Source organism: Callorhinus ursinus, unplaced genomic scaffold, assembly GCF_003265705.2.
Source record: "Callorhinus ursinus isolate GAN/ISIS: 27379988/994484 unplaced genomic scaffold, GSC_fseal_2.0 scaffold59, whole genome shotgun sequence".
NCBI classification, from domain to species: Eukaryota; Metazoa; Chordata; class Mammalia; order Carnivora; family Otariidae; genus Callorhinus; species Callorhinus ursinus.
Window position 1 is genome coordinate 6,855,147 of NW_027397121.1, and position 137,055 is coordinate 6,992,201.

The 137,055-nt window shown below is 56.6% G+C and overlaps 5 protein-coding genes across 11 annotated transcripts in view; 3 read left to right on the top strand and 2 right to left on the bottom strand.

The window, feature by feature from the left end:
- Positions 1 to 15,112, top strand: part of IP6K3 (inositol hexakisphosphate kinase 3) — a 22,395-nt gene extending 7,283 nt beyond the window's left edge. Inside the window, exons 2-6 of the mRNA XM_025862531.2 lie at positions 2,223 to 2,567; positions 8,922 to 9,126; positions 10,277 to 10,452; positions 11,552 to 11,727; positions 13,651 to 15,112. Of these exons, the coding sequence (XP_025718316.1) occupies positions 2,369 to 2,567; positions 8,922 to 9,126; positions 10,277 to 10,452; positions 11,552 to 11,727; positions 13,651 to 14,121 (1,227 nt within the window). The 5' untranslated portion in view covers positions 2,223 to 2,368 and the 3' untranslated portion in view covers positions 14,122 to 15,112. The remainder of the gene's footprint in view (positions 1 to 2,222; positions 2,568 to 8,921; positions 9,127 to 10,276; positions 10,453 to 11,551; positions 11,728 to 13,650) is intronic.
- Positions 15,113 to 22,719: 7,607 nt separating this feature from the next.
- On the top strand, positions 22,720 to 37,575 carry UQCC2 (ubiquinol-cytochrome c reductase complex assembly factor 2). Of its 2 annotated transcripts, none has more exons than XM_025862533.2 (5): positions 22,720 to 22,905; positions 33,055 to 33,129; positions 34,006 to 34,102; positions 36,561 to 36,700; positions 37,026 to 37,575. In XM_025862533.2, the coding sequence occupies exons 1-4, from the start codon at positions 22,768 to 22,770 to the stop codon at positions 36,686 to 36,688; spliced, it is 438 nt and encodes a 145-aa protein (XP_025718318.1). In that variant the 5' UTR covers positions 22,720 to 22,767; the 3' UTR covers positions 36,689 to 36,700; positions 37,026 to 37,575. The 2 variants fall into 2 exon arrangements, with proteins under 2 accessions (XP_025718318.1, XP_025718320.1); XM_025862535.2 differs by having other exon boundaries at positions 22,724 to 22,905; positions 34,006 to 34,075.
- Positions 37,576 to 37,730: 155 nt separating this feature from the next.
- On the bottom strand, positions 37,731 to 103,967 carry ITPR3 (inositol 1,4,5-trisphosphate receptor type 3). 3 transcript variants are annotated; one of them, XM_025862530.2, is made up of 58 exons: positions 103,576 to 103,967; positions 89,241 to 89,311; positions 77,993 to 78,114; positions 76,076 to 76,162; positions 75,097 to 75,255; positions 74,805 to 74,903; positions 74,504 to 74,587; positions 72,031 to 72,177; positions 71,698 to 71,793; positions 71,065 to 71,115; positions 70,749 to 70,882; positions 69,669 to 69,768; positions 69,432 to 69,592; positions 68,716 to 68,857; positions 66,967 to 67,128; positions 66,224 to 66,396; positions 65,592 to 65,711; positions 65,067 to 65,249; positions 63,992 to 64,243; positions 63,761 to 63,905; positions 63,135 to 63,276; positions 62,368 to 62,567; positions 61,072 to 61,201; positions 60,531 to 60,588; positions 59,210 to 59,375; positions 57,920 to 58,084; positions 57,757 to 57,831; positions 57,192 to 57,317; positions 56,031 to 56,153; positions 55,740 to 55,940; positions 54,578 to 54,829; positions 54,219 to 54,344; positions 53,960 to 54,085; positions 52,644 to 52,764; positions 51,878 to 52,068; positions 51,123 to 51,271; positions 50,853 to 50,961; positions 50,632 to 50,722; positions 50,346 to 50,515; positions 48,886 to 49,060; positions 48,588 to 48,772; positions 48,224 to 48,424; positions 47,964 to 48,074; positions 47,395 to 47,490; positions 47,183 to 47,284; positions 47,007 to 47,093; positions 46,333 to 46,443; positions 46,041 to 46,233; positions 45,673 to 45,798; positions 45,016 to 45,188; positions 44,156 to 44,320; positions 43,273 to 43,465; positions 42,698 to 42,802; positions 42,484 to 42,611; positions 41,462 to 41,627; positions 40,665 to 40,825; positions 39,314 to 39,475; positions 37,731 to 38,632 (listed from the first exon to the last, which is right to left on the bottom strand). In XM_025862530.2, the coding sequence occupies exons 1-58, from the start codon at positions 103,662 to 103,664 to the stop codon at positions 38,564 to 38,566; spliced, it is 8,007 nt and encodes a 2,668-aa protein (XP_025718315.2). In that variant the 5' UTR covers positions 103,665 to 103,967; the 3' UTR covers positions 37,731 to 38,563. The 3 variants fall into 3 exon arrangements, with proteins under 3 accessions (XP_025718315.2, XP_025718314.2, XP_073741058.1); XM_025862529.2 differs by having other exon boundaries at positions 70,749 to 70,891; positions 103,576 to 103,966; XM_073884957.1 differs by lacking the exon at positions 76,076 to 76,162 and having other exon boundaries at positions 70,749 to 70,891.
- Positions 103,968 to 119,314: 15,347 nt separating this feature from the next.
- On the bottom strand, positions 119,315 to 127,466 carry LOC112816087 (gametogenetin-binding protein 1-like). 3 transcript variants are annotated; one of them, XM_025862446.2, is made up of 7 exons: positions 126,894 to 127,466; positions 126,112 to 126,230; positions 125,574 to 125,668; positions 125,236 to 125,383; positions 124,203 to 124,342; positions 122,859 to 123,005; positions 122,099 to 122,371 (listed from the first exon to the last, which is right to left on the bottom strand). In XM_025862446.2, exons 1-7 carry the CDS (start codon positions 127,337 to 127,339, stop codon positions 122,321 to 122,323), a joined length of 1,146 nt encoding a protein of 381 aa, XP_025718231.1. In that variant the 5' UTR covers positions 127,340 to 127,466; the 3' UTR covers positions 122,099 to 122,320. The 3 variants fall into 3 exon arrangements, with proteins under 3 accessions (XP_025718232.1, XP_025718231.1, XP_025718233.1); XM_025862447.2 differs by lacking the exons at positions 122,099 to 122,371; positions 122,859 to 123,005 and adding an exon at positions 119,315 to 119,660 and having other exon boundaries at positions 126,894 to 127,461; XM_025862448.2 differs by lacking the exon at positions 122,859 to 123,005 and having other exon boundaries at positions 126,894 to 127,425.
- An 874-nt stretch (positions 127,467 to 128,340) lies between these two features.
- BAK1 (BCL2 antagonist/killer 1) lies at positions 128,341 to 134,999 on the top strand. 2 transcript variants are annotated; one of them, XM_025862392.2, is made up of 6 exons: positions 128,341 to 128,577; positions 130,589 to 130,689; positions 131,667 to 131,802; positions 132,167 to 132,310; positions 133,400 to 133,580; positions 133,672 to 134,999. In XM_025862392.2, exons 2-6 carry the CDS (start codon positions 130,620 to 130,622, stop codon positions 133,774 to 133,776), a joined length of 636 nt encoding a protein of 211 aa, XP_025718177.1. In that variant the 5' UTR covers positions 128,341 to 128,577; positions 130,589 to 130,619; the 3' UTR covers positions 133,777 to 134,999. The 2 variants fall into 2 exon arrangements, with proteins under 2 accessions (XP_025718177.1, XP_025718178.1); XM_025862393.2 differs by lacking the exon at positions 128,341 to 128,577 and adding an exon at positions 129,537 to 129,689.
- The last annotated feature ends 2,056 nt before the right edge of the window (positions 135,000 to 137,055 follow it).

Genomic DNA, 137,055 nt, shown 5'->3' on the forward strand with positions numbered 1-137,055 from the left:
TTGGCCAAGTCCCAGCCTCCTTGGGGCTCAATTTCCTGACTTTCAAAGTGGGTACACAGCAGCCCTCAGCCTCCCTGCTGCATGGCCGGTGAGCGCGCAATGGGGTGAAGGTGTCTGCTTCCTCCCTACTGGCAGGGTGCACACAGGCAAGTTACTTAACCTCTCATTTTCCCCATCTGTGAAACAGGCTGATAACACTACCTCGTCAGTAGTTGTGAAGCTTGCACAGGTCGGGTTGATCTATACCCCAACAGCTAGAACACTGCCTGCCTGGCCCTCAGCAAGCTCCCTGGCTTTACTACCACTTACTGTTATTTCCTCCCCATGCCACCACTGCGAGGCGACGCCGATGTCCTTAGAGCCCCTCTTAGAGCGTGGGGAAGAAGAGTGGCGGGCTGCCCCTCGTGGCAGCACAAGGGCTTGCCTGGGACGCCCCCTGGATGTGTCCGCACAGCTGGGCTGGCTCGGCAAGGCCACGCCCGGTTGGTTGGTGCTGGGCCACCTTGGTTTTTCTCTTCTCCTTCCTTCTTGCCTTCACCGAACTGGCAAGTAGGACTGGGTTTGCCAAGCAATTGTGCTATCTTGTCACGTATCAACTTATCCCTGTGCCGATTTCGGATCGGCCTCTGCATCTAGATGCTTCCTACCAACTTCTCAGCTCGTGGAACAGGCTCCAAGTGGGGCTCCCTCCGTGCAGTCTGAGAGCAGGCCCGAGGTAAGGCCTAGGCTGTTGCATCAGTACGGCCCCTTGCCATTAGGCCTCAGGTTCCCCCCGCCCCTGCTGCCTGGCCCGGCAACCCTAACCTCCCTGTTCATGCTCCAGCCACACAGGCAGCTCTCAGAAGCCTCGTCCTGCACCCGGCAAAGCAAATGCACATACCAGGCAAAACAACTCCCCCTTCCTAAAGGGGCACTCTGTGGCCTGAAAGACAGTAGACAACGTGAGAGACCCCTGGGGGGCTGGGGGGCGCGGGGGGAAAAATGGGTCAGGCTGAGGCTTTCAGTGCCACCTGGTGCCAGAGGTCCAGGTGGGTGGCAGAGGGTCTCTCTGAGCTGGGGTCGTGAACAAATTGACAGGCACTCCCTGCATGGAGCCAGCTGGCCATGCCCATGCCATGGTCCGGACCGAGGTCGTTTAGAGCATTAATCATGCCCAGTGCTGCCTAGCTTGCTGGCATCCTTGGCCAGGAGTCAGGGAGGAGAGAGTATTAATAACTCGGTGGTGATGGGCACCCCTGTAGGAATGTCCTCTCAGATGGGATAGGACGAATGTGGCCGGAAGAGTCTCCCCTCAGCGTCTCCTCGGGCACTCCCCTGAGACAAAGTCAGGATGTCTTCCGGGGCTGTATTTGCAGCCCAGAGTCCCAGCAAGCCTGCCCTTGGGGAGGAAAAGGGAGCGGCAGGTCGTAAAGAATGAGGCCCCCCTTTCCTCCTGCCTCGCCCCTGGCCTGCACCAGAGCCCGGTCTGGTCCCCACTTCCCTCGAGTGCAAAGCAGCGGTGAGAAACACTGCCTTCCTTCCAACCCAGACCTGTTGGGAAGGTAGGACCACCACGGCAATAACGCTAGAAATAATTATGATAAATCACATTTATTGAGTACTTAGCTCTGGGCCCTCGGCTAACCTTTTCACAGGCTGTATCTCAATTTTGTCCTACGTGCATGAGGTAAGTATCCTTACTATTTCATTTTACAGATGGGGAAACTGAGGCCCAGAGAGGTTTGGTAACTTGTCAGAGTCACATGACAATTATGTCGTGGAGCCATGATGCAGACTCACGCGCACAGCTGTGAAGTTTTCCTGTACCCCTGAGCCCCTGCAAGAGGCCGAGCACCCCGACAGCAGGGACTCTGCTCTCCTCTTGGGCCTGCGACCAATGTTCCCAAAGGCAGGCAGAAAACAGGATATGAGGAGTTAAGACACAGTCTCTGCACTTTGGAAGCCTATGGTTGTATTATTTGATTTTTAAAAAAAAATGTTTTCATATTTAAATTCAAAAGGCACAGGACGGTATTTAGAGAAGTCTACCTCTCATCCTGGCTCCCCGGAGCAACCACCATTACCAGTTTCTTAATCTGACAGATTATTCTAGAAGTGACTGATGCCTGTTTACAGTCTTGTTCAACTACCCGTGGGTCGTGGCTAGGAACTGCGGGTCCTTCTGCTCCTCCCAGCACCCCATCTCCCTCACACCATTTCCGCCTTCCTCCTGTGCTTTCCAGGGGCCCCCTCCCAGGCCGACAGACAGAGGGACAGCTGTGCTATGACGGTGATACCGGCCAAGAAAGCAAGAGCTGAGGACTCCTGACAGCCCCGCCTCCTGTCTGGGAGCTGCCTCTTCTACCCCAGGCCTTCCTCCCGCGGACACATGGTCGTGCAGGACAGCACGGATGCTGGGGATGCCAGAGTGGGCGTGCGGCTGGAGCCCTTCCTGCACCAGGTCGGGGGGCACCTGAGCGTGATGAAGTACGACGAGCACACCGTGTGCAAGCCCCTCATCTTCCAGGAGCAGAGGTTCTACGAATCCCTGCCTCTGGCCATGAAGCGGTTCACTCCGCAGTATAAGGGTGAGTGTCCAGGCGGCAGGCCGCGGCTCTGTGCCCACCATACCGGGCTGGGCTCGTATGCGCGCCGCCCCCCCCACCTCACCCCACCGTCGCCTCCCCTCCCCGGGCACTGTGCTGCAGGTGAGGGCTGACATGGAGACATGCCCCTCTCCCACAGCCCCGGTGGCTTTCGCTGTCCTAGTTTCTTTGAACTCTTCGAGCCTCCAGGCCTGGAGTCTGATGCCATTTGGCATCCCTACAAATTAGCTCGAGCCACTAGGCTTCGAGGAACTGAGAATGGAATCAAATGATACCCCGGCCCCACGCTGCTCTGCTAGGGTATCTGCTCTGTACTTCAGGAGTGCCATGGCTGGGTCCTGTGACCAGGGCTGAGACAGACAGGGCAGGCCAAGGCCTCCTTTCCCTCCCTCTGGAGACCCAGGCGAGTGGGAGGGGCCTCAGGCCTGGGTCAGGGCGGGAAGGAGCTGGACCCGACATGGTTAGGAAACCAGAATTCCTCATCCTCTTCTAGTGGCCAAGCCAGGGCCACGGGCTGCCTTCCAGGTAGAGCTGGGGGAGTGGGGCACAGAGCGTGTGTGTTCTGATCTGAGTCCAGGGTGGGTTCTGGGGAGTGAAGGTTGGGTGGGCAGGGCCACCATTTGGGGGCTTGCAGGCAGGGGCACTCTGGGCAGCGGGCCAGCATCCAGGGGGCAGGCTTTTTGTCCACACCCGGCCTTCAGTAAATGTGGCTCACAGGGCTCAGGGCATGACTGCCAGCCGCCAGCCCCTCAATGGGATGAATGCCCAGAGAAAAGACCTCTTTTAAAGGTCTTTGAATGTTGTGACTACAAGCTTCTGCCCTCGAATAAGCATCTGTAGTAAAAGTGACGATAGCATCCAAATCAGTCAGCCAAAAACTCACTTGCATTTCAATGATCAAATAACTGGGAAGGATGGGGCCTAGCTCTATGGGTGTTCCTCAGAGTGGGCTCTGGGATTGACCAAGGCTGGGGTAGGGGTTCACATGCAGATTCCCAGGCTCCCTTCCACACTTGTGAACCAGAACCCCTGGGGTCAGGGCCCAGGAATCTGTATTCAGCATGTCCCAGATTGAGACTCACTGATAGGGGGGCCAAGGCCTTGAGCCCCAAGCACCGCTTCAGTCCCGCCTTGCCAAGACCTTCCGAGAGTCTGAGACGAGACCCATGAGCATCACACACTGCCAGAGAGGGGCGGGTGGCTATTATGCAGCCTGTGCAGGCCTCCCCTGGGGCCTCTGGGGCCGCAGGCCAGGGTTGCCCATCAGTTGTGGGTCACTGCCCAGCTCGTCCGAGCGCCCACTGGAATCAATGTCTGTCCTTTCGCAACTGAACTCAACCTAGCAAAGGGGTGGCAGGGTCTTGCGTGGGGTGGCCTCCCGCCCGCAGCATCTCACGCTTGTTGGACACAGCTCTGGAGCTGAGACAGACTGCCAAGGCAGCCACAGGCAGAGCAGGAAAGTGAAAGAGGCTGTGTGGTCTCCAGGACCCCATTCCAGTGCCTTCCCTGTGTCCTGTCTACACATGCCCATTCCTCTGGGCGGGGGAGAACGACACCCTTCTCGGGCACCCTCAGGCACTGGTCTACTGTCCAGACCCCTACTCTACTCTGCCTTGCAGGCCCGGTCGGGTCCATCCCCGGTACCGCCTGCCTCAGGGCTCTGCTAATTTGATAGATTAACTTAAGCCAAGGCACCAAAGCTACATGTACCAATGGCCACAGAGCATGCTCCAGTCTCTGCCTTGGGGCTTCACCCAGGAGACGGTGTTTCCGCACAAGTCGGGAGGGGGCTAGGTCAGAGAACCACAGGACACCCCACAGGGGAGACCACACAGCCCTGCTGAGGGTGAGGGTGAGGTAGAGCCCACAGACTCGGGTGACACCCAAACACGAGGATTCCGTGGTGCAGAAACGCGGATTCACTCAACAGCCAGAAGGCGGTCTGCGGAGTGCCAAGGGCCAGGCACCACTTAAGGAAGTGCACATCTAGGGAGACGGTAGAGAAAGGCCCAGAACCAGGACCGTCACACTCTCAGATCCCTGGAGCAGGGAGCTGAGGTCAGGGTTCAGATGAGAAACGGTCCCTCCAAGGGCTGCACAGGCTTCTTGCTTCACCGGATAAGAAAAGTGGTCTCAGCTAACCCTCAGCATTCACTCAGTGCCAAACACAACTGGAAATAGTTTCCCTGTATCAACTCAATCCTCGTTAACAACTTTCCGAGGCAGGCACTACTCTTATCCCCATTTCACAGGTGAGGAGACCGAGGCCCAGAGTGGTGACACGACTTGCCTGAGGCCACAGAGCCAGTGAGAGGCAGAGCCAGGATTAAAGGTCTGAGGTCTGGCTCCCAGGTGTGGGCTCTTGGCCACCCAGGCCCGCTCCACCAGCCACTGCTACCCACAAGATGGGCTCTTCGGATGCCGGTGCTCAGGGGGTCTGTAGCCCAATGAAGGAGGGGATATAACTTGCCCAGAGTCACTCAACAAGTGACCTCAGGTCAGGCTGCCACAGCAGGGTCTCCATTTTTCTCCTCCTGGGAAGGGCCCCAGAGAGAGGGGCTATTTCCATAGTGGCCACTGTGTGCCATGGAGCACACCCTCTCCCTTCTCACCGCCCTGCACTGTGATGGCATCAGGGAGCACCGGACAGGGACGTCACTCCTAAGGGTAGCCTCCCCATGCCGGGAGCTCGCCCGGACCTTTTGCTGGGCTCCTCGGGCATGGCAACATCTTGGGGCTGCGTCCCTCTGCCTCCCAGTATACCTGTCAGCCTTGGGTGAGCAAGGACATATTCCTAAGTCTGGTTGGTTAACAGATGAGCCAGATTCATATTATAGACGCCAGTGAATAAATGCTCTCATGAGCTTAAAAATAAATACATGACAGAATATTCCCGGAGGCTGGGGAAACTGCTTGGCCAAACCGAAATTGCTGAGATGCTTTGGGCATGGCAGTTGTGGCTGTAAGCACTCTTGTCTGCCCAGCTGGCCTGACTGCAGGTTGAGGTGCCTGGGGAGGGCTGGGGAGCAGGCAGATGAAGCTCTGGCTGTCCCCTGCGCCTCCCCCCCCCCCCCTCCGCTCCCGGCCAGGCAGAGTCGGCAGAGTGCTGTGAGCCCACGTCCCTTCAGGCCTAGCCCCATGGACACACAAAGCAAATTGGTCCCAGGCTGGGACCAACACAATTCTTGACTAAAAACCAATCCAAGCCCCAAGGGGGTCTTGATTCCACTGACAGGCTGCTGCAGTAAAGAGCTGGCAACTGGAAACCGTTTGCAGGGCGGCTATCTGCTATGGATCCCGGGCTTCAGAGCAAGGTCTGGGCTGCGCTGGAGAAGGATGTGGGAGAGAAGACAGATAGGTGGAGACACAGAGCCAGAGGCGTGCAGGAAGACGGAGCGAGAGGGCAGGGACAGGAAGTCTGGCTGGGTAGCTCTGACAATATGAGAAATAGAAATGATTTTTGGATCTTATTGGTTTTGGGTTATTTTGCACCCCTGCTCGCCTCCATTTATTTAGACACTCAAATCTGATGAGATCAGACAAGAGTTGGAGCCCAGAGAAGCAGGGGAAGGTCACATTTCTTGTCCTTCCAGGGAGGCCTCGTGGGGCCGGGGGCTCCCTGAGACACTGGTTTCTGGCGAGCATGTCACCACAGTCCCACAGCGGGAAAGGCCAGATGGTGAGCTGAACTTTACAAAAGACCCGAAAGGGCCTCGCCCTTGGCTGGCACACCGTCCTGGGCTCCCCAGCAGCCAGGAGGCTCCAAGCTCCCCAAGGACAAGCATGGAGGCCAGCGCGCTCTCCTTTCCCCACGGTGGGGGGCTGGGCTCTGGGGCCTGGTGCTGGCTTCCAGGTGGGCCCTCCTCCCCAGAACAAGCACAGCAGCCCTCCTGCCTGAGGAAATAGGAACGGAAAGGTAGACACCACGTCCTTGGGCTTCTTGGCACTCTCGACCCTTTGCACTGATGACCCTCCCAAAACAGGTTTCTCTGTTCGCTCCCACGGAACACAATGGCCAAAGCAAATGTGATAAGGACAGACAGGAGCGTGCCTCATCCCCACACAAGTAAACACTGCATGACCACACCAGAGTCTCCCGATGAAGCCCTCGGCTCCCTGTTACAGCATGTTCCTTCTTCCATAGCCACATCTGCTGTGGCCTTTCCCAGAGCTCCCCCACTTACTGTGTGACCTTGGGCACGTCATTCCATCTCCTGAGTCTTGGTGACTACAGGCAAGGGCCTTGCAGGCCTGCCATCACTCCATGGTGACAGACGAAAGGCCCGGAAGCTGGTACACGGCAGTGATTATGACCAACGCAGTTCTTTTCCTGACCTGCCATCAGCCCGCCGTTCTCACGGGCAGAGCCCCTCTGGTGGGCATGCGGGTTCACGTAAACGACAAAATGCCAGGTTCGGGTACGGTATTAGCAGCAGTATCATTATTCATTCCCGGGATTGAGGGGCCTGAGATGAACTGAGGCAACACAGAATTTTTTTAAGGAGCTGGAAAAAACTGAATGTCACTCTCAGGCTGCGAAATTAGGGCACCAGGAATCTGAGATGACAGGACTAGCCCAGAGAGACCGCTGAGCTAGGCACAGATGGCCCTGAAGAGCGACTTGCTGAATTATAGAGCAGCCCTGAAAATGAGCGTCTGCACTGACCAGCCTGAGCGGGGACGCAAGCAGGGAAATCAGCTGCCCTGAGTGCTGGTTCAGCAGAAATTACCACTTGCACTGAGAAAGTGACCAAGCGGCCGGGGGAGGAAATAAATATCTGAGGGGACCTGATCACATGCAGCCCACCTTCTCTCGGTCAGAGTCCCAGCAGGAAATGAGCGGTGTACTGAACGGGGTTTAAGTGAAGAGAGTTTTCAGAGGGACGGCTGGTACATAGAAGCGCTCGCAGGATTAAGGGAACTGGGGGTGATGAGGCACGCAGTGACCAGCACCCCTGAAAGGCTGGGTGACCACCCCTAGGCCTGAAGGGAATGGGGTCACAGACCCAGGGAGAGGGAGGCCACGGAGGGACAGGACCACGGCTGCAGCAGGGAGGGGGCCAGTGGGGTAAATACCTCGGTCTTTCTCCTACCTCACCCCATCTCCTGCCAACATCCTCTGTTGGCCCAACCCCTGGGAAACCAGGGCCGAGGAAGCCATTGGTGCACTCCACAGGGTCAACCTGGCAGGCACAAAGCAGGGTGGAGACAGGTGGAGGGTGGCTTGGTGGGAGAAGGAGCCACCAGAACAGTCACGGCGTCAGCTGCAGGAGCAACAGGGAACCAGGGACTCTAGAGAGCCAGTCGTCGCAAAGCCATCTGTGGGGCTGTCGCCTGCGCCACCAGCAAGAGTACAGCTCCATCTCCACCAGAACTCTATCGAGGCTGGGCACCCACGTAGCTCAGACGCTGAGCCCCATGGGGGGAGACCCACACTGTGCCGCCAGAGTGAGAAATCCAAAAGGGGTGACCACAGAGCCGGTGACACGTGTGCCAGACCTAATTGCCAGACCTGGCCCATGTCCCGGAGGAGAAGCCAATTAGCCCGTTTGTTCACTGGGCTTCCTCACGCTCTCCACTCTCACAAGCCGCAACATGGCAGGCTGCCATGCCTTGATCACAAACACTGATGGTCAGGAGTGACTGTAGCTGGAGAAATCCCACAAGTCTCCTGTTTTCTACCACAGAACCATGTTCCGTCAGTAATATTCATGTGCTGTGTGTCTAACTGAAGGAGATGGCAGGCATCCGTGTTAAAGCCAGAGATCGGGGTGCGGGAGAGGTCTAAATGAAGGAAACACAGAGGCCGAGCCCCGGAAGGCTCTCTGAGGCGGGCTTCCTGGAAGAAGCTGGTCAGACAGAGAGAAAGGGAAGGGAGAGGAAGGATGATGGAGGCAGAGGGAGGAATGGGATGGGCCCCCGCTTCCCTCAAGCCACCCTGAGGCAGGGGGCCCTCTTTGTGGAGGACCAGCTCCGATGACCCCAGGTTGGGCCCCACTGGAACAGCTCTGCTGTGACTGGGAAGGTGCCACTGTGCACCAGGGAACCAGAAGGTGAGAACAAAATGTACAGGGCTAGCTTTGTTCAAAGCATGAAAGGGCAGAGAGATGCAATGAAGCAGACCAGCCCAAGGCTATTGTCTGCAGGCTCGGTGGCCCTGGGCTCATTCTGGAACAGTCCCCATAGTTCCTCCTTGAGAGAGGAGTTAGGGAAGGGGGAGTGGGCAGGTTGATCAGTGCCATTAAACTACCATTCGAAAGGATGTCACCCCTTACAACGTGTCCACCAGGTAAATTCTGTCTGGTTTCCCCCCTCCCCTCCCCGTGTGCTCTGCAGGCACCATCACGGTGCACCTCCAAAGAGACAGCCGAGGCCATCTCAGCCTGGTGGCCACCCCGCTGAAGGAGAACCGGGGGCCCTTCAAGGTCTCCACGGAGTCGGCGGCAGTGGCCCTATGGCAGACTCTCCAGCAGACCACCGGCGGCACTGGTGGCGCCCACCCCCTCGCCCAGTGGCAGCTGGCTCACTCGCTCAAGGAGAGGTGAGGGCCACATGGCAGTATGACAGAAACCTAGCAGGGACTAGCTCCACTCCCACCTGCGCCAAGGTCCACAGCTCCCCAAAAGGGCCAAGGAAGTGAAATATTCACAGGAAGGCTCCTTCTAGAAACACCAATGCAACCAAAGAAAGGAATGAATTTTCCTTCACGGAGTTTTTTAGAGGGAGGACTCCGATGTATTTATGTCAGAAGCTGCCACAAACGCAGAGTCCTATACAGAGCAGGCATTCGGTGCATATTTGTTTAATTACATACCGGTTTCACTGAGACCGTGCAATGTCTCCAGGTGGGGGTGGGGGGAATGCAGAAACCCAGAAGAGGTGACACAAAGGAAAAGTGGCTAATGGCAGTCCAAAATCACCTTTCCTCAGCGGCCAGGAAGGGACGAGGAGAGAGGTCAACGCAGCCCCCCGTGGGACTTCGGAGACCAGGCAGTTCGGGGCACCCGAGGTCCCAGAGAGGTCTCCAGAACCTCTGATAATGTTAGCTGACCTTTCTCGGATGAAAAGGACCCTCCAGGGACTTATAAAACATTTATGGGAAACAAAAGGGAGTTAATACAATGAAAGTACCTCCCTTCCCCAAGGAGCACAGCAGATCTAATTAAGCCTCTTGGCTCAGCGTCAGGAAGCAGTACGCATTATCTCCATTTCACAGATGGGGAGGCCAAGATGCAGGGGACAGGAGAGAGGGCGGACCGAAGACCCAGGATTCCCAGCCCTGAGGGCCTTTTGACGTCTCAAGGACATAACGACCCGGCACGCTCACGGCCTAAACTCCCAGCCTTCTGATTCCAGGCAGGGTCGCTTGTCCCCACACCGCATCACCTCGATAGTGCAAGCGGAACCCAGATCGCTTACAAGTGAATTTAACCACCCCCACCCCCACCCTCTAAGGAGGCGACATGCTCTAAGGAGTTCTTCTGGGGTTCGGAGAGCCGCCCTGCCAGGGCTGCAGTGTGGCCTGATCTGGTGCCCAGGGCCTGAATGGGGCAGGAGGGGCACTCCGACGCCCTGCAGGCAGTGCGGAGAGCAGCCAGGGACAGTCCGTGTCAGAGCCCAGCCCAGGAGAGCCCCGCCCCAGGGACTCCGGCCAGGCTGCCCTGACTGTGGTGCGCCTCCCTCTCCCGCAGCCCCACCACGTCGCTCCTGAGGTCTGACTTCCACCTCAACGCCCCGGTCTCCTCACTGGTGGAAGATGCTAAAGGGAACCAGGCCGAGAGGAGGAGCTTCAACCCGTGGGGCCTGCAGTGCCACCAAGCCCACCTGACCCGCCTGTGCACCGAGTACCCGGAGAACCAGCGGCACCGTATCCCCGTCAGAGGGCGGGGGACCAGAGGGGGGTGACAGAGACAGACGGGGGCACAGGGGCGGGAGGGGAAGACACAGACATGGGGCCAGGGGAGGGGTGGGCGGGGAGAGACCGATAGGAGGGAGACGTTGAGGCACAGGCCCTCAAACCTAGGACCTAGAAGAAATCTGATCTCTCCAAAAGAGAAAGCAAAGAATATGGGGCAAGTCAGACTGGGAACTAAGTTGAACACAGTGCCCGTGGCCAGGCCACTGGCTGTGTCGCTGCCACCTGGGCAGAGGGGCTGGGCTGGGGGTCTCTGTGGGCAGAGAGGAATGATGACAGCCATGCTGGGTGGGGGTGGCAGGGGGCTCGGAGGGCTGGGTGGGTTCCCCACACCCCAGCCTCCCTTCTAGCCCTCCAAATTCTCCCCACAGATGTCTTCCTATGGAGCTGATGGGGTGAGGGGGTGTGGTGCTCCCCTCAGGGAAGTGCCCAAGCGGGAGACTTGGGGGAGGTGCTCCCCGCTCATCCTCAGGCTGCCATGTTCTCAGTGAGTACATTTAGGCTTGAAATACCCCTTTGTCAGTGCTGGGCTCCTTCCTGCAAACGGGTGACTGGTTTCACAGTATTTACTAAGACACATCTGCAACCCTAATCCCTAAGAAGCTTTTGCAGCATAATTACTCCACTAAAATTAATATTCCTGCAACTCATCTCCAAAGCTAACATCAACCCACTTCTCCCAAAAGGTATTGGCCCATTCAGTGACTCGAGGTTTTAGCCTTATGATTTTCTGCCATAAAATGTAAATTGGGCACGGCCTGCCAGGGATTTCACGCCTGCATTTAAATTCCAACCTCAGAGCAAAAAGGAAAAGGAAAAGAAGCTCACATAGTCATAAAGTCCCCCTAAATAAATGGACTTATTAAAGCAGCCTGCAAAGCTAATACTTTGAATTCTCAAGGGGGGCAATGGGCTTGTCTGTGAGGAGCTGGGGGAGAAGGAACGACGCTCAGAGGAGGGGGCTCCAGGCAGCCGCCAAGGCGCGCTAACTGCCTCCATAGGGGCCTCAGTCTTCGTGTCCACAGAGTCTTCCTGAACTCAGCGTGACCAGGGTTTCTGTTGCTGGAAAATGTCGTGTCACGGTACAAGCACCCCTGTATCCTGGACCTGAAGATGGGGACCCGGCAGCACGGAGATGACGCGTCCGAAGAGAAGAAGGCCCGCCACATGAGGAAGTGTGCGCAGAGCACCTCGGCCTGCCTGGGCGTGCGCATCTGTGGCATGCAGGTAGGTGGCAGAGGGCCCGCCGCAGGGCTGGGTGTCCTGGCATGTCCACTGCAGGGCAGGGGTGTCTCCAAGCAGACACCACTGCCCACAGAGCCAGCCACACAGGAGGCAGCCGGGCACAGCCCTCCCACACAGGAAAGGCAGATCCCACTCTAGGACACACTGGGATTTCTGTAAGAGCCCCATTCACGACCATGGTGCCAAAAAGCTGCCATTTTTTTTTTTTTTTTTTTAACTCGGTCTCAGGGTCTCCGGCAGCTGAAACTTCCCAGTGGCCACGTGGGGCCTGTCCACGTTGAGAGCAGACCTCTGGTGACAGTGTGTGAGCAGGGGCTGGGGAGAGAACTGAAAAAGAGCTTCTCTGTGCACTCCATGGCTTCTTCAGTCTCTTGAAGGATGCAGCTGAACCCTCTCCTTCTCAGGTGCCATAAGGCACTCTGCTCTTTGAATTCTTATTAGCCATTCCTTCTTCCTACGCCACGTCTTCTGCTTCTTCTTGCTATCTGTTCTGGTTAATGAAGTGGGAAGGTCGTAGCCTGCTCAGCTGAGGCAAAGGAATGGTTAATTTTTTTATTGCCCAGACTCTACCCCATTTTTGCAGCTCTGATGTGGCTCGTGGCAGGGGCTGCAGAACGGGAAGAGATAAACTTTCCCCACTCGTTCGCTCTTAGCATCTATCTCCTCAAAGCAAAACCAGACACTGGTTTGACGGTACACATTAAAGCTTTCCTTAATTGAAACTGCCACCCCTTGAAGCTGGGAGTGGAGTCTATAAATTTGTTGCACAGATGTCCCCTGGAAGGCTGGGAATGCAGTCCTCAAGAGAATGGAGTGTGATGGTTTGGGGTGTAAATGGAATCTCTCTCCGGACCTCCAATCTTCTGAAAATGATCTGATTTATTTAGACAGTGACGCCTGTCATGTATTTATGACGGCTAATTTAACAGCCCATCTCCAGCCCTCCAAAGCAAGTCTATGATAGCTTTCTGATTTTTTTTCCCCACACTGGTTTTCTACAAACATGCCACATAATCGGAAGGCAGGAAAGACCTGAGAAACTGTCTTGGCCAGGTATGGGCTGCCCTTCCCAGGTATGCCAGACAGAAGTGAGCCAAGTCATGGCCATGCCAGCCACTGGCCTCAGTACAGCCTCTGTCTCTGCCTGTGCCATCTGAATGAAACGGGAGCGGCTGCCACTGTCCCCCCAGCAGCATTTCCTCCATCTGCTCCCTTCTGGTGGCCAAGACATGACAGGGGAGGGGGAGAGGAGCTGGTGCCAAGGAGAAGCCACCAGCCCCACAGAGCTGCTGCGAACCTCCCCGTTCCATCCAGGCTCCCCTCAGCTGCACTGGCTGCCTGAAAACCCCATCCCTACCTCATCCAGCCTTTTTATCTTATCTTCAGCCAACCCTGCTTTACCCCAAGAGCCATTTCCTTAGAATCTGCAGAGAAAGGACTTTATAAACTTCACTGGGGAAAATTGAATCTAGTTGGCTTTCCAAGGCCACTGGCTGTGATCTCAGATTCCTACTAAAGCGTTCTAGCTTGTGTTTGCTAATATTTGAATTGAAGAAGGCCAAGAGCCAGGGTTTAAAATCATGATTTGGAGGATGACACTGGGAATTCATAAGAAAGGCGATCCAAAGCTTTTCCTTATGGGCGGAGGGTCACCTTTGTGGGGTGAAGGATATGTAGAGCTTGGATTCCTATTAAGGGCTTGCACAGAAAGCATTTTAAAATGTGAAAGTTCCCCAGGTGCTTGATGAAAGATCATCCTTCCATTCATTTCAGCCATTCTTGCCCTGCATCTCCTGGAAATCTGTTTATATATCATGTTAGCTTATAACACTGCAACCATAGCAGTTGCCAAGTTTCTTCTTGAGTTGGCAATTCTTCACGTCTTCTTTCTCTTTTTATTACCAGGTTTATCAAGTTGATAAGAAGCACTTTCTCTGCAAAGACAAGTACTATGGAAGAAAACTCTCCATCGAGGGCTTCCGACAAGCCCTCCATCAGTTCCTGCATGACGGAACCCGCTTCCGGACAGAGCTCCTGGAGCCCATACAGCGCCAGCTCCAGGCCCTCCTCTCAGTCATTAGAAGCCAGAGTTCGTACCGGTTCTACTCCAGCTCTCTCCTCATCATCTATGATGGGCAGGAGCTGCCAGAAAGGACCCTGGGGGGCCTGCATCCTCAGGAGGCGGCTCCACAGACGGCCCACAGCAGCTCTTCCGGAAGTCTCACCAAAGTTGACATCCGGATGATCGACTTTGCTCATACAACATACAAAGGCTCCTGGAACGAGCACACCACTTATGATGGACCAGATCCAGGCTATATTTTTGGCCTAGAAAACCTCATCCAGATCCTGCAGGATATTCAAGAGGGAGAATGAGGCTTGTTGGGCCTATCCAGATTTTTCTGGACTATAATTCTCAAAAGGGACCTACTGGTAGCCAGGGTACTCCAGACACTGTTAGATGTCTTTGTCATAATTATATCCACATTGAAAAGCCACACATGGCAGGGTATATTAATGGCGGTTACGGAAACCAGCTCTGGAGGTAATTCCCGTACTCTGGCATCTTCTGCTAATGCCGGTCTTCGGAGGCTGGACAGTCGGTGTGAAACGGCACCATCGTGGAGTACACTGGAGGGCCGCGGCACGAGGGAGAAGCCAGCATTACAGTGAGATTCTGGAGAATTTGCATTTAAAAATGCTTTTTTGTTGTCACGCTGAAGTCTTGGCAAGCTGTGAGGCATAAACTCTACTTGAAGACGACTAGAAGAGTGAGTTCACAAGTGTATGGTTTTTCTGCTCGCATGGGCTGCCCACCCCAAGAGCAGACAGAGCTCATGAATGACTGTCTCTTATCTTCCTAAGAGGCATTTAGGTGGGTCAAGAAGTGGGACAGATCTGCCCATCTCACCAGCTTCCTACCCAGGGTCTGAATGGGCAAGGGCAATCCAGACACAGCCCTGGCAAATCGAGCGAGGGTCTCTTTCTAGACGTCCAAGTACCTATTGGAAGTGATGCCTCTGCCCGGATCTGGCCACAAAGCGGCTCTAACCATGAACTGCAGCTTCCGGTGGGGGTGGACTGCGCAAAAGGATGAGCCACTGTTGTTAAATTACACTATCCACTTTCTATTTATTTATTTTGGGGGTGGGGTGGGGGAGTCGGGAGAGAGAGAAGCCTGGAGGGCCGAGGAAACCAGGTGCAATGTTTACAAGACTGGTGGACAAGTGTAAATATGGAACAAAGAGCAAACAGTTCTAATTAATTCCTTCTTCTGCAGTGTGGAAACCTATTACAATGCCCTTGAGTCGAGCATGAAGATACGTTACCCAATTAGGGAAATAAATTTGTTAATAAAATTGCTGAGGTCACCAGTGATTACTTGGTGCGCCTTATTACCCTTTCTGTTTGTTTATTCTGATCATCACACTGTACGGCAATTCCAAATTATGGGTGACTAGAGTGTACAGCAGGAACAGTTCACCGATTTCCTGCAATCCTTTGGGGATCCCGGGAGAGAAATGGTGGCTAATCAAATATTTGCATGTATCTACAAGGCAGGTACCAGACCTCATAAGTGGTCCTTTTATCTGAACTTTCTATAATGCAAAGTAAAATAATTTTATTCTCATGGCTAATTACCATCAACCTTCCAAAAATCCACACTTACAGAAGGAAAGAGGCCTGGACTAAAAAAAAAAAGAAAAAAAAATTTTTTTGTTTAATTTTAGGATACATTATATGGATTTCAAAGCAAGTTAACTTCCCTAATTATGTTTGGCTGAGGTAACGATGTGATTAATTTGCATGTTCTGCATCCGTGGTGGGAGAATTGAGTCAAAGTATGTTGGGTGGCAAAAAGGAAGTAAGCTGAAAACTAAATATTTGCTAATGACAAAATGGAGCCCTAACTACTGCTTTTTCTAGGCCACTTCCTTGCTTAAAAATCTGGTTCTACCAAGTCTGAGGCTCTCCGCCTCAGCTTCCGATTCCTGGCCCTGTTCTCAGCCCTAGGTGCTATGGGACCTGCCTGAGGATTTGGGGAGGAGGGTCAGCTAGAATATAAGTCTTTTAGGGCTGGCCACCCATGTCGCTAACTGTGCTACAGTCACTCTCCTGGCCCCTGTCTATGTGACCCATCTTCCCTCAGCCCCTCCCTTATTCAACAATGCCCTTCACAGGCGGCCTTCTTCCTGCTCTGCCAAACCCTTGAGGCCCAGACCAACTCCCCACATGCCCCTGAAGATGTCACCAACAAAAGTGCGCTTTGCTGCAAGGGGCAAAGCTGGCTACTGGTTTCAGACTGTGCTTCCCAGACTCCTGGGCTCAGAGGGGTCACCGCCGTCTGGAAATTTGCACAAGGCTTTGCTGACCCAGCTGAATGAGTCCACCCAAGCATTGCAAACCTAGGCAGAGGGAGAAGAACAGAGAGGTATGGGAAGAAAAGAAGATGGCAGCATGTATGTATCTGATCTCCAACGGGAGTTTACTTTAAAACGGCAAAAGAGGTGAGGGGGCCCTGAATATCCGGTACCCAGCAAGTGTACACTGAACTAAGCAGCTCTTCCCTGCCGATCTTTTTGCTAAGCACTGGGGAAGATCCAGCTCTTGGGAGCTTAGATTCTAGTTGAGGAGGCAAGAATCACACACAGGAACTGACAACGAACTGTACAAAGACAGTACCCAGGGACACAGAGGATTCATCTGTGTGGTGCAGAGGATCAATCCTCTAAGTTGAAGAGGTCGGTCCACAGCCAAAAGAGAAACACACATCATGTGACAGCCGACACACATCATAGAAACTGCTGGAGGAGGTGAGACCTCACTTAGGCCCTGAACAGTGACAAGAATGGGGAAGGGGCTGGCCGAGCGGAGGGAAGGAAAAGCCCAGCATGCTCATGAGTCTATGGACAGACCAACCCATCCAGAATGGGGATTTGGTGCTTGGGAGTGGTAAAGTGAAGAGGAGAGAAATGGAGTGAGCCCAGATGGTGGAGACACTTCAAAATCTGGCCAAGGAGCTTATTCATTTGTGATTACATTAATCTGTCCTTCTTTCCCTCCATTCACCCAACCAACGAATGTTTTCCGAGTGCCTGGTACAGACGGCACAGTGCTAGGACCTACGCAAGAAACACGAAGTACGAGGATCATGCCATTGTCCTTAAGAACCTTTTGACTTAATGAGAAGGTGAAAACCCTCAGGTGAAAATATAAGGGGTGCTTCAACAAGGCCTGGGGGCCATTTGTGCAGGCATCCAGAGTGCTGCCCAGGAGAGGAGAGGCAGCGAGGGCTCAACGCCACGTGGGGTGATCATGGAGGTGGTGTCTGAGCTGTGCCTTGAAAGGGAGGCAAGTCTGAGAGGTGATCAAGAAGGCAGGTACTACGGACAAGCACAGCAATAGGAATCAAGCATTTTGCTCAGGGAACAGCGGGGTGAGGGCTGGCCACAGGGGTTGATGTGAAGAGGCACCAGGAGAGACTAAGATGAAAATGGAGAAAACCCAGCACTTGAGGACTGTCAGCGGCCTCCGAACCTTCCACCTCTCCGACTTCCTCTTGTCTGGAAGCCTGGAAGGGCCTCCCCTCCCACAGGCTGGGGAGCTCTCTTCGGAACTGAGAAACGCACAGGTATTAGTCAGGGTGGGCTAAATGTTATAACAAACAATCGCCAAGCAACAGTAGCTTAACATTCCCATCAGGTTTGGTCAGCAGAGAGAGAGCCTCCGCTCCGCACAGTCACCCAGGGACCACCCAACTTGTGACTCCACCACCTTCAAGCGACCACGAGGCCTAAAAGTTAGACAGCACGGAGGAGGCACACCCACGTTCCAGAGACAAGAACCAGCCATGGGCCCTGCCCAGATGCCAGCAGACTGAGATGTCGTTTAACTGTGTGCCTGGAAAAGGAAATGGGTTTGATGAGACCCTAGCCAGTCTCTATTATAACCTCCAAAATCCTCATGTCAAATTGATACCTGATTTAAGGAGGGAGGGGAGACATAAAGAGCGAGTGGGGGCGTGGGGGGCAGCAGGGGCCTGCCGGTGCCAGAGCTGTGGGCTCTGATGCAATGCAGACCCTTCCCCCCGGCTGTGTCCTCAGACAGGGAGTGGGAGCCCAGGGTGCTGGCAGACTGGCTTCCCGTCTCCCCGCCTCAGCTGCCCCATCTGCCCCCCCAGGAACTCTCACTTGGTCCTCAAGACAGGTGCTGTAGAGGAGCAACCCACTCCCGAACTCCCCAGCAGGGAGACCAAGGACAGCCGGGGACAGTCACCCAGCCCTGCCTCCTCCCGCTGGTGTTCCTGGTGCAATTGAAGAGGAAACTGAAGAGCAGAATGTTATTACAGCTTTTCCATGACGCAATGTCATCAGGAAGCCCTGGGCCTCTGGGCAGCACCCTGGCAGGTCCCATCACTCTTCCCAGCTGCACGGAGCCTTGTAGCCCGTTCTGGAAAGGGCAGGAAGCAGTCTCATAAAATAAATGGCAAGGCAGGACCACTCATCAGCAGCTCTTCAAAATGATCTAAACTTCTGACTTTTGATTTAAATCTGCATCCACTGTGGCCGAAAACATAAAACAGAAGATGAGGGAAAGAACTAAAATGAAGGCGTGGGTGCCAAGAACTAGAGGGGAAGGGAGGGAGGGACAAGCAGCTCTGGGACAATACCAAGTTGCGCACCAGCCAGGCGGGCTGACTTGCAGCCAGGTTGGGTCCTTTTCATTATGCATCGCTCAGAACTTTCTCCCTTCTGTTACTAGGCTGCCCTGAAATGGGACAGGAGCTTCGAGAGCTAATCCAAGTACCAAATCCGGAAATCTACCTGCTCCTGATTTTGCCCTTCACCTTTCTCCCTCAGACCTCTAGAGAGGAGTGTCTCACAGAGGCAGGTGTTTGATGGGGGGGCGGGGGGGGATGGGAATGGGTAGGTGAGGAAACCCGGGTCCAGACTCTAGATGTGGTCTGTTCTCCTCAGATTCATTGAGTGAGAGATGACTCTCTGTCAGGGCCTGCTGTCAGATAGTGACTAGTGTTTTGCAGGGATCCAGAATGGCAGGGCCACTCCTGAAATGGGGGCCAGGGAAGGCCTCTCTGAGGTGACATCAACTAGGGTGAAGGGAGGGAGGCAGGGCCCAGGGCAGACGACAGATGTCTCCACAGAGTGGAGGGGCTTTGGGTACATTGGGCTGCACTTTAGGACCCCATTAGCCTACCCCAGCACACCTTAAACACCTATGAGTCTTGAAAAGCAGCTCACCTCCAGAGAAAGGCAGCAACCTGCTACCAGCCTGCCCCTTCCAGTTCACCTTTACGCAGGGCACGAACTGACTGACTTCTCCCTTGCAAGTCCAGACCCACTTTTTATGGTAACATATCTGGGTATGGCAGCCAATCATTTCCTCCGGTTGAAGAAGTTGAAAGAAGAAAAATCAGGCAATCGTGCCCCACAATACAGCTAAGTATTTAATTCGTTTTTAATGTTTACATTATTAACACCAGCATTACAAAATGATATTTTTACTTTCAAGCAATTTAAATGTACAATTAGGTATCTCAATTACTGGGATCGTTATAACTTGAAAAACTGAAGCAGCGCTCCCTCCCTCCTCTCCTCCCGCTCTGGTGCCGGTTTCTATAAAGAGCTACCAGGACTCCACGGAGCCCAAATACCCATTCCAAATGGTTCAGGAGGTACAGCCCTGGTGGGGGCTTGCAAGGAGCCAGGGGAGCTTGCATTCAGTGTGGAATGAGTGACAGTCAGCAGGTGGGTATTAAAATGGTCATCAACTCCCTGAGGACTGGCACTGCCAAGTCACATTCCAGGCGGTACCTATCAATGTGTCCGGAATGGCGCTGGATGACTGACAAGCCAACGGGCCCAGACTCTGGCTCTGACCACGCACAGGCATGAGAAGGTGTGGGGCACAGGTAACACAAGACTGGAGAGGATCCTAGACCCCCTTGCGAACTATAATGCATCCCAAAAGACCCACGCATGCAGCTCCTGATAACGCCGAAGGAGCATCCTGATGGGGAGTGGAGCGGGGACAGCGTGGGCTCTGGAGTCAGTCAGCTGGGGTTCAAGTCCAGGTTCCGCCACTTTCCAGCTAGTGACCTTGGCAAGTTCTCATCCTCTCTGTACCTGAGTCTCCACCTCTGTAAAATGGGGATAATAGCAGTACTTATCTCTGAGAGCCATTAGGAGCACTAAATGAGTCACTATTGTATAAGGCATTTAGACCAGTGCCTGACACAGAGCAAACAGTCAGTTAGGTGTTACTTTATCATTAGGATTCCCATTTTAAGATGAAGAACTGAAGCTCAGAGAGATTAAATAACCCACCCAAGGTAGGCTGCTCTGAGGACTTCTGGTGGTCCCCCTGCCGGGAAGCCACTCTTGCCCCTTGTGTGACTCAGGTCGCTCTCCTACACAGGCCTCCTCGACACCACCCAGACCCACCCCTGCCCCAATTGCTGCGGACCCAGCACCCTGCCTTGAATCTCTCCCTAGCACTTACTATATCTGAAATTATCTTGTTCACTTACTACACGACTTAATATATATAAAGCACTATTATTAGCATCATCGTATGTCTATTCGGTTGTTGTCCGTCTCCACTCAATTAAATGTAAAACCCACAGGATCAGGGCCCTCGCCTGTCGTGTCCACCACCGGGAAGGAGCTCAGGGCTGCTTCGTGGGTGTGTGACCTCTGAGGTCACACAGAGCCCTGCACTCCAAAGAGCCTCATACTTGGTTTAATGCTCTGCTGTTACTGTCTTGAAATTCCTTTTTTTTTTCAAAGATTTTATTTGAGAAAGAGAGAGCACTCAAGCAAGCACGAGTCGGGGGGAGGGGCAGAGGGAGAGGGAGAAGCAGACTCCCCACTGATCAGAGAAGCCGACGTGGGGCGCTATCCCAGGACGCTGAGATCATGACCTGAGCTGAAGGCAGGTGCTTGACCGAGCAACCGGGCCATCCAGGCGCCCCTGTCTTGAAATTCTTAATATTTTAACAAGGAACTTTCTATTTGACCTTGCACTGGGCCTCCACAAATTACACAGATAGTCCTAAATGAATGAATGAATGAATAAATGAAAGAGCAAGCCCACGTTACAACCCAGGTCTGTAAGACTCCAAGCCTCACTACTGAACCACCAAACCAAACAAGCCTCCAGTGGGGGTAAGAGAGGTGGGCAAGGCAGCCTGAACGAGGGACAACCACAACCCACCTAGAAGACGTTGTGCTGGGGAAGGGAGAGCCTTAGGAGACACTGGTTTGAGTTCTCTGGATGTCTAGTTGTTCTTCTCAACCTCTCACTCCACTTGTGCCTCAAGTGGGGTGAAAACCATTTGCTGCCACCTCATGCTACTACTCCTCTCACTGAAGACAGAGGGACCTCAGTCCCTGCGTCCTAGGAACACTGTCAGCCAGCCAGGTGCTCGCGAAAGCCACAGCTGCGGTCAGGCCTCGGGCAGAATGACAAGGCCTCTAGGCACCCAGCACAGCCCTAGGCGCCTGGGACTTGACAGTAAACAGATACAATCCTTGACCTTTAGGCCTCATGGCAGCCATCAAAACGATGTGGCTATAAATACAGCTGATGAGGAGGACAGAGCTGGGAGGTACTGTTGGACTGGGAACAAGATGGGGGTGCCCCTGAAAGCCTCATTTTCCACTCCTCCTGAGCTCTCCTAACCTCAGGTAGGCACTCCCTGAACTCACTTACCTCAAGTGGACACCGCACACCCCAGGTCCCCAGAGGTTCTCATTCAATAGGTCTCTTAAGGCCTTCAGAACAGTTCAAAGCTGTTCCTTGTTAAAACCACCCATTGATCTTTCCTCAGATTAAACCCCTCCCTCCTCTTCTCTCTCCCATTCCTGCCCCAGGCCTGGCTCTTGTGGCTCAGGAACATTGCATTCCCACTTATCCAAATCCTAACCATCCTTCAAGGTCCAGCCCAAATGCCATCTCCTTCAGAAGCCATCTCTGATCTTTCTCCCCTTATTCCCCTGAACAGCTAGAAGTAGTATTTCTTTCTCCAAACTCCCCAGCATTCTCTAACATTTCAATTAAAGCCCCTGTCACTTTGAACTTGTGTTCGGGTTGTGTATCCACTACTCAACCGTCTACTCCTTGAAGGCAACAGTCTCCCGGATTTACCTTTACAAAGTAGGCTACTTTGGGAGGGAGAAGGAAGAGGCTTAGGGGAAGCTGGGTGTTGTATGCAAGGGATGGTCCTGGCTAAATGCAGGACCGTGAAGACAAGAGCCCGGCTCAGCAAAGGCAGGCTGAGGATTTCTTAAGGAAACTGGTGGGGGTATCTTGAAAAGAAAAATTATGACAGTCCACATGATGCTGCAGCTGGAGATGTATAAGAAAAGACTTGGTAAAACAAGTTTCCCAGGCTGAATCAACCCAGCTGACTTTGCTCAAGCTGGGAAATCTGTGCCGCCCAGGGACACGTGCCCCGTTTGGGGAGGGGAGCTCTGAAGGGATACAAACAGGGGCTGGGGAGAGAGCAACAAGAGCTAAAGAGCACTACCAAGTGGTAGTGGCAAGGACAGGGGCTGTGAAAGGAGAGAAGGGGAGGCGAACAACCTGCGCGCGCGTGCTATGTGATTAAATTCATACACATCTTCATCGAATAACCACCTGAATTTACATGCAAATGTATTCGTTTATGCAAATTAGCAGAGGTCTCCGAGGAAGTCTGCTAGTGTGGAGCTTGTGCAGTCATTGAAGAGAAGCAAACCTGTCCCTCGAGTACTCCGCGTCTGACTGGCCCCTGGGAGCTGGGTCCGGTCCAGGAGGAGGACACCGAATTAACCTCGCTCGCAGAGACAGGAGAGCAGCGCCCCTACCTGGAGAGCGCCGGGCCGCCCGCGAACTCGCGCACGCTCATTCCTCCCTCCCTCCCCCCCCACCACCTCCCCGGGAAGCTGGAGAGCCTAAGTGCGCAAGCGCCGTCTGTCGCGCCGACTCCTCCCTCAAGGGCGCGGACAAACGGGGCCCAAAATGGCGGCCAGCCGCTACCGGCGTTTCCTTAAGCTGTGTGAGGAATGGCCAGTGGACGAGACCAAACGGGGCCGGGACTTGGGCGCTTACCTGCGGCAGCGGGTGGCACAGGCCTTTCGGGAGGGAGAGAACACCCAGGTGACCGGATTGTGGGGTCCGCCTGCAGCGGGGTGGCGGTTGGGGCGAGGGGCGGAAAGGACGAGGCACGGGTGGGGCCCACGAGCGGGCGAGCCGTGGGGTCCACGCATGCGCGAGCCTTGCCTCCCTGGCCGCACGTGCGCGCGGACCCTCCTGTACCCCCACCCCTCCCGGAACTGCAGAGAACGACGACCCCAACTTCGCCTTAGTGCTCTCATCTGGCTGCACTTTGGAATTACTGAAGAAACTTTTTGAAAAAATCTAGGTGTCCGGAACCATTCAGCCTTAATTGAATCAGAACCTCTGGGGTTGGGGCCTTGGCCTCGGTATTTTGTAACTTTCACCAGACGATTGTAGGTGCAGCCGGGGTTGAGACGCACAGCAGTCGTAGATGGTGACAGTCTCAGGCTTATAGCTTCCCTGACACGGTGCTGTTACCTCGCAGTGACTGAGCTGAACCTCAAGGACCTCTGCAGGGCCCCAGCTAAGCCTTTGCTACCTGGGCCCCTGTAAGCCCGTGCAGCAGGTTTGGGACCTCAACCCCTGCCCCTGTGTGAGTAGTAGACCTACGTTCTTGCTTTCCTCCAGGTTGGTGCTAGGGCGGCTCTGGGACTCATTCATACACGGCATATATTCAATGAGCACCCACCATGTGCTGGGAACTGTGCTAGGTGCTGGGGAGACAGTAGTGAATTAGACAGCGGAAGTCCTGTCCACCTGAAGTTGAAGTTTACATTCTGGTCTGGGACACAGTAAGCAAGTAGACGTATGTAAGATAGTCCAGATCAGTCCTGTGCTGGATGTAAAATAGTAGCATGATACAAGGGTAATACTAGTTCTGAGAAGGCCTGGCTCAGGAGGTGACACATAGACGAGACATAAGGGAAGAAGATGAGCTGACTGTATACTTGGTGGGAAGGGCATTCCAGGCAGAGGTCCTACACAGGAAACAGATTGGCGTGTTGGGGAACAGAAAGGAAGCCAGAGTGGCTGAAGGGGAGTGAGTGAGATGGAGTTTGCTAAGAGTTGAGGTCAGAGGACGACAAGGGCCAGGTGCAGTAGGGTCTTACAGGCTCTGGTTGGGAGTTGGATTTTATCATAAGGCCAGCAAGAAGCCATTGGGGAATTTGTGAAGACTGACGTGACCTAATTTATTTGTCTTATTTATTTTGATTTTATTTACTTATTTGACAGAGCGAGGGAGAGACAGTGAGAGAGGGAACACAAGCAGGGAGAGTGGGAGAGGGGAGAAGCAGGCTTTTGCTGAGCAGGGAGCCCAGCGCGGGCCTCGATCCCAGGACCCTGGGATGATGGATGACCTCAGCCAAAGGCAGACGCTTAACGACTGAGCCACCCAGGCACCCCCAATTTATTTGTTTTAAAAGATCATTCTGATTGCATGTGGTGAATGGATTATAGGGGCGAGGATAGGAACAAGGAGGCTGGAGAAAAGGCTACTCTGGCAAGAAATAATGGTGGTTTGGATGAGGGAGGCAGCACAGGAGACGGAGTGGCTAGATTCGGGTTGCACTGTGAAGGTTGCTTCAACGGGACTTGCTAATATAGTGGATGTGACGTAAAGGGAAAAAAAGAAACCAATGAGAACACCTAGATTTTTTTGGCCTGAGCAACTGGGTGGGAGGAGGTGCCGTTTACTGAGATGGGAAAGACTAGATGAGGAGCAGGTGGGGTGTGGGAAGAACATCTTGAGTTCAGTGTTAGACGTGTTAAATTTGAGATGCCAAGTGGACTTACCTCCAAGTGGAAATGTCAAGTAGGCAGTGAGATATTTGAGCCTGGGGCTCAGGCAAGAGGTCAGAGATAGGAAATGTGATACATAAACACACAACCTGAAGAAATGACTTTTGCCAGACTTGGCCATGACCCTGTCAGAGCAGGAACATATTTTTTTTTGCAACTTAGCCCAACAAAGAGCCAAGCCAGCCCACCTAATGGAGCAAGAACATGCCCAGGGGTGTCCTGGAAACCAGATTTCAGATGGGGTGGCGGGCATGGATGAAGTGTCTGGCTCGGGGCTTGGGGGATGCAGGGGCTGGGGTGCTACACGTACGCACCTTTTACAGTGGTCTTCACTGGTCCAGCATACCAAGATCTCGAAGGCAGGAATTGCATCTAGTCCCAACTCTACAAACTCCATAGACTTTTCTAGGGCTCTGCTCCCTACGTATTTTTAGTGTGAGCCTCCTGAGAATAGAGAGGGTGCCATTTATTTTCTCCCCCCAGTGTCTAGCATAGTTCTTGGCACATAAAGGACAACCAGTAAATGTCTGGATGAAGCGATTAAATGATCGGTTATGACTCATGAGACAAAAATCATTTGAATACAGTTGCAGGTGCGGCAGAAGTAGGTGGCAAGAAGTAGCGAAGAGTGAGAAGGAATATTTCTGTGTCCTGAGTGGTGAGAATTTGAGAGCTTGCAGTGTGGGGGGAACCTTAGGAACTCCAGAAGAGGGACATAGCCTTGTCCTTACTGTCAAGAAACTTAACAGTCGGGTAGACGTGCAGTTTAGTCTACTGAAATTCAGGTGGTGAAAGCAGCCAGCGAGGAGGCTGACAGAGGCTGGAGCCTTGGGGAGGTGAGAGAGTGTGACATTCGCCTACTTGGCTTAGCGTAAGAGGGCCCAGAAAAGGAGGGTATAGCTTTCTCTTTTGGAGTTGTCATCCTTTGTCGTCACCTGGGGAGATAGTTCTAATCAGTCGAAGGCCCGCACAGATTTGAGTCGTGGTTTTAGATGCAAGTCATGGCTCTGATGATGGTTCTGGAGCCGCTGATGAATGCATCCCTGGTAGAGTGAACCAGTATATCATGGTGGCAGCAGGCACATTACTCAGGACCACTGTCATGGTGCCTCATCCTGATGGCACCTGAGAATGCCCCTGGGCTTAGTAAATCTTGGTGATAATTTTTAGAGGGAGCATCCCCTTGCTAGAATTGAGAACAGCACTGTGAGTCACTCCCACTGACACCCTGGATCATGGATCATTTATAAACCTTGAGAAAGAAAGGTGGTTCCGGTAGACTCTTCATTAAGCCGGCAGCAGGCAGCGAGCATTAGACCCAGTTGGGTGATGGGTGGGGAGCTCCCCCTTGGTTACGTCAGTGGCCAGAAAGACCCGACTAGACGGAGAGGCAGTTCGGCTCCACAGCCTCCTTGTTCCTGTAGAGGAGAGAGGCAGGCAGTCTTGGCCTCTTGACCTCCTGGATCTTAACAATAACACTGAACAGTGCTCCGGCACGCTTTTGCATGCATACTCTCATTTAGTTTAGTCCTTAAGCGCAGCTGAGGAAGGTGGCCATCACTTACTCCCACTTTACAGATGAGGAAACAGAAACCTAAAACAACTTACTTGGGGTCCCCTGGGGAGTCAGTGGTAAGACAAGTAAGCAACAGGCCCAGCCGTCCTGGTCCTGATCTGGCGTTGCCTCCTTGGTGCCTCATCTCTCCTCAGCTGCCATTTCTTCCACGTTCTTTCTTGCTAAAAAGGCCTCTTGTTCCATGAACATCAAGCCACCCCTTTTCCCTCTTGCCCTGCTCAAACGAGTGACAGTTTTGCCAAAGAAGTAAATGTGTGTTTACCCACCTGCTTTTCTTTGCCCCAGCCATGACCCCCTAGTACAGATCGGAAGAAAGATGACCCTCAGGTGGGATACCAGTGCAGAAGGGCCGTACTCACTAGAAAGCAAATCAGGCATTCAGACTTCGAGGCGGAGTACAGAAACCTCCGCCTCCACTGATTCCACTTCAGATTGCCCTTTGGGGAGTCTCATGGTCCACCCAGAACCCACCAAGAGGGAGGTGATGGTGGGAAGCAGGAGCACACTTACCACCTCTTCTACCCTCCATCCTTTTGTGCAGTTTTTTGCAAGTTAATGGTTATGGGTTTTGCCCCCGCTGAATACAGTCTCTTCAAGAAAACACATCTCCTGCAGCACCAAGAGCTTAATAAAAGAATCACATCATGGGGGAAGGTGGCAAAACAACTCTAATTGTTGACTTAAGTACAGGGAAAGGGGCCAGTCCTTCTATTGAGTTCTCTAGGTGCACGAGCAGCTTCCTGAAGGATCCCTGACTGCACACCGGCACCTACTAATCTAGCACAGTCACAGCTCTGAGGAGCAGCCTGGAAACGCGGCCACCCAGGAAGGGGCTCACCCACCAGTGAGTTCTTGCATTATACCCGGGTTTAAATTCTCTCAGCCTCGTTTGGAAAAAGTTGAACTGCATCTTGGGTTTGCAGTAATGTAAATGATAATTTCCAGTTCTCAGGGGAGAATGTAAGGGTTGTATATAATTCTGTTTTCTCGGTCATCTGGCGGAGCCCCGGTCTTTAGGCTTCCTCACTGTGGCAGGGAGCCACACTGCCTGGCCTGTGCTGATTGCGGGGACACCACCTCAGCGGTGCCCACCACCATATGCGGGCCCCTAGAAGGCCAGTTTCTGAGGCACGGCCTAAGGACAGATTATGCTATTTTTAGCTATAATATTGAACCCGCTGCGAAACAGGAGTTCTGAGGAGAATCATCTCTGAGAGGGAATCTTTTTTCTTTTTTCTTTTTTCTCGTCTCCCAGTTCCAGGCGGACCTAGAGCGAGTTAAGGTAGTGTTTAGACCACGGGATGGCAGCTTTCTGTGCTTGGTTAAAGACTGAAGTGCTCATCCTGCTAGAGCGATAAATTATGGACCACTTTCAGTGGGTCTTCACTTTACTCGGAGCCCTGTGGGTCTGCCTGTTGCCTCCTGGATGAGTGGCAGGCAGGTGTGTGACCGCCCTCCGATCCTTGGTGCCAGCCTGCTTTGCCTCTCACCGCACCGCAGCACGTGCCCTGGCCCCTCATTGCCTCCCAAATTGGCCATAATTAAGTGGTTCTTAACCTTTGAGAATCTAGTGCACTGTGGACACCACCCCGCAGACACACATGGCTTGCCAAGATTTGCTGCCTTCCCAGGCCCTTGAAGCACTCCTCGGCTCAGCTTAAGACCCTGCTTTGCCTAGAACATCCTTGTCCCCTGCTTTTTCATGCATGCTTGCAGCTACTCTGATCCCCATTCTACCCAGGCCCAGCTCCTTGCGGCCGAACTCCCGCAGTGCGGGACTCTGGCTCCCCCTCTCTGTGAACTGTCACTGCAGTGAAACTCAAGACCCCTGCCACGTCTGCCCTGTCAGCCAGGCCGGGTGACCCACTCCCACCCCTGATTTCCTGTAATCTGGCACTCAGTTACACACTGCCCCGGGGCCGTGTTTGATTTTTAATACGCGCCTGTCTTGTCCCCTCGGCTTGATTACCATTTTCTCCAAGGCCGAGGCTGGGTCTTTATGTCCCCTCACAGCCCACTCACAGAGCACTCTGCATAGTAGGTGCTCAAGAAATAGATTTGCAATAGAATTGAAGGGAACAGGCTCCCGTAACGGAATGAACTCATTTCAGAAGTTCATTACCAAGCATGAAAACCTTTTCTCATAGATCCTCCTGGACCGAATCCAGCTCTACCTTAATTAGCAAAGCAATTTGCAACACCCTTCCCCAAAAGTGCTTATGCGTCCCCTTGTGTCCCTTTGTGTGACTAGAATCAGGGCCGCTGTGTGTACCAATTGCAGTCACCACCCAAAATTCAATTTTGAAAATCAAAATCAGTGCCTGCGGCACTGATGTAGATTTGTATGTTTAAAAGTTTAATATGGTAAAGAGAAATTTACTGACGACTGAGCAGGGGAAATGCAAAAGGAGCAAAAATAGGGCCATAAAGGACACTATGTCAGTTGAACATCTATTTTATTCACATTTAGGGAGCAGAGCTGAATTTTTCATAATGTCCTACTGCTGCCTTTTTCAAACCCAGAGCTGCTGTTAGTCCTAAAATGCCTGTAATCTCATTAGGTGTGAATGCAAAATCAGGTAATTTAAAGCTTGTGTATAAGAATATTTCTAAAAGTGCACAGTACGTTTCATCAGGAAAACTGTATTTTTCCAAATTCAGACACATTTGTGCTGGAATCTGTGAATAAAGTATAGGATATAGGAGTGTGGCAAGGCTTCTGGAATCAGACAGATTTTTTTTTTAAGGTTTTATTTATTTATTTGACAGAGATAGAGAGAGCACAAGTAGGCAGAGAGGCAGGCTCTCTGCCGAGCAGGGAGCCCGATGCGGGACTCGATCCCAGTACCCTGGGATCATGACCTGAGCTGAAGGCAGCTGCCCAACCAACTGAGCCACCCAGGCGCCCCAGACAGATACTTCTATTGATAATCCTTTTAAGTGGTAAGTAAGACTTTTTTCCTTGCGGAGCTTAGGTTGGATGTGCCCCGGGGACCCAGAATTGGCCGGGACTGCTTCTGCCCTTCGGCAGTCACAACTGGCTAGAAGTTGGCATGCCTGCTTCTCATCACCTCCTCCGAGCTGCTCTTACAGCCTCATACACACACCTTCTGGCCTCAAATAAGAAGTTGGGTGACAAGTTCATTTTTGGGGGATTGGTTCTTGTTAGGTGTTTGGTTCCTTCTCGGATTGTTAGTGGAGCACCGGGCATTATGTAAAATATCTAGGAGGCTGTGTCATTAATACTGGAGGAATTTTAAGAGGTTGAGGGAGCTCGGATGATCCCATTGTTTTTGCATTCAGACCCTATGCTCTTTGCCCTCCTGGGGGCAGTGCTCTGCAAGGTGACCCCGGCCTCGCTCTGGGCCCATCCTCTGCCCTGCTGCCCCTGCAGAGACGGTAAAGACAGGAAGAAAGAGGACTATACCTCGAGGGTAGAGTAGGAGGTGGCTGAGTAGCCCCATGGCAAAGTCTCACTGTTAGAGAAGTCGGAGGAGAGGCAGGAGGGGAACCCGCGTGGGCAAGATTTCCAAGGGCGAGGACCAGGTCAGATTGGGGGTTTGGTCAGGAAGCGCCGTTGTCGGTGACCTTCAGCAGCGGTGGGAGCCCAGGAGAGCTGTGAGGAGGGCATGAACGCCGTTGCTAAGGGCTCAGTTGGGAAGGTGGCCGGATGGTGGGAGGAGGGGAAGGTCCAGATGAGCGGCCATCGGGCAAAGAGGTGCCGCAGATGAGTGCTCACTGGGCGGAGACCAGGGGTCAGTGTCTCGTCCCCGCCGAGCTGACCGTGGGGTGCCTGGTGGCCACTTGGAGCCAACAGCGTCAGAGGCGGTGGCATGGTCAGGTGGGGCGATCCTGTCCGCCTCCGATACTTCCATCCCTGGCCACACCCCGGCAGTCACACGGGCAACACTGATCCACTCAGAATGCCCTCGCTCGCTGCCTCTTCCCCGGCATGTGCTTTAGCTGGCCCTGTGCCTGGAGAGCCCCCACTTCCTTCTGGTAGCCGCTGCTCGTCCTCAGCCATGGCCCTCCGGCCGGCCGGTCTCCCCGGCCAGGGTCCACGGCAGCCCTCGTTGTGCTGTCGCCAGGATTACCCATCTCGGGGGTTGTCCTGAACACTCTGCTCTTTTCTCTTGTAGTTTGTGAGGTGGAGGCCTGCGTTTCCTGCTACAACTGTTCACTACCAATAATACTAAGAAAAGCAAATCACTCACATTGATCAGTGTTCCAGGCCCCAACTTCAGAGCAATGTCGGCATTACCTCATTTTTCCTCACACCGCCCTCAGAAATAGGGACTATTATTATCTTTTCTTTTTAAAAGAAAGGTTAAGTTGGCGGGTACGCTTCAAAAATGTCAGTGCTTGAAAGACAAAGAAAGGCCAGGGAACTGTCCCAGCTGAAAGGAGAAAGCTACACGACAGATAAATGCCGTAAGTGATCCCAGGCCAAAAGGATTTTTTTTTTTTAATATAAGGATTATAACTGAGACAATTGACAGAATTGGAATATGGATGATGAACTAGATAAAAGTGTTGCATCAATGTCAGGTGTCCTGAATTTGATCACTGAACCATGGTTATATAAGAGAATGCCCTTATTCTTAGGAAACATACTGAAATATTAAGGCATGAAGGAGCATCACGCTCCAACTTACTCTCAAATGGATCAGAAGGAAAATATGTATATATAGAGAGAGTGATAAAGCAAATGTGGCAAATTTTTTCTAAAGTGTGGGGGACAGGGGGAGATTGCATGATTTGCCCAGCATCCCGTGTCTGATAAGTGAAGGAGCCAGGATTCCGAGCCAGGCAGTGTGACTCCGTCGCTCTCCACAGCCACAGACACCTGCTCACACACAGGGCCAAGCACACTGCAGGTTCTTGGTGCGTGACTTTTTTTTAAAAGGTTTTATTTATTTATTTGAGAGACAGAGAGAGAACAAGTAGGGGAAGGGGCAGAGGGAGAAGCAGGCTTCCCACTGAGCAGGAAGCCCAATGCGGAGCTTGATCCCAGGACCCCGGGATCGTGACCTGAGCTGAAGGCAGATTCTTCACCAACTGAGCCACTCTGGCGCCCCTCACCCCTTGGTGTGTGATTTTTAAATTTGTAAGTGAACCCATCCACACAAGAATGAAGACCGCAAGCAAAAGATGAAATAGACGATTTTCTTTTGATAATCGACATAATATTTAAAACTTGGTGCTGGTGTTATTCTGTTTCCTTTTGTGTCTCTTAGCCTCTGTTCTCCTACCTTCCATGTTGGCTCGTGGTTATGCATGCTCCGCTGAAGCCATAATGTTGGAAATGCTTTCCTCCGAAGCGCATGCTGCAGAATTCAGTTCCAGCTGGACTTCCCCACCCGCCCCTAGAATGCTACCCTACAGGGGTCAGAACCCAGTCCTGGTCTTACATTTTTCCATCCCTTCTTTCTGTTCAGCCCTCAGTGCCAGTCCACCCAAGTAATGCCTTTGATTATTATTCAGCGAACACTGGCTACCTCCTCAGCCCAGAATCCTCTCTCTTCTGATGTGGCTACCTGAGCATTCTCGTGATGAGTGGCCTGAACGCAGGGACAGATCAAGTAAGACTACATGACGGGTCGTATTTTTTTTGTTGGCTGTGAAGTGGGGATCTCATTTGACACGCACAGAGGCAGAAGCAGAGCTGCCTTATTAAAACACTTAACTACTGATTTATTTATGCTTTGCCTCCTTCGAGAAAGGATTTAAGTTGGAAAAATCCATCATCTGAATTCTGGGGAAAACATAAAAGAAAGTTTTTTTTCTGGAGAGCTTTCAGAATTCTTGACAGAATCATGCAAGGAACCGTAGACAAATGATAGCAAGAGCAGAAGGAAGGCATAACTAAAAAGAGGGATGAACGAGGACAAACCACCTCGCATCTGCATGTGTCCAACTTTCCAACAGTTTCCAGCAAGGACACCAGGGTGTGTCTTGATTTCCACCCCCTCTATTCGCAAGACCTCAGTGTTCAAGCCCTGTCCTTTCTAGCAGGACTTAATTGGACTCTTCCCTTTGGATTCTCCCCAAGTCAACCATCTCATCTTAAACCACTGCCTTCTTCATGTTGCTTTCCTTGTGAAATTGTAACTGCTCACCACAGATGAAAGCTCAGCCAATTTATTTTTTGCCTTTCATAAAAGAGTATTTAATACATTTCATATTGAAGGTTTAACTCAAAAGCTCTTGTTCTTTCTCCCACCCAGGCTCTTCCCTGCATATTCAGGCCCTCGGCCAGACTGGTCTGGTCTGAAACATAGACAGCGTCCATGCCTCCTCCTGCTCGCACCGTACCCTGACCGAGAAGGCCTCTCCACTCTCCCTTCTGCTCCCCAGCTCCTGCGCATCCTTCAGCACCCAGCTTAGGCTCACTTGCGCCGTATGCTGAGCACGGGAATCCCCCCTCCCCAGTTTCTTGCAGCCCACCCTGCCCTGAGGTTCACCCCTCTGATACTATATTTTCATTGTGGTGGCTTCCACTGCAGCTGGTGTGGTGGTCCACAAGTCACAGATGCTCAGCAAATGTTTGTTTGCCAGTTGATTGATGGAGTTTTTCTGCAGGTTGAGGAGTTAATGAGGTGGAACCATTACAGAAAGGTGATTTCTAGTAGCTTTCTAATAACTGGAGCTGTAGGCCAAGTTTGCTTCCCACGGAGTGGAGAGGCTAGTGCTAAGCTGCAGGCTGCTTCATTTGGATGCCTTGTGTAAGTGGGGTCCTTCCTGGTGGTACAGACAGGCATGGGAGACGGGGCTTGTTTGCTTACTTCCTTGGGGGGTTCTTTGTTTTTCAGATTGCAGAGCCTGAGGCCTGTGATCAGATGTATGAGAGCCTAGCACGACTCCATTCAAACTATTACAAACACAAGGTGAGTGGGCCAGTCTTTTTTATATCCCCAGCCCTTCGACTGGAAATGACCAATGAGAGTGAGTGAAAATCTGATTATACAGTGCTTTGTAAAGAATTGTGGTTTTGCTACTTTCAAATGTAACCAGTAATTTCAACCAAGCCAACAAAGGCTCCTGGTAGAGGCTTTTAGGTCACCTAAATAAAAGCTATTTATGATTTTGAATAAAAGCCATGTGTTTTATAGACCAGTGTGTGCTCGGAGTGTGTCTGACAACTCTTGGGCCTTACATGTATTTTCCCATCTACTCTGATGGAGCTGGCATTTCCCCACACTCTGGTGATAAAGATGGGTGCTTTGGGAAAGTCCTGCCAGACAAAGTTGGGCTTTTCCTCAGCCCTGATGTGATTACTGTCAAATTCCATTTAGTGTGGTTTTCCCCAAGTTTGAACAATGTGTTCAATGTGTTCAGTAACTCCAGAGATACAGCCAAATGCCTAGCCTACAGGGAAAAGGGATTTCTTCTAAATCCTCGCAACCCAAAGTGGGGTCCCTGAGCAGCTGAGCGGGCATCCCCCTGGGAGCTGGTTAGAAATGCAGAATGGGGGAGGGGGGCACACCCAGACCTCCTGAATCACACAGCCTACTTTTTGGGAGTATTCCTGGGTCCCGTCAAGCAAGGCCAAGTCTTTGGCCTCTAGGTGGCACTGCTCTTCTAGCCGGGCCTCTGGCTTGAAGAGGCGCCCCCCCCCCCCCCCCCCCCCCCCCGCCCCGCCCCGCAACTGGTGAACTGTGCGGGGAGAGCAAGGCTTCTCCAGGATCGTCAGGTGTCTGATGTTATGCTGCAGAACTAATCCCTCCCCATCCTCTCTTGTCCTCTCTGCCCCGTGTGACCAGTACCCTCGCCCCAGAGACACGAGCTTCAGTGGCCTGTCCGTGGAAGAATACAAGCTGATCCTGTCCACAGGTATTGACAGCCCAGCTGCCCTTTCCGGTCAGTTTGCAAATGATTCTTTGAGTTTGAGCAGCCAAGGGGAATTGTCTGGTAACACCGCTCTGCTTGATGGAAAGTCTTGTGGAATAGCCCAGAGGAAATTCTGAAGCTTCGGGGCTCATGCTTTTTGGCCGTAGAATATGGAGAAAGTCAAAGGCATTATTTAAAAAAAGAAAATCCATCTTTAGAGCTTTTAAATTCAAGGCTGGGCAGCAGGGAACAGGGGAATACATATTTGCCAAATGGAAGTAGTTGAAATCAGGATGGAAGGAAAATAATTTTATTTTTATGGTCCTAAGGGGGCTTTATAAACAATGAGGGTTTTAAATAAAACAAAAAGCCATTCAATAAACTTGTATGGGGATATCCATCGAAGAGTTATCTGACCCAGGGGACATGGTTTGTGGGTTAGATATCGGTTTAACTAGGTACGTTTGGGAGTTGTTGATGGACCTCAATTAACAGGAAAGGAAATACCCTGCCTAGCTGTCCCCTGCCTACTTCCCCATCTCCATTGTCACCAAAGGGGGAGTTGGGGGTACTGGCAAGGGGAGCCTGGGTTGAAGTAGGCAAGTTCTGGAAAATTACTATTTTTATTGCCAAGGATACCGTATACAACAATAGGCTAACCTTTTCTGCAAGGGCATGGCCCTGAAACATTCGCCTTCTGGTACTCTAGAAATTTCTTTTTCCTATTCCTCTGGCAGCCTTTCAGCAACTAAGTTTTGGAGATTTGGAATCCAGAGAATTCTTACCTTCTGAACAGATTAAAACCTGGTGGTGTCACCGCTATTGTATGTCAACTCTGAACCTATTTTTGTTACAGTACTCTGGAAAACTGGGGTAACGATATTTTGGCGAGGCAGAATTACTTTATCAACAGTTTTTAAAAATATGTATCGAAATGTATTCCCCTGTCCCTAGGCCCATGCAATTACCAGCATTGATGTACCGTGTCACTCTGAGGGCCCCAGAGGGTTTGAGCAATGTTTGAACTTGAAATTAGAATGGAAATACGTTCCAGGGGCCCAGCTTCCACCCTCTTTGTTAGCCCCTGGACACCTCTGCGAGTTGCGGGGGGCGGTGTGTGTGACAGACTGCAGCAAAGCACGGGGAGTTGGAAGACTTCCCACAACTGGCCTGTGGCTGTAGCTTGTTCTGGCCAGGAGTTCAGCTCTGGGAAATTTGCTGAAAATTTGTTTTCACAATAAGCCTTGTGTTTTTGTTGCCACTCTATGGCACAAGCTTACGGACTGTTTCCTCTGACAAGGCAAGAATACACACCTTACAGTGTTTGAGGGCCTGGCGAGTCTGACATGTGGCCAAGGTCTGGGGCCCAAGTGTGTTCCCCTGGGCTTGGGGTCATAGGAGACTCTGAAGGAGGCCTCGTGCCTTGCAAGTGGGCGGGGACCCCTCAGCATCCCACTTTGTGGCCCACAAGAAAACCTAGACTTCTGGAAAGGTTTCAGGGTGGGATGTTGGGCTCATGGCTGAAGTAGAGTGTGTGTCCTCATTTAGTCGAGCCCACTGACGATAAATAGAAGTTGCCTTTTTGTTCAGAAAAGCTCTTCTTTTTCTCTAGAAGTTTTGTTAACCAAGGAAAATCTAGGCTATGAAATTTAAACAATACTATGTGAAAATCTAAATTTAAAATACGATAAAATTAGGCAGCATAGAACTCTAGCCCTGGAGAGCCTTTGGACCGGTGGTTCTCCACGCGGAGTGGGGGTGGGGGGGGGACTGCCACATTGCCCTGTGACAACGTCTGGAGACATGTTTAGATGTCACAGCTAGGAGCCGGGTAGGAGGGCTGCTACTGACATCTAGTGGGTAGAGGCCAAGTTGCTGCTAAACATCCTACAGTGAGCAGGTCAGCCTCACAACAAGGATTATCTGGCCCAAGGTGTCAATAGTGCCCAGACTGAGAACGCTGGGTTTGGTTCCTGTGGGGCGTGCGCATGTGTGCGCGTGTGTTCTTGAACAAGGGCCCCACTGGCTCTCACCAGCCGACCCCCTGCTGCCTTCATAGCTACGAAGGTGGCTTTTCTTGAGTGCCGGCCGGGTGCCAAGCAGATTCTTCTATTATTTCCTTTAGTCCACAACTTTGGAGGCAGGCGTTTTGATCTCCACCTTACAGATGAGGAACCTGAGGCTAACAGAGTTAAATCATTTGTTTCCCAGTGAGGAGATTGGTAGGGATCCCAGGTCCCACCGCCGTAAGGCACAGGGTGCTGAGCGTGGGGCCTGCTGCACAGGTGCTCCCTCCACGCGAGCAGTTATTTTTCTGCAAGTGCATCTGATTTGCTCATCAGAAGTTGGGGCCACGCTTCCCTCTCTCAGGCCCACACTGTGTAAAAGTCAAGGTGTGCTCGGATGGCAAAAGCCTGTGGGGCCAATTTACATAGTCAAATTGCCGACTTCAGTCTGTTTATTTATTTATTGTCCTCCCCTCTCGCAGACACCTTGGAAGAGTTTAAGGAAATGAATAAAGGCATGTGGAAGAAGCTGCAGGAGAAGTTTGCCCCCAGGAATCCCGAGGAGAAGCAGAAGGCCTGGGCTCGGTCCTTATCTCGCCCGCGCACCTAAGAGTGGAGTCTTGTACGTTGCCATCGTAAATAAAACCGCCCTGATTTCCCCATCCTCACGGTTTGGGAATCTCCTCTAGCCTTCGCAAAAAGGAAGCCCTTGCTTCTCTAAAGGAAGCTTCTGCCTGAGAAAGGGTGCCATCGAGCGTCCACCCCGCCCACCAGTCAGGGTGGGGAAGTGTCCAGAGGAGAGGAAATGCGGGTCTCCATCTGGAGCTGGGAAGGGAAGGTGACGGGGCCTCTGGGCAAGGTGCTTCCTGCATAGCCACAGGAGCCCCACCTGCCAGTGGGGGTCTGGCTGGCTCCTGGCAAGATTCTGAGGCTCCCTTTTGTTGTAGGAGCTCCTGGGGGAGAGCCAAAAATAGCGGTAAATATTGAAGAAGGCATCCTGTTGCAAACAGAGCAGCAGGAGGTGGTGTGGCGGAGAGATGAGAAGAGACTGCTTGGCCCTCATTCCCACTGACTCAGAAGGACGGAGCCCAGTCCTCTGCCCCTGACCTTGCAGAAAACCCGTGTTCCAGGTTGGCTTAAGGGCCTGAGTAGAGCTACGGACGGGCCTTGGCCAGGCGGGGCCTCGGGTTGCAGTCGGCTTCAGCATGCTGCGCGGGTTCTGTGGGAGGTCACGGGACGAAAGCCCCCTGGCCAGGGCCACACACAGGGTCGCCTTCTTATTCCCTGGAACCTTAGCTCTTTTGTAAATGTTCATGTTCCCCACTTGAGCTTTCTTCCAGCAAGCACAGAACCGAGAGAAGGGGTAGGTAGGGCAGGGGCTGACGGCACCCCTTGTGGGGAAGAAGCGAATGTGAGCTCTTAACCTCATCTGTACCTGGACTCCTCAGTATGTGTTGAAGTACATACAATAAAACAGAAACCACTTCTGTCCAGGCACTGCTGTGAGATGGGACGCACTCGGCCATCTACCAAGAGCCCGAAGCAAGGCCGGGCTGGTGGGCAAGGGCTCGAATTCTGTCCCCCATCCGTGTGCCACAGGAACCCCCACAGCCCCTGGGGAGCATAGGAAACAGCATTCCTTTCTCACGGACTAGAGTTCTATTAATTTATTTAAGGCAATTAACATATTAGTTCTCAGGCCAAAGGATTTGTAAAATGTTACACCAAGAGATAAAACAAGCAGTCAAAAACCAGCCACTCGAACACACCCGGGCCCTGTCATCTGGGCCAGCGACTGTTGTCAGCAGGCCTGCTAGGAAGGGGCAGGTCCCAGGAGCAAGGCTCTTTGTCCTCGGGTCACAGTCTCCCTGGGGCCGAGCCAGAGGGGTGGCCTGGACAGTGAGGTCTCCGTGCTGTCCACAGCAGATCCAAGGCCCGGCGGCGGAGGGGGCGCCGTGCAGCCATGGCCAGGGCTGGGCACGGCACCCTTGAATAAGTTAAGTAACAGAGCACTAAAATCACTAGTAACAACAGCATTACTGCACCTTCCCCGGGCGCGGGCGGAGGCCAAATTGTAGTGCTTAGAAGAGAGAGGCGACCCCACTCCTAACGACCCGCAAGGAGGAACACAGAGGAATGTCAGTTACTGCTGTGGACAGTACTACTGCTGAAGGACAAAGCAATTGTCCTTCAAGATGACGTTTCCTCCTCTAAGGCATTAAGGTAAGCTGAGTCCCAGTGACTTTCTGAGTCCTCGATAACGGCTCTAGGCGGGACTGTCAGCTCTGTGGGTCCCCATGCCACGCTGGCCAGAACCTGGGACGGCTCCGGGGTGTCCGGCAGAGTGGGGGCTGGAGGCCAAGCGGGCCCCTGGCCTAGAGAGGCTGGCGGGCTGGCTGGGCCACCTGACCCACGGGAAGGGGCAGCCTTCCAGTCACAGCTGTCCGTGGTGACCATCCCCTGTTGGGGCCTCCAGTGGCTCTCCTCAGCGGCTCATGCAGTTCTGGACATCGACAAAGCCCAGGCGTTGCCTGCGTTTCCGCTGCTCTGTCATCTAGGATTAAATGGGGGCCCACACGTCCGGTCAGGCCGCCCGGCACCCTCCCTCCGTGGGCACTGGGGAGGGGCTGGTGCCCGCCCCCGGCCCCCTGCCCCATGGGCCCAGCTGCTGTTTAGCGCTGGCAGCAGGCCAAGGCCCCCCAGGGTGCATTGAGGATGTCAGCCCCAAACCCTTGTCCTCGATTAGTGCGTCACAAAAACCCCTGATGCGGTGCAGCTGGGGAACCACCCCACCTAAAAGAGGGGCTGCCTAACCTCATTTGGCCACTGCCAGATGGCAGAGGAGGATGCTCTGGGCAACAGGGGGCCTTGAGAAGTGGAAGGATGCCTTGACCTCCCCTAACACCACTGAACCCCTCAGCCTCCCTAGCAGCTGCTGGGGGGGGGAGCGAGGGGGAGGACCCCTCACACCTCTACCAAGGGTCCACTTGGCCCTGTCTTTCGGGGGGCTCACAGACAGGGGCTGCCAACCTCTGTCTAGCTTTCCATGGCAGGGGGAGAGTGTCTCCGGAACCTGTCTTCCACCCCAGACCCAAGAAGGAAAGGAAGGAGCATGAAGGCCCCAGCACCCTCCCCCACTCCCCTGTGGCAGGCTGGGCTGTGACCTCTAGTGACGGTCTGAAGCTGCCCAGTACGGGACCCCAAGGGTGAGGCCAGGATAGGCCTGGGTACACACCTGCTCCTTGAGCTCATTGAGCTGGGCAGTGAGGTGGGACACCAGCTTCATGGTGGAGTTGAGCTTGTCCTGAAGAATCCGGATCTCATTCTGCTCCCCTTCCCCTTCGTTGCTCACTAGGGACATGGCTCTCATCCGGGGGAACCAATCCAGGTTCTTGTTCTGAAAAAGATCCCCGGCGGGATGAGCAAGCTGGGGCCCAGCCTAGGAAGGCCTCATTTAGAAAAGCAGTAAAGGATGGGGAGCCTGCTGTCACAGCCTGGACAGATTACTCCCCAAGGATGTGTCAGGGAAAATCTGAACCGACTGGGGTCCTCCTGGAGCGAGAGGGCGGGCAGTGAACCCTCGGCAGGGCGTCAAGAGGCCAGTGCCCTGGGACAGGCTAACTTCCGTTAGACGGCCTTAAGTCTCACTGATACCAGCACCATCTGTTTACTGTCCTGACACCCTGCGAGAGGTGGAGGGCCTCTGCACCAGACCCTGAAGCTCCTTCCTTCCTTCCTTCTGCCCCGCCCCACACACCCCGCACCCCAGGAAGATGCGAGTCAGACACATGGCGCGCTGGGGGAGGGGAGGCTCTGCTGAGGACGGCTGGGAGCTGATGTGTGTCTGAGAGGCAAGGCCACGTTGCCCGGGACGGGGGCGGGGGGGATCGGGAGGGGGCCACCAGGTTTCTAGCTCCTTGTCACAAGCTGTGAGTTCTCAGACCAACAGATAAACCTGTACTCAAAGATCAGTTCAAATTATAGACTTAAGAAACCAATAGAACTCCCCCTCCCCCCCCCCCACTAAATAGGTCTTTCCTTTATCCTGCAATTTATCCGTTGTGCAGTAATCTGAAGATGCACTACATTTGATGGAACGGATGGGCTTCTTTTTCCCGAAACACTACAAGACCTTTTTTTTTTATTACTCTTCACTGTCTTCACTCCCTTCACACTACAGAAATTGGACAGATTAACTCTGATTCCTCCTAAGTCTGACAGTTGCAAGCTTTTCCAGGCCCCCTCTCAGCCTGGGCCATCCAAAGCTTTGGGAAGCTGCCCTTCCTCTTGCCGAGCTGGACAAGGCTCCCTCCGAATGGTCCACTGAGCAGCCACCAGGGGCAGCGTCTGCCCTGCTCTCCCGATTCCTCAGTGTCGTGCGCCCGCAGGCCCCGGGGACACCACGCACGTCCTTGGCTTTTCCTGACAACAGAGCCCACGCAGAAGAGCTCAGAGGCCCCTCCGCAGCTCGGGCAGCTGGCAGGGCTCCGGTGAGGCCGCCCTTTCCACAGGTGTCCACGGGTGTCCCCAGCTGTCCCCTGCTGTCCCTCCCCAGCAGCCGCGGCCGCTCCTCCCTGGGGCCACACCTTGATCATCTGGGCCACGTAGCTCTCGGGCCCCGTGTAGTCCGTCTTGTTTTTCACACGGACCAGCACAATGAAGTACAGGTAGTTCCACATGTTGTGTTCGAACTTGATGTGCTCCTCAAAGGACACTGTCTTGTTATCAAACTTGTCTCTCTCCAGACCTGCGGGTGCGGGGGGTGAGGACGAAACCGTCAGCCTCCCAGAGCCACCGTGGGGCCACCTGGCCGAGCAGACACGGCCTCTCAGTGCAGTGGGGGCATCTGGTCTCAGGCTGATGGGCCTGGTGAACACGTGTGACAGCCCACCCTGGCCCATTTAGGTCAGTTCTATTTAAGGCGCCCCGCCCCTTGGCCGTGGAGGCCCCGGCTGCCCGAGCTGCAGCCCTGCGCCACGGAGGCTGGGGACCGGCAGCTGGGGACCGCGGCAGCAGCCGGCCTTCCGAGCCCGGGGGAAGCAGGAATCGTTGAGAAGGGTTTTGTCCCGCAGGTGCTGCCTGCTGCTTAGCCTGTGGCGAGGGGACTAGCACCTCATACCGGGAGTGGGAAGAGCTCTGGACGGAGACCGAGAGTTTGGTCTCTCTCCTGTAAACCGAGAGGGTTTGGAGGAATGGTTCTGAGGCTCTTCCCCACTCCCTTCTATTACCCCAAGCTCAGGCAGAGTCCTGTTCTCCCCAAGTGTAGGATGAGCAAACAGCCACGGAGCCGTCAGCCCCAGGGGCCACGGGGACCAGGGAAGGGCCAAATGGCAGCTGCCCCGGCCCCGCCTCGGCCCCTGAGGGCCAAGAATGGTGGCCTCACCGCAGATGAAGCATGTGGTCTTGAGAATCTCTTCCTTCTTCTGCTTCTCGCTGCGCAGGTCGGCAAAGGTGTCGATGATCACCCCAAAGATGAGGTTCAGCACGATGATGATGACAATGAAGAAGAACAGGAGGTCGTAGACCACACGGGCTGGGAAGAGAGACTCCTGCAGGGGTGAGGCAGGGGTGGTGAGGCAGGGAGGCTGGGCCCAGTTCACCCAGGCAGGCCAGACTCAGGCAGGGGTCAGGGCCGTGATTGAGGAGGCCTGGCCCTCAGCACAGGGGAAGGACGGCGTCTGGCTCCTAGGGCCCTGAGGGCGGCAAAGCCGACCCAGCCTCACTCCCGGCAGGGCAGGCCCTGACTGGGGGTGAGGAAAAGAGCGGACTCAGGACACCAGCTGGGCCTGAGCCCTGTGGGAGGAGTTTGGCGTGGGGCACTAAAGCTGCAGGTGGAGGCTTGTCTCTGCCCGACTTTTGGTTGGGGGCACAGCCAGCTCTGCACTCCTCTGCCCTGCCCTGGGGATGCCGGGCCTCACACATCCTAGAAACTTTGGCCAGGAAGCGGCTCCTCGCCCCCATGTGACTGAGAACAGACCGACTACTGGGAACGCCTGGCTGCCTGAGTCAAATCCCGAGGCCTCCTCGTGGAGCCGACTCAGCTTCCGCACCCTGCGCACCCTTACTGTGGGCGAGGGCTCTGCCTCCCAGATGAAGCCGGTGTAGCCGGGGATCCGCCCAACGTCTGACTCACGCCTTCCCTAGCCTGGACAAAGCTTGGTTGCCAAAGTCTTTCCTTAGAGCAACTTAGGGTGAGCTGGTGGGGATGTGTGAGCGGAGTGTGGTGGGAAACTCAACAACCACATGACTGCGCGTTGACTTGTGGGAGAGCAGGGGAAGGGGGTGCAGAGTGGGGGCTTGCGACACTGAAGACTGGGTGGGGGGGGCGGGCAAGCCGCTCTGCCAGGCGGGACCTCACAGTGGCTGACTCGGCCAGGGCCGGGGAGCGAGGCAGGCGATGCTCACGTCTTTGGAGGGCTTGCGGAGAATGTCGCCCACGCCACCACCGTTGCGCAGCCCGTGGTTCATGACAGTGACAATGCACATCAGCAGAGTGTCACAGGCCCGCTCCGTGCTCTCCAGTTCTTCGTTCCCTACACGCAGAGTGTGTGCTCAGACCCAGGCCAGGCCCCTGCCTCCACGCCCCCTCCCCCAGGCCCCCGAGACACACTGCCCTCACCTTCCAGGACCTCAGGCACCGACACCCCTGAGACACAATTCAGCTTGTCCCCACTGCACGTGCCCACAAATGTGGCAGCTCCATGTGGCATCCCCAGGGGGCTGGCTAGAGAGGACACGGAGGAGGTCACCAGAATAAGGACATGGCAGGCCTTATCATTCCCCTGGTTGTGTCCCCAGCATCACATCCCCCACGAAGCCTTCCCCCATCCTGCGAGCTCCCGACTCTGCCGGGCTACAAGTGAGGGGTCTTCGTGCCCTTGCCCCCACTGGGCTGTGCAGGAAGGACAGGACGGGGGGGTCTGCACCCCTGAGCCTAGCACACAGGCAGCCCCAGCAAATACCGAGTTTAACATGAATGCCAGGGTCTGCAAGCAAGAGGCTCCTTAGGGAGCCAAAGACCAAGGCTCTCCCACCCCCTCAGTCTGTGCCAGGGAAAAGGGAGGCAGATCGGTGTGAGCTGGACCTCCCCGGAACCCAAGAGGAGAAACTGAGGCAGGGAGCACTCCCAGGGCCTGGTCCGGACACAGGTCATCTGTTCAGCACCCCCTCAGCCAAGGAGAGGGGACGCCAGACCTCCAGAGTGATTGCCGGGCAGCCGGTCGACCTCAAGGATGAAGTCATCCTTGAGGAAGAGGAAGCCAACGATGGAGAAGAGGTAGACTAAGATGAGGGCCAGCAGGGCGGTCAGCAGGATGGAGCGGCCGTTGCGAGTCACGCTCTTGATGACGTTGAACAGCGTCTCCTCACGGTAGATGAGGTCAAAGAGCTGCAGGGGAGGGACGGGGCCATGAGGGACCGCAGGTACCACTGGATCCTAGGGCTGCCCCGCTCCCAGTGGTTTCCCACAAGCTCCTCCAGAAGGGTCTGTGTTAGGCACATGGAACCAGCCTAGTGGGCCTGTCGGGGAGGCTGCTCAGAGGAAGCGGAGTTCTAAGGCCAAGGGAAGGGAGTGTGGCCCAGGAGAAGGTGTAAGGGTGAACGGGCAGGCAAATCCACACATGCGGGGGGAGAAAGATGACCAACTCTTAAAGTGTGCTTGCTACCTGCCAGGATGCATTCTACATGATTTTTGTGTATTAAGCTCATGTCAATCTCACAATTATTCTAGAAGGCAGGTGCTGTTAATTATCCTTGTTTCATAGATACAGAAATGGAGGCATGGGGCAGTCAAGAAAACTTGCCCAAAATTACAGAGCTAGTAGTGTCCGAGCTGGGACACAAACCCAGGTAGTCTGGTTCCAGGGGAGATGGGCCAGATGGGGGTCAGGAGTGGCTAGCAGGGCCCCGAAGGTCAGGCTGAGGTCAGGTAGAGGAGGACTCTGGAAATCCATCCCTCCAAGCCCAGCAGCCAGAGGACTGGACAGAGACTGGTGCTGGGAACCACTAGCAGCCTGAGGGGAGCCCCAGTCGCCCCCACACCCCTGCCAGCCCCAGCCCCAGCCCCCACCACGCTCACCAGAATGCTGTAGAAGAGCTCATGGACAAAGAGACCCAGGACACTAGTCAGGATGTAGCCCACATGGTAGAGGAACTCCATGTCCATGACCATGGCCTTATAGCCCCGGATGAAGGTGCCTCGGTTGCCCACGAAGCTCACCACAAAGACGATCTTGTTGGTCAGCTGGGGGCAAGTACAGGGCATGGGGATCAGGGTCCCATCACCCGCCCCGGATCTCCACTCCCTGCTGCTTTGCCTGCCCAGTGCCCAGCTCAGAGGTCAGCCCTTCTGTGGAGCGGATCTGAGCCGGTCCTGCTCAGCCTGGCAGGCTCGGCATTAATGAACATGCTTCCAGAAATGTATCTGAGCTCCTGGGATAGAACGGGGAAAAGCCCCTGGGGTCCCTGGCTCCAGGAAGAAAGTGAGATACAGGTAAAGGAGGATGGAGTGGGACAGACCAACCTTAGCCTTTACGGTGACTTGGTAAGTTAGGGAAAGGTGACTGCCCCCCTCCCCCTTGCTCCAGATACATTTTATTTCCAGCTGTCAGGAACTGTCATAACATACAAATCCTTGACGTCTACAGTGTGGACAGTGCCTCTGGGCAATGCCCCACTACCGCGTACACAGCAGCCCCGAAGCTGGTGCCCCCAAGTGCCTCCTGGCTGGCTGGCTCTGAATGCCAGTTGCCCCAGGGTGTCTAGGGAGACAGAGGAGGCACAGAACAGCCCTGAGCGCTGGTCTTTAACAAGCTTTGCCCCATCACAAGGACAAGGGGGATAGGGCAGAGCAGTGGCTGCTGGGAGGTGGCCGGCCAGTGTGAGGTCCTACCGCGCCACAAGCGCAGGGGTGGCATGGGGGCTCCCTCCGGCACTCACGTTGAGGGCGCCCAGGATGTTGAGTGTGGGCCCAATGCCCAGGTAGTAGATGGAGCGCAGGATGAGTGCCACAATGAGGGGGCGGATGCTGTAGCGCTTGGTGAACAGGGCCGCAATGGAGAAGCAGATGAGGATCCAGAAGAGCAGGGAGATGAGTGGGGAGCCCAGCACGCCTGGGGGCCAGGGTACAGGGGTGAGCACTGGTCAGCGAAGCCCACCACAGCCCCAGCCCCTACACACCCCAAGAAGCCACCCCCTCCTGGAAACCTTCCCTATAAAGTTCTCAGTCACCTGGTATTAGGGCCCCTCCTGCACCATCACACCTGCTGTCTAGGCTTAAGGCAGGAGGCCCTATTCAGCTGCTGCTACCATATCTGACCTCTGGCTCATGTTTGTGTGAGAGAGAGAGAGAGAGACAGAGAGAGGCAGAGCGAGAGACATGCACTGTCTCCAGAAGTCAAGGACATTGTCTATCCCACGGGACCACATCTGTGTCTCCCCAGGATGAGGTGCAGAGCCCAAGAGCAGCGCAGGGGTGCTTTTCCCCATTCTGCATCTGGTCCCCGAAGAGCCTGGCTGGCCCCAAGGCTCTGCCCAAACCCAGGGAGGGGGCATGGTGGGCTCCAGGGCCTCAGTCTGCCAGTCTTGTGTCCCCACCTGTGGATGCGCCCTCCATGTAGGGATAGAAGAAGGCAATGATGATGTTGATAAAAACTGCCAGGTTGAAGGAAATACTGCCCCACAGGGTCATGCGGCGGGAGAACCAGTAGATCAGTGGCATGCCTGGGGGAGGAGGGTGATGGCAGGCTGGTGTGAGTGGGGCCTCTCGTTCACATTGTCCACCCACCCCGCACGGGCCCCCAGCGCCGGCACAAGCTCCAGGCTCCACTTCAGAAAACGTCACTGGAGCCCTCCTAGGGGTGGGGTGGGTGAGGCAACTACCAGCAGGTAAGGGGCGTCCCCAAGGGGCATCACCGAGCAGCTCCAGGCCTGGCCTCGCCCTCCCGCCCCGCTGGGGTCCTCACTGCGGAGCTTGCGCTGCCATTCCATTTCGTTGTGCAGGAAGGAGGACTGGTCGAAGAAGTCGCTCACTTTGCTGCCCTGCTCATCCTGCTCTGTGGTGGTAAAGAGCCGGTGCTTGGTCTCCTCTGTCAGGAACTGGCAGATGCCAGGCACCGGGAACACGATCTGCTCCATGCTGCGGTCCTGCCGCACGATCTGGGCGCACACAGGCACAGGGTCACACCTAGGCCACCACCACCAAGGACCAGGGTAACGGCCCTCACTCACGGCACCCCTACTGCCCTCCGGCCCCACCTCTATCTGGGACGTGTGGTTCTCGTAGTAGGCCAGGGGGTCCTCCTCCTCCTCCTGGGCAGGCGCTGAGGACTTGAGCATCTGGGACAGCTGCTTGTTGTTGAGGCTGAGCTGGGGGTAGAGGGGCCGCTGAGGTCAGGCCCCGCAATTCCCCACTGCTAGACCTGCCACCCAGCCCTACCTGCTCGAGGGTTCCCCAAACAGACCAGACCCAGCCCGGCCCAACTAGGATGCAGCCCCAAACTGAGAGGGGATAGTGGGAGAGCCATGTCCAGACAATCCCAGAGGACAGTCACCACCCTCTGCTGTCCGGCTCCAGGCTTCCAGACCCGCCCCAGAGCTTCACTCCCATTTACACGTCTAGGTTTCACCCAGGCCACCAGTCTGGCTCTTCCCGCCCTGAGCCCCGCCCCCGACCCCCCAGCCCCCAGCCCCCAGTTCGAGCTCTTTACTCAGGTTCAGGCCCCGCCCCCGGTCCCGCTCCGCCCAGAGCTCCTGCCCCGCCCCCCCGGCCTCATCCCGAGTCCCACCGGCCCTCGGATCTCCGCTCTGCCCGCTTCCCCGCCCTCAATCCCTAGCCCCACCCCCAGATACCAGCCCATCCAGTCTCTCGCCCAGCCCCGCCCCTGCATCTAAGCCCCGCTCCACATCCAGCCTAGTCCCCGGGCCCCCACCATGGAAGAGATGCCCTCGGCCTCCTCCTCTTGGATGCGCTTCACCGGCTTCAGCAGGTGCTGCAGCTGCTTGTTGTGCCTGGAGAGCTGCGTGAGAGGGCGGTGCGGGGTCACGGGGCGGGGCCACGGGGGGGGGCAGGACCGCCGGGGGCGGGGCCACGGGGCGGGGCTGGTACCTGCAGCGCCAGGATGTAGATGTTGTGGCCCACTTCCCGTGGGCTCACCTCCGAGTTCTCACGCTCCTCCTCCTGCAGGTAGGCCTTCTTGATGACGTCCACCTGGCGGGGCAGTGCCTGTCTGAACGCCGTCTTCCTGGGGCGTAGGGAATCCCCGCCCCCTGCACCCCACCGACTCACGCCTTCCCACCTGACCCCTGGCCCAGCCTCACCAGCTCCTGGGGCCGCAGGCTGATGAGGATTCGCTCCGCGTTTTCACTGTCGTGCCGGCTCTCCATCAGAGCCAAGAGCAGCTTGGAGGCATTGTCCTGCGGAGAGGTGGGGAAAGGGGGACAGGCCACAGTCTGAGGGCCCCCACCATGCCCCCCAACAACCCCTTCCTCTGTCTACTCCACAGTAGCCTCTCCCAGCCCGGACGATGCGCCACGGCCTTCCCATTCCCCGCTGTCCCCCAGGACTTGCTGAGAAGCGTCCTGCAAAGCCAGCCACCACCCCCACCCCCGCTGCCTTCACCCCCACCCCGCGGCAGGTGCACACAATCCCCCAGAGAGCAGACACACACACACACACACACACACACACACACACACACACGGCCCTCAGGTAAACCCAGAACTCGTTTGCTCCCGGAGTGTACATGCAGTCCGTTTGCTCACACACTCATTTGTATGTGTGTATTAAACCCATCACCACACCCCAGTATGCACACTCAGCACACATGTCGCATGGGTATGTGCACACCCATCGCATGCACACTCACGTGGGCTGCCACGGGCCCCACCTTGAGCTGCAGCACCAGATCCATACGGTACTTGCACAGGGGACTGATGTCATTGAGAATCAGCGCCGTGATGATGTCTATGCCATTGGACTCGTGCGTCACGATGCAAGTCTGGCAGGAGGCAGAGGGGGGACACGGGGCCCAGGCCCCTCAGCACTCTGGCTGCTCCGGAGGCCTCCGTCTCTCCCCTGCCCAGCCTGCCCCCTGCACCGGCGTGGCCACACGCCCTGTCGGCTGCTGGCGCCGCCGCGACAGCTCACCTGGTTCTCGTGGCAGGGGCCCTGGCAGTACTCAGTGAGGGTCTCCAGGGTCTGGATGACCAGGCCCACGTTGTCCTCGTTGATGTAAAGGCCCAGCAGCCCCAGGCCGCCGGTGGTGCTGCCGCACATGATGTCCAGAAACTGGAGCGTCTCGCACACCAGGTTGTAGTTGGTCTTGTTGTTCTGAGAGCGCAGGAAGTTCTGCAGGGCACAGGAGGGTGGGCATGGCACAGCTCTCGCAGGGGAGGAGAGGCCGGCCCTGGGGGACCGTGCCCTCTGCCACCACCTGCAGAGCAGTGGCCCACGGGCAGAGGGCAGGCGGTCCACGTGCTGACCGGGTGGCGGGGCAGGGGCAGGCACTCACCTGCAGGTCCCGGTTGTGATTCTCACACAGCAGCTGCAGAAAGCGCAGGATGGGCTGCATGATGAGCACGGACGTGCCCATCTCGTTGCTCTGTACGCGCTCGCCCACCTCGTGGCCCCGGCGCAGGCTGGGGCCCAGCGAATAGCGGGATGGGGAGCCTGGCATCGAGAAGGAAGCTACGCGGCCTGCGGGGGGGGGGGCCTGGTGAGGCTGGGGCTGCTGGAAGGGACTGGACCCTCACCCTGCACCCTCTGACCCGGGCCCAGCACCCCCATCCTGTACTGCTGTGACCTCTGACCTTTGGTGGTGGGGTCTGCCGCCTCCCGGTCCTCACGCGGCTGGCTGCCCAGGTCATTCATGTTGACGGCCACCGTGGACTTGGTCTCCTGCTGGGCCCGCTTCATGCGGTCGTGCAACACTTTGAAGAAGCGCTCTGACTTCTTGTCACTTGTCATCAGGTTGTAGAAGGATTTCTGGGGGGTACGGTGACATGGGGGACAGCCTCAGCCCTGGGCCTGGTGCTAAGCAGCCCTTGGTGAGTCCCTGGAGCGCTCTCTCCATGCTGCTGGGACAAGGCTGGGCCGCAGACAGGTCCCTAGGTGTGCCCTGGGACTGCAGCTGGTGCAGGGGCGGTCAAGGCTATCAGAGGCAGCGGGGAAGGCTTGGTAACTGCCATCGCTGCGATGCTGGGGGCCTGCACAAGCTTCCTCACACCATCTGCATCTGCCCACACAGCAGCAGAGCTGCCCCTCGGAAGTCTAAGCCTTGTCCCTCCTCTGCCTGACACCCTGCAGCGGCCCCGCCGCCCAGCGCCCACGAGGCCACCTGATGGCCTGCCACCTCTCTTGGCACTGCCGGTGCAGCCCGCCCCTCTTGTCCACAGGCTTACCTCTGGGCCCTCGCTGCACTGGTCCCTCTTCAGGGGCCTACCCCATCCCTGCCCCAGCACCCCCATGCCCCTCGCCTCCATTAGCACTGTCCAACATGCTCTCCAGGCCATGGAGAGATTATAGTCATTGGCTGTTGTCCCCACTAGGATACAGGACCAATTCATAGGATATATGGATTTTGTCTTTTCTGTTCACGGCTAAATCCTTAGTGCCTAGGCATTCGGGAGGCACTGAGCGCAGACTTATTAAAACAATGCATGAGGGGCACCTGGGTGGCTCAGTCGGTGAAGCGTCTGATTCTTGGTTCTGCCTCGGGTCATGATCTCAGGGTCGTGAGATCAAGCCTTGCACCAGGCTCTGCACCCAGCACGGAGTCTGCTTAAGACTCTCTCTCTTTCTCCCTCTGCCCTTTCCCGCCTCTCTCTCTCTCAAAAAAATAAATCTTAAAAAAAAAAAAAAAGCCATGAAGGAAGGAATGAATGGGGATAAGGCAATCATAGGGGACTTTTCAGAGGAGGCAGTCCTTTGGTTGGGCACCAGAGGCCGAGGAGAGCGTGGAAGAGGAGGGAAGGAAGCCTGAGCAGAGACCGAGAGGCAGGAATGATGGACTTGACGTGAGCAGCGTGGTGGGGAGTCAGGCTCAGGCCTGGCTTGAGGGGGACGGTCAACGTGGGTAGGAAGAGGCCAGGGGACACGGGGGCAGTTATGGGAGGTGGAGCCGCCCCCGCATAGCCAGACTAGTGCAGGCCACCAGCACCTAGCCCTGCAGCCAAGCCCGGCAGCCTCAGCAACGTGTCGCACTGTGCTGAGCAGGAGGCACCACCCTGCCCAGGAGGTGAGCCCCCAGCACCCCCCCACCACTCCACACCTGGATCTCAGTGTTGCCACCGTCCAGCAGGCGGATGGCCAGGCCAATGCTCTCCTGGAAGATCTTCTCATTCTTGGTGCTGGTGATCAGGTCACATACCAGCTTGGTGGCCCCCTCCTTGTCCAGCCGGCACTGGGTGGCCGCAATTGCTGACCAGTCTTGGTCCAGGCCTGGAGTTGGGGAACCCATGTGAGGGGAGCTGGGGGGGCAGGGGAACAGAAGGGAGGGCCCAGGGCCTGGGCACGTGGGCCACGCAGAGGCACTGCGGCGGGGAGGCGGTACTGACCAGTGCCCATGGGGTCTGGAAGGTCCCCCCTCGAGCTGGACTTCCGGTTCTGGAGGTAGTTTTGTAGCAGCATCTTGCGCAGCTGATTGCCCTGAGGGGGGAGGAGCAAGGCCCCGCAGTGGCGCGTTTCACCCCTGGACCACTGGCCCACCCACGCTGGCCCCGAAACCCCGGGCCTGCCGGCTGGGCTCCCAGGGTGTCCAGCTCCCCCGGGTACTCACCCGGTCCCCGTACTTGGTCTTCTTGAGCAGCATCTGCTGCAGGGTCCGCAGCACCTTGACACACAGCTTCTCCTCCGACTCCATGAGGTCCTTGGTGTGCTGGATCAGCCTGGCCCGTGAGGAAGGAGGGCACGCTGGGGGCAGCCTCGGCTGCCTCCCTCCAGCCACTTCCCCTGCCCCAGCCCTCCGCCCTGTGGGCTGTCCGGTCCTGCCTTGTCCCCGGCGGCCTCGCCCCCGCCACCCCCCTCCCCGGCCCGGCGTCCGGCTCACTTGGACAGGAAGCCCCCACTCTCGCAGCGCTGGTAGGCCTCGCTGCCCTCCAGGAAGAGCAGCTCGGGCCAGTGCAGGACGTCTACCAGCACTGACAGCTCGGCCTGTACCAGGGGCCTCAGTCGCTCCTCCAGGGCCGTGATGATGTCCTGGGGTGGGCACGGCACAGTCACTACCAGGCCAGGTGCAGGCCGCCCAGGCCCAAGAGATGAGTGGGGCTGGACTGCCAGTCCACCCACCCCAACACTGAATGGCCCCACGGATTTCTCCAAGCCTGTCTGAGGGGCCCTGCGTCCACAGAACCACCCTGAACAGTGCAGGTCATCTGTCCACTCAGAGCCCCTGGCTGGGAGCCACAAGCCCTAGCTTTTCTCCCAGCCCCTCCTCCAGCTGTGTGACCTGGGGCAAACCGCTTCCCCTCTCTGGGCCTCGGCCTCCTGCCATGTGGGGATAGTGAGCCACCACAGCCCCTCAGAAGTGTGTAGACAGCGGCCAGGAGCGTGTCGCATAAACAAGAAGGCGCTGTCAGGACTGAGAGGTGTCCCACCCCGCTTCATGAGCACCAACCCTACTAGCAGAGGCCTGGGTTCTCCTGGCTTCCCCTGGAACGATGCCCCTCAGTCCCCTTCCCGGGGCCTGCCCTTAGCAGGGGCCTCTTTCCTGGGGAGTGCGGACAGCACAGGAAGGGACCACTTCCCCAGAACCACCCTTCCGAAGCAGCTCCCATGGCAGACACCGGGCAGCCCCACCCTCACCTGCAGCTTCTCGATGATGTTCTTGTAGTCCCACTGGTTGGCGGCAGGCGGGACGCGCGGGAAGGCCCGTGTGGTGGCCTTGTAGTTAGAAGCGCTGCGCTGGGCGGCGGCTAAACAGGTGGCACCACTGCTGAGCAGCGAGCTGATGTGCGCGTCCAGGTCCATGGGCAGTGAGATGGCCCGGCCTTTGGCTGGGGGGGGGGGGGCGCGGAGACAAGGGGGTGCTGGAGGGCAGGTGGGGGGTGGGGAGGGCCCGGCCAGCCAGAGTGGCTAGGCTCTGGGCTGCCGTACTGGGGGACAGGGTGAACTCACCGAGATTCTGGGGTATGTGCTGGCCCCCACTTGGACTGGGGTGCCCTCTTCCCCTTTTGGGGTAAAAAGAGGGAGTTTCTGCCTCTCTGATTCTACCCTGGCTCCACCCTGAGCCCTCCCCTCCTCTCTCCCACCTTCTCTCTCCTCTTCCCCAGCGCTCCCTAACCACCTACAGGCCTCCCTTCTGCCTGAAACCATCTGCAAGCAAAAGAAACTTTGGTTGCGGGCTGTCACCCAGCATTCTCCTCTGGGGAAATGACTCAAAGCTCAGAGAAAACAGCTTTTCTCGATTGCTAAGATGCCAGTTAGACACTGAGAAGAACTTGCTGAGAACTACTTGGGAGCAGATGATGGGCGAGCTTAGGAATAACGTGTTTATTTTGAGGGCAGGCGTTGCTGCAGTGAAGGGAGGGGAGGGGTGGTTGGAGCTAGCCAGTGCCCCTGGCACACTCACCCACCATGGCGAGGGTCCGGATGCAGGCCTCCACGGAGCCCTTGTGCTGCTGCTGCAGCCACGGACACTCAAGCAGCCGTGTGCTGGACTGCAGCAGCTGCACCACGATGGTCTGGTGTGTCTGCAAGAGGCAACAAGCCTATTGCTACAGCCTGGCCCACCCTCCACCCTGGGCAGCCCCAGGCCCAGGGACCAGGCCCCACTGAGAATGGGCATGATGGAGGAACATGCATCCAATAGTTACCATGTGTCTTTGTGCCAAAGAGAAAAGGCACCCCCTTTCCTCTCAGCAGTGCACAACCTGCCCAACTGTACGTGGCAGCCCTATGAGAATTCCCCAAGGTCCAGACCTGGGGCTTAGAGTCCTATTGCTGACCCCTTCCTTCCTTTAAAAACAATTTTTTAAATAAAGTACTATTGTGAAAAAGTGATATACTTCCATGGTTCAAAACCCAAAGTATGCTACAAAAAGGCTTACTTTGAGAAGTCTCACCCCAAGCTTGATCCCATCAGCCCATTTTCCCACCTCTGCCCTGGGACTGATGAGAGGTGGAAAAAGCTGATACAAATTACTCATAGTCCCAAAGAGATCCCAGGGCCCAAACGCATGTGTGTCAAAATGAACCCACCCTTGCTGAGAGACCAGGACCTCAGTCCCTCTACCTATAAGTAACCCCTTTGTTGGGTTCTTGTGTCCATCCAGTGATTTATGGTATTATGATTTAGGTATTGTCGCAGGCTCCCCCCTCCAGGGAACCTGCCTCTTTTGCCTTCAAGGGGCCCTGGGCTAGGAAGTCTGGGAATCTGGGAATCGACTGAGGAGCCATGACTCTTCCAGTGATTTAAGACAAACTTCTGTTCCCTAGCCTAGAGCTTTTCTGCTGTTGCAGGTAAGACTTCAGTCCCAGGGGCACCAGACTGACTAAGCCGACAGCAAAGATCTCTGGGCATTGGGCCCTCTGGATTACCGCTCGGGCTCTGCTATCCACCATGGTAGGCATGACCATCTTGTCTTCGGGGGGTACGTGCTGCCAGCCGTCCCCTGCCACCCTGGGACCCATCACACCAAGTCAATTTAGGAATTCCCGTTCTAGGGTACTGTCCCCATGGTAATCCCTGGCCCACAGAAGTTATAGGAGATTAAACGTTTGTTGTTTTAAACCACTAACTTCGGGGGTAATTTGTTACATAGCACATGTGACTAACGCACTTGTCTATGTCCTTCTGCTACGTCTTTATGCGCCACAAGCAGACGTGAATATATATTCTCCTTCCCCCTTCCCAGCACAAGAGCTGTGCACGCAGGAGAGCCTCACCTGCAGGGAGGTGCTGTTCTCAGAGAACGGAGAGCTGAAGAACGCGTTGATGGTGTCCAGCACGACGGTCAGCACGTACTTCTCCAGCGTGGGGTCAGCCAGGCGCTTCTCCCGCTTACTGCACACCTGGGGCAGGAGAGAGAGATGCCCTGGGGGCCCCTCCACACCCAGCCCCTGGAAGGCTGCCCAGGCTCCCAACCACACCCCTGCCCAGCACGGGGTGCCCACAAGCCCACGCCCCACCCCCCGGGGGACAGACCCGAGCCATGTCCAGGGTGAAGTTCTCAAAGAGTGTCCAGATGTGGTTGCTCGTGTAGATCTCCTTCATCTCCACCTCCGTGTCCACATAGCAGTGATTCACGAAGTTCACATAAGCCATTTTCACCTGCGCAGGCGGAAGCAAGGTCAGGGGCCTGAGCAGGGCCACCGGCCCAGGCTCTCCTCCTCTGTACTCCACCAATTCTCCCCTGACCTCCCCCTTGTTCCTCAGCCCACGTCCCTCCTACCCGCCCCCACTTTCCTTACCTCCCCCTTCCTGCCCTGCCATGCAAGACTGACGGCTGCCCAGGCCTGGCTCCACCACCCCTTCTCCCCCGCCAGCAGTCCCAGGGCCCAGACCTCGGTGATGCAGTCCTCATGTGTCACCACAGACACCACGTCCTCCAGGGGCAGCAGGGAGGTGCACTTGATCTCCGTGTAGACGTTCTTGCCCTCAGCGCAGGCAGCCAGTAAGTCCACCAGGGAGATGTGGTACATGAGGGGGCTGTGGTCCTCCACGCCATCCCGGGCGGCCTTCATCATGTCTAGCAGGTGGGCCAGTGAGGCCTTGTCATTGTAGAACACGACCACGTCGTCACCTGCGTTGGTCAGCTGTGGGCAGGAGGGGTGCCCGATCAGATGCCCCAGTCCAGCAGGCCCCGGGGGTACCAGGGAGAGATTGGGACTCTGACCCCAGCCCTCACGTGACACTCAGGAAAACCCTCCCCTGCCTGGCCCTCGGGGCTGTAGGCTGATGTCTCGGGCCACCTGCCATCAGGGCCGAACCCTGGACCCAGAAAAAGTGCCCCCTCCTCCCCTAAGGAAAGAAACCCCACTCGGGGTTGTTTCGGAGGTGCCTCCTCCAGGAAGCCCTTTCTAATCCCATGCCCCCTCCCTCCCCTGGGCTCCCAGTGTGGAATTTAAAGCTCCCAGAGCACACGCTGCATCCTCTCGTGTCAGTGATTATGTTATTCACAGTAATAATAATAACAGCAATCAATAATCCGCACTGTACAGCACTTCCGGTGCAGGGCACCTCATTCATCAGGTCCCTCATCTCCCTTTACTGTGCTCCCCCCGCCCCCCCGCCCCCATACCGCGCTGTAAGATGCTCCTGGGCAGAGACCACGTCTGTTCCAGATTTAGACTCGGCCCTTCCTACTTCATGCCTTCGGCCAACAGGTCTACCAGGCACCTGCAGGGTGCCAGACGCCGGGGCCCGTGCAGAAACACACAGGATGTGGTCCCCCGCCCCGAGTTTACACCCCACTGATGTCCCCCGGTACATCATGCTCCTTGGCCCACAGCAGGCGCCTCATGATTTTTAAATCCGTGAAAATACAAGGATAAATAGTGGAATGAGCGTGTGAGTTCTTTCAGGCCTGTTATCGGAGATCTCCTAGACCTGCCTCTGTGGCCTTAGTCCTCCCTCCACCGGCCAGGTCCCTCTCGTGACCCCCTGTCTGACTTAACTCTGGTCCCACCGCCTGAGCCCCCACATGTCCCCCAGCCCCATCCTCACCTCGGTCATGATCATGTCCTGGCACTTCTTGACATACTTGCCCTCGGCCTTGATGACGGTGTGCAGGAAGTCCAGGTACTGCACGTGCCGCCCGTGGGTGGCCAGCAGGTGCACGAAGTGCTGCAGCACGGGCTCACTGATTTCCGAGCACAGCTGGTAGTTGTTCAGGAAGATGTGCTGCATGGTCTCTGCCTCCAGGAGCTGGGGGCAGGCGGGCGGGTGGCTGTCACCAAGGGGGATCCGGGGCCCGCTCCCCACCGCCGCCGCCACCCCCCCACCTCGTGCCCTTACCCCCGGCGTGAGGAAGAGGTGCAGGTGCTTATGCAGCAGGGCCTGGTTGCCCGGGTTCCCGGCGCAGAACTTCTGCAGGAACTGGTGCGTGTAGCGCAGGATCTCCATCATCTTGGCATCACCCTGGGCACCGGGACAGGAGGAGGAAGGTGAGGCTGGGCCTTGCGCCTGAGCTCCAGCAGCTGTGGCCGGGGGTCCGGGCTTGAGATTGGGACCACAAGGAGGCCAGGTTCAAGGTGAAAGCTGCGCCTCCAGGTCAGGAGAAGGAAATGTGTGTTGGGCACTGGTGAAGCGTCTGCCTTCGGCTCAGGTCATGATCCCAGGGTCCTGAGATCAAGCCCGGCATCGGGCTCCCTGCTCCACGGGAAGCCTGCTTCTCCCCCTCCCCCTCCCCCTGCTGTGCTCTCTCTCTCTCAAAAAAAAAAAAAAGGGAATGTGTGAAGGGCTGAGGGGCAGAGGCTGAGGTGAGGCCAGTGTGGGGGAGCAAGGTTGAGGGGTCGGGGTCAGGTGAATGGCTGGGTGTCAGGCTCAAGAGCCAGTGTGTCAGTTGAGGGGAGGCGTGGAGGGTCAAAGGTTGAAATGATGCTCAATTTGGAGTCCGGGACCAGGGTGTGCCCGGGGTTAGGTCAGGGTAAGAGGTCAGAGTGAGGCTAGGGTATGGAATCAAAGTCAGGGGTCAGTATGCGGTCTGAGTTGACATCATGAGTCAAAGAGAGGCTGGGGTCAGATAAGGCTCAACATGGATCAAGACAAGGAGGCGATGGGGCACCTGGGTGGCCTAGTCAGTTAAGCATCTGCCTTCGGCGCAGGTCATGATCCCAGGGCTCTAGGATGGCGCCCCACGTGGGGCTCCCTGCTCAGCGGGGAGCCTGCTTCTCCCTCTACCCCTCCCCCCTGCTCGTGATCTCTCTCTCTCTCTCAAGCTCTTTCTCTCTCAAATAAATAAATAAATAAAATCTTTGGGGGAAAAAAAAAGATATACAATGAACCTGAAATGATCAGGAAGAGGCCAGAGAGGGAAATAGAAGCTAGGGTCAGGGTCAAGATTCAGGGGTGAGGCTGGGTTAGGTCAGCATTCGGGATTAGTGCGTGGTTTGGGTTAGGTCAGGGTTCAGGGGGGAAGCTGCCCCGGGGAGTCAGAGGTCAGAAGTCAAAGGCCACCTTGTCATAGGGGATCTGCAGCAGGTCCAGCATGACCTTGTGGGCATCCATGTTCTTGAGCAGCCTCTGCTGCTTCTTCCTCATCTGCTCCCCCACGCCGCACATCTTGTTCAGCCGCTCCAGGATCTGGGGAGGGTGGGGGGTGAGCCCAGAACCCCTGCCCTCCTCCTCCAGCTTCCCCGCCACCCGGCTCCCCGCGCCCAACTCAGGCTGGTCGAAGTCCCCAGCCAAGTCTGGCCAAGCCCCAGCTCACATCCGGGACAGGAAGGGGGAAGGAGGCCACATTCACTGAGTCAGATCGCCGCAACAAGGTAGGGAAGCACTTTTAAAAACCTAATTCCACCCGTAAAAGTAAATAGAACAATATGACTGTGAAATGGAATTTCATTAAATTCCTTCAGCTTTAAAATAATTCCATCTGGACCTGGGCAGGGCTGTCTTTAATGTGCAGGCAAAGCAGAAGATGTGTATTTTGAGGGCCAGTGGCTGGCAGAGTGGGGAGGCAGGAGAGGCCAGGCCCCGGAGCCTCCGGGGGCGGGGGGGCTCAGGGCCCCAGGCCACTCACGCCCTTGACGATCTGGTAGTTCTCACTGCTCTTCTCCCCGGGTGGGTGCAGAAAACCCTCCTCGTCTGTGGGCCGCTGGGGACACAGGGAACCGAGCAGGGGTCAGCCGGGCCCAGCCCTCACTGGGAGCTCTGGTCTTCCAGCTCCCTGCCACCCCACTCACCTCTTTCTTGTCTTTGGCAGCACCCGTGTCCACCTCCTCGCCCTTGCTGCTGCCCTTCTTGTCCACCCACAGCTCTGACTTCTCCACCATGGTCCGCAGCCGGTCCAGCTCTGACTTGATCACCTTGTAGTTCTCCACATCCTGAGCGGAGATCAGCAGCTGCACCTGAAGGTTGACCATGGGCATGCCTGGTGAGACGGGCACCTCAGGTCCACTGCCTCGTAGAGACCCCCCGGTGCCTGCCCTCTTCCAGGCCTCTGCTCCTCCTCAATGCTGCTGCCGGCCACGGTCCGCCACCTCCAGGAAGCCTGCCCGGATGGCCGAAGGCCTCCCCGCACTGCTTGTCATGAGCTGCCCCATTGGCTGGCTTCAGTTGCTCATTGACTGGTGCCGCTAAGGCCTATCACTTGGCCACTCCGACCCCAAACAGGGCAGGGCAAAGAATACTGGCAGCACTGACCTGTAGCGCCTGCTGCAGGACAGCCATGTCCCTTGGCTCCCACTTCACTCGCTCTGGTCAGGGTAAGGGAGGAAAGCCCCCCTGGCCTCAATGCCCCCCTCCATAAAACGGGGATGAGAGGAGTAACCATGTTGCCAGGGGCCACTGCGAGAAGTCCACTAATGCGAGGCCAAGGCTCAGTGCCTGGCACATGCTCGACAAATGGCAGCGCCTTTCACAGGGAGCTGTCGAGATCACACGACATCACGGTCACAGAACCAGTCACCTTAGTGAAGGCTGACTGCGTGCCAGGAGTGATTTGAAGCACTTAGCAAAGGCGCACATGGTATCGTTTGTAAACTCTAAAGTGCTGTCTGCCTCATAAAAAGTGACAAGCCGGGGCACCTGGGTGGCTCAGCCAGTTAAGCGTCTGCCTTCGGCTCAGGTCATGATCCCAGGGTCCTGGGATCGAGCCCCGCATTGGGCTCCCTGCTCCGCGGGGAGCCTGCTTCTCCCTCTCCCTCTGCTGCTCCCCCTGCCTGAGCTCTCTGCCCCCCTCAAGTCAATAAATAAAAAATCTTAAAAAAAAAGAAAAGCGACAAGCCTTGAGTCAGACTGAGAGGTCATAAAGGTGACCAACACTTGGCCTTCACCTTTCAGGAGTTCAGCAAGGCCGAGAACCCCCAAAGAAGTATCTTGAGCTCCCCTGAGCTGCAAGCTCTCTGCTCATGGTTAACCCCCCAGTGCCCGGGCCAGGAGGTCCTCAGGGTAGTCCCCCCGCCCCGGAAAGCCCCCTGGGGCCTCCCTCCTGCTCCCCAAGGGCCGACCAGGGGCTCAGACAGGAGCAGCACCTGCTTGAAGGTGTGCACGGCCTCCTGGCGCTGGCTGAAGTGCTTGAAGAGCAACTGCAGGGCCCCCGAGACGAGCGGCGCGTAGTCGTGCATGGTGAGGTGGATGAGCACACGCAGGAACGTGCGGCCGCCCTCGTCGTCCACCTCCAGCATGCTGCTGGTCTTCCTGTGGCGCCAGGGGAGTGCACGCTGGGCACCGAGCTCCCCGCTGCCCAAAGGGAACGGCGCACGCCCAGCCACCCACTAGCGGATGCCGCACCAGGTGTCAGACTTGCTCCAAATAGTGAGGACTTCTCCCCAGGGTGTCACCAACCACTGCCCTGAGCTCCCCGAGGGATCCCGTGTTCCCTGAGGTCCCGCAGGACTCCCCTTGCTGATGCAGCTGAAGCAGGGACTCTTCACAGGGGACCCACACGCAACCCCCCCCACCACCCCAAGAAATCGTAGAGATTCGTGGAGATTGGCTGGGGCCAGGAATGGGGGTGGGGAAAGTTCCCATCTTCGGCTGTACCAACCTCTAACTAGAATGCAGCATTTCCTTCAGTGAGGAGAAATTAGCGGTACCTGTGATTTTGTCACCAATACCAATCACAGATGTTCTCCCATCACCTTACCGTTGTTACAGAAATTGTGAATCCCGTTCACATGCGTCGCGCCTTCGAAATCACGGTACTAATTACACCCCCGGCCCAGCTCGTTACTTAATGTGTTAATAAAGAGCCGCATAGCTAACTGTCACTTCAAATTTGTTTTCTTCAATATTTTGATAACTGCATCTCAAAGCTCTTGGTTTCCTTTGTAATTTACGTGCTTTATTTTATGAATTTAAAAATGCCCTTCTGAGCCCAGGTCCCAGGGCTTCACCAGATGCCAAGGGCGTGGCACAGAAATGGTGAAGAGCCCCCAGCTCCCAGGGCGACCCCTCCCCACCCTAGCCCTGTGTACAGCGGGCTCTCCCCCACACCTCCCCCTGCTCCCCTCCAGCCCAAGTCCAGATGCACAAATAGAGCCACAACTGCCCTGAGTGAGGGCAGGGGAATGACCAGGATGACACGAGGGCCCAAGTGGCCCCTGTATCACCAGGGCATGAGAGGGCAAAAGCACAGAGCCAAGGAGACCCCCGCCCCAGAGCCTGGTAAGGGTCCTGCAGACAGCCAAGGAGACCCCCGCCCCAGAGCCTGGTAAGGGTCCTGCAGACCCAGGAGGAGGGACCAGCCCCAGCCCAGCCGTGGAGACCCCAAGGAGGGGGGGTTCTCACACCTGCATCAGCATTGCCCACCCAACCCCACACACCACCCCCCCACCTCATCCCTGGCCTCACCCCACTCCGAACATGGCCTCCGCCTGCTCCCCGATGCGGTCCAGGTTCATGTTGGCAGCTGTGGGGAGCAAGAGTGGGTGGGTGGGGGCAGATGGCAGGTCCGTGCCCAGGAAAGATGAGGAGCACAGGGGTGAGGGAGCACTGGTTGGGTGGCAGCCCCGCTTGCACGCTCCTTCCCAGAGTGGGGGTGGAGCCAGCCAGGGCAGGGACCAGAGCAGCTCCACTGCCCCACGGGGGCGAGCAAGAGTTCTGAGCTGGGCACCAGGGCACCTGGGTCCCGGTCTGGTTCAGCCTCTCATTGGCTGTGACCTCGGGCAAGTCCCCGCCCCTCTCTGGGCCTCAGTTTCTCCATTTAGGAGATGGAGAGAATGATGTCTGCCTTCGCCTCTTCCCCATGGCAATCAAATGGGCTGGGAAACAGAGGCAGGGCTGGGGAGCTGGCTCCGGGGCGTCCCCCAGCCTCCGCCCCACTAATGTGTACCCCTGACGAGTCACACAGCCTCAGCCTGAAGGCAGGGGAAGGCGGGGCGGGGGGGCTCACTGGTGGAGTCGAAGGCCGGGGCGGTGCCATCAGCCCCGCTGTCCTGCATGGGAAACACTTCCACAAACTCCTTCTTGAAGACGGACAGCAGGTAGGAGATGCGGTAGTCCAGGCGGACGTTGAGGATGAACTGGAGAAGCGGGGAGGGATGGGGTGAGGACTGGGCTGAGGTCGGAAGGCCAGTCGTGCCCCAGGAGAGGGGAGGGGGAACCCAGAATGAGCTCTAGCACTCAGGGGTGGGTCTATGGTAAAGATGTTCCAGCTACTACAGGACATCACAACCTAAAAACTCAAGACTCCTCTCCCCGGGGAGGTCCAGAGTGCCCTCTCCTCCACTCCTGCCCCAGTGATGAGGGATGACACCTCCTCTGCAAATGAGGCAGAGACCCTCAGTCCCTCCTTCCCAGGGAGGCCACTGACAGCAAAGAGAATGAAGCTCCCCAGGCCCAGAGGCCAACTCTGTCCTCCCATCCTGCTCTGCCCGGGGCTGGAGGGCAGGGGGGTGTGGAACTGAAGACTGGGGGCAGCAGGGGAGGCCAGTGTGGGGGGCGGTGAGGGCAGAGGGTTCCCAGAGACCCTTGACTGGCCTCTATCCTTATGGGGCACAGAGCTTCTGGCCACACCCCAGGATGCCGATCTGGAAGCCCGGAGCTCCTAGAAGGAGTCGGAATGGTCTGACTCCCCTGACCAGGCCCTGCCCAGACTGGGTCCCCGTGGAGGCCACTGCATTACCCTTCCCATCCTCTGGTGGCAGCTAAGCAAAAGCAAGCATTCTTACCACTCCCGGGGTCCTACCAGCCCCTTCTCCAAGTGTTGCTAGGGGGTCTCAGACAAGACCCGGAACAGGAAAGACCATGTCTGCCTCACCAGGAAATGGGCCCTCAAAGCTCTAGCTCTGCTCCAAAATCTCTGTAGGATGGCAGTATAGTGCCCTCCCCGCCTTCCCTTCCTCATCTGTACAATGGAGGGACGGAGCTAGGCTTTAGTGCACACCAGAATCACCCGGGAGGCTTGTCACAGCAGACTGTGGGCCTGCCTCGGGTGCCTCAGTTCCATACAGAGGTCTGGGGCGGGGCCCAAGAACATGCATTTCTGAGTTCCCTGGTGAGGCCGATGCTGCTGGTCCAAGGACCACACTTCGGAAACCACTGGGCTACACAACCAATCACCGTGGAAGCCCTCCAGTACTGGATACTGTGATCTGAGCAGGGGTTCACCCCCCCCAGCCTCCCTGCCCCGGGCCCCACTCTCCTGCCCTATTCCCAACACCTCTCAGCGCTGTCCTGGCCCAGCCACCTGCAAGATTTCCAGAATCTTCAGCTTGGTCTCCATCACCACAATGTCTTCATTGTCCTCGAACTTGCTTCTGTCCAGCGACTCGGTGGTACCAGCGCTGGCAGACAGGCTGGGGGCACCAAAGACAGACTGCTTGCGGCTCAGCACCATGGTGGACATCATGTGGCCCACGCCCTGGATGGACCGCCGCACGTTCTTGCCTGCAGAGTGCGAAGCACCGGGGGGTCACGGGGGTGCACAGCAGGACCCCTGGGTCTGACTCTGACTCTCTGTCTGTCAGAGGCAGGGCTCACCCAGAAAGGCTTCTGGGGGAGGTGAGCTTTAAGCCAAATCTGGGCGAAGAGGGGCTGGCCAGAGCAAAGGTAAACTGTGTGGGGAGACCAGTGAGAATTCTCCTGTGGGGCATCCTGAGATGCTGCTACAGAGCACGGGGGACAGAGGACACCGTGTGGGGAGCACTACACACCAGGTGTCAGACTATGCGCTTTTTGATTAGAGGAGTTTATGCCCACTCCTCTGTCTGACTGGGAGCTCCTCAGGCAGGGCCTGGGTCTCCCCTCCTCCCTCATTATCTCCCCTCAGGGCCAAGCTGTGTTGCAAGGCAACTCCCCCAGACCCCGGGGTCTCCACAGCGCCTGGACCTCTGGTCCAGCAGGGGCCAGGAGACAGGCTGCACAGGGGGTTGATCAGAGAGGACACTGGCACTAGGAGACCGAGGAAGGCCAGGGCTGGGGCGGGGGGGAGTGGCCTTGGCCACTAAGCCTCACCGCCTGAGTCATCGTAGGCCTGCAGCATGGCCGAGGGGCCCTGCACGCAGTCGATGATGCCCAGCAGCGTGCGAGTGAGCCGCAGCAGCTCACTGAAGCTGTAGAAGCCGAAGTAGATGAGATTGTGCGCCAGGCTGACCACCTGCGGGGAGGGGGCGGGGCCGAGATGAGCGGGGCGGGGCCAGAAAGGGAAAGTAGGGCCAAGCGGGTGTCAGGAGGAGGTGACGAAGGCCCTCGGAAAACGCAGGGCCTCTGGGCGCGCGGGGCAGTGAGGACGCAGCCGCACCATTCAGCTAATGAGGAAGCAAGGCCGGCGAGGAAGGCTACTGGGGGGCGGGGGCGGGATAGGGCGGAAATGCAGGAAGGGGGGGTGCATCCCGCAGGGGTCTGCGACCCATGAGGGCCTGCAGCGGTGAGTGGACCAACGGGAGGCAACCCTCTCCCAGGTAGCAGGGGAGGAGCTTTCCACTTGGGGAGTCCCGGCAGTCTATGCGGGCTCCTTGAACTGGCTGGGGCACGGAGGGGAGTGAGGTCATGGAGCTCCCAAAGCGCCCCTGGGGGCAGCTGAGGGGGCCAATCAGAACTCCCCCAGCGCCAGCCCCTCGCTGCCCACCCTGCCCAGCAACCTCGAAGGTGAGCTTGTTCTTCTCCTCATTGGCAAAGGGCACGGCCTCGCTGACCACGTTGTTGAGGTAGTCCTCCACGAAGTCCATGGTGCTGGCAAACTTGTTCTTCTTGTCGTCGCGAGAGGCGTTTAGGTTGGAATCATAGCTGCGGGGGTAGGCAGTGAGGCGTGAGGGTCGCTGAGATCCTGCCACCCTGGCCTCGCCTGGCCCACCCTCTGCTCCCCATCTCACTCCTTGATGGTGATGGCTGTGGGGATCTCGGTCCAGAGGCGGGCGAACTTGACCGGCGTGACCAGCTCCTGGGGGTCCCTGTCCACGTGCACGTGCAGCATCAGGTGGCAGAAGGAGGCGCGCAGGTCAAAGGGCAGCATTTCGTCTGCCATGCACAGGAAGATGAGGTCAACGCCCAGCTGCTGGGAGATCTCGTCGATGGCCAGGTACTGGCGGTCCAGGCACATGCGGGCAAAGAGCTTCAGCTGGTACCTGCAAGGGCGCGGCGGAGGGTAAGCCCGCGGCAGGTGCAGGCCAGCGTGGGCCACCAGCACCTGGGCCTGGGCTGGCAGAGGCCTTGGGAAAGTGGCAAAGGGACTTAGGTCAAACCAGGCACCCGCCAGCGTAACAGAAAAGACGCAACTTTGAGTGAGCATCTGCAGCTCTCCCCTCCTTGCAAAGGAAGAAACCACTTCTGGCTCAGCCAGGACAGGTCTTCACGGGAGGAAGGCTGGCTGAGCATGAGGCTGGGAGAGTCAGGGGAGGGAAGTGTAGTAGGGGGACGGGCCTCTGCAGAGCAGCGGATGCAGGGGTGAGCCCGGTTGGAAGAGCAGCCGAAAGGAGGCCCGCAGACAGCCCTGCTCTGCATGGGGTGCTGGCCTACACTCGGCTTCCTGCTCAGAGCCCTGCCTTACCTGCCGTGGCCCTGGCGCCAGACGGCCTGGGTTTGACCCGTGGCCCACCACTAAGGAGGTGTGACCTTGGGCAAGTCCTTTCACCTCCCTGTGCCTGTCTCCCCAGCTCTGAGGGTGACAGTAGTCACGAGGCTATGGTGAGGCGTCAGTGAGTGGCCAGGTGAAACACTTCGAACAGGGCCTGGTATATGGCCAGCATTGGATAAGTGTTATCTAGTAATCTTATTTTTTAAGTAACTATGTGTGGAGACAGGTTTGGGGTTCATTCAGGCCCGTCCCTGGACTGAGCTCAGCCTCCCCGGTGAAGGCTGCATAGCCGCTGGGGACTGGCTGATGGCTTCTGAGGAGGCCCAAGGGCACCGGAAGCGCTAAGGACGGGAAGGAGCTGGGCCCAGAGGCACCTGTAGTAGCTGAGCACATTCTCGTCGTGGGCATTGCCCGCCCGCGCCTCCTGGGCTAGCTGCCGCACGCTCTTCTCGTGGTGCTCATTATTCTTGTCGGTCCAAGTGAGCCACACCTCCTCCTCTGAGTACTCGATGCTCAGGTACTCGTGGGACTGGGCCATCTCCTTCACTGGCCGAAGCCTGTGAACCAGGGCCAGCCGTCACAGGGAGTGGGGGGCCGGGGCAGGACGCCATGCCCAGAGCCCTCCACGAGCATGTGCCACCACGAAGACCCCTCTGGGAGCTTGGCTGAGTGCCAGCTCAAACACACTCCTCAGACCACGAGCTTCTCAAGGACAGAGGTTCTGGCTCATTCCCCGAGGCCTCCTTGCTCACACGGAGCCAGCACAGAGCTGGGCACGCAGCAGGCAGGGGCGCCGGTTCCAGCCTGAACGCACACGGGGCCCAAGCTCTAAGGAGCCTGAGGAGGAGGGGAGCAGGGCGGAGGCCGGGCTGTGGCCAGGGGACAGCGCAATGGCTCACTCGGTCTGGATGAGAATGTCGCTGTTCTTGGGGTCCAGCACACACTTGCAGATGAGCTCCTGGGTGACGGGGATGGCGATGTGGTTGGACACACACAGGTCAGAGAGGTAGTCCAGGAACCTGGGGTGGTGGCCGCAGGGGTGGGGAGGGGACTCAGAGGCTGCTCCCTGGTGGGGATGAAGCCAACCCTCCCCCTTCCCCAGCTGGCAGACCAGCTCCCCGGAACCAGTTACTGCTTGGGAGATGGGCCCCGCTGCCCAGGGACGGACAAGTCATGGGCGTCTCGCTGATCACCCCGGGGCAGGGGGAGGCTGCCTAGGGTTCCCGGGGATCAGGGTAAAGGGGGCACAAGGACAACTGGTTCAACACAGGCATCGACTTTGTCACCAGAGGAGGGTCTTGGGGCTTCTGCTGAACCGGGCATCAACCCCCTGGCTGCAAGATTGGGCCACATTTGGGAAGGGTCCCAGGGAGGGGCTGCAGAGGCCAGGCCCTCAGACACGTGACACTTTACCGCTGGAGGCAATGGTTTTTCACTATTTTAACCAGCAGTACCCGCCGCCTCTGTACCCTGGGAGGACCACCGGGAAGGAGAAAGGAGCGGGCACAGCAGGGGAGGCGGGCGGGCTCACCTGGGCTCCCGGTTCTTGCGCACCAGGCTGACGAAGGTCTCCACCTCGGTCTTGGTGATGTGCTTCTCTAGGAGCTTGCGGTTGTTGTGCAGTAGGGCGGTGATGGTGTCTTCCGCCAGGATGTCATAGCCGATCTGGGACTGCATCATCCCAAACTGCTTGGCAATGTGCTCCTGGAGAACAGACGAGCTGAGTGGTGGGGAGCCCGGCTCTGCTCCAGCACACCGCCCCAGACCTGGGGATGGGGACCCACATCCCAGGCAGGGGACTCCGACTAGCCGGGTGGAGGTCTGGGAGAGGAAACTCGCTCTGGGCAGCTGAGTGGGTTTCCACAACAGAGTTCTTCAGCTCATAGCCTGTCTCCCAACCAGAGTGAAGCCTCTGTGAGGGAGGATATTGTCTGGCCGGACCGGCTGCATAATTTGTGGGGCCCTGTGCAAAATGAGACAGCAGGACCCTTCTTCAAAAGCCAAGACTTTCAAGATGGCCACAGCAGAGCATCAAACCCAGCTCAAGGCCCTTCCGAGCACGGAGCCCGACTGCACACCCACGAAGCTGGCCCTACTGTCTGGTTCCCTGCTGTATCCGCGGGGCCAAAAACAGTGCCTGGCACACAGCGGCTGTGCACCTCCGAAACTACTTGCTGAGTGAACAAAAGCAGGAGTGAGGGGGTGAGCAAGCCGGTGAGCGGGTGAGTGGGGCCGCCAGGGCCTGGAAGGCTCCGGCGGGTTGAGGCAGCGCACCTGGTTCTTGCGGTAATCCTCCTGGGAATGCCTCAGCACCCGGTAGCACAGACGGAACATGTGCTGGTAGGGGGCGTTCTTCTGGTCTGACAGCTCCTCCAGCCGCACCAGGGGGCCCTCACCCCCCTTGTCACGGAAAGGGGCCTTCAGAATGCCAAAGATCTGGGGGAGAACACGAGGAGCGATCCCCCTATACCCGCCTGCACTCCTCATTATCCCAGGAACCCTCGGCCCCAAAGTCACCCTGCCCCAAAGCCACACCGACATGAACCCCAAGCTGATTCTAAGCTGGACTGAGACCCCAGCCCATCCACCATCGGCCCCACCTCCAGCCCCCACTCCCTTCTTTGGGCTGGGATCCCACCGTGGGCCTCAGCCACCCGTCCCCACATGACTAATCCCAGCTCAGATCCTGGGCCTGGCTCAGCGTCCGGGGGAAGAGCTCGGGGCTGCCACAGCTCAGGGGTCTGAAGTTAAGAGAAAAAAGGCAGGCCGGGCTGGTGTGGCCAGAGCCCGAGAGACCAGACGCAAGCCTGCCTCATCAGAAAAACGTTAATGTGGGGCGCCTGGGTGGCTCAGTCAGTTAAGCGGCTGCCTTCCGCTAAGGTCATGATCCCGAGGTCCTGGGATGGAGTCCCGCATTGGGCTCCCTATTCCTCGGGGAGCCTGCTTCCCCCTCTCCCTCTGCCTGCCACTCCCCCTGCTTATGCTCTCTCTCTCTCTCTGTCAAATAAATAAATAAAATCGTAAAAAAAAAAAAAGAAAAGTTTCACAATCAAAACTTAGAAAAAATATTTTTTTAAGTAATCTCCACACCCAGCACGGGGCTGAGATCAAGAGTCACACACCACAGACTGGCTCAGCCAGCCAGGCGCCCCAGAAAAAATATTTTTTTAAATTTTATTTATTTATTTGAGAGACAGAGAGAGAGAGCAGGAACAGCGGGGAAGGGAAGAGGGAGAGGGAGAAGCAAACTCTCCGCTGAGCAGGGAGCCGGATGCAGGACTCAATCCCAGGACCCTGAGATCATGACCTGAGCTAAAGGCAGACGCTTAACTGATTGGGCCACCCAGGTGCCCCCTATTTTTTTTTTAAGATTTTATTTATTTATTCAACAGATAGAGAGAGAGCACAAGTAGGCAGAGTGGCAGGCAGAGGGAGAGGGAGAAGCAGGCTCTCCGCTGAGCAGGGAGCCGGACGTGGGGCTCGATCCCAGGACCCCAGGATCATGACCTGAGCCGAAGGCAGCCGCTTAACCAACTGAGCCACCCAGGCTCCCCTACCCTATTTTAAAACTTAAAGCACAAGTTCTGGGGCACCTGGCTGGATCAATCTGTAGAGCATGCGACTCTTGGTCTCCAGGTTGTGAGTTCAAGCCCCACATGGGCGTAGAGCTTACTTTAAAAAAAAAAAAAGGCATAACTTCTCAACCCGACATCCTGAGTTCAAATCCTGCCCTGGTGCTTCCTAACTGCATACTCAGGGTCAAGTTACTCCAACCTCTATGCGTTAGTCCCCTCACAGGTAACATGGGGGTAATAACAGTACCTCCCCCGGTGGAGAGGATCCACCAAGCCAGTACGTGTAGGGCGCTTAGGGTAGTGCCTGGCATGTGGTCAGTGCTCAACAAATACTCATTTTCTAAAAAGGGGTGAAGAGAAGCTGCAGAGAGACGGAAGCTCCAGGGCAGATGGGAAAAGGCTCCTGTTCTGGACACCCGGCCCCTCCCCCACACATGTGCACACGCACCTGTTTGAGGATATTCTGCTCCCTCATCAACTTCTGCCGTTCTCGGTTGGGCTTGGTGACCATGATGTCCAGCACATTCTGCCCATTGTTTGGGACGTCGCTGACGAAGAACACCAGGTCCTCCAGCAGCTGGATGACAAACCTTCATGAAGGGACACCAGTGATGACAAGTGTGAGGCACCGACACTGGGAAACGGCCCCTCACGGGCAACCAGCCCTGCCCCAAACACGCTCTCATCAGGTCACTCGCCCACCCTGCTATCCAAAGCACAGAGCCTGTCATCGGCCTTCAACTTCTCTCCTCAGCTTTACCCCAAAAGGCTCTCAAAACACACACCTCGCCCCACCCACCCTGGATTCTAAAATGCCCCCGAGACAAAGATTCTCAGTATACTCCGATCTGGAAAGGTAACAACAGGGCACAAGGTGTTCGGGGTGAAGGGCTCTGCATTTCCGTCCTGACCCTGCCACTTACTAGCCGTGTGACCGTGGACAAGTCTCTTAACCTCTGTGAGCCTCAACCCATCATCACGGTGAGTTCTGGGAGTACATGAGCAGTACATGAGGTAAGGGCCCCAGGGTCCACCAGAACCTGCCGGAACAAGTCCCCACCTCTGTCTCCCCGACCCCAGCCAGCCAAGCCTGCCCGGCTTCTGCTTTGTGACTCTTGGGTTCATGAAATGCAGACCCCTTGAGGACCCTGCCGTGCGGCCCACCTGCGGTCATTCTGGCTGATGAAGCCCTCGTTGAGTTTCTCCACGGCACTGGCCAGCATGGAGCTGGCATCGTTGGCAAAGTCCAGGTCTCGGATCTCGGACACTGGCACAGACACAATGGCAAAGGCCTCCTTGTCCTCCTTGGTGGGGCAGGTGCCCAGCTGCAGGGAAAAGAGGTCAGCAGGGCATCTGGGGACAAGCCAAGGCCCTAGCCCCGCAGCCCCGGCCGGCTCGCACCATGAGCCGAATGGGCCGCTCCTCCTCGATGTCGATGGGCACATTGGTGCTCTGGATCCACGTGTTGGTGCACAGGTGCCGCAGACGGACGTAGGAGTTCCTGCAGGTGGGACCGGGGGCAGGGCACAGGGGGCGGGCCTCAGAGCACATCCCCGCTGTCGGCCTGCCCTGCCCCACACTGGCGCCACATCTCCACCCAACTCCACCGCCATGGGACAGGGGAACCGGTCCCCTCCGGGCGAGGAGCCCAAGCCCGAGGAGAGTGGCCAGCAAGCAGCCCTCAGGCTCTGTGCTGTTCCGACCCATGTGCCTCGCCTGCGCTCCCAAACCCAGAGCGCTCCGAAAGCCCAGGCTTGTTTGTAAACTTGAAACCAAGATTCATTTGGACAAATGAGACTATATAGACTATTGATCCCACTTCGCGTCAAGACGCATGCGTCTCAGAGCAGAAACACTCTTATCTCTGATTATGAAATGTAATTACCTTTCTGAAATGAAAAACAATCTGAATCTCAAAAGGCACCTGGCCCCAAGAGCTTCAGGTAAGGGCTGGTGGGCCTACACTGAATGACTCCATTACGTCTCCCATCAGCCCTGTTATGGGTAACTTGATATGCCCGCTTGACAGATCAGGCAGTCAGGGCAAAGGGACTGAGGTCAGAGAGCTAGTAAATGCCAAAGCCCGACTGACACCCGGGAATCTTGATGTTACATCCTAGCATCTAGGGTTGGGGGGCCTTAAAGACCAGGGAGCCCAGGTCCCTCCCCTCCGCCCCGCCGTGTGCCGTGGACAAACTCATGCAGCCTGTGCTTGAGTGTGCAGAGAGACGGGGACAGGTGCCTGATAAAGAACGCTGGAGAGAAGGCGTTTTGAACCCAGGGCCCGGCACATGGCATGTGTTTGGTGGTGGTCAGCTGCCCACAGCTCTGAGAGCTCGGTCCCCAGAGGCGCGGGACAGGCAGGTCCTGAGGCCAGAGGAGCTCGGGAGGACGGAGGAGTGTGGGATGCAGGCAGCCCAGGGCTAGGACGGCACAGCCTGGGTGCCCCCATCAGCCCCCGGGCACACGGCACCTACTCACCGGGGCACAAAGGAGTCGGTTTTCTGCAACGTGGTTGGGTCCAGCTCAAAGAGGGAGGCGATGTCGTTGCCGTGGGGCACAGCCACCAGGCGGTACTTGATCTTCTCCCCAGCGTTCCGGCGACCTACACGACTCTGAGCACCCTGGGATAAGGACCCCAGCTCAGGCAGAATCACCTCCCTCCTCTCGGGCCCCCCGAAACCAGCTGGGATCCCACCTGAGAGGCCTTCTCCCTCCAGCTCAGTTCCCAGGGTTTCCTGGCCAACCCCCACCGCTCCCTCTTCCCCAGGCCCTGGAGCCCTGCTCTGGTCCTCACCATTCCTGCTGCCTTGGGATCACAGGCATCACCCTTGTAGCTGGGGTTCTCCTGGACAGAGACACAAGATGGGGGCAGCTACTGGACACTGAGCTATGCTCACATGACCCCCAGCCCAAAACAAGGTCCACATAGGGAGCCCCCACCCTCCCAGGGGTGCCCACCCCAGCACTAATAGAGCCCAAGTCGCTCCTGAAGAAGCCACCAATGAGAGCCCCCAGGCCCTGCCCTTCATGCCCCTCTTCATGGACCCACAGATCAACACACACACACACACACACACACACACACACACACACACAAAATATGCCCTAGTATACACAAGCCTGCATTCTGTGGACAGACAGACACGCGGAATGTAAGTTATACGAGGAGTGGGAACCTGGCTCGCTGGTGATTCCCCAGTGCCCAGAACAGCTCATGGCACATAGTAGGGGTACAGTAATGTTCATGAGGCTTATTTGCAGGCACGCGCTTATTTGATAGTATTTGTTTAATGCAAGAGTGCAGATAAGCCGGGGTCCACAGACACGTGTGTCTATGTGTGCAGACGTGCACCGGCTCACGGGCTCCCGTGCGCCCACATGCCCACGCAGCCCGAGCTCCCAGGGCACCCTCTACCTCCCCACTCACCTCGGCGGCCAGGTAGTTGCCTGTGGCCAGGTGCTTGAAGCGGTACAGGCCGTTCCAGTGGCCAGCTCCCCCACGGCAGGGGTCATGGTGGACCACCTGTGGGGTGCAGGGGTGAGGCAGGAAAGGGAGACTGGCCAGGGAGCGGTAGCTCGGGCCCTGGGGAGGCCTGGAGAGCTCTGGGTAAGAAGCACCCGGAACTCCCCGCCCCCCCCGCCCCCCACCCCCGGCCCCGACTCTATACCTCCTACCCTCCAGGGTGACGGTTAAAGAAGAGGGGGCGGGGCCCAGGGCTGGTGAGGAGGGCTGGGTCCTGGGTAAGAAGCAAGCTCTGACCTCCACCTCCCAGAGGGCGTTGGAGCTGGTGGCCGAGGTGGCGGACTGGCGCAGCGTGGTGCGCAGGAACACCTGCAGCTTGCCCTTGTACTCGTCACACGTCAGGAACTTCTCCTGCTCCGCGTGGAACAGCCGCACCACATCTCCCTGCAGCCATGGGTCACGGGCTCAGGACGGGCCGGGACCTTACTGGGGGGCCAGTCCCCTGCCGCCGCCCCGCCCCACCCCCCACGCCCCGGACCCTCAGATGCAGGCACGGCTGGCGCGGCCCCTCCTGCTCCTTTCAGAGCAGCAAGCAGAGGGCAAGATGCGTGCTGAGCCCCACCAGAGGGTGGCCAGGGCCAGGGGCCAGCCCCTCAGCCAGGCGCTCTGCCCACACCCCAAATCCAGAGCCTCTAGATGACTGGGGCGGGACATGCTCTTATCCAGAACCTTCCCCAGCCTCCGATGTCAAGCCCACCCTTGGCTATCTCCTTCCCTGATTCGTACCTCTAGTAACCCCACCTGACCTCTGAAGGCCAATCTCAAGTCACCCCCTCTATGAATGCAGGAGGGGTATAACCTCCTGGGGTCCCCTCAGGGGCACGGCTGCACCTCCCTAGGGCCCCTTCTGCCTGAATATGGGTAATTCTTGCCCATTTCCTCTGCTCCCACAGGCCTGGAACAGCTGGAGTGCAGAGATTGTGGCCTATTCATCTCCGGAGCTTTGGACACAGAGATCAAGTTTGGACCCTGGTTCTGCTTCCCAAGCTGTGTGACCTTGGATAAGTCCCTTACCATCTCTGAGCCTCAGGCTCCTCTTGTGCAAAGTGGGGATACTTGCAGAAATTGCGAGGGCTATAATTTGTATAATGAAACACTGCACGTTTCCCACGTGCTAGCCGCTGCGTGAGCCCTTTACGTGGACTTCCTCACCTCATCCTCACACGACTGCCCGGGTACCTATATCACTATCCCCATTTTACAGGTGGAGAGACCCAGGCAGAGAAGCTAAGTGTCCTGCCGAGGGTCACACAGCTAGTGGCAAAGGGGACATGAATCCGTGGTGCAGCTCCGGAGCTCTCACCTTTCCACCACACTTCCTACCCTGTGCCCACCTGTGGAGTGAATGTGCGAGCGAGCGAGCGAGCGAAGATACATAGATTAAGCCAGTTACTTTGGCAGAACCTCATGACCTCTGTATCCACGCAGTACAGGGCGAGAGCCAAAAAAGGGGTGAGCTCTGCACACTCAAATCTCACTTCCAGGTTGCCTGGCCTCTAACATCAAAGCCATGACAGTCACCGAAACCAGTCCAGGCCGCACCATGGGGTTTGGCCCAATGATGGTTCATTTTCTAAGGTCCACACAGATTTGGGAGCGGGAATGTGTAATCAGAGAAGTCTTCCGGGAGGAGGTGGCACACAGGCTGAGGCTTGATTGCTATGTGGATGATGTGCAGGCTTCAGGGAGGGAGAGAAAGGCATTTGGACAGAGCATGGGCAGACGGAAATAGCCTGGGAGGTGGGAGGGGGCTGCGGCAGCCTGCGGGGGCAGTACAGTCTGACAGAGCAGCCCGCCTGGGAGCAGAGGGTAAGGGGGAACACTGCAGGCTTCTCGGCAGGGGAAGATGCAATGAACACAGGGCAGCCAGCCTCCTCAGGTGGCTGCTCTCAGACCTGTCACCTGTCCCTATATGTCCCTTTCATGGCCAGGTGCCTGCCAATTCCCCTGAGGAGCCCCACCCTCTCTGCTACCCCCCAAATCTGCCCTTCTATATACGACCTACCCCCCAATAGGCTCGTTCTACCCCGACACCCCACTTAAACCTCTGAGCCCCCCTCTCTCCCCACATCTTGTTTTAAGGGCTTGTCCAGCGGTCTCTCCAGCCCTCCTTGCCCCTCGCTCTGCTCCCTCCCTAAGTCATTACCATGGCATTTCCCCAGCAGTACTGTGTCCGGCAGGCTGAACCCCTCAGCGCCTGCCAACCCCTGTGTCCTAGCACCCACGCCAGTGGGTCTGGAACCAGGGCGCAGGCCCTGACTCAGCAGCCTCAGACCCTTGCCTAAGAGGCCACAGGGCAAAGGGCAGGGCACCTGGCCCGGGGCTACGGAGCCAGCGTGGTGGAAGGGACAGGGTGCTCAAAGGATCTTGGCCCCCAAGGTGAGGGGACGGGGACCCCTAGTCCACTGGCACACCCTTAGTAAGAGAAAAAAACGGAGGCTCGCCAGGACCCAGAAAGGATGGAGAGGGAGACTATGAGTCTGGAGACAAGAGAAGGGGTAGTCCAGCTTGTGGGGGAGCGCGGGGGTCTGGGGTGCTGGGGGGTGGAGGGAGGCTGAAGAGGGTGCAGAGCCAGAGAAGGGGACACATGGAAGGGAGGGTCAGGCGAGGAGCAGAGCTGGGTACAGGGAGGTGGGGGAAGGGGGCCCTGCGGGGGAGGGGCCGGGCAGCCAGCAGACAGGTGGCAGCTGTGGGGGTGGGAGGTCCTTACCCCTTTCAACACCTCCTCCAGGTGGTCTCGGAACTGCATGAACAGGTTGATCTTCCAGCTGGTGTTGCAGTTCACGGAGTTGACCTGCGGAAGGGCCGAGAGAACCCTGATGCCTGCCAGACCCCCAAGCGGTTGGAGGCTGTGGGGAAAGGCCTGGGGTGAGGGGCGGACCAGCCCAGCTCCCGTCAGAGCACGAGGAGGCACGTCTGCATGGGGCAGAAGCAGAGCACCTGAGGACCGAGGACCAGAGCAGGGCGAGGAGGGGATGTCTGTGCCCTCAGGGGCCCCGGCGGCCACTCACCTCCTTGCAGCCCGCGTTGTCACTGAGCTCATAGTTGCTGGCGTGCAGAGGCTGCCCCGCGTTGACAGGATTCAGGATCACCTTGTCCCCCACCACCACCTACGGGCGCGGGCAGAACAGGGCACAGATGGGAAGGGCCAGACCTGCAGGCCTCTCTCTCATCTCAGTCTGCCCCTCTAAGAAATGGGCACGACCTCAGCCAGTCCCCACATCGGAGACCCTACAGAAGCCACTCTGGAGCTGCAGCCTGGCCCCCCCGCAGCCGACCCCTCCAGCCCTGGCCGGTCCTTACATTGTCGCCGTTGCTCCGCAGCTTCCAGAAGGGCTGGATGAAGAGCCAGGAGCCCTCGTTGCCCGTTCCGTCCAGAGTCACCCGCATGGCGTTCTTCTCCAGCAGGGCCGGAAGCCGCTTGTTCACCGTCAGATACTTGTTGCTCTTCATGTGCAGGAGCTGTGGGCAGGGTGTGGGTGAGGGCGCCGGGCCCCCCGAGGCCAGCCCAGCAGGGAGGGGGGCTCTAGGGAGTGGACGGGGTGCGGGTGAGGGTGCCGGGCCCCCCGAGGCCAGCCCAGCAGGGAAGGGGGCTCTGGGGGGCGGGCAGGGTGCGGGTGAGGGCACCGGGCCCTCCGAGGCAAGCCCAGCAGGGAGGAAGGCTCTGGGGGGCGGGTGGGGTGCAGGTGAGGGCGCTGGGCCCTCCAAGGCCAGCCCAGCAGAGAGGGGGGCTCTGGGGGGCGGGTGAAGGCTCCAGGCCCTCTGAGGCCAGCCCAGCAAAGAGGGGGGCTCTGGGGGGCCCACTGGACCTTGGTCACAACTGGACACACCTACAGTGTCAGATACACAGACATAAACACACAAATTGAGATGCGCGCAACCACACACACAAACACACGCCCCCAGTCAGGCACCCGGGTGATCACAAAAGAAGTAAACCAGCATTTCTAAATACTTTGTATTAATTCATGTCATCTTACAACGACCAAAAAGGAAGTACTATCACCAGCCTGATTTTACAGATGGGGAATCAGAGGCACCCGAGGTCCCAGAGCCAAAACTGGAACTCGGACTCCAGGATCTGTGCTGGTGACCAGTGTGCTGAGAACGCGCGCATGGGCACAACTACTCGGGGCAGGAGGCACACACAGAAGCAGTATACAGTCACGGAGACAGTCCCCAGGCCACCTGCTTGGGACACAAGCCCCAGAGGGCATGCCAACTGCCGCCCGCCCCCACACCAGCCCAGCGTCTCCAGGGGGCGATTGCCAGTGGGTCTCACCTGGATCACACTGCCGTACTTCACCACGTCCCCGTGCACCTTCTTGTTCTCCGTGTCGTTCTGCTTCTGCTCCATCTGGGCTGCATGCTGTGCAGACGCACGCAGACAGGTGGAAGGCAGGCTCGGAAGGAGCAGTCCTGCGGGGCCACGTCCCCTACCCCACACGTGCGTACGCATACACACACACACACACACACACACACACACACACAGCTCTTGGCACTGTACCCAGGGTGACCCCCTCCCCCAGAGGCCATGTGGCCTATCCCCTCCCCGTCTGTTGATGAGGGACTTATACTCAGAGTGTGGAATACGCAGCCCAGGGGAACCCTGATCCCCTGCCCCTCCCCCCCCACCTCCTCGGGAGGGGACATGCCAGCAGGCCCTTGAGCTCCCTATGCCCTTTGACATCACCAGCAGACAACCTAAGCTGTGCCTCACTACCCCCATCATAGCAGAGTCCTGATGCCCCCAACACAGGACCCCTGCCCCAGCCCAAACCCTGACAGATGTGCCTGGTGCTCCTTCCTCCTCTTCCTCCTCCACCTCCTCCTCCCAAAACTGTATGGGCTCCTAGCCACTGCCTTCAGGGAGCCCTCACTGGTGGGCCACACCCAGATCTGACAGATCCTACCCTAGTGGCCCTCAGGGTTTGGTTGACTTCCCATTAAGGGCCCTTTTCAGGCACTTCTGTCACATTAGCCTGGAAGCTGCCTAAGGACAGACTGACTATCTCCTCCATCAGATTGGGAGTTCCTGGAAACAGGGCTCTGTCTCCTCCATCAGAATGGCACTCCCTGAAAGTACTGGCTCCTCTGCCCCATTACCCAGGTCTCATGACTGAGGCTGGGGCGAGGGTGGCTGTGGGGGAAACTCGCCCCATACCACGTGACTTCCCACAAATCTACAGTGTGTGACCATATGACCACACGTGTGTGTGTCTGCGCACATGGAAACACCCTACACCCAGGCCAGATCCCCAGTTCAGCCTTGGCCTATGTCGGCAGCAGGAAGGACGCCTGTGACAGCCCCAGCCCAGGAAGAAAGATGGGGTACTTATAACAGAGCTCAGGCGGTCCTCTCTTTCCAGCCCAGTTCACAGCTCTGGGGTTAGGCCTGCCCTTCCCCCATTTCACACCCACCTCCTCAGGGAAGGGAACACGAGGAAGCAAGGTTTACATGACAGGGAGAGGCGCACCAGGCCTGAGGGAGGGCCTCAGAAACAGGCTGCAAAGCTGTTGAGCACGGCCAAAGCCTCCTACTTTCTTTTCCATGGGGACTGGGCTTGAGGCCCTGAGGTCTGTCCAGAGAGGATTATCTAGGATGTCAAGTGAGCCACTGCCCCCAAGAGGCCCACGAGCAACCACCCAGGCCCTTACATTGTGCACTGTCCAGGTGTCCAACGAGCCCAAGGTGGATCAGAGACCAGGGGCCATTCAGGCCCTACCACAAACTCACTGGATAAGCATGGACAGCCCAGCCCCCTCTAAGGGCCCCAGGATCCAACTCTATAAAATGAGGGAGGAGGTTAAGACTGGTTCTCAAGTCAGGTTCCCTGGAACCACTGTCACCAGGAACTACTGGTAACTCCATGGACAGCTGTACAGGTTGTTCACTGCACCATGGTGCCCAGCTAAAGGGCTGGGTGGGAGCTGAAATCTAGTCCACATTTCACTCACTGAGCCATGTGCCCTGGGCAGAGGGCTACACCAGCCTGGAGGAAGGAGCACCTCCTTCTAATCGGCACCAAGGGTCATATAGACGAGTGGATCACCGGGAAGGCACTCTACTTCCCCTCTCTCATCTCATTCACAACCGCACACACCGATTTGGACTCAGCCACGGGGCCCCTTTGGCTCTGATGAGCAGAGATCCCTGGCGCACCCAGATCCCTGACGCACATACACACGTACCCACCTGCAACTTCTGGAGCAGCACCACGTCGGCAATCTTCTCCTTGTCCTGCTTGGTCTGTTTGGCCTTCCAGTACTGCTTCTGGGCCGAGTAGCGGTTCATGGGACACACCTTGAAGAGGCAGTCTGCGGGAGGGCAGGCAAGGGAGGGGAGATCAGTTCGTGCGGCGCTCGGCCTGCCACCTGGCCCCCAAATCCCCCCTCCGCTCTCTCCATCCCTCTCCACCCTCCTGCCCCACTTGGATGGAGAGGTAGTGGTTGGAAGAACCCCGAAGAACTTGGGAGAAGGCATGAGGGCAGGATCTCACCTGGGAGGCAGACACATGCCCTCTTCCCCATGAGAGATTTATCAGAGGCCTTTGGACCCCCACCCATGCCCCGTCTGTGCCCGCTTTTGTGGACATTGGTGGCTGACAGCTAATACCTGCATCCTTCTCTGACCCACTGCCATCTTGCCCACAGATGCCTGGGAAGTTACATCCCCCCCTCCCCGGCCCCCCAGGAGCATCTCAGAATCGTCTGGCCTCTGGGGGTGACCTCTGCGAGGTGCTGGTCACTCCCCAGCTGCCGGCAGCATCGCCCTGAAACCACATCCTTGCTTGGCTCTTCCTCTGCCCTGAATGAGCAAGCCTCCCTCACTCTGTCCTCCGGAGACCCCTCCTCCATAGGCTCTGCTTCCAGGGACCTTGACCTAAGACCGGACCCCTCAAAATTCCACAAACAGGTTCACTATTCCGATTTTTATTTTGGAAAGCAGACAAAACACCTATGATTTTCGTAAGCCCAAACTCCAGAGAGGGTGCCGATGTTTCTACTTATCCGAAGGAAGCATGAGTTGGAAAACCCTATTCTGAAGTGTGGCAGCAGGGGATGGAGGATTCTGGGTCACGGTGAAGGGCTGGCTCAAGTGGCTGGGCCGGGTTACCAACGGCATGGGCTACGCTGCGAGGCAATGAGTTCCCCGTCACAGGAGGGAATCACAGCCTGGACAAGGGGTCGGGCTCATGGCCTCTAAGACCCCCCTCATGCTGCAGGGCTGGGCCTCCACGCCTGCACAGGCTCCAGCCGCACGGCGCCCAGAAGGGCGGATGGCTATGCTGTGGCGCCCTTCCTTCTGGCCCTTTTCTTCTGCCCTCCAAAGGAAGGCTAGGTGCCTGCTCTGGTCAAAGCTGGTCATCCAGCCACCAGGAACTAAAAGCAAAGCTGGGGGCTCCTGGGTGGCTCCATCGGTTAAGCGTCTGCCCTCAGCTCAGCTCAGCTCATGATCCCAGGGTCCCAGGATCGAGCCCCAAGTTGGGCTCCCTGCTCAGCAGGGAGTCTGCTTCTCCTTCTCTCTCTCCCTCTGACCCTCCTCCCCACTTGTGCCCTCTCTCTCTCTCTGTCTCAAATAAATTAATAAAATCTTTAAAAAAAAAAAACAAAGGCAAAACTGGATTTTCTATCCAGCCCATGAGCACGCAGCCCCCTGGTGCCATCCGGAAAAGAGACTAAGTCAAGTTCAGAGAAACTTCCTTGAAGGGAGCGGGGGAAATAACAATTCCGTAAGTGGATAGGGTAACCAAGGCCTGCCCTGCCTGGCCCACCTCGACACCACCAGCAGGAGCGGGCACTGATTCTGGAAATAAGCACTCATTTCGTTGGACAGAGTAGGTCTTCACAAGCATCTGCTTAGCCCTCAAGAAGCAGCTCAGGTGTCACCCCCTCCAAGAAGTCCTCCTGCTTCTTCAGGCTGGGCTGGCGCACCCAGGGCCCCCCAGGGCCCCCCACTTACCACCTCGAGGCCACCGGTTTCCAGCCGGTCAGAGCAGTGACCCACGCCAGGGATTGTTTGGCAAAGCGGGGAAGGGGGGTGGTCCCGAGAGAGGTAACAGCCAGCATTTAGTGGGCAGGACAGGGATGCTGGACACCGGCACCATAAAGATCATCCGGCACGACGCCTGCAGGAACATCCTGCCACACACTCACCGGTGGACCACTGCGGGCAGTGCTCTGGGCCCAAAGCGGCACACAGAAACACAAAGGATTTTTTGCCTGGTTTCAGCAAACAGGGAATTTTTCAGGAATGCAACTCAGATATAAGCTGAGGGAATCTGTGTTGTCCTTTGTGTTGTTCAAACTTTACCAGGAGTTGGTTTTTTCTTTTCCTTTCTTTTTTTTTTTCCTGTTTCGGAGAACGCATCACTGGTGGCCGTGCCAGATGCTTGTGTTTGTGGTTGCCCTAGTCATGATTCACAGGCAAGCTCCGACTGCGTCCTTGGGCCTTCTAGTTGTGCCCGACATCCACTTCTGAGACGCGTATTACTTCATTAGAAACTGCCTTCCTTTTATGTCTCTTTTTTCTCGCCCTTAGGACATTATATTGGCCTCGCTCCCTCCCCCCAGCTCCAGGCTCCCTCAGACCCTGGCCCTGGACCCCCCCATTTTATTTGACACAAATATAGATATGCATCGGTTGTGTTATTTTTGAATTCCACTTATTAATATTAAAGCACGCTCTGGTTCTGACAGGCTCATCTGCGGGTGGGCAGGGCCACGTGGGGCTCATCACCGCGTCCCCAGAGCCTAGCCCGGGGCTCAGCGAATTCCTGCTGGATGAACGCATGAATCTAGAAACGCCTCTCCTCCCGTGTGGATGAGATGGGACCTGAATTTATAGCCAAGGAGGGAGGAGAGGGATGAGGCACTGCAGGTGGAGGGAAGGGCAGGAGGGCGCCACGTGGAGGGGACAGGGAAGTGAGAGCAGCAAGTCACACTGTGGGTCTGGCGAGCTGGGAAGGGAGGGGGCAGGCCAGGACCCTGGGTCTGCGTGAGCCTGGAGCCCACAGGCCTGGGGGATCGTGAGCTCCCTGGTCTCCCTGCACCCCCACCCAACCACTCCCAATCCAGAAAGGAGAACAGAAGAAAAGAGAGATGCTGCCCCAGGTCGCCCTACAGCAGAAGTTCTCAAGCTTTTCTGAACTGACTCACCGAGGAAAGACATTTCTGGATCACCATTTCATGAGACAACATGGGGGCTTGCTTCTGTCCCTGGTAAGCAGGGCAGGCTCTGACGGGGCTGAGAACCGTGGTTATAATATCTTTGACCAATCCAACCAGAAAACAACTCACACAACCGGATTTTTCCAATGGATATTATTTTAAGGCTTCTGAGAGAACTGAAAAATAGTGAAGAATTACTGGGCCCGAGCCGAAGATCAAAGGGAAGTTAGAAAGATGTAGAAACACCCAAGCTACTTTCACCCTGAGGATATTCACTGATTCCAGAAAATAGGCTTTTTTTTTTTTTTTTTAGATTTTATTTATTTATTCGACAGAGACAGACACAGCGAGAGAGGGAACACAAGCAGGGGGAGAGGGAGAGGGAGAAGCAGGCTTCCCGCTGAGCAAGGAGCCCAACGCGGGGCTCGATCCCAGGCCCCTGGGATCATGACCTGAGCCGAAGGCAGACGCTTAACGACTGAGCCACCCAGGTGCCCCAGAAAACAGACTTTTTATGTGGATGGCTTCATCAGGTGACAGGAGGCAGGAATCCAAGGCCAGGTCCATGGAAGGTAGGAGTCTATCAGGAGACCCTCCGTTCAGTAAGCTGGGACCCCAAAGGACTACACCCCCAAGTGAAGGCTGAACCCGAGGCAGAACACCTCCTTCCAGAAACTAGAACCCTGTTGGAATCCCCTGGATGGTGCAGGAAACCCCAAATCCGAGTCTGGCTTCGGGCAGTCTTGGACAGGTGGAGCCCCACGGGTCTGGTAACAGGATATGCACACCTTCTTTGGAGGAAGGTACCTTCCTCCTGGTCCACAACCACTCATACCAACTTTTTCATATGCAGTAGCAAGCATACAGTCAAAGCTAGCCAGGAAGTCTCGGGAACTAGCTGTCATGAGAGAGAACCAACCCACCAAACAGACAGTAGAAACAGACAGGAAGAGACTCCAGGCACAGACAACATCTGTAGAACAGTATGCCTACCCTGCTTAAATCCATGAAAGCTTGAGGATCCCTGCAGAGAAGAGGAAACTATAAAGAGTAACATCACAGACTGAAAAAGAACGAAATGGAATCTCTAGAAATAAGAAAGCTTCAATAACCACATTTAAAACTCACCGAACTCATTTAACAGGAAGGAAGGAGTTGAAGGAAGAATGAATGAAACAGGAACGACCCCTACTATGGTGACGCATTCAAATTCTATTCTGGTCTTTAAAGGATGGTGGAGCCCCACTAAAGGGATTTCCCACAGCCACTAATGGGTCAGAGCCTGTGTTTGAATGAAACACACTGCTCTGGAGCATCCCAGGACTGGGAAGGAAGCCAGACGTGACCCCTCCCAGCTCCCAACTCTTCTATCTCTGTCTTGGAAACCGACTCCCTAGGACTTGTTGAATTTGTCTTTCTCTCTCTCACACAGATCCTCCCTTAGGGCCTGGCCCATAGTACATGTCAGGAAATGTTTGCTGAATGAATAAATGACTTGAGTCCTCTACAATGTTTGTGGCACACCTCCATACTTCTATGGTGCTTTTGGCCCAAAGGCAGCCCTGTCAGAACCCCAGAAGGGGCTGGAACCTTTCTTCTCACCAAACCCCAGGGCAGGAGGGCAGAGAGGAAGAAGGAGGGGAGGGTGGCCAGGAGGCCGGGCCCAGGGAGGTTTCCAACAGTCAGGGCTGTGTGTGCTGGGCGACATGCACTCTGCTGAGGGGGCACAAGGCTTGTGGGGCTGCAGACAAGAAGATATTCACGTAGTAAACAAAGTCCAGTGACCTTCCCTGAAACTAAAGTTCCCTAACACTTCAAAAGCCACTGCCACTGGGGGAGCTTTAAAAAACACAAACTCCTAGGGCACCTGGGTGGCTCAGTCGGCTGTGCGACCAGCTGTTGGTTTCGGCTCAGGTCATGATCTCAGGGTCATGAGGTGGAGCTCCGTGTCTGGCTCTGCGCTCAGCGGGGAGTCTGCTTGAGATTCTCTCTCCGTCTCCCTTTGCCCCTCCCCCCACTGGTGCTCCTTCTCTTTAAAGTAACAGGTCCTGCATCTATTCAGCAGGCTGGAATGAGGGTGGGAGTGGGGGTGGGGGTGGGGGGCGGGGGAATATGAATCTATAAAGGCACCCCCAAATAGTTCCGCCGCTCCAACAAGGTTGAAAAGCACCAGTGCCGAAGACTGGAGGTGAGAACGGAGCCCAGGGAATAAAGTTCTACAGTCACAGTAAGGTCCAAGCTCTGTGTAAATCGTGTAAACATCTGCTTCTAATCATTTTCAACATTTATTTTTTTTTAAGATTTTTTATTTATTCATTTGACAAAGAGAGAGAGACACAGCAAGAGAGGGAACAGAAGCAGGGGGAGTGGGAGAGGGAGAAGCCCGATGCGGGGCTCGATCCCAGGGACCCGAGCCGAAGGCAGACACTTAACGACTGAGCCACCCTGGCGCCCCATCATTTTCAACATTTAGACTCAACCTACTGAACAAAACACAGAAGACTCCCTTGTGGTTCCAGAAGAGAAGGCAAGGATATTGGGTCTTGATGTAAACCTGAAAGTGCGTCTGGCAGCAGAGGGAGGGACGCGGGGGCTGCCGGCTGCTGAGAAACCGAGGTGGAGCCATGCGTGACACCCGGGTTTATGCAGGTGACAATGGAGAATCGCGACCGCGCCCTGGGGAGGATGGGGCAGAGGAAGTGGAGGAGCGGCCCAGGGGAGCTACATTCTCCTGGAATAAGCAACACGCGGTGAGACCCGGGAGCGCTGAAGAAACAATGAAGAGCTCAAAGGGACCGCATTCTCCTAGGACATTGATCTCAGCCACCCCCAGCCCCTCCACTCAGCGACCTTGCCGCTGGTCCGACCTTCCAGAGAGCACACCAGCGTTTGTACAAAATGTCAAGGGACAAGGGTCTTCGCTGCAGCAGCCTCGGGAAAGAGGGAGATTAGGAAGAGCCCAAGCGCCCATCAGAGGGGACTGGTGAAATACATTCCAAGCGAGTCGCATAACGGAACGCTCTGCAGCCCTAAGAGAGACACACGCTACATGTGAGTCAACCTTGAGGCCATTATGCTAAGTGAAAGAAGCCAGTTGCAAAATGACAAGTACTGGATGATTCCACTCGTGTGGGTACTTAGAATAGTCAAATTGATGGAGATGGAAAGTAGCATGGTGGTTGGGGAGGGGGCCGGCGGGGGTGATTATTTAACCGGCTTAGAGTTTCAGTGTTATAGGAAGACAAAAGTTCTACGGCTGGATGGTGGCGGCGGCTGTCTATCGGTGACAAGGTGCTTAATGCCACTGAACTGTACACCTAAAAATGGTTAAAGATGGGAAACTTTCTGTTAGAGATCTTTACCACAGTTTAAAGATAAATAAATACTTTATTGGGGCGCCTGGGTGGCTCAGTTGGTAAGCGACTGCCTTCCGCTCAGGTCATGATCCTGGAGTCCCTGGATCGAGTCCCGCACCGGGCTCCCTGCTCGGCGAGGAGCATGCTTCTCCCTCTAACTCTCCCCCTTCTCATGTACTCTCTCTCTCTCTCTCTCTCATTCTTGCTCTCTCAAATAAATAAATTAATTTAAAAAATAAAGATAAATAAATACTTTCTAAATGTTTCAAACCCGCTAAGTTGTAGAAACACTATTTTCACACAGTTGTCCAGGATACGGAACAAAAATGGGTGTCTAAATGAAAGAAAAAACAGAGAGAGCTCAAGATCTCTATATGCTAATATGAAAAGGTCTCCAGTAGGATCCGTAGTAAGACTTATAAAGTAAAAACAACAAAAAACAGAAGAGCGTATATAGAATGCTACCTTTGTGTAAGAAAAGTGGGGGGAAGCCCTGAATATACGTTTGTATTTGCAAACCCTGGGGGATGCATAAGGAACTCAGGAAAGTGGTCACCTGAAGGGATGACCATAGAGCAGGGGAGCGGGGGGGACCAGGCAGGTGGGAGCAGACCCTCTCCACCTATTTGTACAATGTTTTGATGTTTTAATCATATGAATAAATTACCTAGTCTGTTTTTCTATATGGTTGCCCCTAGAAAGGGGGGACAGAAGGTGCCAGAGGGTGAGGTGGGCCACCACGGCTTTCACCTTGAACCTGGAGTCTGTATTTGCATTACTTTTATAAAACGGGGTGGGGGGTGGGGGGGTGGGGGGAATGAGAACAAAATTTTAAGGGGCCAGTAAACACACGGAAAGAAGCTCCATTTCACTAGTCGTCAGAGGAATGCAAATTAAAACCACAGTGAGATGCCATTTCACACCCAGCAGGCTGGAAGAAATTTAAGTGGGACAGACCCAAGTGTGGCAAGAATGTGGAGGCAGGGGGGACGCACCCACAGGCTGTGGGGGTTGGGCTCGCACAGCCCTGGAGGAAGGCTCAGAAGAGCTTCCTTGCACCAGGACTCCCCCTCCCTCGGAACACGCCTGGGAGCCCAAGGAGACGTGGATGGGAACGCTCAGCCCAGCATGGCCGGCAACTGCCAGAGGCTGGAGAAGAGCTAACTGTCCATCAACAGGAGAACCGATAAATGGCTTGCAGTTTATTCACCCAATGGAATATTACATAGCAATTAACCAGATGAACTAGAGGCACATGTGTCAATGTGGAGAAATCTCAAAAATGGTGCAGAACGAAAACTGTGCAGAAAGATTTTAATATACGGGGTTATAAAAACAGGAGTAATACCCTGTATTGTTCGTGACTATGGCCCTATGGATTAACAGCAAAAGTATAAAAACAGGCTCCTGAAATACACACCAATTTCTGATGAGCATTTGCCTCTGGAGAGGAAAGGGATCAGGGAGAAGACCCAGAGGGCTTCAGCTACAGGCATAAGAGGCTTTAAAAATGACAAGGTCTGGGGGTGCCTGGGTGACTCGGTCGGTTGATCATCCAACTCTTGGTTTTGGCTCGGGTCATGATCTCAGGGTGGTGGGATGTGGGATTGAGCCCCACATCAGGCTCTGTGCTCTGGGCAGAGTCTGCTGGAGATTGTCTCCCTCTCCCTCTCCCTCCCCCTCTGCTCCTCCCCCTGCCTGCACGGGAGCTCTTTCTCTCTCTCTCTCATTAAGGTAAATGAATAAAATATTTTTAAAAAAATGACAAGTTCTGAAATGAACATGACAAAAAGGATTTGACAGAGCTCTCTTTACTTCTGTGTAGAGCTGAAATATGTCTTAATAATAACAACAACAACAACAAAAACCCAAACCAATAAACTGGGCTTGGAAGGCGGGACAGGTAGAGCAGAAGCATAGGCTTGGGGGAGTTGGGGGGCACCCAGACATATAAACACAGGGAGGCCACTTGATCGGCCTCCTCCCCCGGCACCACCCCCCCCACACCAGTCTGGGTGGGTAAGTGGCCCCTACGTACATTCCTGGGGTCACTATAGCTGGGGGTATGGGCTCTGAGCTTCCCTAAGGTAGACTGGGAGGTGAGAGCTGTCCAAGCCCTTCACTGGGTCTCCCCATGCCCCGCATGGAAGAGGAGATAGAGAAAGGGCTCATGGGAGGGAATATGCCCAGACCCTGGGGCCTGGTCAGCAGCGCATAACCCCAAGATTCCTACAGTGAAGCAGAGGTCAGAGATGGTGGGCTGGAAAGGAGTGCCCCACACATTGGGGGCCCACCCAGGCCCTGCAGACTCAGGAAAGAATTCCCAGAACATATCAGGGCTTGGAATGGCCTCAGAAGATGGCTAAAGCTGAAACCACAAATGAGTACCCAGTCAGGGGCTGATAGGCAGGCTGGGCGCTTCACTGGGCTTTGCCAGCTCAGCCTGGGGGCCTCCAGGGTCAGCATGTGAGGACACCCAAGCTACAGCGGGAAAGAGGGACAAGCCAAAGTTCCCAGCAATGGCTGGGCCCACCCCAGGATGGCAGGACAGCACTCGGGGGGCCTCGGGACACGGCCATCTCTGACAACATCTAGCCCACTTCTAACATGCTGCCATGGCCCCCACGCCTTTGCTGGGCCCTCCTTCCGGTGCCAGGGTATTTACAGGAGAGAATCAGGACTCCCAGGCAGGAGGCCAAGCTCCGCTTTTCTTTTCTCTTGTCTCAAAATGAAGAAGTTGGAGGCCATGTCTCTTGTCCCAAGTTCTAACACTCCAACTGTACCCACCAGCCGCTGGGCGGCACAGAGACCTGGTCCTGTCCCAGAAGGTCAACTCTTCTCAGGTCCAAATAGGGCCCCAGGGAGTTCAGAGGGGCCTCTGCCTGCCTCATCAAGACACCACAGGCCAGGATCTGGGGCAGAGAGGGCAGGGAGGAGGCTGGAGGCTGAGTCCCCTCCTCCACATCTCTGAACCGGCTGAGAGCTCTCGGAGAGGGACCACAGGTCAACCCCCCGATCTTGGGGAGGGCCTCACTCACAGGCTTTGGGAAAATGGAGAGGAAGAGAAAGAAGAGAGTGGGAAGGAGCAATGCGAGAGGAGGATGAGAAGTCAAAGGAGCATTTGTTCTACTAAGTGGCTTTTCTGTTGTCAAAAATTGGCCCCAAACTCTGTCCACTGGAACTCTAGGGCAAATCTTCCTCTGCCACACTCACCTCCCTGTCACCACCTGTCACACCACAAAGCTGACCGCACACACTTTGACACATGCACACACCTCCCCTTTTCAGCCCCAGTCCACTGTCTGCCCTGACTCAGCCCACCCTGGGGACCCTCACCCTTACTAACTTCCTCCCAAGAATGTACCTAAATCCCCTGGCTAGAGTGGAAATCTGCCCCTCCATCAGCGGCTTCAAAGCTCTCCTACTTCGAGAGAGGCCCATGCTTGGTCTCCGCTTTCAGGACCCAGGGGGCAGGCATGGTCAGAGCTGGACCTCCAAGCAGGAGGCCCGCACGAGCACCCTGAAACCCCTGAAGCCCGGGCCCAATGCCTTGGAGGCTGGATTCAACTGAGGGACTCTGGATGGGTCACATCAATGGGAACTAGAGCAGCCAGGCCTGAGAGGGGCGGCAGGGGCGGGAGGAAGCCTGAGGAGGGGCTGACGCCTGCGTTTATTCCTCAGATGTGTACCAGGCCCCCACTACGTGGCAGACACTGCAAATAAAACAGTGAACAAAGCAACCAGAATCCCTGCCCCGGTGGAGGCAGGGGGTAGGGGATGAGGTGAGAGAGGCAGCGAGGCCCCGACGGTGCAGGGCTGAGGGGTCTACGGAGGTGAGGGAAGTCCAGTGCCAGAGGCTGTTCCCACAGATCCGGGCACAGCCCGACCTAAGACCCCACACAAAGCCCCACACAGAGGCCCATGACAGAAGCAGAACAGCCAGCGTGGGGCCCCTCTGCGGGCTGGGAGGGCCCCCCCCATCTCCTCCACCCTCCCATGGACGGGGCAAGGCCCCTGCAGACAGACGGCCAGGGATGCCACAGGATTATCTTAAACCCCGCTTCCCTCCCAGCATCCCCCTCGAGCACAATCCCAGCTAATCTCTCCCCAGACGAGCAGCCACGTGGGCAGACAAGGTGGAAGCAGCCCGGCATGTTCCTGCCTGCTCCCACCCTGCCCACCGCACCCAGGACCTGTCTGATTGTCTGCCTCAGCCTCCAGGTCATCACAACAATAACACCTTACCCCGGCTGGGCACAGTGACAGCAGGACAGCATTTAATTCCCTCAGCACCCCTGGGCCTGTGGGAAGGGGCTGAGGAGCCCACTGACCACAGAGCACACGGAGGCCCTGCGAGCCAAGGCCCTTGCCCAAAGTCACTCAGCAGAGCCAGGCTGGGGCTCCACAAACTCCCCTAGGGCCGGAGTCATCCACACAGCCCTGCCCAGGGCTGGGAACACAGTGGGGGTCAGGAGAAGGGACCCGGGGATCATGGGTTCCAATCCCCTCACCACGCAGATGAAGAGACAGAAGCATAAGGAAGAGCCCTCACCCCGGGCCTCCTAAAGCCTGAGGAAATTCTCTTTCCCTCCCCTGCTCCCCCAGAAAATGCCCCGTCATGCAGACAAAGAAGGCCTTGTGGCTGGCGGGGAGTTGCGGGGAGAACGGCTCCCAGCCAGGAGTGGGTGCGCCCCTGAGAAATGGGGTGCGGTCCCCCAGAAAATGAACGCAGGGGCCATCTGTGCCAAGATGGTAGTGCAAGCCTATGGGGGGTTCCACAGAAAGCAGTGCGAGGGCTGCGGGGCGGCGCCTCGTCTAACCCGGCCCGTGGGCGCCGGACGGGGTTGAATGAGTTCTGTCCCAGTCCCCGGACCCAGCAGCCTGGGAGGAAGGCTGGTGTGGGGATGGGGGTCTCACCTCGGAACTTCTTGGGCGGGTTGTCCAGGTCCCCCGCCGCGGGCTCCACCACACAGCGGTCATCCACCAACCTGAGGGACAAGGCAGCCCCGTCAGTGCGAGAGAAGAGACCATCTCCCCAGGCGTCCCTCCCTTGGGGCAGGGGGTTCGGGGCACCAGGGAGGCCTCCAAAAAACCCCTCTCCATTGCTGTCAAACTGCCCCCAACCCATCAAGTCTTTCCCTTTCCTGGCACCACCGTTTAAAGGGATGGGGGGGGGGCCCCAGGAAAAGTGCAGAGATACACCCAGCCCACCCCCGACCACCGCCCTCTGCCGGACGGAGCCAGAGCTGTCCTGTGAGGGGGTCTGCCTCCGGTCTGGGCCGCCACACACTGCGGATATAACTCTCATGAGAGCCCTGAGACCCTGTTGCCCAGACCTGAAAGGGCAGTGGCCAATGCAGGAAGGAAAGGGAAGAGTACTGACAGAGACAGAGAAAGTCAGAGAGACTCAGGGTAGAAGGGAGAGACAGAAAGAGCAGAACATAAAAGGTAAATAGAAAAATAAGTAGGATACAAGCAGAGGCACAGAGAGACTAGAGACAGATGGACAGACGGGAGAAGCTTATGAAACACCAAACTAGGGGGACCATCCTTTGGTCTCAAAGGCAGGACGATGAACCTTGCACCTTCTCAACCTCAGTCAGGCCCCATTCCGTACCCTCCTTTTTGGCCTACCCTAGGGCCCCAAATCCCCCCTCTTAAGCCACAACTGGAATTAATCCTGAATCTCTGGAGGACATCCACCCACCCACCCCCCCACCCACCCATCCATCCACCCACCCACCCACCCACCCACCCATCCATCCATCCACCCACCCACCCAGCCACCAATCCATCCACCCACCCACCCACCCACCAATCCATCCATCCATCCACTCCCACATTTAAGTCTTCAATGCCATCCCAGCCTCTAGGATACAGTGATGATGATGCTCCACCATTTCAGAGGCCAAGTCTATCTCAGCACTTCACAGCTGTTCCCTCTGAATTCTCACCAACTTCCCCACAGGGGCTAGTCATTAACACCATTTTACAGAGGAGGAAACTGAGTTTGAAGGTGAGATAATTTGCCTGAAGTCACAGAGCTGATTCCAAAACCTCCACCTCCCCTCCTTGGGTTGGCTAAGAAGGTCTTTTGTGGTCTGACCTCTACCCACCCCCTAGCTAGCCTCACAACTCCCTGCTCCAACCATGATAAGCCCCCAGTTGATCCCAAGGTCCCTGGAGCTCTCCTCTCTACAGAGCTGACCACCTCTGCAGCAGCAGTCTGCAATGCCCTTCATGCCCAGCCCACCCTGGCTCCCCACCAGGACCCAAGCTAGCAGACCTCATTTATTCTTCGGCCCTCAGCCCCTCTCTCTACTCTGTGAAACCTTCCTTGGCCAGTGCCCTCCCTCCCACTGGGCCTCCTGCCCCCATGTTCCCGCAGCACCTGGTGCTGGCCTCTCCTGCTGCCATGTCTCTTCCTACTGCCACTAGTTGCCATGCCTACACTATGAGTTCCTTGAGGACAGGCCGCTGTTTTTCCCTTTGGCATCACCAGCACTTTGCTCAATGTGATCCATAAGAATAAGAAAGCCAGCAGGATTTTGTGTCTAATGTTTTCATATATTGTTATTTAACTTTCTAAATCTATTTTGTTATTATTTCCATTTGGCGGGCAGAGAAGCCAGAGTACAGAGAGGTAAACCATCTGGCCAGAGACACACAGCCAGCAAGCAGAAGGGCTGGGTTCTGACTCTGATGCTGAGCAGCATCAAAGCGGATGCTGTGCAGGACCTCTCAATGATGGGGAGGGGAGAGGCAGCTTGCTCTCCGGGGACACCCCCCTTGGCCTCCTTCTCTTTCCCTGGCCCCCAGCACTGGCTCAGCACTTGGCGCTCTTCCCTCTTCCATCTTCCATCTGCTGGTGCTCCCTTGCGCATCTCAGCCACACCCATGGGTTCAAAGGACCACTTCGTTGCTCACCAATGACTCCCATATCCACCTCCGCTGCAAATTCCAGATCGTAGCTCTAAACACCTCCACTTGGATGTCCATAGGCACCTCAGACTCAGCAGGTTCTAAACTGAGCTCCTGGTCTGCACCTAACTGTGCTCCTCTGAAAGTCCTCCCTATCTCAGTTGATGGCAACTCCATCCTTCTCATTGCTTGGGCTGAAAACCTGGGGCCAATCTCTGGCTCCTCTTCCACCCGCCTATCACACCCCATCTGTGAGGGAACCCTATGGGCTCTAGCTTCACGATACGTGCAGAATCCAACCACTTCTCATCTTTGCCACCACCCCCTGGCCCAAGCCCCCACCAGCTGTCACCTGGATGTGGGTAACCGCCTCCTCAGCCATCTCCTGATGTCCCCTCTCATCTCCCGGAGACCTGTTCCCCACACAGCAGACACACGCCTTTACTTTAAAAGGTGGGTAAATCAGGGCAGTCCCCTGCTCAGAACCCTCCAGAACTACTCATCTCCGTGTAAAAGCCAAAAATTCACAATGGCCTGAACCCACACGATCCAGCCCTCACCTCTCTGACCTCATCTCCTCCCCCTGCCCCTTGCCCACTCTGCTCCAGCCCACAGCCCCCCTCCAGGCTCCTCAAGCCTTCCAGGAGACTTGGCGCTCGTTCTTTCATCTGCCCCCAGACACCCTCCTAGCTCCCTCCCTCACCTCCTTCAGATCCCCGCTCAAATGGCCCATTCCCCTGAACACCCTCCCTTCCTATCCTTTTTAAAACTTGGAACTGCTCCTTCTCAAACTCCTTATCATCCTCCCTGCGTCACTGTTCCCACAGTACTTCTCACCACCTGGCCTACTGTGTATTTTACTTATTTATTTTGGTTACAAGCCCCCCACTTGGGATGGAAGAGCCGTGAGGACAGGGATACATCTGTTTTGCTTCCTGCTGTATCCCCAGCATCTAGACCACTGCTTGGCACAGAGCATGCACACACGGAATACACCGTGAGTAAATTAATTCATTTTACTAGCTTCTAAGGAAAGTATATGAGAAGCAAAAGGTAAGGTCCTTGCCTCAGGGAGTTCAGAATCTCATTGGGAAGACAAGTCACACATTCAGAAGACTTAATGATACAAAGAATATGTATTAGTGCCAACTGGTGGTACCAGCTGTGGATTTTGTCCAAGTTCAGGGAAGGAACAGGTCAGAGCCTGGCCAATCAGAGAAGGTGTGAAAGAAGAGCCAGGGGCTGTACAGAGCCTTGAATAATTCATAGAATTTCCTGTAAGACATTAGTGAATCAGATTAGCTGCTTGTCTCTCAGCAAAGCCCTGAAGGGAGGGGACACTGGATGGATGTGTTTTGATGGGGGAGGGGAGGAAGCACCGGCCAGGGCCTGTGACCCCGCACTGCTCAGGCTGCTGGACAGCCATAGGGCATCATGGAAGTCAGTGTGGTTGAGGACAGGCTGGGGTAGCCCCCAACAGCCCCTATCTTGTCCAGCGCTCAAGGCCTTGGGGAGGCCACCTCCTCAGAGACTCTCTGTCTGAGGGAAAACCCATCCTCACCCTGACACCACCAAGCTCCCCTGGGAACTCCTTGTCTGGGCTGCACGTGCAGGAAAAACACACGCAAATTCGGGTGCCTGGCATGCTTTTCCTAATCCCCCTGGCACAAATCTGCCTGGTCATTATGCGGATGTCCATCTGTCCCCTCCCACTCTGGCACAGCTTCTGAAGCCCTGATGTCTCCAACTCAGCCCCTCCCCAGTGCCCCGTGGTGTACAAGCAGGGCATATTTTGGGAGTGCGAGTTGAAACCACATAGGGAAAGGGAGGGATTGATCAGGAGGGGAGCATGGCCTCCAGGAGAACTGTAAACAAGGTTGGGAAAGAAAACATCCCGGACCTGCAGCTGAGAGAGATAGGAACGGTCTGTAGGAGAGACCAGAGCAAAGAAGCCAGCCAGGTGGGAGGAGAAAAGAGGCAGGGGTGTTCCCCGAAGGTATCAGGGAAACAAGATCAGGAGATGGGCCTTTCAGAGGTTCCTCCTGGCTCTAACATTCCACACCCTTGTCCTCCAAGTGTGGGTCCCCGACTAGCAGAATCAACATCGCCTGGGAACGCTGGGCTACATTCCGTACACCCTCCCAGGAACGTCTGAGGGGTAGCACCTTGCCCTACTCATCGTTTTACTTCCCATCTGGTGCTTAGGGCAGCTCCCCCCCTAACCTGTAAGCAAAGAAGCCATCGGCCGGATGTTTAGAGTCCCAACTGTCCCCACGCGCCCCCGCGAAAGCCTCCCTCCATTCCTCTGTGTGTACTCATTAGGACTGAGGCAACCCACGAAGGTGCTATCGGACGGGAGGGACGGGAGGGGCGGGAGGGGTGCCGCGAGAAACCATGAACAGATAAGCAGGGAAGCTCTTATCAGATGGGCTGCAGGGACACCTGAGGCCAGAAGGAGGCTCGAGGGCCGGGACCCACGACAGGTTAAGTTCTGATGGAGGGCGCCCCTCAGGTGGCAGCCCGGGTCGGGGGAGCGGCCGAGCGCGAGCCCGCTGGAGCCGGCCGACTGCGGGTCCGCAGTGCGCTCTCAGCCGCCCGGCCCGGCCCCGCCCCCGGCCCCGGCCCCGCCCCCGGCCCCACTGCCCAGCGAAACTCGCCGCCCCACGTGCAGCCGCCCCGCCGCCGCGCCCCGGCCTGTCTCGACTGCAGGCGCGCGCGGGGGCGGGAGGGTGACGTGCGCCGCGTCCGTGCTTTCTTCCCCTCCGCCACTCGACCTCTCTCCCCGCCCCGTGGCACCCATGTCCCGGGCCGTATTCCCCCCACCCTCCCTCACGGGGGGCATCTGTGTTTATTAAACTAGCCGGACATGGGTCACAGGTGCCTGGCTTCGGGTGCGCCCCTGGCGGTGTAACCAGAGCCGAGCCACCCGGACCCCTCCCGGGCGCCTCTGTCTCCTCCCAAGGTCCCGGGAAGGGCCGACTCCCACCCTCTGCCAGCCCGCTGATCTCATCGTTCCACCTCCAGGCCTTTGCACACCAGAAGCCCTGTCTGAGTCCTGCCAAGTCCTGCCATCTTCAAGGCCGTGCTTAGGCTTCTGCAGAGTTCCCTGCCTGGTCCCACCACGGACATCCCCCCCTCCTCTGAAAGCAGGTAGCACCCCAGCCACGACCACAGTAGAAAAACCAACTTTCCAAAGTGCTGAACATGTTTTAATTTATAAGCTGTTTTTACATCCAATACCTAATTCTATTCTTACTACAGTTCAGCATGAGGTTCACTGAGTAAAATTAAACACGGCCCCCCACCTCAGCCCACAGAGCTGGTCAGCGGATGGCACGTGTACAAGCTAGGTCTCCATCTATTCAACAAAACCATATAGCGAAGCCATTATGTGCTGGGTGGGATCAGGAAGCTCATACCCACCACGCTGAGTGCCCTGAGGACAGGAGCCATGTCCTAGACCCTTGCATCTCGCCACCCCAGGGCCAGCCTAGAGGACACTCCCGGCTAGGAGCCGTCCATCTGCTGGGAGGCACAAAGCCAGTTTGAGCCTGGACTATGCAGGGCCCAACAGGGAATCAGCAAAGTAGGCAGTCGGATAAGGATAAGCGGCAAGGGGTCTAGCAGGAGGCCTGTGGGCAGGGCTGCCCTGGGCCCTTTGAAGAGGCAATGGTTGACAACTCGGCTCTACAAAGTTGAGGAGAAGGGTGCTGTCCCCGAAATGCTCACGGGGTCTGCATCCCAAGCCCTTGATCTGAGGGAAAAGAGGAAGGCAAATGCATCCAGGGTCCTGCATTGGCCCCATTCTGCCCTGGCTGGACTTTGAGATCCGGGTGGGCATGATAGAAAAGGCAGTGGGGCGGGTCAGTGCTGTCTGGAGAGATTAGATAAGGAAGAGGAAGAAGGGAGCTGGAAGTGGGGCAAGTGACTCTCAGAAGAGCCTGAATCAAAGCCTGCACCCACCACCAGAGCAGCCACAGAACAGGGAACCACAAACTGGGAAATGCCTGAGGGACTCTAGACAGCCCCCCTCCCCAATCTAGCTTGGAAACTGAGGCATGGAGGGGAAACTGACCAGCTCAGCTCACACAACAAGTTAAAGGAACAGCCAGTTCCAGACCCCAGCCCTCTGACTCCCAGCCCAGGACACTGGCTACCACCCCATAAATCTAGGCCAGACCCAAGGACGGCCACTCCCAATGTGGGCACTGTTAGAATACTGGGATTGGCTGGTGGCGGATGCAGGCCCTGGAGTCCCTTTCTCCAAATACCCAAAGTCACACCCATCAGATGGGGGTGGGGAGGGGTGTTGGGACAGGAACCCTGGCTCACTGGCTGGGATCCCTGGCTCATCAGAGAAAAAGAAATTCATTTCTGCATCCCTGCAGAAACATCCGTTTCCTTAACCTCTGCATATCTTTCTGTACCAAAGATCCACCATTTGCCACCAGAGGGACCAGTATATGGAACTTAAATGAGCATGGATCAATAAATGTTTGTTGAATGACTTCATGAAGTCTGATGAAGGCTAAGGGATAGACTCTCTGGACCAAGGGGCAGGCAGGCAGGCTTCCTCTTCAGAGAGCTTATGCCTAAAAAGGGCAGTAAGCCACACACTCAGAGAACTCTGAGAATCTCTCCTGTGAGGCACGGAGGTGGCAAAAATGAATTTTTGGCCCAATAGAAATAAGGATCCCTGGCTAATGGGCGAGCCTTCAGGGTGCTGCCTCTGCCCACAGGCCTCGGGATTTTGGCTCTCGGGATCGGTGGGCTCTGGCAAGCTCTGGGGTCTCAACAGTGCTGCTGGGAGGATGCACCTGTTAGGCTAAGAAGAGGGACAAGGAGCTGGAGAGACAAGAGGAAAAGCCGAGAAGGGACAGAGAAGGTGCGAGCAGGGGCCGGCCAGCTGGCCGGCCCTCACCTCACCCACTGGCCCTGCCCGGCTCGGGCCTTTCTCCTGCTCTCCATAACCCGGAGCCGGATTCAGCCTGTCCTGCTCGACGGATTAACTGAGGCCTCAGGACTCAGCAGGGCAGGCCCTGAGGCCCGGCCCACCCAGCTCGGACTCTCTGGAAGCAGAGCTCTCTGGAAAACAGCAACAAAAGCAGCCCCGACAAATCCAGAAAGTGAGACAGTCGATAGCATAACCAGCCCTGTCTTGTCAGGAACTCAGTATCACCGTGGGAAAGAAAGAGGTGGGGGACGAAGAATCAAATGTAACATGTGGACCTTGAGTAGACCTGAGTCTCAGTCTCTCAAGACAGACCGAGAGGGGCGCCTGGGTGGCTCAGTCGGTTAAGCGTCTGCCTTCGGCTCAGGTCATGATCCCAGGGTCCTGGGATCGAGCCCCGCATCGGGCTCCCTGCTCGGTGGGAAGCCTGCTTCTCCCTCTCCCGCTCCCCCTGCTTGTGTTCCCTCTCGCTGTCTCTCTGTCAAAAAAATAAAAAATCTTAAAAACAAACAAAAAAGTTAAAAGCAAACACAAAGAAAGACTGAGGACAATGGGGCACATCTGAGTGCAGACAGGGCATCAGATGCCATTGGGAAGTTACTAAAGGGTCTGATGGCAGTACTATGGTTACACAGGAACATATCCTTATTCCTTACAGCTGTGTAATGATTTAGAGGTGAAAATATGTAATGTACCGTAAAATACTTCAGCAAAAATATAGATGCATCATATATGGTGAAATGGGGACAGTTATTAAAGCCAGGTAGTGGGCATATGGCTGTTTTAAACGGTTCTTTCTACTTTCCTTGGGTTATACGTATGCCTCAGGCCGGTGGTGAGGGGCCAAAGTGACAGGTAAAGGCCAGAGCCACCAACCATAAAATCTCAGTGAAGTCTACCCGTTGCCATCTGCCTTCCCTGACCTAGATCACCCCCGTCACCCATTTCTAAGCTCAGAGCCTGGACAGGACGGAAGGGGGTGCTGGCTGGCTGGCTGAGGGAAGGGAGGCATTTGCGAACCAAATACACACAGGTGTCTGCCCCAGCACCTGCAGCTGCCCCCCCACCCCTCCCCCCCGGGGGGGGGGGAGATTTATGTTCACTGCCTCTTCTGGCTCTGCCCACCTGCCAGCCCCCAAATACCTACGTTTATACAGCACCACTGGGATCATTTTACTCCCCTGCAGAGTCCCTCCTGCCTGTCTCCCCAAGTGTCCCCACCCATACCCTGGGCTCGCTGTGTTGTCAAGGCCTAGACTCTTCTCTGAGCCCACCATCCCTGGTGTGAAAGACCCTGCAGCCTCCTCTCCGGGGGCCCCTGCTATGTGACCCTGGGCAAGTCCTTTAGTCTCGCTACGCCAGCTGTCTCCACTGCAGGGAACTGTGACTGCGGGTGCAAACGCTGGGTGCCATGGTCAGCACGACCAACGTGACATTCTCAGGGCAGCTCAGGGCTCACACTTGGAGGCCTGTGATGAACTTACTGGAGATCTGGGCTCTGCCCTCCTCCCCTCTCCCAGACCTCCTCCTCTCTCGCAGCCCCCACTTCCAGGGAGGAGCCCCCTAGCTCCACATGGGGGGGGCAACATGGACCACAGGTCCGAGGTAGACTATAGGGCAATCGAAACCCAGACACCTCCCCCTAAGCTGAGAGCAGAAAGCTGGTGTGGCCCCACCCGAAAATCCAGCACAACACCCCACCCCCAACCCAAGCCACTGCCCCACCTACCCCACAGCCCCCCTGGGGCCCAGTCAGGGAGGGGACATGGGGTCAGGAATGTAGGGCAGGGCAGAATGTGAGCAAGTGGCTACAGCAAGGTTCTTTGGGGCCAGGGAGCTGGATGCAGCCTGGGGCTCCTGGGTCCCATGGTGGAAGCCTGGGGCTGACTGTGTCCTCAGGCAACCCCCACCCAGCTCCTCTCCCCAAGTCACCCCCTCTCCATCACAGCCACCACGCCCAGCTTCGAGGGCAGAGGCTGGTGTTTCCCCCCACACCCCCTAGTACAACACTCTCAAACTCAGGATGTGAAACGGGGTCAGGCCCCCTGGGGCGCAGGGTCACCTCGGCAGCACCTCTACCACCACAGAACACAGAAACCAGCAGAGCTAGAGCCCGTGAGGGGAACAGGCTCCCACTTCTGGGAATTTAGCCTGAGAGGGTAACTGGACAAGCGTTCGGCCGTGTATAGACTAGGATGCTCTGTGCAGATTGTTTATAATGCAAAAATTTAGAAACACCCTGAATGCCCAATACTAGAGTCGCTTGAATAAATTAGGATACGTCATACCGTGGGATGCCATGCGGCCGTAACAATGGTGTGTTGGCACAGGAAAATACAGCCTAAGGTAACCCCCCAAAATGACAGGATACAAAGCTGTATGTGCAGTTTGACATCGTTTTCTAAATGTTTATTTGTGCAGATAAAGGCTAAAAAAAAAAAAAAAAAAAGGCTAGAAGATCCACATACAGAATGTTCACATAAGTCACAAAAGTATCACACATAATTTTTTATTTGAGGTTTTCCAGTTTTCTCTGTGGGACATACATTATTTTTGAACCTATATATATATATTTTTTTTTTAAGATTTTATTTATTTTTTGACAGAGAGCGAGAGAGACACAGCGAGAGAGGGAACACAAGCAGGGGGAGCGGGAGAGGGAGAAGCAGGCCTCCCGCGGAGCAGGGAGCCCGATGCGGGGCTTGATCCCAGGACCCTGGGATCATGACCTGAGCCGAAGGCAGACGCTTAACGACTGAGCCACCCAGGTGCCCCCAAATATATATATATATATTTTTTTTTTAAGTGTGTGTTTTTTGTTTTTGTGTTTTAAGTAGGGTCCACGCCCCATATGGAGCCCAACACAGGGCTTGAACTCACGACCCTGAGATCAAGACCTGAGCTGAGATGAAGAGTCAGACACCCCCCCAAAAGACGTATTTTTAAAAAGCAAGTTGCGTGAATTGGCCTAGCTGAGGCCAAGACCCTGCCTTGGGGCACAGGACGGGGGAGTTCCAGCATCTCCAAGGAAATCACAATTAAATGAAAGCCAAGGGCAGGTCTGAAATCTGCCCCAGGAATGCACTCTGCATGGGAGGGACAGTGCCCTCCCCCCTGGAATTACATGTGTCTCAGAGGCTTAAGGCTGCAAGGGCCCTTACAGACCACCTCACGCGGCTCCCCTGTGTAAAGACTAGAATGGGCTGGAATTCTATCTTGGTTACCATGGATTCCCCAGTGACTAGAACAGTGCCTGGCACAAAGTAGGTGCTCAATTAGTGTTTGTTGAATGACTTACTAAAGTCTGATGAGGGCAAAGAGATGGGCTCTCTGGACCAAGGGGCTGGTGGATCCAACAGGTAGGCCTCCTCACAGCTTGTCAGCCGAGGAAGACCCTTAGATCAGGGATCCCGACCCCAGGTAAAATCACTGGGGAGCTTTTAAAAAACCCAACCCTCAGACCACAGCCCTAGAAATATTGATACAGTTGGTCGGACCTGGGACTCAGACGCTGAAATTTTTTTTAAAGATCCCAGGGGAATTCTCAGGTGCAAACAGAGCACCTCTAGAGGACATCCAGGCTGACAGAAACACACTCTGAGAAGGCAGGGCCTTGCCAAAATCACCCAGCGAGTTAGTGACAAAGCAGGAGAAAGCCGTGCCCCTGGGGCTACGGACCCAAGGGTCCTGACCCTGGGGACCTGAGGCTTCCTCCACATTTACGTCCATGTTTCTTGGGTGCTGACCTCCAGTGCCCATCCTCCTGGGAAGTGAATCAGGCTGGAAGGTGGACGGGGAACCCCAAGGGGGGGCCCCTTCTGACCCTACACCCTATGATCACCCAGCCCTGGGTGATACAGGCCCAGCGGCCCTGAGAGCCCCCAAATGGTGCTCCAAGGCACTTTGACAAATGTTGGGAGCTCAGTCTCAAGACCCAGGTCACCTACACTCCCCAACTTACACCCCGTGGGCTGGGGCCTACCCCTCTGGCCACTCAGAGAAAGTGGGCTTGAAGAGACATCTTCAAGGAACTGGATGTCAGACTCTGAGGAGCCCAGCCTGCCCACTCAGGGCCGGTTCCCCACAGCCACTGGCCAGAAGCCACATTAAATCCTCCACCTTTCACTGGCCCTGATCAGTCCCTCCAGCCTGGGCCTCCGCTGCCTTCCACCCAGGGTGAGGTGCGAGGTAGTGGCCCTGGCCACACTCTCCTGCCAAGGACAGGTGTGGGCCTGCTTTCCCTTCCCTGCCGGGGTCTTGACCTGCTCCAGGATCTACTGCCCAGACCCCTCCCATCCTCCCAACCCAGAGTTAATGTACAGTCTTCACCGGGAGCTCTAATTATTCAGGCTGTCCTAATAGGCCTCCTCCACTTTGCCCGTAGAGTCCGGCCAGAATCTGAAGGCTGCCCGAGACTCCCTGCTCCACCAACCCTCCCCTCCCTATCTCCCAGCTGACCGGCCCCTCTGCCCACCAAGGCCACCCCTGTCTTCAACAAATTCATTGCATCCAGCCCCTACTGGGCACCTCTTGGACAGCAAGTATTGGGCTAGCCTGGGAACTCAGTCAAATCAGCCTCTAGGGTTCACAGACATGGGCACCAAGAGCCAGGGTGAAGGCCGAAGGGGACCAGAGTTAAGGATAGAGGCAGAAAGATTCTGGCGAGGGGCCACCTGGGTGGCTCCGTCGGTTAAGCGTCTGACTTCGGCTCAGGTCATGATTCCAGGGTCCTGGGATCCAGCCCCGCAGGAGCAGGGAGCCTGCTTCTCCCTCTCCCTCTGCCTCTCTCCCTCCTGTGCTCTCTCTCTCAAATAAATAAATAAAATCTTTAAAAAAAGAAAGAAGAAAGAAAGAAAGAAAGAAAGAAAGAAAGAAAGAAAGAAAGAAAGAAAGAAAGAAAGAAAGAAAAAGAAAGAAAGAAAGAAAAAGAAAGAAAAAGAAAGAAAGAAATGCTGGCAGGGATGGGGCAGAGTTTGACTTAGAGCAAAGCAGCTCACACTTTAAGACCCCAAATCCCACAGGGATCAGCATGCAGATTCTGAGGGACAGGCAGAGGTCTGAGATCCTGTACTTCTAGCAAGCTTCTAGGTGATGCTGATGCTGCTGAGGGGATGAATGGTGTAATTAATTAGTTAATCCTGGCAAATTGCCCAGCATTAGATGGCCCTACAGAGAAACCTCCAACTAACCGTGAAACAACACAATACCAGGGAGGAATCTGTGCAAAGCCGGGCAAAGCACAGAGGAAGAAGGGTTAATTCTGCCCGGATGTGGGAGGAGGAGGTGGATCTCTCAGAAGAGGTCACTTCGCACTAGGTCTTAGAGGGTGGGTCAGATTTACCCAAGTGGAGGCTGGCTGAAGGGCGGGGGCAACGCAGGAGCAAAGGTAAAATGACCTAGAGCATGGGTTAGGTTCCGGGAATCAGAGCAGTGTCATGCACCTTAGAGCTTCAGAGGCTGTGAAAGGGGAGGTGCGGGGCGGGGGGAGAAAAAGAAAAAAAATTAAGTTAGGGTGCTAGACCGCCAAGCTGGGGGGTGGGCATCCATTGGTGGAAAGTTGGGAGCTGCTGGAGGTGTTTGTTTGCACAGGGAAGAGGCGCCCCGGAGAGAAGCCCCATCAGAGGTCACCAGGTCCTGCCCCAGGGTCAAAATGGACTGGAGGAAGCAGCTTCCGGGGGCAGGAAGGGCCAAGGCAGGAGGAAGCTATATTGGGAGGCGACAGAATCTCTTGTTCGGGGATGAGGCCCGTGTGGAGGGCAGAAGAGGATGCTTCTCCTGATGCTGACAGGTCTCACAGGTACTTAAAAACCACCCACTTTGTGCTCGGCCCTGACCCAGGCACTAAGCAACAGAGAAGCCGATCATTTCCCCAAAGCCCCCAATGCTGTTCAGACATGGGGGGGGGAGGGGGGCTTCCATCATCTGCCCCCATTTCCCCCACAGCCCCTCCCCCCAACTCTCTCCTGCTTCCCTCAGTATTGCCAGAAGGGTTTACTGTGTGCCTACTATGTGCAGGCTAGCCTCGAGCACAGCCCTGGCCAGAGGGGCAGCTGGGACCCCCTGGTCAGTGCTCTGTGGGAGGCCTGCACAGATGCTGGCCCAGATGTGGCTCCACCCCCATCCTCTGGGGAAATGAGCAGTATCAGTCAAATCCAGTAGGGGTAGGACCTACAGAAGGGTAAACCCTTCTGGCAATACTGAGGGAAGCAGGAGAGCCGGGCCTCCAACCCCCACAGGCCTGCTGGATTCCCTTTCCAACAGGACCAGCCAAACTCCCAACAACCCTGGGAGACACCGAGAGAGCCAGGTGACTGACTCCCACTTCCCAGGCTCGGGGTGAGGCCAAGGCCAGGTCCAGAGTCAGACCTGGGTTGAGGGTTCCAGGGCTGTCTTCCAAAGCCAAACAGGAGGCACCTTGTGGCTGGCTGGTGTCCTGATGAGGGGGGGGGGGCCTAGAAGAGGATGGGTTTATCCTAAAGGACAGCTGGGTGTGGTGGAGAGGATGAGACAACACAAGTCCCCAGACTGAATATGGGACAAAGGCAGCAGGCCCTGCCCTGGAGCCTGGCTGGAGAGGTGGAGAAACCACTCTACCCCCACCCCCAGGGACTCACCCAACTGCTCCTTTGAAGATAAACCTATTCGCTCTGCCTAACTCCTTTCCTGCCCTACGCCTGCTTCAGGCCTAGCCCTCTCCAGGGACTTGAACAGATTCCCTGCTATCCAGACCCTGGGGGGTGACGGCCAGAATTAATTAATGTTTGCAAAGTGCTCAGGAGATCCTGGGACCGGGGACCCAGGGGCGCCAGATGAGCCGCGCAGGAAATTGACAGGGAGAGGCGGGGAGAGGGGGCAGCCAGCCAGGACCTGGGACTCCTGGAAGGGGAGGGCTGGAGAAGGCACGGGGCAGGGCAGGAGAGAGCTAGAAGGAAAGGTGCGACCGGACCCGACCGTAACTAGAGGAGCCGGGCTCCCGGCTGCCTTCCCCCACAGCTCCGCCCCACCGCCAGAGCCACTCACGTCCAGGCCCGGATGCCTTTCCCCAACTCAGGCCCCAGCCACCCACCTGCCCCGCCCCGGGACCACCTGCAGAGGAAGTCTCGGCCTCTCCTCCCGCTCGGAAGAAAGGCATCGCGCGCGAGGGTGGAGGCTTCGCCGAGGGGGCGCCTCCTACCAACTCCCACAGGGTCCCCGACTTCTACCTGGGCAAACATTTAACTTCCTTTCTCTAAAAGAAGGAGGCGAGCCGTTACCCCGCTCCTTGAAGCTGGGGACTTTCAGGTTCTCCGTCCGGGGGCGGCGGCAAGACGCACGCAAGTGGCACCAGGGCCCACGGCGCCCCCTCCCTGCCCGCGCCCACCTCCAACTCGGCTCACTCACCCCAAAGTGCTGATGAAGCCATTGACGGAGCCCTCGGCGTACAGGGAGACGATGTCCCCGATGTGGAGAAAGCTGGACATCTCGCTCATGGCTGCGGCCCGCCGGGGACACGGGGCGGGGTGGGGGGGGGGGGAGCGCCAAGGGGCGCGCGGTCAGGCTCGGTGCAGAGGACGGAGATGACCGCGGAGGCCGGAGGGGCGCGCCCCCACCCGCGAGCAGGGCGGGCTAGCGGCCACCGGAGCGGAAGGCGGCGCGGCCCGGGAGCCGCTGCTGGCGTCCGGGTGAGGAGGTGCCCGCGTCTCGGCGCGCCCGCCCTGCCCGGCCCGGCCCGCGCGTACCTGCAGCGTAGAAGGAGCAGGAAGTCTGGGGCCGCCACACACACATGCAAATCCCGCCCGGGAGGCGGGGAAGCCACACCCCGCCCCCCCCCGCACCCCGCCGCCGCCGGCCGGCCGGCACCCATGTGCGCTTGCCCGCCTCCCCGCGCCCTGCGCCCCTCGCGCGTCCGGGGCCAGGCCTCCCGGGCACAAACGAGCAGCCTGCCCCGCGTGACTCCGAGGAGTCCTGGGGCTCCAGCGAGCTCCCCGGTTCCGAGTTCCAGCGCCAGCGAGTTCCCAGACTCGAGGAACCGCCATCCGTGGGAGGCCCAGCCGTAGCGGGGGCTCTCTGCCCTCGGGGTTCCCCGGGCTTTCTACTCCTCTGCCCTCGGGTCGGCGAGAGCCAGTGCGGGCGCGCGCGGAAGGGGGTCCAGCCCCCCCGCAGGCGCTACCTTGAGCCGCGCGCGGAGGACCCGGGAGCGTCCCAGCTGAGAGCCGCCTCGCACGGAGAGGCGCGCTCATTCCTTCGCAGCGCAAATCGGGATTCATTTTTCTCAACGTGAAAAGCCTTTTCATTGCACAATAGAAAGCGCTTGGGCTTGGAGGGGAAATGAAGCAATGGGGTGGGTTTTGTTTTTTTCTCTCCGCATTCCTGTGTACAAAGAGATCCAACTTCCGAATCAGTTCAGCCGCTCCCTCTCCAGGAGTTGGCTCCAAAACTCTTGGCTCCTTCTATCTTTCTTTTTAAAGGGGGGGTGGGGAGGTGGCGAAAGAGAAAGCTACCTTCGCTAGTTAATAGTGCACCGAGTGCCAACAATGACAAGGTCGGTACTGGCCCTCTGGGAGTGACCCGCTGCCGTGTCGCCGCGGAGCTCTGGCTCACGAAGTCCTGCCCTCAAACCCACGTCCCCAGCTCGCCTACTTTCTCTTCTGTTCCCTGGGTGCTTGGGTGTTTGCTTCTTGGTCCTTTTCTCCTAACTCCTGGGACGGAGTGCCCACGGCCACCCCCACCGGATCACATTTAGTCTCTTCTGAAACCCCCACCCGGACTTCCTGGGAAGGGGGGGGCGGTTTGTCCCTGGGAGAAAGGGAGGAGGGGACTGGATTGAAGCAGGAAGAAGAGAGACCCAGGGAGGGATGGAGGCAGCTAAGAGCAAAGAGCAAAGAGACAGCTGCTGACCCAAGGGAATGAAAATGTGTGGCTTTTTCACAGAGACCCCTAGAAGGTGTGAGGGGGGCCACCTCCAGGATTGCTGAGCTCAGTGTTTTACAGTTACTTACCAGGACCCACAGTAATAAATACATTTTACATCTGAGCAGTCCACACCATCATCTATATATAATTGAAACAATAGTTGCACAAAACAATACTTACCCTTATGACCTGCGATGCACTCTGATATCGTGTTCTATTTCTGTATTTTGCTTGGTTTTTCAATACTGATTGTGACCCATTTAATTGCTTTTTTAAACATAGCAAACATTTAACTGCAGTTCAGAAAACCTCATCCAGATTTCTCTGCCAAAAAGAAATGACAAAAGCCCAGAGAAAACACACCAAACCTCAAGGTCACACCATATATTCATGGCAACTGGAGCCAGGGGCCCAGCCCCTGACTAGCAGCCCAGTACTCCCTCCAGTACTCCCACACTGCCCTGGAGCTGGTGCCGTCCATCCCTGGAGCCCTGTGGGAACAGCTGTCTCTTGCTCCCAGAAGTCAAGCCTCCACTGATAGAAGGGAGACATCTGAATCCATTCCATAAGCATTTGTTGAGGGCCTACTATGTCAGCCCTCTGCTGAGCACCAGGCTCTGATGGAGCTGGAGCCCCGGCCCAGTTGCCTTTTCCCCTCCCCACACAGCAGGAATGAAGAGGAATGTGCTAGAAGAACCCTCTCTGGTGGCCACACTCAGGACATGTGCCTTTCTTGGCCCAGCCGCATCCAGGAATCCATGTCTTTCCACTCCTGAGATTCAGATAGATGGTTCCTTAGCTTAGCCAAAGTCTGAGAGCCAGGAAATGGAGGTCAGGCCTATCTCCCCAGAAGCACATGCCACTGTTTCTCCCTCCACGCCCAGCCTGGGAGTACTCTGAACCTCTGCCCCTCCACCAACCAGGAGTACTGGGGGGAAGAGGGAGGAGAGCACAGTGCTCATGCAACTGAGGAGGGTTGCCACTGCCGGCCTCCTGCTATACACACTGCTTCTAGGTATTTTTCTGGAACATGGCATCCATGCTGTGTTCCCAGAGGAGCCGTCTCTGGGCGGTAGGCCCCCGTCACCTGCTTCTGCCAAATCAACTCCACTGTAAGCTCTTTTATTTTTGAAATGTTTTTTTCTTAAGCTTTTATTTATTTGAGAGAGAGAGAGTGAGCACAAGTGGGGAGAGGGGCGGAGGCAGAGGGAGAGGGAGAAGCAGGCTCCCCGCTGAGCAAGGAACCCAAAGCAGGACTCCACCCCAGGACCCCAGGATCATGATCTGAGCCGAAGGCAGACGCCCAACCAACTGAGCCACCCAGGTGCCCGGCACTATAAGCTCTTTTAGATTCTGGGTTCTGAGTTAGAGTTTGTTTAAAGAGAGGTTCAGATGCTACAGCTGCAATGAGTTCACTCCACCGCTGCGCTGCTTGAAATCCTCCTGAACCTCCTCATCACTGACAGAATCCGGTTACACATCTTAGCTCAGCACACCAGACCCTGTCTGTCTCCACCCCTCCCCACCCCTGCACCCTGGGCAGACACAAAGTTTGCTCCTTGAGGAGGAACCATGCTGCAGACTGCTCAAGAACACAAGCTCTGACTCACAGGCCTGGGTTCGAGTCCCAGCCTCTGTTTCCCTCTGTTAAATAGGGAAGGTGTGGTGCCAACATGGGAGGGAAGTGGGATAAAGCCATCAGCACCATGTTCCCAGTTAGGAAGGACGAGGCGTTCATTCTCATTACCCAGGACCTCATCCACTCCTACCCCTGTGCCTGGACTCATGGGCTTCCCTCTACACTCCTCCCACTCTATTCCCACAGTCAGAAGAAAGTCTTCTTCCCTGATGTTCTGGAACATCAGTCCCCTAAGTATTATTATGGAATATTTTAAGAAATAATAGAATTAAATAAAATATTAAAAATATAGTGAGGGCCTGGTACCTTTCCTCTAGCTTTGTTAAATGTTAATATTTTGCAAAAATGTGGTTCCAATATATATTTTTTAAGAACTGAACCTTAAGGGGCACCTGGGTGGCTCAGTCGGCTAAGCGTCTGCCTTCAGCTCAGGTTGTGATCTCAGGATCCTGGGATGGAGCCACATTGCTCAGCTGGGCGTCTGCTTCTTCCGCCCCCTCTGCCCCTCCTCCTCTGCCCTGCCCCCACCCGTCCTCAAGCTCTCTCTCTCTCACAAATAAATGACGAGAATCTTAAAAAAAAAAGGACCAAAACTTAAAACTCGAGTTGAAGTTCCTTATGCTACGCACCCCCAACTCCATTCTCCTCCCTCTCCCTCCAGAGATAACCACTATCCTGATGTGGGTATCATTTTGTGCAGTTTTTATGCTTATGCCACATAGGGATGTATTCATAAACAATATGGATGTATCATAACCATAATCATAATATGCCACCATTCTGCAGGGCTTTCCATTCTAAATGGCTTTAGATGGTTTCACCCTGTGTGCATCCTTTAATACATGAGGCAGTGGTGTGACAGTGTGATAGTCCACTTCCTGACCATGTCACAATTTCTTTATCCACCTTGTTGGTAATCATGAAAGCCCCATTTCAGTTTTTGCTCTGACAACAATGTTGCAGTAAGCCTTCTTGTCTCCTGGGCCTACACGTGGCCGCATTGTTCCAACTATGGCTTGAGACCTATCAGTGGGTCAAATCAATTTAGCGGGTGAAGGTCAGCGTTTTTAAAACTCAAAACTGATTAAAAAATAGCACGCATCACACGTAAAGGGTAACTATCAGGGTGAGAGTTGCATCAGTCGTGAGCATGCGGTGTATGCTTATTGATACTGTCAAAGTTTTTGAAAAACTCTATTTTAGAGTGAGAACTTAGAAAGTGGAATTGCTGGGTCACAGGGAAGGTCCTTCCTAGAATTGCCAAATTACTCTCCAAAGTGGCTGTTCTAACTCACCCTCTCATCAGCCACTAGCAGTGTGCCCACTGAACCACGCCCTCCCCATCACTTGGCATTGTCAGACTCTTTAATGTGGAATTTAGAATTCCCCCACTCCTACCAAGGCACATATCATAGGCTATCTGGAACTGGAATGATCTCTCTCCTTTCTTTTTTTTTTTTTTTAGATTTTATTTATTTATTTGAGAGAGAGAGAGAGAAAGAAAGCATGAGAGGAGAGAGTGTCCGAGGGAGAAGCAGACTCCCCACTGAGCCGGGAGCCTGATGCGGGACTCGATCCTGAGACTCCAGGATCATGACCTGAGCGGAAGGCAGTCGCTTAACCAACTGAGCCATCCAGGCACCCAGATCTCTCTCCTTTCTGGCCTCCCCTAGGCGACTGTGAGTCCTTCACTGGAGCGGGCTGTGTCCACTTCACTTTGTGTTTCCAGGCCAGCTCAGGCACATAGTAAGTGCTTAACAAGTCCGTGTGGATTTTTTTTTTTAAGTAAACTCTACACCCAGTGTGGGGCTCGAACTCACGACCCCGAGATCAAGAGTCCCATGCTCTGCCAACTGAGCCAGCCGGGCGCCCCAAGTCTGTGTAGATTTGAACTGTCAAGGAGAAAAAGGGTGGCAAAAGTATATAAATTACATCAAGAGATAAAAAGATACTGCAGGAGCCCCAGCTCAGGGTGTCAGGTGCCTGGGTCCCCTAGGTGGAGGGTAGGAAGCTTCCAGGGATGCTGCTGTAAGCAGTTGAAAAGGAGAAGCAATGGGCCCCACCTGTCCTGAGCGTCTCGAGCAGGATGCTGTTAAGCTGGGGCCAAGTTCAGACCCAGGAGGGAGGTCACCACCATCCCCAGGGCAAATGGGTGCCTGGTCCAGGCCCCAACATCAATGGTGGGGTATCTCCCTGTACCCACCTCCCATGGGAGCCTCTCCTAGAGGGAAAACAGGGGATGGGAAGCTCTGGTCAGAAATCCCAAACTCAGGATTCACAGGGAGCCAGTGATTGCAAGGGCCTCTAGAAGGGGGAGTGGAGGGGGTAGGGGCTACCCTGGGGGGAAATTACCTTTTGCCATCTCTTTTCTTAACTTCTGAATTTTGGACTATGTGAATATATAGCCTATAACCCAAAATAAATAAAAATGAAGATGTTCAAAGCATCACCCCCAAGTTCCAAGAGCCAGCAGGAAGACTTCCAGGAAACCCACCTCCATTCTCTGTCTGACCTGGGCCTGAAGAGGCGAGAGAAGAAAGGGTGCTGGTACTCAGACCCTCTCCCGGGGGGGACTCAGAGGGAACACTATGGAGTTGGGGGACAGCAAGACAATTGGACATAGGAGGGGCTACCAGCTGTGACTCCTAGGCCTCCTTCACCAGTATGCCCCCACCCACACCTTAACTGCCTCCTGGCGACTCATTCCCAGCTCTGCTGTGTGACTTTGCACAGAGTATAGAGCTCTCTGGGCCTCAGGTTACTTCTTGTAATCAGAGTTTGCATCCCCTTCCCAGATCTCACTCTTGGCTCTGACTGTTCTTTAACCTTTTCCTTTCTAGATGGCTTTAGATGGTTTCACCCTGTGTGTATCCTTTAATACATGAGGCAGTGGTGTGACAGTGTGATAGTCCACTTCCTGACCATGTCACAATTTCTTTATCCATCTTGTTGGTAATCACAAAAGCCCCATTTCAGTTTTTGCTCTGACAACAATGTTGCAGTAAGCCTTCCTGGCCCTCCATGACTGCAGTTGGGAGGGGTAGGAATACCACCCCATGCTAGCTGTGCCATCTTGTGGTTTGAAGCAAGTAACAGGTAGTTGTGAAGGGCTTCCTCAGCCCCTCACTCCTGATAGGGCAGCAGGGCCGGGAGGGGTGGAGTTGGGCCAGAAGGGCTGACTCAGTGCAGCAACCACCCAGCCGGGTCACCCGCCGTGGGTGGGGTGCCAGGCCAGGCCCTCTGGGGTTCCCAGAGAATTCCTTCCCCATGCCATAAGCGGCCCTGGGCGGGCACCCCAGCCCACAGTAACCACTTAGCCACCACCAGCGCTGCCACCTCAGGAGCCTCCGCTCACACTTGCACTCTCCCACACTCACACCAACACTCTCCTCACATACTCACACGTGCCACAGTCACACGCTCTCCCTCACACACCCACACCAACGCTCTCCCTCATATACTCATGTGCCCTCCCTCACACATGTTCCCTCACACACTTATACACTCTCCCGCACACACTTTCCCTCCACACTCACTCTCTCACACACACACACGCACTCACACCAACTCTTTCCTACACATCCACATACTCTACCTCACACACTCTCTCCCTCACACACTCACACACTCTCCCTCACACATTCACGCTCTCACTCCTACACTCTCTTCCACACCCTCACACCCACTCACCCTCTCAGGAAGCCTGAAAGGAAACAATACTCGTTCTGTTTGCCTTCACCCCACCCCCGCGCCCCAGTCATCGATGCCATATCTATTTATTTCAGACATGGCTAACCACCTTCACATGCAAGGGACCAAAGAGGAAACAGACTGTAAGAATGTGGCCAGCTAACTTTAACACGCACTCCTGGGCTGGTGAAGAGAGAGAGAAAAGAATTCCCTCTGGCCACAGAAGGAAGCGTGATTCCTTCTAATTTGACCTCTTGAGAAAAAAGCACCCTGGTTCTGGAGTCCTGAAACAGGGGGGACCTACCCCAGGTCTTCGCTCCCCCTGTGCCCTGAGGTGTACGGGCAGGTAAGGTGTGAGCCCTCCACAGGCAGCTTCACAAACAGAAGTGGAAAGCAGATGTCCTGGAGCAGGACCACTGGAGTCCTGGTTCTGGACTGGAGACCACTAGCCAGCTGTACGGAGAAGCTGCCCAGCCCCTCTGGCCCTCCGTGTTCCTGTGTGTAAAATAAGGATCCAGCCCTGTGTTAGTGAGATCCTGGCAAGAAACTGCCAGCACACCTCCAACGAGGGTCTAAAGAGAGGTTAACGAGTGGGTCCACCCACAGAGGTGTGGGCAAGGTCAAGGGTCCCCGAGAAGGGATGATGGTACAGCGCCCTGGAGCTAACAGCTGTGGAGAGCTGGTACCGCTCCAAGCCTAAAAAGTGGCCAATGGAACAAACCCCCGGACCTCTCTCTCCTCCTGCCCTCCAGTCTTACCAGGGCTTCTCCTTGCTCAGAGGGCAAGGGAGCCAAGGACTTCAGGCCACAGAGGTCAGCTCCCCAGGGCCCAGAGCAAGCCCAGAAGAGTAGACAGTGGACCTGGAAGGGTGAGTGGAGAATGTCTAGCATCAGGAACTACTCTGTAAAGCCCTTAATTCATTCAGCAAATATTCTCTGTGATTGTCTTTATTTGCATAGTCCTGACGGGTCTGAATAAAGAGAAGTGCTTGTGGATCCAAAGAAATGACAATCTAATGGTGGATTTTGTTTTTACAGGATGACAAAGGAGGGCACACTGATAAGGCAGAAGGTTTTATCAAGCTCTCCACAAATCATGCCTGAGTCCCCTCCCCAGCTGAAGTTGTTCAGTGCCCATTACACCCACTGGCCAGGAGGAGGAAGTACAGGAGGCTGGACTGAGCTGCCAAACCCCCTGAATTCTGAGTCAGAGTCGGGAATGATGGAGGTTACAGTGGAGGCTGACTACAGTTCCCAGTCACTCTGGGAGGTCACCCCATCCTTTTATCCAGGTCAGCATGTTGGAGCCCCCAAGCTCCAGGGGCAGGCCCCTGGCAATTCTGCCTCTTTCCAGATTTGGGGAAAGGGCCTTGCACCATGAGGGGAAGCTGCCCAGGCCTCTGCACTTCACCTGCCAACAAGGGAGGCCTGTTAGAAGGAGAGGGGACATCATCCCAGTGGTCCTCTTGGGAAAGGGGACCAGCATGGGAAACCTCCCTGGAGCCAGGGCCTTTGTCTGGCAGGAGACCAAGACGATGACATCAAGTCCACCTGGGCTGGGTCCTGGCCTCCTGCCATGCCCCACACCCACCTTGGCAGGACTGAGGCCCTGTGAGCCGGCCCTTGCCTGGGCTGTCTGGCCAAAGCTGGGAATGGCTAAAATATAGGGGTCTCCCCACCAAACAGGACCTGCTCCTGTGCCAGCTTTGCCAGCCTCTGTTTGTGGATCATTCAGAAGGAAGAAGTCCTGCAGCAAGGGGTGTGCCATGCCCTTCCGAGGGGGCAGGGAAGGGTCACAGCTGAGGCACTCTGGAGAGGAGAGGGAGAGAAAAGGCCTGCTGTTTGCCCAGGAGCCGACAGACACTAGGGCCCTTGTCCTGGGGCAGTGGGGGAGGCTGCGGCCAGATGGAGAGCAGGGGAGGGGGGCGGGGAGGGACTCCCGGGCTGAGCAATCAGCCTCTTCCTCCCACACCCCCACCGAGCTCCTGGGGCTCTCTTCCTCTCCAGCCCAAGACGAAGAGAGGAGCCTTACTGAGGCCTGGTGAGGCCTAACCCCCAATCCCACCCCGACATCAGAAGCTCTGGAGGCAATCCCAGGGTACTCAGAAACACCCCCAAGTTGTTGAGCAAGGCGCTGCCTTCCTGAGGCCCCAGTGCCGTAAAGCCCTCTGGGTCTGGGCTGTCAAAGCTGGACAGGCTTTTCTCTGGAAGGGGCCCTCCTGGTCTGCAGTGAACAAACCTAGCCTCAGACCTTCAGGCCATTCTGGTGAGGAGGGCTGCGCTCAGCCATTTGACAGACACCTACTGAGTCTGTGCTGTGAGCTGGCCACTCTGCAGGGGCAGCAGGATGAGAGCTCCCCGAGGGCCTCAGCCTCCTGGTGGCCAGGGCACCCAGCTCCTGCCCAGCCCCTGACCCAGAGCAGACCTTTGACAAACATGGGTTGGGCCAAGCTGGACCTTAGCAGCTCCTTCTTTGGCCGGCCCTGCTGTCATTCTCTGCCCTCTTTCTCAACTTAGCCACACCCAGGAGCGGCCCCCAGCACATCAGCCAGCCCTCAGTATGGGCCGGGGTTCGCCAGGCGGCGGGGGTGGGTGGGTAGTACTAAGAGGAAGGCCCTCCAAGCCCTTGGAGCAGGAGCCCAGAAGGGGAAACTATTAATGACCGGCCACTGCCAATACCTGTTGCCCACCCCTAGGTGGTGCTGTGGCTGCATTAGCGCACTCAGTCTGGCCTCATCCCGGCCCCATTTTACAGAGGAGAAAACTGAGGCTTGCACGGCAGAGGGGACTTGAAAGCAATCAAATAGCTAATGGATCATTCCCATGCTACAGACGGAGTGGAACTCAGCTATCTAACAGGGTGGTGAAGATCGCACAGGTAGTATAGTGTCCCCAATTTTGCAGATAAGGAAAGCTCAGACAGGTGAAGGAACTTGTTCAGTGCCACACAGCTAATAAGTGACAGAGCTGGGACCCAAACTCAGACCTGCCTGACCCCCGGAGCCTGCTGGCTTAACCTTCCCTCTGCAGAAGGGTCGCAGACAGGGAATCTGGGAGGGGAATGTGTTCACCCATGAGTTACGCCCACCAGAGGGCAGTTCCTTTGCCTTCCCAGAACCTGCCTAGAACTCCTCTGTCAGTGGTGGCTGGGAGGAGCCTCTCGCCCTTGGGACAGGGCCTGTGCCTCCAGCCTCCATGTAGATCTTTCCTCTGACTTCAACTTCAGTGGACCTGGCCTGGCTCCCTCCATCCTGAGCCAGGTAGGCCTCCACGCCCAGGATGGGTTCTTCTCTGGGTACCACAGTCTGTGGGCCACAAGCACGCTGCCCCTGCCTTGATTCCTGCAGACTCCAGCGCCAACCACCATGATCCATTAGCTCTCCCTTGGTCCCTACAGACAAAATGCACAGCAGGAGGAAAAGAAGTTGGACAGCAGGGAGGACTTCCAGGTTGTCAGGGATGGAAGACGCTGGGATGGGATGACAGAGGTTGTGGAGATCTTTAAGAGAGGAATATGCCAGGCCGCCCGAGTAAAAATCCAAATTCAGGGGTTCCAAACTAATTAGCTTCCTTTGGCTTCTCCAGCTCCCTCCCCTCGGGGCCTGAGTGCTGGGAGTGGGAGCTGGAAGGCTGCCTCCAGAACCTGTTCAGACCTCCAACCAGGACACACCCAGCAGCTCACACTGTTCCCATTCAGAGCCAAGAAGAATAGCACTTCCTGAACCTTACTACAGTCCTTCCACATCTCTATCAACGCACCGAATCTTCAAACGGTCCTGTGGCAGGGGCACTGCTATTATGTCCACCGAAACGTGAGGAAACCAAGACCCAAGGCCTTTCCCAGGACTCTCCATCAGTGTTTGGGGCCTTGGACGTGAGTCAGTGCTAGAACTGATTGGTGTAGGGAGGGTGCATCAGAGATGTCTGTCATCTCGTTGAATACTCAGCACCATCCCCTATGGCTGGTAGTTCATTATCCCCATCTGACAGATACGGGAAGTGGGGTTTAGGGAAGTTATTTATTCAAGGGGAAGAGCTAGGAAGTGGCAAAATAAAAAACCATTTTATCTGGCTTATCCCAGAGCAACTGTCCTAAGAGAAGCAAGAGGAAGCTATGTGGCCTTTTATAACTTAGCTTCCACAGTCTCATAGCATCACTTCCACTGTATATTACTGATGGAAGCAGCCACGGCCCTCCCAGATTCAAGGTGAGAAGGACATAGATCCTACCCCTCCCTGGAAAGAGTGCCAAAGGATATTGGGACCATGCTTTAGAACTACCACAGGTAACATCGTGGAACAGGTCTCTCCCCGTGCTAACTGGGACCTCACAGGTTATAGGCCCAAGGGATACCAAGAGACCTTAAGCCAGCACCCATCCTACAGATTTGAAGACAGGGGCCCTGAGAGTGCAGAGCTTGGTTCTCAGCACCTGCCCCTCCCCATCCTGCCTGTCCATGACAGTGAAGGCCAAGGAGTCCTCAGGCCCTGAGGCCCAGGGCCAGTCAGCGACTTGGAGAGGTATGTGGGGGGATGCGTATGCCAAAGGGGTAATCAAGTGTGTGCATGCATGTGTACAAGCACTGGCGTGTGTGGATGAACAGGGGAGGGTTACTCCACTCACTAGAAGATCCTGTGCCCCGTTGCCACACTCCCCTCTTGTAGGGCACAGATTTTGCAGCGTAGTAGGAAAGTTGAGGCAGGGCCATGGGGAGGATAGGGCTTCAAGAGGAAGGGGCTGAGTCAAGAGCGTGTGCTGAGCCAGAAAAAGGCCTATGGGTGTCGGAGGGGCTAGGACCCTGGGCCTGGGGTCTCGGGGTTCAGGGCTCCCAAGAAGCAACATCATCAGAATTAGCAACAGCTCATCATCAGAAACCGTTGACATTTCCCTGGCAGCACAGGGAAACCCCTGCAGAGGAGGGGTGGAGACTTGAGGGGTCAGGGAGGCCTGCAGAAAAGCAGGGTCCTCAGTCCCCGCCCTGAGGCCAAGAGGTGAGACACCTCTTCAGCACCCCGCCTGCCCCTGCAGCTGCCCTAGGCCTCCAGCCCAACCTCATAGCTCAGCAGCCACGGCAAGGCAGGCGAGGCGGGCCAGTGTCCCAGTGTGTGGCAGCCTTCACCGGGCTTCCCTCATCCCCTCCAGGGGCAGAGACCCGTTCCCAGCCATATTCCGGACAGGCTCTCAGTAGCGCTTTGTTGAATGAATGAGGAGTGGGTGCGGGCTAGAGTGGGTGCTGGGCTGGGGTCAGCCCTGGCCCCAGCCCCCTGCTCCTCTGCTCAGCCTCCAGGCCGGCCCCCTGCCCTCTCCAGAGGCCCACCCAGGCCCTCAGGCACTTCCTGAGCAGCAGGACATGTCCTGCCCTGCGTGCCCCTGGAAGGAGGCAGCTTATCAGAGGGGAAAGGACACTTTGTTCAGGCCTGGCCATCTGCCTGGGCTGGGGGTGCCCTGCTCAGGGCCTGGCAGGCAAAGCAGGCTGCTGCCTGCAGGAAGATCCCAGAGAGCCAACTGGGATGGAAAGCCTGGGCAGCGCAGATGAGCAAGGCTCTGTGCCCCGGGCCATGCCAGGACCTCCAGCCCCTCTCAGAGGTCCACTCGGACCCTCCGTTCCCCTCCACCATTCTACTGTCTCTCCATTTGTCTCCTACCTCTCTGACTCCTGATGGGGTTTTTTGGTCACTCACTCCATTCATTCATTTAAGCAATATTTAAGGAACACTTGGAATGTGCTTATAAGGTTCTAGGCCCTGGGGACACAGCAGCAAGCAAAACAGGCAACAGTGCCTGCCCTCATGAAGCTTAAGTTCCAGTTGAGAGAAAATAAGCACATAAAAAATGAAACAGGGGGCGCCTGGGTGGCTCAGTGGGTTAAGCGTCTGCCTTCAGCTCAGGTCATGATCACATCAGGCTCCCTGCTCAGCAGGGAGTCTGCTCCTCCCTCTTCCTTTTCTTCTGCCCCTTCCCGGGCTTGTGCTCTCTCGCTCACTCTCTCTCGCTCAAATAAATAAAATCTTTTAAAAAAATGAAATAGGTGCTATGTTAGATGATGAAAGTGCTCTGAAGAAAATAAAGCAGGTCAGGGGCACAGGGATAGAGCCATTTGCAGGGGATGAAGGAGAATAGATGCTTTTCCCCCCCCCAACATATACAGTGGTTAAGAAACACCCCCTGAGAAGGTGACAGCTAAGCAAAGACCTCAAGGGTGTAAGGAAGTGATTCACATAAATTCCTAGAGGCAGAGCCTCCAAGGCAGAGGGAACAGCAAGTGCAAAGGCCCTGAGGCAGGAGTGGGCGAAGTGTGTGCAAGGAACAGCAAAGAGGCTAGTGAGGCCCGAGCACACAGAGCAAGAAGGAGGGCAGGGGATGGGGTCAAAGATGGAGAGGCAACTGGATAAGGAGGGGCCTTGTCAGATCTTGGAAGGACTTTGGCCCACATTTAGGTGATGGGGAGCCAGTGCAGGGCTCTGAACAGAGGATTTATGCTTTAAAAAATAACAAGCTCATGTTACATAGTGTTTAATATGTATCAGCCACTTTTCTAAACACCAAACATGTATTAACCCATTTAATCGTCCTAATAACCTTTATCAAAGATGACGAAACTGAGCTAGAGAGGTCTCCAAGTACTAGATGTTAGTAGCAACCTCCCCTAACTTGTGACAAACCAAAAATGTCTTCAGACATTGCCAAATGGCTCCTGGCAGACAGAATAGCCCCCAGTTAAGAAAGACTACCCAAGGGGCACCTGGGTGGCTCAGCTGGTTAAGCGACTGCCTTCGGCTCAGGTGATTCTGGAGTCCTGGGATCGAGTCCTGGGATCGAGTCCCGCATCGGGCTCCCTGCTGAGCGGGGAGTCTGCTTCTCCCTCTGACCCTCCCCCCCTCATGCTCTCTCTCTTTCATTCTCTCTCAAATAAATAAAATAAAAAAGAATTTAAGAAAGACTACCCAAGTGTCCTCCTGTCCACCCCATCTGCCACTGTCCCAGCTTGGGCCCACAACCCTCTCACTATGACAGTTGTGACAGCCTCCTAATTGACCAATCGGCCCCCCGTCCTCTCCACTCCACCCTCCATGGTACACCTTACCACGCCACTCTCCTAGCTTTTAGCCTGCCCTCTATGGCTCCCAGGGCCCTGAGAATAAACACCAAACCATTTAGGACGGTCTGAGTGGTCTTACACAATGCGGCCCCCGCCTATTTCTCCAGCAATATCCCCCCCCCCCCCCCCCCCCGGCCCAGTCTAGCGTGTGTCGAGCCTACTATGTGGCAGCCACCACGGTGGACACAGCCGACAGGGAGACCAATCCCCCCCAGGGCCTGTCCTCACTATATCCTGTACCGGTCCAGGGCAGGGGAGAGCAGGTGAACTCGCAGATCCGGTTCATCTGGAGCCAGCGAGATGTGCGCGCTCCAGGAGGATAGGGGCTGGAGCTGAGATGTACAGGTTGGGCAGGAGTTATCCAGGGGGAGCGGGGAAGACCTGCAGTGGTGGGGTAGCATCTCTGAGAGGCCCGGGAAGCTGTGGCTCCGATTTCCGGCCCCAGGAAAGGCACGTGTGAAGAGGGATGGAGGGCAGGGAGCATAGGGCTACACGTGAACAGGTGGACTGAGCAGGAGGCCCAGGAGAGGAGTCCGGGGTGGTTCAGGGAGCTGGGCCGTGGGGTTGCAGTGCCGACTGGACACTGTCCCATCACCACAGGGTTCTCCTGGCAGGCAGGCCCTACCCCTCTTTCTTCATCTGTCGAACTCCTCCTCCCCCCGCAAGCCCAAATCACAGATGGTGCCTCCTCCTTGAAGCCTTCTGGATTCCTCCCTGCTGGAATGACTGGCTCGGTCCAGTCCCCTACCAGTTTGGCGGGAACATCATCATCTGCTTTCACTGCAGGGGTGTGCTGTTACCCCACACCCCGACCGTGAATTTCCTGTGGGCAGGGAGGTGTCTTTTACCCTCGGTCTGCTCACAGACTAAATCAGAGCGCCTCCAGCAGATGTAACCCCGACGGACCTCGAGGCCTCAGGGAGCGGAAACGGCCTGCGTCCGGGCCCGCTCCCCTGCTCGCCCAGGTGTGCACGCTCTGCCACCGCGGGGCCCGGCGGCGGGGGGCGGGGGGCGGGGGGCAGGGGGGGGTGGTGTCGCGGCCAGGCCGCATTTGCCTCCCCTCGGTGCGCACGCGCCCGGGCCGGTGGCAGCTGCCTCCTGCCGCCCTCGCGCTGCAGTCGCCCACGCGCGCCCCTGCCACCCGCTGGCCTCCCCTCGCCCCGCACCCCCTCTGCCCTTCCCGGGGCCGCCCCTCTCCGCGCCCGGGGGCGAGGCTGGGAGGTTCCACTGGGGGAGGGGCGGGGTCAGGGGGCGCTCCCTGGTGGGAGAGATCCCCCCCAGGAACCCCTCCCCCGGGTACCCTTGTACTAAATACAGCAGCCAGTGAGGCCCCTGCCTCGCCACCCCAGTAGCCTCCCTGCTCCCGTCCCTGCCCCTTCAGTCTCTTCGCCCCTCAGCAGCCAAGAAAGACTTTTGAACCGTAAACGACATCATGTCTCTCCTCCCTCGGATCAAATTAGCCTTAGAAAAAAACCAGCTGGGCAAAATACATGGCCTCTTCCTTCCCTCCTGACCTCACCTCCTATTCTTCCCCCTCCCACTCACTCCTCTCCCGCTGAGCCACGGGGGGGGGGGTCTTCTTCCGGTTCCTCACACAAGCGGTGCCTCAGGGCACTGGCCCTTGCTCTTCCCTCTGCCACGATGCCCTTTCCGCGACATCCCCATGGCCCCCTCCCTCACTTCCTCCCATCCCTGCTTACACGTTATCTCCTTAGAGCTGCCTTCCCACCCCCATGGCTCTGTCTAAAACAGCATCCTGTTACCCAGCTTCATCTTTCATCACAGTACTTGTCACTCCCTGATGTATTACTGTTTATTGTCTATCCTTCTAGCAATATAATAAAATGCTAAAAAAAAAAATAAAAATAAAGTTCTCTACATCTTGTTCTCGGCTCTATTCCCCAGTGCCTAGAATAAGAACGGGATGTAGTCGATGCTTGATAAGTATTTGTTTGATGCCAAATAGCACTTCATTCAGCCCACGTGAGAGGCCCCATGAATTGCCCATTTCACGGATGTGGAAACTGAGATTCAGAGAGGTATGGGACCTGTCTGTGGTCACATGAGCTTGTTAGCGTTGGAGGTGGGGCTCCAACCCAATGAGTCTCTGCCCTCTGCCTCTCTGTTCTCCATTTCACTGCCCACCTGGAAAAGAATACAGGTGTTTTCACCCTTCCCTTGTCCCGGGATAGGAAAGACTGACAACTAGTGACTCTATACCTGGCCCGAGGCAGCATCTTCCTCAAAGGTCCTGCCGAGGAGCGTGCAGGGAAAGAGACCCCACCAGCTCCCCTGGTGGGCACACCCAGCTTTCACCCTGACCCCTTTTCCTTGGGACCATCTGCCCCCCACCCCCAGCCATTCCCCTTCCACTTCCTTTCAGCCACCTCTAGGTCCCAAAATGCCCGCAGAATAATCTGGGGGCTGCTTTTCTTACCTCTATCCCACCAGAGATACAGTGAGAAAGAGACAAAGACACAGAAAGAGAAGCATGGTGAGGGGTGGGGCAGCACGAAACAGAGACACACACATGAAGGGACAACACGGAAAGACAGAAGATGGAAGAGACAAGAAACCCAGAAAGGAGCCGAGACCTGGAAGTAATGGACACCGAGAAAGGAGCCGAGTTCCGGAAGTAATGGCTCCCCTCAAACCCGCCGGCCAGCCCAGGGCCACTGCCAACCCAACTGGCCCTTTGGAGTGAATTAGAGAAAGGCACCCTGGCTGGGTTCCAGAGCCCTCTGGCCTTTGAGCCAAGCGCACTGGTGCAGGGCCCAACCCAAGGGCAGCGACTGGCAGCCCTCCCCCGCTGTGTGCGCCCGGAGGAGGAGGGCCACTTTCAACGCCACCTGGTCCTCAGGTCTGACCCACAGATGCACCAACAGTGGTCCCTGGAAGCCTCTGGGAAATGCCCGGCTCTCTCCCTGAGGGCTGTGAGCCTGAGCCCAGCCCTCTGCACTCATGCATTGGGTCTTCCCCCACAGTAGGTCCTTGGGCCGTGTCACCCCTGCCTTCGTCACCCATGAGTGTCAAACCGGGCCCATGCACAGAAACCCACCGAGGACTCCAAGGGGCTGGGACGAGGCCCTCATGCCTGCACCAGTGCGCAGACCCCCTTCCTGCTCTTCCTGCTCCCACAGGCTACGGCCCGGCCTCCCAGACCTTCTTCTCTGTGGTTTACAGGCAATGCTGGGGGCATGGAGGGGGCAGGGAGGGACAAAGAGGTGGCATGACCCTCACTCTACAGAAAGAGAGAAGCAAAGAGGGGAGTGATCACCTCAGAGTCTCCGGTCCGAAATCCAGGGTCCTGCCCCCTCCCTCCCCAGCAGCCACACCCCACCCTCCTGGGGGCTGAGGATGAGGTGCTCCTTCCGCAGTGGCCACTTGGCTCACACAGGTGAGCCAAGGAGCCCGAGCTGCCAGCGGGGGCCCAGCCTACCCCAAGCCAATGTGGGACTGCCTGTGCACTCCACTGGCTGGCCCCACTCAGAGGGCAATGGGGGAGGGCAGAAGCTCTGTCCTGCAGTGCTCTGGGCCCTGGGATTTCCCACTCAAGCCTGGGCATGGCCTGGCCCAAGGTCATAGGCTTATTAGGATGCGGGAGAGAGAGCAGGTGTCCTCTCCACGGGGTCCATGGGCAGTGCTACATCTGTGCTGGGGGAGATCAAAGGGCCCAGGTGGAACCAGGGAACCCCCACAGGCCACTATCTGAGGCCCCCGCCCTTTCCAACAGCCAACACTGTGGGAGGAAATAATCAGGGCACAGGTGAGTCACAGTGTCACAAGGCTGCTTCCTGGCTGACTCAGGGGACAGTCAGATGGCCCTTCCACCAGCCCCTAGCCCAGAGCCTGAGTCAAGGATTCCAGGCAAACAACACCTCCTGGTGTCCAAACTGGGCCTGGCCTGCCCTCCCACTGGATCCCCGAAAAGTCAGGTATGAGGGTGCCCCCTTCAGTACAGGCATGGCATTGTGCTCCCCCCAGCCTCAAGCCTAACCTCGCTTCTGGGATTTAGAGTTGGGTCTTCTAGATGTCCGGACCTCCCTCTGACCAGGATCCCCCGAGGCACCTGGCATGGAGCAGTGCACAGAGGGCCTGTGACCAAGGGCAGCAGGATGGGGCCCTGCCCCCGTCCCTGTAAGCGGGGGCCCTCCTGCATCACCCCCAGGGGGCCCTTTACCTGCCCGCAGCCCAGCCTTCCAAGCAGGTCCCCGCGGCCCCAAGGCCGCTTTCCTGGCTTTGTCCCTGTGCTGGCTGGGCAGGGACTTCCTGCTGGAGAATTCCCGGATCCTCCCCATGAGGTCTCGAGCCTGGCCTGGGAACTTAGGAGGGAGGGAAGTCAGGGATGCTCCTACTAACGCGGTCTGGTCTTGTGGTAGCAGGGGCTTTCCTGGCACTCTGACCCCGGGTCAGGTGCACCAAACCTCTTGTCCTCCAGCTCAGATGCTCCGCTGTGGCCCCTCTACTGGAACTCGGGCTCTGCCATTGGGGCTGCCACTCTGGGGGCTAGACTGAGGCCCTGGATAAACTGAGCTTGCTCCTAGCTTGAGGCCGAGGGGTGGGGTCCAGAGAGAGCCAAGGAGGCCGAAGTCAAAGTGGGCTTTATTAATAACAGCACAGGCCTGAGTCTGATGAGTGGGGACATTCTGCTGGGCAGGCCCATCCTGCAGACACATGGATACCATTGATCTCAAGACCCCTTGGGCCCAGGGGCGCCTTGGATGTGCCCTCCTGAGAGGGAGGCTAAACCCCTACTCGGGCTGAAGGGATGCGGGAGCAGGGCAGACTCAGGGCCAGCACCAGCTTCACTCTGGAGGCCAGTTCCCCATCTCATCCATCTCCTCCAGGAGCAAGTGCTGAGGGCAGAAATGGGTGAAGAAAGAGGCCTCAGCACCTTTGGGCTCTCCCTTCCTGCTCTGTACCCCTAGAAGCGTCCCACCTACCCCACAGAGATAAGCACCCTGAGGCCATTCCAGACCCTCCCCCATGTCCCCACAGCCGGCCTAGTCCACCAACCCTGAGCCACCTCCCTCCTGCTAAATGAGGGACCCTTCTCCCTCCAACTTGGTCGGGGGGGGGTCCAGGTAAAGGGTCCCCGGGGGGTGATGCAGGAGGGCCCCCGCTACAGGGACGGGGGCAGGGCCCCATCCTGCTGCCCTTGGTCACAGGCCCTCTGTGCACTGCTCCATGCCAGGTGCCTCGGGGGATCCTGGTCAGAGGGAGGTCCGGACATCTAGAAGACCCAACTCTAAATCCCAGAAGCGAGGTTAGGCTTGAGTCAGGGGGAGCACAATGCCAAGCCCCAGGAGTCAGGCACCCAAGCCAAGCCTTCCCCTCCCTCACCTCTGTCCTGGACACCATATCAAGGGGGCTCTGCACCCTTCCCTCCAGCCTAGGGTGGTGCTTCAGCTGCCTCAGCGCCCCTCCCTTAGGTCCCCAGCATTCCCCAAAGGCTGGGGGGCGGCTACCTTCCCCCTCAGCTTGGCGTCCCTGAGGGCAGACAAGGAGAAAGTAGGGGTAGTGATGAGATTAGGACCCTCGAAACACCCACAGCAGGAAGGTATTCCCGAGGCAGCTCTGTCCCCCACGTGAGGCCTGAGCTGGGCCCCGACCTGCCACTACCCAGAAACTCTCTAGAGACCCCCGATGCTGCTCAGGCTACCCCAGGACTGTGACCCCTTCCCCTGGGACAGGGGCAGACTGGCTCAGGGGTGGTTCTGGAGGGGAGGGGGGGAGAAGAGGGTGGAAGGGTAACGAGAGATCCCTTTAGTGTGAAAAGGCAAAAGCCAGGGCCCCTCCAGAGCTGGGGCCACCCCTGTGGTTTAGGATGCGGTGCACAGCCTTGTTCCCTAGGGCACAGAGGGGCCCAGTGACTCAGGCCTGTGGGCTCAGGACAATGAGAGGGCTGCCCCTCAGTGCCCAGGGGGCAGGCGATTCTGGTATTCACTCCCCCAGAGGGGTAAGTCCCATCCCTAACACTACAGTGCCCTTGACAGCTGGTGGGCATCCCCCTTCTTGTCTGATCCTTCAGTCACTTTGGCCTTTTGGCTAGGATCAAGTGCTGTCTGATCCTCCCACCAGGCTCCCTTTACAGGTAAAGAAGCCAAGGCCTGCATCCAAAGCCACAGAGCAAATCCAGGCCAGGGCAGGGCTTCAACGAAAGCCTTTGGCCTCTGAACCCTACGCTCTTTCCTTTACTTTACTACAAAAGGAAACTACATAGGCTGTCAGGGCCAAATGTCCACGGAAGGAAAGCATGAGTTGATGAATGAATGCAAAGTAACTTAAAAGGACATCGACACATTTTCCAACAACAGATCCATCCATGTGCGCTCAGAGAAGCTGGGACAGGCCTGACCTTGAAGGCCAATGTCAAGGAGGGTGGGCAGTGGGTGGTCTGTGGGGTGACACAGACGGGTAGCCTACGAGTGTTTGTGGGAGTAAGTGTGGCCAAGAATGGCAGAGAAAGGAGAAAAAGAGCAACATTATGGGGTCAAGTAAGAGACGGAGAGGCGGATGGACAAGTGTGTGGGCGCAGGGGGTCAGGCTCCCACTTTCAGAAATACCACCGCGAAGAAGGGATTCTGCCTTCCCTAGCCAGGGCCAGGGGCCTATGGAGGCAGGAGGCCCCACTTTCTCCAGTGCCCTCAGGCAGGGGGTGGTGGTCTGGGACAGGCCGGGGCATACCTGGCCGTCCACAATGCCCGCCTCCTCCAGGGTGATCTCTGGCTGGGTCAGCAGCTCCCGGCCCTCATGGCTGCCCATCTTCCAGAGGCGGGACTCCCGTTGTACTGCCAGAAGCTTCTTTAACTCCGACTCCACGAAACCTGAGAGTCAGAGAGATGGGCATGGGGCAGGCAGGAGAGGGTGGAGCAACTTGCTGGGGATGGAAGGGAGACGAGGGGGCTCCGGCTCTCCGGGCTTCATCCCAGCCCTGGGCAGTCCCTGGTCACCCCCAGCCCCGGCCCCTACATTGCCATTACCTGGAGCCAGCCACAAACCACCTCCCTACCTCCCTGAATTCCCCAGGAAACTCACTGGCCAGTGGGCTCCCTCCTGCATGCTTGAGTGTGAGTTTCCTCACCTCCTGGGGAGAGCATGCAAGAGGGAGACATCGCCCCCCACCTTCCACCAGCCACGGACTCAAGAGCAAGGATCTGGGACTACCCCAGCTGCCAAGGTTCAAGTCACAGCTGTGCCACGTACTAGCTGTGTGACCCTGGACAAGTTACTTAACCTCTCTGTGCCTCTGCTTCCTCACTATGAGGTAGAGATTATAATAGAGGACCTACCTCAGAGTTGTGATATGGCATTTCATGAAAAATGCTCAGAAGAGGGTCTGGCCCATAGTTATGGCTACGCAAATGTCAACAGGGATCACGCTTGTTGTGATCACGTTAGGCTATTACCGTCCTTGCTCACCATGTCTGGGCAGCACAGGGGCACCGAACAAGTTAGAAGTCTGGGCTGGGAAAGGGTGATGTTCCTGGAGCGCAAGCCCTAGTCACCATCCCCACCTCATGGCCTCCCAAACCTGGAGAAAGGAGGACTAGCTAGACTTCACCAGCCCAGCCACCCACGGGTCCCCCGCCCCCCCACCCCGTTCAGTGGTCATCTTAGGTCCTCTGGTCCCACCTGGTGGTAAGAACTGGTATCACACCCATGAGCCGTAGCCAAGGGGAGCCCCCTGGTCTGAGGGCAGGTTGTGCCCCGCACTTACCCACTGTATCTGTTGACCTAAAAGTCTTATGCAGTGGTGACTGCAGGGTGACAATGCCTGGGACGCAGAGATTGAATGAGCTGTTCTCTTCCTCCATTTCCTGTTCCTTGCCTTTCTCCTCATCAGGCAAGCCTTCCTTGAGAGGAAACTGAGGGCATGCCCCATCGCTGATCAGGTGAGGAGGACAGGGACCCAAGCCTGCAGCCCCACTCCCACCCCCAGATAAAACAAAAAGCAGGAGGGTACAGCTCCCCAAAGGTTAAGAGGCCCAGCCAAATGTGGGGAGGAGCCCCACCCAGGCTTCACCCCCGCCTACAGGCCAGCCTGGTTCCACAGACCTTGGCCGTGGCTGATTTCTGAAGCTGCTTGTACAAGGTGAGGAGGCGGTTCCAAGGAGTTGCTCCCACCTTCGCAGAGGCCAGCCTGAGGTCTCCTGTGAAAGGGCAGTGTCAGTGACAGGCTGATAGGAACAAGGGACAGCCCAGGCCTAACTAGGCCCAGCAGGGCAGGGGCACTGGGTGGGCTGAAGTGAGGGCGAGGTCCCTCGTTTCCTCAGCAAACAACTCCTATGGGCCAGGCACAGTACTAGGCACTCTACAAAGAGCATCTCATTGACTCCTTGCAACTGCACCTCTGAGGTAGATACGGTTCCATTCTCATTCTATCGATAAGGAAACAGAGATGCAGAATGGTTGAGCAACTTGCCCCCCTCCCACAGCTTGGCATAGTGCAATGGAATGGATTCAAGTCCAGCCAGCCTGCCCCCAGCATTCCCTCAAACCCTTCTGTGTCCTTCCAGGCCCCACCCCCCTGAGGAGTCTGAGGAAGAGGGCCTATTTCTGGCACTGCCCCAATGCCTGTGGCCACCACACTCACCGTCAAGCAGACACTCCTTCTCCTCCTCCCTGGTGAAGTTCTTGGGGCTGACCTCCAGCGGCCCCATGGCCCTCTGTGGGCATCTTTGTTCCACCTCCAAGGCTTGGGCAAAGTGGTCCCTGACCCCAAAACATAGTCAGATGGGGGTGGCAGGTGGAGCCAGAGATGTGGCAAAGGCTCCCTAAACGCCCCTAGACCCCTCAAGGCCCACCCACAGGCCCTGTTCAGACCCCTCCACCCTCCTGCCTCCAACAGTTCCCCGCTTGGTCCTCTGGGGTCTTCATCAGACAGGGGTGGGTGCGCCCCCGTCCTCACAAGGAGTGGCGCCAGGTCCAAATGGGACTGGGAGCCAGGAGGGAGAGAGTGGGGAGGGAAGGCAGGGTGGAGAGGGGACCAGGAAGGAGCTGGGAAGCAACGCAGTCTGATTCGCTCTGGCGCCCCCCCCCCCCACCCAGTGCCTAGCCTGACCCTCTCTCATCTCTGGTGCCTCCACCCACAACTCCTGACTTGTGGGAAGACCCACCCCATCTCTGGTTCCCTCCCCCCAAACCCACCCCCACCCCCCCAGCCCACCGCCGGCCCACAGGCTCCTTCCCACCCTTGATGCATCTGTCCCTTCCCGACCCGGGTAGGGAGGGGCCTTATTCCCATCCTCTACCCATCTGAAGACCCACATTCCTGGGCCCTCCTCAATTTGGGTCCTCCCATCCCAGCCCCATATCCTTGCCCCAGTACCCCCATCCCAGGCCCCTGCCCGCCACCCACCCAGCCCAGTCCCTTACCTGTCTGAGATCCTCATATCCCCGGACGCCTCCCCTACTGCCTCCTCCTTCTCAGACGGGCTGCCCAGCACCTCCTGGCTCCCCCTGGACAGGATGGGCTTCACCTCTCCACCCTGGGCCCCCACCCTCAGGACCTCCATGGGCGTGGGGGTCTGGGCCCCCACGTCCCCCATCCCTAGCCCTGAGGGATCGTGCTGTGGCAAGGCCACAGACAGCGTGTAGGGCAGTGTGGTGGGCAGCCTTGGCTCCTTCCTCCCTACTCCTCCCTGGCGGTTCATCATCAGGGGGGTGGCATCTTGCTGTTGTGAGGAGCATGCCCGCCTCCGCAGCCGGGCCTTGTCAGAGCTCTTTGGGCTGCCCCTGCTCCCCACCAGGCTACGGAAAAAGCGGAACATGGAGGAGCGGCCCAAAATTCGGGACTGAGGGGTTGGAGCTGGGGCCTCCATCCTGAGAGAGACCCTGACTCAGAGGGAGGGGCCGCAGCAGCCACCCCCACCAACTGCTTAAGAACAGGAGGAGTTGGAAACTTCCAGGAGTTCTAGAAGGCAAAGGTCAGGTGGGGGGGGTGATGGGGAGGCTGGGAGGAAGACATGGTACGGGGGTTAGCTGGGGGCAGAGAGGGCAGCGGGTCGATGAGGTAGGGGAAGGAGGTATGGGAGGCAGATTTGGGGTAGCTGATGAGGCTTCAGGAGGCATGGGGGCTGGGGGGCAGGCAGAGGAAGCTGGGGGGGGGTCCCTGGACTGAGAAGGGGGCAGGGGCTCTTGGGGCCTCTGCACACACCTCTCTCCAGCTGGCTTGTCCTTCCCTGGTCCCGGGGGCTGCCTCTGCCCTGGAGAACCATTCCCCACAGCCAGATAGTATCTGTCTTCCCTCTTTTTTCTCTCCTCTCGGCATCCACTGGCACGTGCCCAGGTGGTACCCAGACACCCCTGTTTTCATCTCTGTTTACCTGCCTATCACCTTCAGGATTTTGAATCTCCACCAAGGTGCCTTGTGCAGGTCTTAATTGCATGTTGAGTCTCAATGTAGTATTATTATTCCCCATGGCATCTAGAGACTTGATTATATACCCAGCTTAGTGACCTTGGGAGTTTCTTAAACCCACTGAGCCTCAGTTTGTTCATCTGTAAAACAGGTGTAGTGGACAGCACCCACTTCCAAGGGTTACCGAAAAAATTCAACGGGACAACGGCCCATCGCCCAAGTGCAAGCCACACTGTAGTGCTTAAGACACTCTGCCATCCTGGCTTTTTTATTGGTTTTGACTGATGAAAGGGAGTGAAGATCAAATACCAGGAGTGGGAGAAGGGGAGCCATGCCACCTGACTGGGGCCTGACTGGGGCCAAGTGTGGGGGGTGGAGCGTCTCCTCTGCGGATGAGCCCAGACCGACCCCCAGGCTGTAGGCCCTGCATCCGCATCCGGCGGCTACACAGCAACTTCCTCTAGAGGGAGCTGATTGGAGCCGGGAGCTGCCGGCACCTCTAGGATCACCACAGCCTCGCGGGTCCCTAGGGCCCCGTGGGGACAAGCGGCGGCTGCATCCAGACGCCAGGACTGCGCTGACGCCTGTTCCTGGAAGCCGCGCCTGGGCACCCGACCCCCCCGGGAGTAGCCGCTGGCCTCTCAGGATCTCTGGCCTCGGCCCTGTGAGCCATCCGGGCCTGGGCTAGGGTCCCGGCAGGTAAGGTGGGAGGGTCTGGCCCATCCTCCCAGCTTTCGGCGGCCCCAGGCCCAAGGGGATACAGGGAGCCCGCAGGCAGCCGGGTGGGGAGGGGGAGGTCTGGAGGCTTGCCTGGGCAGCTTCGCCAACCCCTGCTGGGGGCTTGATCCAGCCAGGGCTCCCTCTGGTTGTCCCTCACACAGCTCCCCCAGCACCCCGTCCCCGGCCCTGCCCTGGCCCTGGGCGCCAAAGAATTGGGTGCCAAAGAACCAGGTCCTTTAGCAGTCTGGGGGGTTGGGAGTGGAGGTCAGAGCCAAGGTCAAGGGCAGGGAGAGAACTTTCATCGTGCTTCCTGTGCCCCAGGAGCCTTAGACTGGCTCTGCTGCCCAACCAGGCATCTCCCCCTTGGGGAACATCCTAGGCCCAGCAAGTGGAGAGCAGGGGGCTCCCCTTACCAGGAAGTCTGGCCACTTGGATGAGGGCAGGGGTAGGCCCAGGGCGGCATAGGCCTCTGGCCCCGGGGGCCGTCCCACTTAATCCCCCGCAGCGAGCCCCTGGGGCAGCGGTGGATGGAGCTGGCGGTGCAGTCCTGCCCTGCTGTCCTGGGGGTGCTGGTTTTGCTCGGGGACCAGGGGAGAGGGAAGGGCATCTTGTTCCGGAAGGAGCAGGAGGGATGGGGGTGTGCCAAGCAAAGGTCTCTTTCATGCTGGCACCCAGGGCTGGAGGAGGGGAGGGTCTGCCTTCCCCCTTATCCCTGCCCCCAGGAGGTGGAGGGGTGGAGAGCTCTCCCTCACCCCTTCCCTGAGAGCTCTCGCCTTGGGACACTTTTGAAAATGGCCCCGGGCCAGAGAGGCAGGAGGAAGGCAGGGAGGGTACTGAGGTCCTCCCTGGGAGAAGGCGGTGGCTGTGCTGGCCCGGGGTAGGACTGCACCTTCCACAGGGGCAGGAGGAGGGGCACTTCCCCAAAAGGCTGATGGAGGCAGCTTTCGGGGGGGTGGGTATGAAGAGGTGCAAATTGAAAGTGAAACAGCTCACGTCCAGGAAATACTCCCTGTGACGAGGGTTCACAGAGCAGATGAGGGCTGTGGCCAGGACTGAGCAAAGAGGAAAACAGGCTGGGGACAGGAGAGCAGGTATGTGGCGGGGTACATGTGTGAGGTGGGGGGGCAGGGGAGCTGTGGAGACGGCTTCCTCAGCTCACTGCAAGGCAGGAATGGGTAGAGCACAGGTGGCATGTCAACAGGTAACCACAAACTGAGAATAAATCTTAAATGAGTATTGAGGGTATGAACTGATGAAAATGCAGATCGCCAACCTGACTCCTGATTAGCTATGTGGCCCTCAGGCCCTAACTTCTTGGTACCTCACTTCCCCCCCACCCCCCGTAAAATGGGTATGATGGTGCTTGCCTTGCTGGGGTAATGTAACATTTCCAGTGTCTGACACCCCTGGAGGAGTGATCGAAGTAAGTAAGGCATAGATGCTCAGGAAACGTTTGTGGCTAACAAGCCTGAGTTGGAAAACAGGCATGCTCTGACCAGCCAAGGGGAAGTGGGACCTTCGAGCACAGCTTTCATGGGTCATTGGCTAGAAGGTGGCAATCCTGTGGTAAGCGCGTGCTAGGTAGAGTGCAGGAGGCCCCAGGAGCAGCGGAAAGAACCCCCAGCATCTAAAACTCACCTCATTTGCCCAGGAGTGAGGTGAATTATGACTTGAGATGCCCCGGGCCACTGCGGCCGTCACCCCTCCCCAGGGCCCTGGCTGCAGGCTCCAGGTCCCTAGGTATGAATCCCGACCGCCCTGCCTTTCTCCCCATCTCTTGGAGGATTGCTAGTGAAATGCTCAGGAAGTTCTGATTCTGCCAGTAGGCGCCACAGGGACCCAAGGTGGTGAAATGAGAGGCGGCTGGGGCTAGGACCACGGGGTCTTTGGGGAGTGGGGGCCCCCCTCCTCTCTCTGTGGCTGTGGGACACTCTCCTCAACAGCCCCTGCCCGTCCCCATCGCTGCTCTTTCTCACCTGTCGCCCCACAGGCTAACCCTGTCCTCCACTGGGACCTGAGAAATGGCATCTGGGCAAGGCCCAGGTCCTCCCAGGCAGGGGTGTGGAGAGCCGGCCCCGTCTTCTACTTCCGGTAAGGGTCTCTCTGCTCCTCGCCCATCCCGTAACGACCAGGGCTGTCTGAGAGGGTGGTGAGAGCAGAAGTGGACAGGGCCAGGCAGGACTTACAGGCAGGCTCTCCTGTCCCCGTTCACTTACCTTGGATAAAGGAGAAAAGCATCTCCCCACCTGGTGCAGGTGGGTGCAAGTGGCCTCAGAAGCTGGAGTGCAGTCCAGGTTAAGCCCTGGGAGTAGGGAGGAGGTTGGGCCTGGGGGGCAGGAGCAGAGGCTGGGAGAGGCCCGGGAGGGAGTGTGAGGTGGGCACAGCGCCATCCCAAGGAAGAAGAGCAGGAAGGGGCGAGGAGAGGCCAGAAGAGTGGGGTGTGGCTATTCTATTCCTACAGTAGGAGAAAGAAGGAAGTTCCTAGGCTTATCACCCCGTCAGGCCTGCTAACTGGCAAAAGCGATTGTTAAGACTTTGGGGAGGAAGTAAGATGGCTGCCCTCCTTTCCTCTTCCCAGGGGACCATCGGGGACGCCTGCAGTCCCCAGCCCACTACAGACTGCTCCCTGGGCTTTGGGTTCAGTGCCCCGTCTGTCACTATGTCCCTTTGTGACTTTTCTGGGCCCAAAGCTACAATTTCAAATTCTGTTTCCCACATTCCCTGAGCCATAAGGGCTGGGTACCTGTACACACTAAAACGCACACTAAAAATCCCACATGCCTGGCTTATGTCCTGGTTCTTTCTAACCGTGTGACCTCGTACAAGTTATGTAAACACCCCGTGCCTTGGCTTCCCCATCTGTAAACTGGGGTTCACCTACTCCACAAGGCTGTTGTGAGGATGATCCTGTACCCAGTAAGCACTAACTGTTAACCAAGGGCTAGAGTTAGGGACACTTCTGTCCGGGGGGCAGGACGGCTGAGGCCTTGAGGAAGAGTGACCCATCCACAAAGCATGGGGCTGCCTGGTCCAGCCCTTCCTCCCTGACTCCTGGCTTTGATCCTCAGAGGAGCAGGTAGCCCGGGACACCGAGGAGGTTTTTCGCAGCTATGTTTTTTACCGCCATCGGCAGGAGCAGGAGGCTGAGGGGGCAGCTGCACCTGCTGACCCAGAAATGGTCTCCTTGTCCCTAGAACCTAGCAGGTGAGCAAGAGGCCCCTGGGCCCACAGGGCCATCTTCAGGGAAGTGGAGGCTCACATGGAGTCACTGCCCTGCAGGTCCGGGGAACTGGGGAGGCCTGGGGGGTGGGGGTGGGGGTCTTGTCCTTCTCCCATCATTGCCTTTTTCATTTTGGGCTTCCACCCGCATCTGGGACCTTGCACCCTTTATAGCGCATGCCTGTCCCGTGACCCTGGGCTCGGCCCTCATGTCTGAACACTGTCAGGAACCTCCAGGGAGGGGTCCACAGGGCTGGGGGCATCTTAGGCGGAACCCCTTCTCCGTGAGCCCAGGTCCCAGCCCTGCCTGCCCTGGGCCTGCTCACCTACCCGGCTCCCGTTCCTCCAGCACCATGGGGCAGGTGGGTCGCCAGCTCGCCATCATCGGGGACGACATCAACCAGCGCTATGACTCCGAGTTCCAGACCATGCTGCAGCACCTACAGCCGACAGTAGAGAACGCCTATGAGTATTTCACCAAGATTGCCTCGAGGTAGTCCTGGCCCCGGCCTCTCTGCTGTGCTCTCGCCCTCACACTGTGTCCTGCCCGCGGGATGGGAGAGCCACGCTTCTCTGTCAGCGTCAAGAGACGTGTGTGCCGTTCCCGGATCTGCTGTTAGCTCACGCGTGGTCTCGGGCCCCTGTCTTTCTCTCTTGGGCCCCAGACTCCTCCACTTCAGTGTAGAAGCTCACAGCTCCTGTGAGCTGGAGCACTGAGGACTTGACCGGGTAGATCGGGGACTAGAGAGGCGCCCAGGATGGGGCTGGCCCCAGAGCTCCCCAGCCCTGCTGACACACAGTTGTCCTTCCAATTCGGAATCCTATTCCTACCAAAGACGGTCAGGTTGCTCATGTCCTGGAAGTGGCTTCCCTTTGCTACGATCTGGTGTCTGAGCGGCAGTCGGGTGTGGTGAGAGAGACCACATGCCTGGGTCAAATCTTAGCTTTGCCGCTTACGGGCTTTGTGAAGCCCTCTGGCCCTCAGGCCCCGTGTCTATAAAATAGAGGAAGTGGGCTCAGAACAGTGGCCGTACTGATGGTGTTGTCTGCCGTTAAATCTGGGTTAGGAGTCGGCCTCAAGGTGACTGACACTGGGGTGAGGATGGGGGTTAGGTGACAGATTTAGGGTTAGCGCTCAGAGCCCAAACGGCCCGCCCCCGTCCTTCGAAGCCGCCCCTGCCCCACTTGGATTCTGGGACCTGTCCTAACTTCTTTGTCCTTCTCTCTCTGCTGTCTCTCGGGCTGCCAGGCCAGCAGCAACAGCCACAGGTAATCTCCCTGCTGCGTCTGTCTGCTTGCCGCCCTCCCTGCCCTCTGTCCCCCAGCGCCCACCACGCTGTGGCCACAACCCAGCGGCAGCATCGCCCTCGTACGCCCTCTGAGTTTTCTCCTTTCACAGACATGCAGGCTCTTCCCAAACTGAGGCCAGGCTGGGGCAGCCTCCGCCACCTTGGTTCACAGCTCGGCCGTTCTGCTTTCCAGCTGGGAGCGGGGCGGGTGGTCAGCAGACAGTGGGAGAGCAAGAGCAGGCCGCAGGGCCTTCTGGGGGTCTCCACTGACAGGATCACCACTCTGCCTGCAGCCTGTTTGAGAGCGGCATCAACTGGGGCCGAGTGGTGGCTCTCCTGGGCTTCGGCTACCGCCTGGCCCTACACGTCTACCAGCATGGCCTGACCGGCTTCCTGGGCGAGGTGACCCGCTTCGTGGCCGACTTCATGCTGAACCATTGCATTGCCCGGTGGATTGCGCAGAGGGGCGGCTGGGTAAGTGCTGCCACTCTCCTGGCCCCGCCCTAGCCCCGGCCTGCCCGGATTTGCTCTCGGCCCCTCTGGACCACTCCGTCTCTCCTGGCAGGTGGCAGCCCTGAACTTGGGAAATGGCCCCATCCTGAACGTGCTGATAGTTCTGTCTGTGGTTCTGTTGGGCCAGTTTGTGGTACGAAGATTCTTCAAATCATGACTCCCAGAGGGGCCCTTTGGGGTCCTAGCAGACACCCCTGACTGGACTTCAGCCAAGCCTTTTCCCCTCACCCCCTCCCCTGCAGGGGCCCTCCCTCAAGAACACAGAAGCTTTAGCAAGTGGGCACTCCAGCTTTCGGAGGACCCCTGCCCAGGGGTCAGTCAGGCTGCCGGGGTGCCCCAACATTGCATGGTGCTAATGGGCCCCCTCTCTGGGCCCCATCCTGTCAGAGAGGGGCTGTAGCCTTCTTCCTCAGCTCTCTGGGACTCCCTCAGCCCTGTCTATTGGACGCTGGGGAGATTGACAACTTGGGGAAGCAAGAGGCTGAAAGTCACTTCCCCCCAAATTTTTAATGGTTATATCTTTTTAGAATGCCCTTGGAAGGACTCTTCCCCACACCCCATTCCCACCACTCTGCCCAAGTCAGGATGTCTGGGATGTGGGGGTTAGTAGGCCACTCTGTGTTCCCCAGGATTTAGCTGTTCTAGAAGGTCAGAGCTTGATTGCTGGGCCTGGAGCCCAGTCCTGGCCCTTCCTAAGCTCTCCCCTGGCTCCCACTCCCCCCACCCCATAATGCCTTTGCAGTAGACTCTCAGGGATTCTGGGCCTGGGTGTGGGATAGGAATGGAGACCAGAGCTGTCAGAACTTCATCAGTACCTCCCTGCCTCCCGAGATCCTCAGTGCTCTCCCTTCTCCTCACCTATTACCACTTAAACCCAACCTATTCACTACAAGTGAAGCTAACCCTGCCCCCATCACCCCAGATAAGAAAGGAGGGGTCTTGGGTAAGTGCATTGCTAAGGTCCCCTCCTTGCCCAGACTATAGACTTTAGGACTGGTTTGTTATTGTCAGGGAAAGGGGGTAAGGAGCTCATCTTGAGGTTTCTGAGTGAGAAAAGGGCTGTTAATGTCACTAGGAACCCCAGAGTTGGGCTCCTCCCTCATGGCCTGGGCACAGTGTAATCTGGGGGTGTGGATGGGGAAACTGTGAATACTTGAACTCTATCCCCCATCCCCACCCCCCACTCTCCACACTCCTCACCTGCCTAACCCCCTCCTGTGGGTGGGGGTGGGAATGTCTTGTCTATCTTGCACAGCCTAGAGGTTTGGGGTAAGGAGAGAGAAGTTCTTGATTAAGCCAAATGCAGGGAGGGGATGCAAATGGAGCCCACTGGCCAGCCCTTACCCTGAGTGTGTCTGAAAATAAACTGCAATCCCCTGATTCCTGTGTGGTAATTTTTGTATCCTCTGCTACCCCTCTCTCCACCAGGCTGGACCGGGGGAACCTGGCCATGCCTGGCATTCACACGGTTTATTACTGAATAAGAGCTCATAGTAGGCCTTCACAATCGTGTAGAAGGCTGGGTGTGGTTCTCCCAGGCCCCAGCTCCCTACAAGGCCTCCGCCCCTCCCCACCTCTCCTAGACCCTTCTCCAGGCTCCTCCCTCATCTTTGTGTCCCAGGCAAGTTTCCTACCCCTTAGGAAGTTGGGGGACCCCAAACCCTGGGTTCTGGCTGTGGATCTGGTAGAGCAGTTGTGCATGTCTGGGGACTCCCAGAGGCCACCTCAGGCCTGATTTGAAGGCCCCTCCCCGGAGCCACCACCCCTGAGGGCCCAAAAAGCCCTTCTCTCCCACACCTGGCTGTGCCTGGGACACAGTGTCTCAGCCCCCTCCTCCCCATGTTCCCCACAACTAGCACACACACAGGGCTTTTCATTCCAGGAATTCTGTGCTGCATCAGAGTCCCTACGGGAAGGCAACTAGGGGTGATAAAAATAACAAGCACGGAGGCGTTCAAATGTTCCAAAGTCTTTCCAGTCCTGGGCACCCGGGTCTTTGTTTCTGACACCCTTCCAAAATGGTCACATGCAAGTCCTAAAGGACTTAGGGGCTTCACTGACAGTGCCCTGAGGGCATCTTGCCAATCCCCTCTCCCTTTGGACTTGGGTCTTCAAAGAGTCCACATACAGACTGCAGTCTCGGCAAGCCTCCCCCGCCATCCCGCGCGCCCCGCCCCCGGCAACATAGGTGGCTGGAAGGGTGGTGGCTACAGGTCGCCCGGCAATCTGCAGGAAAAGCTCCTAGACAACCTACAGGGAACACACACTGCGTGCCAGGCCTCATGCTGAGAATTTATCATACACGCCCGATCGGTAGGTATTATAGCTGGTGACCTGGGGGGTTGGAAGGTGGGGCTGGGACTTAAGCTCCAACTTTACAGATAAAGGAAACTGAGGTATCTGCCCAGAGTCACCAGGTAGAAAGGGCGGGAGATGGCACTTGCCACCAGGATACTGGCTCGAGGTTTTATGTAGAGGCCGGCCAGGTGGGGACCGGGGCCGTTGGTCTCCAGCGCAGGACCGCCAAAGGCTCAGGCGGGGAGGGGGTGTAACTCGCCTGTCTGCCCACCGCGCGCAGCCGCCGCGCCACTGGCCCCACAAATCGGAAGATCGTGGAGATGGGCGGGCTGCCCGAGTCCAAGATGGCCGTCGCCGCACCGAGCGCGCCAGCGTGCCCTCTGGTGGGCGGGGCCTCCGGATGCCCCTCCCGCTCCCTCCCCGCGGGGCTTTGTGAACCGCTTGAGGACCTTCTTTGGAAGAGCGAGTATTTCCATGCCTGCGAGGAAGGCGGGCGGGCAGTGGCAGGAACTATCAGGAAGGAGTTGGAACTCTATCCTGAAGGCGTGGGGAGCCCCAAAACGTTTGGCCTGAGTCTACCCCGGTCCCCTCCCCTCCGTCCTTTGTTCTGCCAGAATGAAGTTTCCAAAACCGAAATCTCAGCGCATTCCGGGGTTGCCGAAAGCAGGGCGTGAGAAGTTGGGAGGCACAGGAAAAGGCAAAGGTCGTGGGGGTGCAGGGGAGCAGATGAATTCTGCAGGTATTAAGGAAGTTAAATTCTCAAAATTTTGGTTCCTCTGAAATTGTAGCCTCGTTTCCATCAAAGAGGTCTAGATTCCTGTCTGTGGGGCCACTGAGCGGGAGTAGGTAGTACAGCCCCGGGAGAGAAGCGTGTTCAGGTGTCATCTGCTCAGTTGTGCAGTGTGAGTATAAAACCTGCCTTGCCTTGTACCCAGAGCCTCCCTGCCTCCCCGCCCCACCCCACAGTTTACCTTCATGTGTCTGCTGTTCTACCTTCTCCGAAAAAAGTTTATTTTAGGTCACTAGGTGTCCGCCCGAACAAGAAAGTCCTCCCTTTGCCCAAACCACTCAGTGGAACTGAATGTAAGTTTTTATGACCTAACCATCTGAATAGCATTAAAATAAATTAAAATTAATT

What these genes read in the sequence shown, in the direction of transcription:
- ITPR3 (XM_025862529.2), bottom strand. Translation starts at nt 103,664, where the DNA reads ATGAGCGAGATGTCCAGCTTTCTCCACATCGGGGACATCGTCTCCCTG. An exon ending in ACAACGCGGGCTGCAAGGAG is followed by an intron (nt 74,588 to 74,804) that starts GTGAGTGGCCGC and finishes GCCCTTCCGCAG; the next exon opens with GTCAACTCCGTGAACTGCAA. An exon ending in AGCTCTTCTACAGCATTCTG is followed by an intron (nt 43,466 to 44,155) that starts GTGAGCGTGGTG and finishes CCTCCCCTGCAG; the next exon opens with CTCTTTGACCTCATCTACCG.
- BAK1 (XM_025862392.2), top strand. Translation starts at nt 130,620, where the DNA reads ATGGCATCTGGGCAAGGCCCAGGTCCTCCCAGGCAGGGGTGTGGAGAG. An exon ending in TTGTCCCTAGAACCTAGCAG is followed by an intron (nt 131,803 to 132,166) that starts GTGAGCAAGAGG and finishes CCGTTCCTCCAG; the next exon opens with CACCATGGGGCAGGTGGGTC. An exon ending in TTCACCAAGATTGCCTCGAG is followed by an intron (nt 132,311 to 133,399) that starts GTAGTCCTGGCC and finishes CTCTGCCTGCAG; the next exon opens with CCTGTTTGAGAGCGGCATCA.
- LOC112816087 (XM_025862446.2), bottom strand. Translation starts at nt 127,339, where the DNA reads ATGGAGGCCCCAGCTCCAACCCCTCAGTCCCGAATTTTGGGCCGCTCC. An exon ending in GATATGAGGATCTCAGACAG is followed by an intron (nt 126,231 to 126,893) that starts GTAAGGGACTGG and finishes TTTTGGGGTCAG; the next exon opens with GGACCACTTTGCCCAAGCCT. An exon ending in CGGGCATTGTGGACGGCCAG is followed by an intron (nt 123,006 to 124,202) that starts GTATGCCCCGGC and finishes GTCTGCCCTCAG; the next exon opens with GGACGCCAAGCTGAGGGGGA.
- UQCC2 (XM_025862533.2), top strand. Translation starts at nt 22,768, where the DNA reads ATGGCGGCCAGCCGCTACCGGCGTTTCCTTAAGCTGTGTGAGGAATGG. An exon ending in CAAACTATTACAAACACAAG is followed by an intron (nt 33,130 to 34,005) that starts GTGAGTGGGCCA and finishes CCGTGTGACCAG; the next exon opens with TACCCTCGCCCCAGAGACAC. An exon ending in CAGCCCAGCTGCCCTTTCCG is followed by an intron (nt 34,103 to 36,560) that starts GTCAGTTTGCAA and finishes CCCCTCTCGCAG; the next exon opens with ACACCTTGGAAGAGTTTAAG.